Source organism: Rosa chinensis, chromosome 2, assembly GCF_002994745.2.
Source record: "Rosa chinensis cultivar Old Blush chromosome 2, RchiOBHm-V2, whole genome shotgun sequence".
Lineage (NCBI taxonomy): Eukaryota > Viridiplantae > Streptophyta > Magnoliopsida > Rosales > Rosaceae > Rosa > Rosa chinensis.
The window spans coordinates 26,006,354-26,149,341 of record NC_037089.1 but is presented as its reverse complement, the minus strand read 5'-3'; the positions used below and the strand labels follow the sequence as shown (position 1 = coordinate 26,149,341).

Genomic DNA, 142,988 nt, shown 5'->3' with positions numbered 1-142,988 from the left:
CAAGATTGATGGGAAAACGAGGGAGATGGAGACGAGAGGCGAGATGAGGGTGAGTGCCATGGTGACTGAGAGCGAAGAGGGAGAGTGACCCAAGTTTGTTAGCCAAGGGAGGGAACACGATTTCAGATCGGCTAGGTTTTGAGTGTTTTGAATGGAAAAAAATTAATGTAAATTAATTTTCTGTGTTGTTTTTTTTGTTTTTCAGACAACAGATGTCTTTGTTATTGTTGTTAGAAATCTTACAAATTTACTAAACGACAATGTATTGGATGAGTAGAGGTGAAACGACAGGTTTAAAAAATCTATCGTCTCAGACGACAGTAAAAACTCAAGTGTCGTGTGATGACTGTCGTGTGATTAAGTTATTTTAATAGTGACTAATCACATGTCATGTTTTTGTCCACAAGAAAAACTGCATTTGCTAAACTCCTAGGAGCTCACCATTGTGAACATCCTATTAAGTCAATACGTCTTGAGAATGCTGGAGAGTTTACATCAAAAACTTTTGATGATTATTGCATGTCCATTAATTGGGATTGAAGTTGAACATCCAGTTCCTTATGCTCACACCCAAAATGGTCTTGCAGAAGTTGCCATTAAACGACTTCAAATGGTTGCCAGAGCATTGGTTATGCGCACCAATCTCACTGTTTCTGCTTGGGGCTATGCAACTGTGCTCAATTCGTCTGACTGCCACTCAACTTTTTTATGTGTCCCAGATGGTGACTGGGTATGAGCCTGATGTCTCACACTTACGCATATTTGGGTGTGCAGTTTATGTGCCAATTGCGCCGCCACAGCGCACCAAAATGGGTCCTCAAAGACGATTAGACATTTATGTTGGATATGACTCACCAACTATTATTTGCTACTTGGAACCCTTGACAGGCGATCTTTTTACCACTAGATTTGTAGATTGTCACTTTGATGAGAAAGTCTTCCCGTCATTAGGGAGAGATAAGAACACAAATGTTTAACAGGAACCACAGAATTGTCTTATTGATAGTTTTTGTACCTCATGAATAAATTATTCACTAGTCTTTTTTTTCTTTTTCTTTTTTTTGTTTCTAATATTTTCAATTACCAACATGTCCTTTATATGTTAGATTATATATTCTAGAGTTTTAATTAATAAGTACATTATAGGTAGTTCAAAAATTTAACCATTGTGCTTAAGGATGTGCTTAATTATATAAGATATATAAGATTTAGAGTTCTGTTTTCCTACATGTTATCCGAGTAAATGAATTATAAATATCATCTACCCTAGAATTGAGCGTGAGTAAAACCCGTGCTTCCTTCGAACGAAACAAACGATGGAGGCTATTGATGAGATAACAGTCCGCTTGGCTGCATCTTTAGGGTTGGCAGAAGCCCAAAAACCTGTGGATCTCCAACCACCACGTAGGGAAGGACTCCGCCGATCCCAGACATACCTGGTAGGGAAACTCTTGATTGCTAGGGCCTTCAATAAGAGGTCCTTCATGGAATCATTGGAATGTTCCGGCGATCCTGGAGATTGAATGGCCGGTATACAGTTCAAGAGCATGAGGACCGGTTTCTGTCTACATTTTCTTATCCAACTTACCGTAATCAAATCCTTCGGGGAGGACCATGGGGGGTTTGACAATGCCTTGATGGTACTGGCTCCATATGATGGGGTAGGGGCTATCAAGGAGATTTCACTCTCCACTCTAGCGTTTTGGATCAAAGTTCGGGATCTTCCTCCACTTTTTCATACTGATCGATGTCTCCGGCGAGTAGGGAGTGTTCTAGAGAGGTATTTACAGAAAGTTACAGTTGGAGTTTGACACTGGGCGCATTTGGATTAGGGTTGAGATAAACCTCATCCAGCCAGTGATCTTTTGGCGAAGCTTCATGGTGGATGATGGGGTTGATGTCGACCTTGATCTTTTCTTCGAAAATTTATGTGGTTGGTGCCGAAATGTGGCCTTCTAACTCATGTTGGACTCCCTTGTTCTGGACCACCGTTGTCGGAATTTTTGCGGGTTCAAACCACCCCTGCACGGCGCAACTTGGAAATAGTTTTAAACAAATAGTGGCTGAGACACTGGCTGGTCCAACCGTAGTTTTTGAGCTCAGGAGACTACAAATGGTTCAGTGGGTTTGGAGAGATTGTTTCCTGTTACAAAGCCTAAGGCACGAAGAGAAATTCATCCTCGAACTCTGCTTGTGGGGAATAAAAACTTAAGCCATGACCTTGGACAGGAGCAACCACCGGATCAGAATGAAAATGGGGACGAACAGCAGCCTGTGGCCTCTGACATGTGTGTTCATATTGAACCTAATGAACATGCAAGTCAGGCTTTGGTGGAAGTCACAAGGTCCCCTAATTGGAATGCATCGAAAGAGGATAGAAGATGGAGTGTCACCAAAAAAAGCTCCGTCTTTCTTTTTTTTTGGTACAAATGGGGTCAAAGACCCATAAAAGAAAGCAAAAAACAGAAAGAAACTAAGAAATAGCTGTGGCAACAGCTCTAGGCCTTACAAGGCCATTAGCACCATCAAGGACGTCTTGGACAATCAAGTTAGGCATTAGAGGCAGCCTGCATAAGCCCCGATCCTGATCAATGGTTTTCTTTGCCAACTCATCTGCAACCATATTTCTCTCACGGTGGATGTGAGTGAATAAACAGCTAGAGAAAGACTCCATAAGCTTCCTGCAATTTGCGAGTAAAGTACCAAGAGGATGTAACCCCTGTGTCATAAATCTTAAGAAGGTTGATAAGGATAGCTGAATCCGATTCAACCTCAAGATTATCTATATGAAGATCGATAGCAATACGAAGACCAGTTATAAGACCCAAGCTTCTGCCTGTAAAACCTCACCATGACCAATATAAGAAGCTCCGTCTTTGCCTAGCTATGGGTCTCACAAATTTTGATGCTGTTTCAATGGGATTATGCTCAATTCAACCACTGTAGGGAGAGTCAAAGAAACGAGGTAGACCTAGAGGTGCTAAGAACAAGGTCAAGGAACTCAAAGTTGTTCAACCATCGCCCATGAAAAAGTCACATGCAAAGCGAGCTAAAGGGTACAAAAATTGGTTAACGGATTACCATAATTTACTATTGTTGAGACTGCAAATGGCTCAAATCCCTCCAAGGGTAAAGAGTCCATAGTTGCTTAATTTTTTTTTTCTAGAGTAAGTGTCTATGTCAGTGAAAGCATCTCTATGAGTCTCTATAGAAGTACTTGATTTCAACATACCACAATTGTGTGCTCAGCGTGTGAAATTAGGTAAAATAGATTGCCTATAAGGGAGATTCTTTTGTTGACATAGACTACTTTGAGATATGATTATTCAAACAGAATAGTCTTTATTGTACTATTCTTATCTATGAAACAGGGACATATACCTGGTATGTACTCTTTAATTCAAAAAGAAAAATACGAATTATAGATATCTAGAGTTATGTTGCCTACTCAATTAGTTTCTTGCTCATTTACTAGAGTCCTTGACCCAAAGAACCAAAATGAGCCAAAATTATCCCACTTACCTCAGTAACAGATTTTTATTCCCAATTACCCAATTTAATATTAAATGACAATTTTACCCCAGCCAAATTAATAAACTACCCATATGCCATATGCCATATCTCTCTCTCTCTCTCTCTCTCTCTCTCTCTCTCTCTCTCTCTCTCTCTCTCTCTCTCTCTCTCTCTCTCTCTCTCTCTCTCTCTCTCTCTCTCTATTCCTCTTACAGGATCAAGAAATCAAGTTAGAGTCTGAACCATGAGGGTGGTCCGGCATCGACTGCTGCCTCAACTGGTACGGCGTCAGCTACGACCCGTCAACTAGCCATGTCATCGACATTAACCTCCGCGGCGAGTTGGAGGACCCCATTCTCTCTGAGTTCAGCTAGTCCGACTCCATCGCCCCTGAGATTTGGAACCTCGACAGCCTCACCGCCTGATGCGCTCAAAGCAAGCGCATAATTTAATCCTGAAATGTCGTTAGTAATATAAGTAAATAGGGATCGTTCTATTCCGGGGATTGAGGGTACACCTGTCATTGTCAAACAATTAAACAATTAAAATTAAAACAAAGTATAATATTCACAAAGATATTCACAAGTATAAACATTATTTACGAAAAAGGGGGGATTTTGTTTTTGGTTTTTTCGAAAATAAAACTAAGTTAACAAAATAATTAAAATGCAAAAACATAAAAATACAAATGGAGTGAGAGAACAAAGATCAAAAACCGAAACATATGATTAAAATTGATTCAAACCCTAATATTGTTCATCTAAGTCATGAGAGAGGAGTTGATCATGTGAAACGTTAAAAGCAAACAATTTCCCATATTTTACTTTTCAATGCTAATTAATCTAAGTGAAAGCACCTAGATTAATCCTATTAAACATGCAATCAAACCCTAGAAAGCTAGTCAATCATGTCATGTTTAACGCATTACACATAGAGAAAGGCTATCAACTCAAGTGTACAACTTAGTATGGAAAAGTCCACCTAATTGCAATCCTCTTTAATTAAATTCGGTCTTTGCACAAAACCTTTACTACTTTGATTCAAGTTTACACAAAACGAAAAGTCGATTTCATGTTCTTAAACCTAGCACCATTCATATCAAAACCCTACGTGTTTGCAACCACATAAGATTAAAATACAAAAGTTATCTATAACGCAAATTTAATTAAACAAACTCACATAAGCAACTCTCGAATCACAATATATGAATCTGAAAATTCTCAATTAATCATAAAGCAACATAAAAATCAACATATAGAAATCACAACTTTATCTCAAAACATATAAACGGGCTTTAAACTTTGCCCTTAACATTATTTGTTAACTAGAATTCATAGTTCTACAAATCTAAACAAAGAAAACCAAAAGAAATTACAAGGAAAAAGATAGAATTACACCATGAAGGGAGTGGATGATGAAGAGCTTGAGACATTGATCTTGAATCTTTAAAGCAAGACTTCACTATCACGACACAAGGTGGATGATGACGGCTAGGAGGCTTCATGGCTTCTTCTTCTCTTTGCTTAAAAATGCAGAAACTTAAAACTAGAGAATGGAGAGAAAAATGGAAAGGAAATGGAGAGACAAAGAAGATGAGATGGATGAAGGAAGATGTTTTTGAGAGTGAGAGGAGAAGTGTATTTATAGCCCAAAAAATGATGAATGGAGGGTGGAGATGAACATAAATGAAGGGCTAGATATGTTAGACAAATTTGTAAAAAAAAATCTTCCCACTTGTTTATCACTTGTTCAACTTGAATTGATTTTCCTCCTCAAGATTTTCCACTTGCTTACTTGAATTGATTCTCCTCCTCAAGATTTTCCACTTGCTTGCAACTTTGATTTTCCTCCTCAAGATTTTCCACTTGCTTATCTTTTTCTCAATTAGGAATGATTTTCCTCTCCAAGTTTGACAAAAGTTGTTAGCAAATTTGGAGGTGAATTTCTGCCCTTTTATTTCTTCAATTATTTCTCCATCAAAACTTCATATTGGGCCTCCGATTTCTTCATATCAAATGTTCCTCTATGAGTTTAGATCATCCTGATCAATTTTCAGACCTTCAATCCATGTGGTTGGGCCAGAAATGCTGCTGGACCTCTTACAGGTCCAGTTTTCCGGTTTTGCTTCTGTAGAAAATTGGGCTGATTATTTGAAGGCCTTCCACTCATATTTTGCTCTGGCACTCTTCATAAGAAATGATCCTTTGGGTGTCTAGAATGGATCTGGAAGGTTTCAGCTCATTTGAAGTTCATTTGGTCAGGCGGCCGCTCCTTCTTCTTTGCTTGGATTGGTTTCTCCTAGCCGGAGTGGGAATATGTGTAAAATTGATCTTTTAGTACATTTCCATTTTTCTCCATCATTTCCAGGTAATTATAGACCTAACGCTCATTTCACCTTCATCTACTTCAATGTACCTAAAAATAGAAATTGAATTAAAAATCGATTCAGTTAAGGAATTAACTAAGCAAAATGTGAGGAATTAACTATTAAAATATCACATTAAAATGCTCCTATCACCGCCCTCGTCCTTGCCGACTGGAAGGGAATCACCGGCCCAGGCCCTCCCGAGACTTAGACCACGACCTCAACCTCGAAGACGACATCGTTTGCAACAACGATTTCTTCAACTGATCTCCTTCGTCGATGGTGACTTGGAGGTCGAGAGCGCCGCATATTGGACGGTGATGCGCCGCAGAAGCCGAAGATTGGAGGTTGAGAGCACTGCAGAGGCCGGATATTGGACGGTGATGCGCCGATTGGCGTCCTAGACAGCGAGATAGAGAGAGAATTTTGATTTGTTGACATGGGTGCCTAGAGCATTTTCTGCATGCCCAAATCTTTTTTTTTTTTTTTTGTAAACTGTGGGCAGAATTCTTCTAAGAAGGAAAGAAAAAAACATAAAAAAAAATGTTTTATTATCTCGTAATAAGGGCTATTGGGGGAATATAGACGTTTTGAATTAATGTAATCTCCTCATTTTTTTTCTTTAATCAAAGTTTCATTTGTCTAATTTGAAGAAGATTAGTTCTCATTCTGGTTACCGAAAGTTCTATTATAGGGCAATAGACGTCTATTGGGGGGGGCCAATAGAGGTCTATTTGGGGGCAATAAACCTTTCTGACTACCTATGAGATCTCCGACGACCTCTTTGGGGACCTCCAGCGAGGTTTTCAGAAAAATCTAGTGGGCGGAGGCCCGTGACAGGAATCCGGCGGCCCGTGATCGAAATCTAGCGACTGGATTCCAACTACGGTTGGTAGCAGGAATCTTGCGATCGGTGACCGGACTCCGACGAAGTCTCCTATGGTTTCTCTCTCTTCCATTCTCTCTCTCTCTCTCTCTCTCTCTCTCTCTCTATGTAACAAAGGGGTGAGGGTAAAAATGTCTCAAACAAAAAAACTAAAAAAAAAAAAACTTAACGGGGTATTAGGGAAGACATCCTTATAGGCTGGATGGCGAGTGTTGGTGTTCGAATTGGCAGGGAAGACGACGTTGACCCATCTGAGTTGGGCAGTAATGAAGTCGGCAGTGGTTGCGGGGTGTTTCCCTCGACTGGCGTCGGTGATGGCGCAGCTGATGGTTGTTGGCTAGAAGTACACTTGTGGGCTCATTCCTGCTCTTGGTGTTGTTGGGCCTCCTGGGCCTTGGACTGGCTTGTGGCCCTTAGGTTTGGGTACACTGGTCTAGGTTTTCAAGTGGGCTGGATGGATTGGGTCTCTGTGGCCCATAGTGCTGTTTAATTTTTGTTTGGGTCGCAAAAACCAGTACCTTAGTTGGAACCTTTGTATGTAAGTTTCGAGGTTTCTAGGTTTTTGTTAAAATAAAAGTGCGTGAATTTACCAAAAGGTGGGTGTACTTAGGATTTTTTGGGATTTTATTATTCTAGAATAGGGTTTCATGAGGTTCTAAGGAACGATTCTTTATTTTGACCCCATAAGGGTGTTTCGTTTTGTACTGCTTTCTGAATTATAATGAAAGGGCTTACCTATTTCCATAAAAAAAAAAAAATCCTTATAGTGTTTTTTTTTTTTTGAGAATGATCCTTATAGTGTTTTGGGTAAGGGCAAATTAAAAAAACTTATTGGGGTAAGTGAAAAAAAAAAATCCCTAAAATTGGGATAAATAGCCAAAAATTTATTATTCTTTCATAATAATGAATTTACAATAAATTTATTTGATTCATTATTGTTCACCGTTATTAGTATAAACTAAAAGAAGCACACTCCTCTAGTCATACTGAAAAGATATGACTGTCCTTTAGATCGTAGATTAATTCAAAAGAAATTTTTTTTTTTTAAGATTAAAAAAAAAGTATTAGAAAAACTGCAAGATATTTTTCCAGTTAACTTCTAGGGACTGTGACCACTTACCCAATTTTGGGCAAAAAATTGCCCACTTACTCCACCAAGAGTTTTTTAACCTCATTTACCCAATCCAACAGTATTTGACAGTATTACCCTCATTTTAATTTATAAATTACACTCATATTTCTCTCTCTCTCTCTCTCTCTCTCTCTCTCTCTCTCTTCCCTCCCCTCTGCGATTTATTCTCTCTCTCTCCTTCCCCCTCACCGAATTCTTCTCTCACCGGAGACTGACTCCGGCAAAGCCGTCATTCCGCCATCCCCGCCGCGCCAAATAAAAGCGCCGCCTCCTCCAAGCAATTTGATCCCCAGCTTGGATCTGTGAAACCCAGTCCAGATCGGATCGGTCCAATCCGATGCGATCCAGGCAGCCACAGATACGACGTCGCCCGGCAACCCTCGAATCTGCACCTCCAAGCCATTCCACCGATGAGTACAGCGAGGCAGCAAACCAAACCCAACTACCAACTCGATCTTCCCCTTCCAGCCAGCCACCGTGATCTCATCGACCTGAACAACCATGTCAATCGAGGAACCCGGCCTCGCACCAGACCCACACGTAGTCCACAAGGCCCGTCCGCCAATTCGACACCGATCCCAACCAGATTCCGACAACTCCTCCACCGGCCTCACACTCCGGTGGGTGCCCAGAGCAATTTCTGGGTGCCCATATCACTAGGGGGCAATAAAGCCTTAATCAGCTTCTTGCAATTTCAAACATTGTGATTATCTATTTGGGTCAATTGGATATGTAAACTTGACTTGTATTGATCAGAATTATGTTTATTGGAGGGGAGTAATATAATTATTGGGAGGCAGTAGACACATTATTGGCCCCCAGTAGACTTTGATACGAGGGACAGCGATCACTATAGTGTGGTGTTTTGATAAGTTACATGTTGTTTTCTATGTATTAAAGTCAAATTATCTGTGAATCCTACAAAAATGTGCATTTTTGGTGGTCTATTGGGAGGCAGTAGAGACATTGGACTTTGTATTGGGGAGCAATAATATGATTATTAGGAACCAATAATATGATTATAAATTGATCAATTGTGCCTGTAGTGTATTCATTTTGGTTTTGGGAGTTCATACAATTCACTGAACGGCAATAATATGATTTTTAGGAGGCAATAATATGATTACTGGGAGCCAATAATATGGTTACTGGATATTATTAGTGACCGGTCGCCGGAATCCGGTCACCGGTCGCCGGATTCCGGTCACCGGTCGCCGGATTCAGGTCACCGGTCGCCGGAGGCCGGCAAGGTGGAGGATGACTTCTCTCTCTAAGTGAAAAAGAAGGAGAGGGCAAAAAAGTCTCAAAAAAAATAAAAATGAATTAATTGGGTAAAGGGGAAATAATCAATTAGAGTGTTTTGGGTAAATGGGGTTAAAAAACAGTTGGTGGAGTAAGTGGGCAATTTTTAGTTTAAAATCGGGTAAATGATCATTTTCCCTAACTTCTAATGCTTAAGGTTCTCCTTTTCCACTTAGAAAAAGTCTTTTTCTTTTTTAATAAATTTTTGTTTTATTTTATTTTCCATTCTCTTTCATTCTATAATAAAAGTAAAATTGTCGATTAAAAACATGAAAATAAAAATAAAAGAAGTTAAGGAGCCCGAGTCAAATTGGCCAATCCTTAACCCAAAAGGATTGGGAAATCCAAAAATCCTTTGCCCACAAGGATTCGGAAACCCCAAATCCTAAAACCTAAAGGAGTCGGAAACCCAACCGCCTCATCTAGTTGCCTATTCTCAAACCTTATAAATAGAGACACCCCCTCGTCTAAGTTTCCATATCCCAATCCTCTTTCCTGTTTCCTAAGAATTCTAGTGCCAAAACAATTTCTCAAGATGATGCAAGTCTACGGAAACCAGAGAGGTCCTTATGGACCAATCAAGAATTCTATGGGTTTTGTCAAGAATCAAGGTCCATGTAAGCCATGCTATATGCCTTTTCCGGCTAATCACCGGAACCAGGTGCCGCCGGTCGGTCATTTTCAGCCCCAATTTCTTCCACCTCGACCAAATTTCTACCCATCTCCACAAACCCTGGTGCCACCTTATTCATGTGGTGGGTACAATTTTCAAGGGCAGGGTGGTTCTACTTCAGCAAGTTCTGTCCCTCATCGTCTACCACCGCAAGGCGTATCTCCAGTTAACAGTGCTAGTCCAGTAGTCTCTGGTTTGCTTGGGTCTCTAATGGCACAAGGTGTGATCTTAATGAAAAATCAAAGCAGAGGAGGACTGGAGAGTACTAGTTCACTGAATTATGTACCTCTTGTACCACAGCGAGGAGCATTTCCTGTTCAAAATGTTGCTACTGATGTTCCAGTAGTAGTTCCTGGTTTAATTGATTCTCTCCTAGCACAAGGTGTCATTTCGTTGAAGAAACAAAGCCAGGCACTGAAAGAGGAGAAGGATGCTATGGTAGGATGTGAGTTTTTTGGCATTGATCTAAATCTGCGTCGCGAATCTGTGGTAGTCGGCTTGTATGAGGGTGGTCTGCCAAGGCAATGTAAAAGCTGTGGCCTCCGGTTCAAGTGTGAAGAACAGCACAGCAGCCATATGGATTGGCATGTCAAGAAGAACCGGATGTCCAAAACCCGCAAGCAGAAGCCCTCTCGTAACCTTTATGCAACTACAAGCATGTGGCTTGTTACTGATGTAGAGGCTGAGACTAAGGCATTACCTTCTGGTGTAGTTTTGTGCGTTGCTGACACCAATGGCGTGGCGGAAAAGAAAAGGAAGACTAGTGATGAAGAAATGGTTGTTCCTGTGGACGAGGATCAGAGTAAATGTGCCTTATGCACAGATGCTTTTGTTGAGTTTTATAGTCATGAGAAAGATGAGTGGATGTATAAAGGTGCTGTGTACTTGAATGCGCTTCAGGGTCCAGCGCCGGAGATGGATCGGTCACAGTTGGGTCCTAGGGGCCATGACCACTTACCCAATTTTAGACTAAAAATTGCCCACTTACTCCACTAAGAGTTTTTTAACCCCATTTACCCAATCTAACAGTATTGCCCTCATATACTCTCTCTCTATCTCTCTCTCTCTCTCTCTCTCTCTCTCTCGACTCCCCTTCTCCTCCCAGACTCTCTCTCTCTCTCTCTCTCTTCCTTCCCCTGCCAAGCTGACTCAACGACCACAATAAGCCACAAAGATGCCGAGTCCACCAACCTCCATCGGTCTCGAAGATGCGAGTTCACCATCGGTCTCGAAGATGCGAGTTCACCATCGGTCTCGAAGATGCGAGTTCACCATCGTCTGCGCCGGACGACGAATGGACGTTAATCGATGAGGCGGCCGGTTGGGGATGGAGATCTCGGCGTCATGGAGATCTCCGTGATGCAGGAAATCGTTGCTCCCTTCTAGATGAAGACAACGACGATGATGAAGAAGAGAGGCGGTGACGAAAAGCTTCAGAGGTCTCACCGACGCTGCCTTTGTCGGTGACGTCGTTCTTATCAGCTATTCCGGCGCCTAGGAACTCAGGTGTGAGTTCCGGTTTAGTTTCCGGTAGGAGAGCCATTGTCGAAACAGTCGTTTGGTTCTAAAGAGGAGACCGATGTGGGTTTGGATCGGATGATCCCCAATCAAAATTTGATCCAAGTGAAGGTTGACCAATTTATTGTTGATCAGAATGTGGATTCTGGGTTTCAATTACAAGGAACCGGCGGAGGAGGAGGGGCCGGCTTCACACTCTTGGGTGCCCAGAGCAATTTTTGGGTGCCCATATCATTTTTTTTTTTGTACACTGTGAACCCCGGGAATGAGGAAGGAATTGCAATGTAACTATGGAATTTGTTTGATGGTCTACTGGGGGCAGTAGACACATTATTGGCCCCCAGTAGACTTTGATATGAGGGACAGGGATCACTATAGTGTGGTGTTTTGATAAGTTACTTGTTGTTTTCTGTGTCTTAAAGTCAAATTATCTGTGAATCCTACAAAAATGTGCATTTTTGGTGGTCTATTGGGAGGCAGTAGAGACATTGGACTTTGTATTGGGGGGCAATAATATGATTATTGGGAGGCAATAATATGATTATTGGGGGCCAATAATATGATTATAAATCAATCAATTGTGCCTGTAGTGTATTCATTTTGGTTTTGGGAGTTCATACAATTCACTGGACGACAATAATATGATTTTTGGGAGGCAATAATATGATTATTGGGGGCAATAATATGGTTACTGGATATTATTAGGGACCGGTCGCCGGATTCCCGTCACCGGTCACCGGATTCCCGTCACCGGCCACCGGGTTCCGTTCACCGTTCACCGGATTCCAGTCACCGGTCGCCGGCGCCCTGCCACTGGTCACCGGAGGCCAGCAAGGTGGAGGATGACTTCTCCCTCTAAGTGAAAAAGAAGGAGAGGGCAAAAAAGTCTTAAAAAAAAATAAAAAAGAATTAATTGGGTAAAGGGGAAATAATCCTTTAGAGTGTTTTGGGTAAATGAGGTTAAAAAACAGTTGGTGGAGCAAGTGGGCAATTTTTAGCCTAAAATCGGATAAATGATCATTTCTCACATAGGGGGATCGATAATCTAAAAAAATAATCAAAAAAGAAAAAAATAATGGAAAATCGAGACTGCATTCTATAGATGAATGATTGAAGAAACAACATAAAAGTAGAAACCTATCTAAATTGCATACATGTCGAACCGATAGGATAATCCTGTCATGGTCAAAGAAAATTACATATTGAAAATATAAGCATCGACTAGTCTGGTCTCACCTAAGAGACAATAGCAAGGCCTTCCTAGTTATATAAACAACAAACAGTCGTGACGGATTCCCTACAGGGCCTTCTGGTCTCATCTGCTATAGAATCAGAATAAATATTAATCTACAGTATATCTGATCTGACATTGTTTCATTGATCCAAAAGAACATGGTCAACATAATTTCGACAGAAGAAAAACATTTATAACATTCACTACCTTTTTCATCCCACTCAAACTACTGCAGCCACTTTCTCTGCAACCGCTTTTACAAGTTTCTGTGGAGAGTCACTCACAAGACTTCCAGTCTTTACATCTTTGGATTCCTCATACACAGCTGCATGTATACCAAGTGCAGCACGACCAGATGAATCGGGGTTTTTGGACCATTCTGCATCCCACTCCACAGCTTTTGCTGTGCTGCATGCCACACTTGGACCACCAGGAACTGTCGATCTCGCAGCATTCTGTCCATAAATAGCAAATTGAACATACTCAGGTAAACAAACAATGATGCAATTCAGTCAACTGACATTGTAAGAGATGGGAGGAAAGATGGTGGCTCACCTTTGGAAAATATTTCTCAAAGATAGTCCTATAGTAGTATCCTTCTTTTGTAGTCGGAGTGTTTTCAGGGTAGACAAAGCTTGCGTTCATCAGCATCGAATCTGTTACCTGTCCAGTTAGAGAAAAAAAATGAAGAAGTATTATTCTATGCAGCTAAGGAAGAAGCAAGCATCTATAGTGTCTGCCTTTTGAGTTTTTTCAAAAGTGCACCTCTAACTTGAAATAGCGAACATGAAATATTTTCAAAAAATGGTTAATTTTATCAAGCTAACTTTGAGATGTTATGTTGCAAAACTCTTAATCTGGACCACACAGTTCAACTAAAATCACGGTTGGTTGGGGCATGGCAACATTATATAAGACCTAGTTGGAAAGAGAAAATTTCTGTCCAAAATGAAAATGCAAGCAAAAAATGCAGCATACTTGTTTGTTTGCATGATCTTTCAACCCCTCAATCCAGCTGTAACCGACACCATCACTAAACTGCTCCTTCTGCCTGTACAAGATGTGCTATAACCCAAAAAGAGAAAGTGGAAAAGTTGAAAACATATTAATTCTTGCATGAATATATTGGCACAAGTATCCAAGAAGGTGAAAATCTTCCAAGAAAAAATAAAAGAATATGCAAAACGATAACCCTGTATAACTACGTTAGCATAGTGGTTGGGCAAAAGTAAAAAGTAGCAACCTTTGGTAAATATGGCTTCTGATCATCATCAAATGCTTTGCGTAAGACCCACTTCTCAATTCTTCCAAGATCAGGCCTGATCTGCAGTTACAAATGCAAGTATTCAGATGTATGAATATTATTGTTATTAAATTTGGCAAACAAGGCAATCCCAATAATGTCATTACAGCATTGAAGGTATAATCTAATAAGACTAAGCATACCATAGACCATCCTTTAGATTAGGCATATCAGGATATGTCTGACACCTACAACTCAGCATAAAATGGATTCATAAATGGCAGAATTCATAACACACATGAACATGTCATGAAGGACAAGAAAAATAACTTCCATGAGGGAATGGGGAGAAAATAGTTGTATATCTATATCCTTTGATAATAGGGAAAATGTCCACATGTGCTAGATCATTTCATAGAATTGTAACAAGACATTCCTATCCCAACAGTTTATAATGAGCAACCACTATGCCAAATGTCAGTAGGCTTCAAATCACTACAATACATGAACTGTGTACAAAATTGGAGGAAAAAACAAAGTTTAATGATTGCTATACCATTTTCCATTCTGGATCAATGTCCATAGCAGTCTTGACAAATTCTTTGTCAAGAAACGGTACACGAGCCTCAACACCCCCAGCTGATGCCGATTTGTTGGCCCTCAGACAGTCATACAGATGAAGACCTTTAATCTGTTGAATAGTCACAAAATTTCGGTCAGAAAAAGAAGCCATAATAGCTATCAATGGTACTAAAATAAAATCTAGTAATACTGCAAGTACGTAAACATATGGCAAAAAAAACAAGAGAAGAGAACAATCCAGAGATAGTTTATAGGGAATACCTTCTGGCATGTTTCTTGGTGAAACTTCTCCTTGTTTGGTGCCTTGTTGAAATACAAGTAGCCACCAAAGATTTCATCCGAACCTTCACCAGAAAGGACCATTTTTACTCCTAGAGATTTAATTTTACGAGACATAAGAAACATTGGAGTGCTGGCTCTGACAGTGGTCACATATGTCTCAATATGGTAGATAACTTCTTCAAGTGCATCTATGCCTTCCTGAAATATGAAGCAAAGAAACAAATTATTTCTTGGGATTAATAAATATCCAGGCCTTTCTCTGGGATTACTGATGTAGAAAAATATTGATGAAAAGCGAGAGAATGAGATAGATTGGAGGAGAGGGGGGGGGGGGGGGGGGGGGGGGGGGAGAGAGAGAGAGAGAGGACTTCCAGGAAGAAGTAGAATGAGTAGGAGTGAGAAAATCAGGATGAACGCAATTTGTATTTCCAATCACCAATTAATATGAATATTCTGAATCCTATTTCAAGCAAACCTTAAATATTCAATAAGGTAAAATTAAAACTGCAAAAGGATTACCTGAAGTCTTAAATTTAAGAAAATCTAATTTCCACCTTGAGCCTTAGTAAAAGTATTCTTCTTACATCCCTTATAAATTACCCGAACAATAAAGTGCAACTCGTGATGATGAGTTCCAAGATAATCTGCAACTTCTCTTGCTGCTTTCAAATCTGGAGAACCCTGAATATTGAAAATGTAAAGCATTTAAAATAATATATATCAGAAAGACAATATCTTAGTTAAAAATTGACCACAAGAAAGTACATCTAAACCTTTCCCGGTGCAAAAGTTTGCATTGCAAAGGCTATTGAACCCTAACACCAAGAACCTTTCCCTTAACCATTAAACATACCAAGTTAATAACTTATTATTGCACTTTGATGCAATTAGGCCTAAACAACAAGAAACCCAGCCATGGTTGAATTTTTATACTCGTTTAAAGAGGATTTAGGTTGTCTACCAAGTTTATAAACAGACATTTCTTGTTTATAAAATGAAAAAATTGTGTAGGTAGCATTTTCTAAGCACTGTTGGGGAAAAAAATAGAGAGGACGGGAAGACACCATTCTGGTTATATAAAAAGAACTGCATTTGATCAAGCATCAGATCTGGTCATCGAAAATGAGAAGTATAATTACCTCCAAGCCAACACAAAAGGTATGTAATTGTGACCCCCACTGACGTGCAGCTTCTGATTTAGCCAAATAGCGACAAGCCACAGCAGCAACGAGTGATGAGTCCAATCCTCCAGACAAAAGAACACCGAATGGTACATCTGTCATAAGTCTCATTAACACAGCCTACAGTATTAGGAAAACGAAAAAAATGTAAGAATATTATGAAGCTAAATAGTCAAAGCAGAATGAGGCAAGGAGGCCATTTAAATCTCTCTTAACAAACCACATATCTGATGATCATTCATAGCTTTGATCCAAAAAGGTAAATTGATATCTATATCTTTTGCATTAGACACCATTACTTAAAGCACTAGTTAAACTGTTACACTAATATTATGATATAAGGCAGAAAGAAATGATGTACGTTATGCAAATTTTCAATAATTATACCAGACATAAAATATGAAGAGGGAAACGATAAAAGTAGGAATGTATCTTCCAATATAACCAATATAAGTACTAATATATATCAGAAGCAGTTTCTCAAGAGAAGTCAAAGTGACCTTTCTTTAATATAGCATATTCATTTCAATTTCAAGCCAACTTATTACCAACAACCTAGTTACTCTATGCATATTTAACAAATTGGGTTTAGTGAGACAATTAGCCTCCAAATGCAGATATAACATTACCCATTCTATCATACTATGAACTGAGCATAAACACGTGTTTAAGTCACAAAAGATATGTATGGCTAACCATAAAGTGAGGCAATTAAGTATATCAAACCCCAATCTCACCCGAATAAAAAAAATAAAAAATAAAAAAAAGAACAATCAATCTCAAGTCCTCCTCATCAAAGTTCCAATCAAGCAAGTTCGTCAAGTCACACCCAACTAGCACAGCTGCACAGCAAGTAAATAATTCCCAACACTAATATTACCAGTGAAAAAACTGGCATCAACCAACCTCTCCTTTTTAAGATTTCATTTCAATGCCAGGATCCACACAAAGAACCAAATATAACAAGTTTTTGGTAAACAAAGGGAATGATCTATATAGTAATCTCAGTAAGTTCCTCAAGTCTCCTGTAACTAGCAGAGTTGCATACCAACTAAATAACTCCCAAACACTAAAATTAGCACAGGCAAAACTGGCACCAACCAACCTCTCCTTTTTAAGATTCCTGTCAATGCCAAGATCCACACAAAGAACCAGATATGACAAGAAGGTTTTGGTAAACAAAATTGCAAGAATGAAGTTTGATCTCTTACGTGATGGTTGCAACTCATGAATAAAGATAACAAAACAAAAAAGAAAAGAAGTAGGATTATAGGTGGTGCACATCAATGCATATCAAATGGCCTGAAGTTCAAAACTCCAGTCTACAAATATGTCCTTTACTGAGAGAGAAGGTTCCCCACGAGAAGCGAACACTGTCGCTCATTCAGCGGCCTCGCTTGCCAAAGGGAAGGTGGGTCTTCACAGATGGGCAAACACGCCGCCACCATCCTTGCTTCGTGTTCTGAAGACTGATGGCCTCCCTTGCCCGCCGTCAGCTTCATCATAGCTGCTGGGTTTCTATCTTTCTGTTTCCTCTGGTTCAGGTTCGAACTAGGAGGAGAGACTCAACTCCTTGTTTCATCAGTTTGTACTTTGGGCCTTGTTCTTGGGCTCTTTGGGCTTGTCCCTTAATGAATTTCTTCATCCAAAAAAAAAAAAAATAAAGAGAGAGAGAGAAGGTTCCCCAATGATATTATTTCCAAATCACCAACAGTCTCAGTTCTAATGGTAACACACTGCTCCTAAATTTGATTTTGGCAATGGTTTTAAAAGTACTGCTTAAGAGAATGTGCCATGATTTATTGTTTTAACTTGGATGAATTCCTTTCATTTGCTTAAATTGACTAGGTTTCATGTTCCCTCAAATAAGATGATGAACTTCTAATTAGCTTTTAATTCTCTACGTGTAATCTTGCAGCAACCCATCAATGGGGAGGAATCATTACACATATAACAAGATGTCTGAATATTATGTGCGAGATTCTTGAGGAATATGCAAATCTTGGAATTTTCATGGTTGATCATTGTCGATTGCTACTTATTGTTGTTAGAACGGTGAAGAGTGAGGATGCTGGAATTTGACGTTGCTACTGTCTTTTATTTTGCCTGAACTGCATACTAATTTTATATGTCTTCAAGCCCATGTTGTGTACTAGTTTGATAACATCTTGGTCCTGCCATAAAAGCTTAAGCTTGATGATCTAATGGTTGCAATCTCAATCTCCATAAGAAAGCCAGACTATAGATTCAACTTAATTTTGTTTGTCATACCGTAAAATGAATCAAAGTTGCATACAACACATCATAGATAGGTTTTGAATCCATGTAGACGTACTTTCAAATTTGTCATAGATAATTTCAAGCACAGTAAAACAAGTCTAATATCTCTTTATTCAATTGCTGCATCTCTAATCAGACTCACACACTCCTCGCTTATCTAATGGAAGAAAGATATGCAATGGAAGGATAGTAAATGTATCGCCATACTCTATAAAAATTTGTAAGAACCAAGAAGTGCATTTCGTGATAGTTGACCAATTCTTAATCCATGAAAAAAAAAATGTAATACTTTTAACCAAAAAGGAGCCTTTTTTTTTATTTTGTTAAATGGAGAGCTAAAATCCTAAAAACATGGTCATCTAAGGAGAGTCTTCTCTGCGACCGATCGACAAAGGAGAGCACTCAAATCTACTTTAATGGGTCCATTTGTTGGTCAAGTCTTTGAGCTTGTCTTTCACGTCTACTTTAATGGATCCATTTCTTGGTCAAGTCTTTGAACTTGTCTTTCACGTCTACTTTAATGGGTCCATTTGTTGGTAAAGTTTTTGAGCTTGTCTTTCTAGCATTTCCCTCTCTACAAAAATGAAGTTTAGCTACTATGAACCTTCTCTTGTATTGACGATTCCATCCTTTAACAATTTGACCCACACATTTTCTAATCATAATTATCTATGTACTAGTCAAGTATTTGGATGTGCTGTGAGTTTGCATATGTTAATCGAACCTAGACAAAAACGATTGATCTTAACTCGAACAAATGTATTTCGTGATAGTTAATGAGGTATTCTATGAGCATTTTACCCAATTCATAATCCAACGTAGTACTTTTAACCAAGGAGAGGAGCTTCTCTTTTTTTTTGTTACATGGAGAGCTTAAAAAAAACACACACACACACACACACAAACAAATGAACTAAATCATTACAAATTGGTCTCAAGGGGCCATCTAAGGAGAGTCTTCTCTGCCATTGATTGACAAAGGAGAGCACTCAAGTCTACTTTAATTGGTCTATTTATTGTTCAAGCCTTTGAGCTTTTTTTTACGCATTTCCATCACTCTTTTCAAAAATGAAGTCTAGCTACTACGAACCTTCTTTGGATTGACGATTTCGTCCATTAACAATTTGATACATACATTTCTTTGTCAATCATAATATCTATACCTAGTCATGTCTTTGAACGTGTTTTGAGGTTTCATATGCTGATTGTGAGTAAAGGACTAAAGGCAGACAACTAACCTCCCTTAATTAGTAGTGTACACGTGTGTAAACTATCTCCAGCCAGTTTGGTAAGAGATAGCTTAGTGTGTATCACCTTTTACTCCTACATTTGGGTTCAGTTTGGTAGGATCTCATATTATATGTGCCTTAATTTATGTTTTCAATTCCTCTATAAATTGTTAAACACTAATTTTTTTTTTTATGACAGAAAAAAGTTATAAGGAAAAACCACAAACAACACCCCCTTCCAGCTGATGTAAATGGAATGCTGGGGACACTGAAATGGGTAAGCAAGAAAACTAGACCTTAGGATTCTAATGTTCATAAGCTAAAGATGTCAGTTAGTTGGTCAGCTACAAAATTAGCTTCTCTGAAGATATGTCTGACAATTATTGTACATACTAGGGAAGTTTTCACTAGGTTTGACACTATCGGTTGGGGCCCATCGGTACTCCCAAGTACTATGCCATGGGCCACCATGGCAGGGCTCATGTGGGATGTCACCCCGGGCACCCAGGGCCTGGGGCAAGGCCAGCACAGCCCATCTAATTACACAACAAGAGAGCTGATATGGCATCAGAAGAACAACTTGTGTCCCACATCGAAGATAGGGGAAACTCCTTTCCCATGCTCGAGTATAAAGGCATTAGCACAACTACCTTTTACGGGTAATAACTCCTTTATCCACTATTTGTTTGATCCGTGTATATATATATATATATATATATATATATTGTTTATACCTACACTAGCAAGCTAGTTCTCTACATCACCAAGCATAATTAACACCCTCTATGGGACATCCACAAGCCATGGTGAGGCCCAACCGAGACTTGCATCTTGTAGCCCTATGTTCAAGCTACGCTACGGTATCCGGAAGTCACAAATCCGCCACCGGGAAGCCACCTTTCCGCCCTTGCCAAGATGCCCCCATAACATAGCTTTCTACATGTTGAATAGACTATAATAGTAACTTTGCTTGTCCCACATCGAAGAACAAGTAAATGAGAAGCATTCCTTCATCTATAAAAGGAATGCCTCCTCCCACAACTCAACACATTCATTACATCTCTTGTAATCTTGTTAGGCCGCAAGGCTCGACACACTAGTACACATTCAAGTGGACGTAGTTTCCCGCTAAGGCGGGAAACGAACCACTATACTTCGCTTGTGTCGCTCTCTCTCTCTCTCTCTCTCTCTCTTTATTTATAGCTAACTAGAGATCCCGCTCAATCTCTAACGTTAACATTGGCGCCGTCTGTGGGAAGCCGACACACAAGGGCTTCGTCACCTACCACGAACTTTGACCCGAAAATGTCGAGTCGACGCTCATTCAACATCAAATTGGGTCCGGTCAACGCCCAGCGGGTCCGGTCAACGCCCGGCGGGGCCGGTCAACGCCCAGCGGGTCCGGTCAACGCCCGGCGGAGCTGGTCAACGCCCAGCGGAGCCGGTCAACGCCCGGCGGAGTCGGTCAACACCCAACTCACAAAAGTCAACGCCGAACAGGGCTGATCAACATCTGGTCAACGCCCAACAATGGTCAACGACCATCAAAAAAAAAAAAAAAAAATTTGGCACATCCCTTCCGCTGGACAACCTCCGCTAGACATCCTTGGCTAGACGCCCTATGCTGGCCATCCACGGCTGGACGCACCCTCCAAGCATCATCCTCCGCCAGCTCCAATTGACAGCTCGTTGCCATGGCACCCAGCGTTCATTTCTCCGCCAACCACCTCCGCTGGCCAAACGCTCCGCTCCGCCAGCCTCCGGGCACCGCTGGAGGGTCAGGTCACCGCCGAGCGGAAGTTCACCGCTGGAGGGTCACCGCCGAGCGGCACCGCTGGAGGGTCAGGTCACCGCCGAGCGGAAGTTCACCGCCCAACTTCGAAGTTCACCGCCCAACTTCGAAGTTCACCGCTGGAAGTTCACCGCCCAACTTCGAAGTTCACCACTGGAGGGTCACCGCCGAGCGGCACCACTCGAAGTTCACCGTCGAACTTCACCGCTGGAAGTTCCAAACGCTCCGCTCCGCCAGCCTCCGGGCACTGCTGGAGGGTCAGGTCACCGCCGAGCGGAAGTTCACCGCTGGAGGGTCACCGCCGAGCGGAAGTTCACCGCCCAACTTCGAAGTTCACCGCTGGAAGTTCACCGCCCAACTTCGAAGTTCACCGCTGGAGGGTCAGGTCACCGCCGAGCGGAAGTTCACCGCTGGAGGGTCACCGCCGAGCGGCACCGCTGGAGGGTCAAGTCACCGCCGAGCGGAAGTTCACCGCCCAACTTCGAAGTTCACCGCTGGAAGTTCACCGCCCAACTTCGAAGTTCACCGCTGGAAGTTCACCGCCCAACTTCGAAGTTCACCACTGGAGGGTCACCGCCGAGCGGCACCACTCGAAGTTCACCGTCGAACTTCACCGCTGGAAGTTCCAAACGCTCCGCTCCGCCAGCCTCCGGGCACCGCTGGAGGGTCAGGTCACCGCCGAGCGGAAGTTCACCGCCCAACTTCGAAGTTCACTGCTGGAAGTTCACCGCCCAACTTCGAAGTTCACCGTCGAACTTCACCGCTGGAAGTTCACCGCCCAACTTCGAAGTTCACCGCTGGAGGGTCACCACCGAGCGGCACCGCTGGAAGGTCACCGCTAGGAGTTCACCGCCGAGCACCTCCGCTAGCCTCCAAACCGGCATAAGATAAGTCACCATTTCTTATCTTTTCCGCTCTTGCGATTAGAGCTATTGCCATGTCTATACATGTCTCTATAACCCTTAAGCATGCCTACAACATGTTATTAGCAACTTTCCTACAAGTACATGCTACACACATACATGCTTAAATTCACTTTCATGTGACATTCATCTAGAACATTGTGACACTTATAGCTCAATTAAACATGCCCGGATAAACGCTTGCGAAACGGTTACGACTCGCTTGGGTATCAAAGCATGGCCGCGACTCGCTTGGGCTACGCCCCGCACGCTCATACAGCGCCTACACCCAACTTGCTCGAACACCTAACTCGCTCCACTTATCCAACATGCTTTAGTTACGCTCTCGGTTCACAATGCTTCATAAATATGATCTAGCCTCCGGGCACCACATTTTTTCACGTTTGCTTACATATGGTCTAGCCTCCGGGCTCCATGAGTCTATGGTCTACGACCTACCACCATGCTTACATATGGTATAGCCTCCGGGCGACACCCCATTATCTCATGCACTTCATACATTAGTGCACCTTCGATGTAGCTACATATACGAATTTTTGTCTTTTGTGATACAGGATAGCGAGTCCCTTCTTGCTTGCGGAGCTCGGGGACTTGTAGGGGCCGTGCGCCTCTCGGATATTACTTATGCTTGATGACTTCATGATTTGAACTCCCCAACCAAGAAGCTACTCTTACTCGGGGACTTCGGGGACTTGTTTATACCTACACTAGCAAGCTAGTTCTCTACATCACCAAGCATAATTAACACCCTCTATGGGACATCCACAAGCCATGGTGAGGCCCAACCGAGACTTGCATCTTGTAGCCCTATGTTCAAGCTACGCTACGGTATCCGGAAGTCACAAATCCGCCACCGGGAAGCCACCTTTCCGCCCTTGCCAAGATGCCCCCATAACATAGCTTTCTACATGTTGAATAGACTATAATAGTAACTTTGCTTGTCCCACATCGAAGAACAAGTAAATGAGAAGCATTCCTTCATCTATAAAAGGAATGCCTCCTCCCACAACTCAACACATTCATTACATCTCTTGTAATCTTGTTAGGCCGCAAGGCTCGACACACTAGTACACATTCAAGTGGACGTAGTTTCCCGCTAAGGCGGGAAACGAACCACTATACTTCGCTTGTGTCGCTCTCTCTCTCTCTCTCTCTCTCTTTATTTATAGCTAACTAGAGATCCCGCTCAATCTCTAACGTTAACATATATATATATATATATATATATATATATATATTACTCACTCAGGTATCGGAGAGGCGTAAACCGTCCGGTACGGTTTACCCCTCTAATGCTGTGTTCTTGATTCAGGATATAGGAGTTGGATCGGTACCCCAGGCGGTATAGCATTCTGTGTGAGGTACCCGGAGAAAGACACCAGAAACATTGGCGCGCCAGATAGGGGAGAATTATGACCTAGCCGGAATAAACGGCAGGTGAGGGTAGAAGTGTCGCCCAGGCACTGATATTCTCTCCAGGTACTTCATCGGCAGAAACGCCAAGTGTCGGAAGAGACATGCATGATCTCGGATTCTTGGACCCACAGAGCTCGGGCAATCCACCAATCACCCAGCACCAGCAGGTCCCGGATCAAGTGGCCCCGGTATCAGAGTTGGAGTCTATGCGAGCGGAAATCACAACCTTCCGGAAACAAGCTAGGATCGATCGGGAACAACAAAGAATCGATAGGGAAACAAACCTCCTTTCGCATCAGAGACTGCAGGAGCTGGAAGATGAGAATACTGCGCTGGCCCGAGCACTGGACAGAAGGCACCAGCATAATGAGGCACTCACCTAAGCCCTAGCTAGAGCATCCCAGGTAGAAACAGACCTAAATGCTGCCCCGGTAACGGGAGGCATCGGCCTCGCTCCAACCCCATCCACGGGAAGTGGACACTGGATGATCCAGATACCGGTAGACTTATACCCAGAAACTCTGAGGCATTTGCCACCACCACCATTACCACAGCCAGTTTAAAGTGACCTACCGGTAACTGATCCAAACATGGCGTTACTCTTATAAATGAGCAACACCTTGCATGCCCTGCAGGCAAGGGTAGAGGCCACAGAGAATAGAGACACCTAGCGGCCCCTGACCACATACGAGGACCGTCCGGGTCCTTTCACCCAACAAGTTAGAGGCGCCATTCGAACGAACATATCAAAGCCACTGAAGATTGACTATACGGGAGTTGGGGACCCGTACCAACACCTACAGGCTTTCCGATCACAAACAAGCGCCAAGGGATGCACAGATGAGGTGTGTTGTAATATGTTCCAGGAGACCTTATCAGGGGAAGCTTTGACTTGGTTCTACGAACTGCCGGCCGGTTCTGTAGGAAATTTCAAGGAGCTAGCGGACAAGTTTGTAGCTCGATTCATCTTATGTACTGATGGGATACATACCTCAAAGGGCCTGCTAAAGATCCAGCAGGGAAAATGAAACTTTGAAGTCTTTCGTTAACGGATGGCAGGCGGCAACTGCTAAGTGCCCGGACCTTAACAAGGAACTGGCTGAGCTGGCTTTTAAGAGGGGCCTAAGGCTTGGAGAGTTTCTCTACGGGATTAACCATCACCCTCCAGCTAGCTATGACGAGCTGATGGCTACGGCCATCAAACACGCCCAGGCTGAATTCAAAACGTATGGGGATAACGTCAGACCAGAGCTTAGGGTTTCCACTCTAGCCCCGGCGGTCAGGGATGAGCCACAAAAAAAGGAGTGGGTCCATAATCAGGATCGATCACCCCATACCTCGAGCAAGAGAAGCAAGGAGTCCTCATCCAAGTCCAGCGGTTACGTGACCACTCAGCCTCGCCAGGAAGAAAGGGCACAACAGGCCCCCCGAACACCACCACCACCTCGGTATAAGGTGTTCACTATCCTCAACGCTTCATATGAAACTATTTGGAACGAGAACAAGGATGAGATACCTGGACCACCACTGAGGAAGTTCCCAAAGAGTAAACTTACCCAGCAGGATACCGGAAGGTTCTGTACATATCATGAGGATGCCGGACACAATACAAACCTATGCGTGGCTTTAAAAAATACGATCGAGTTGCTTATTCAGAGGGGCAAGCTTCAGTGGTACCTGCCTGCTAAAGAAATAGAAGCTATAGACGTGTACGACTAGATCTTCACGATCCATGGTGGGGGCCCGAAAGAGTTACCTCCCCAAAGGAGGAAGCGAAATTCCAATTTCGGCCACCTGGAAGTTTTCAAATTCCACAAAGCCTCGCAATAAGACAGCGATCATGGATGGAAATCTGTCACATTCTTGCAGGAGGAAGAGGCTGATCTAAAGATGCCCCATGATGATCCCTTCTTGATTACGCTCCAATTGGACCACTACATAGTCTCCTGGGTACTAGTGGATACCGGAGCCTCTGTTAGTGTACTGTTCCGAGATGCATACAAGGCCCTGAACAGGGGACGGGCCAAACTGTCACAGGATAATGAGCCCCTCATCAGCTTTTCAGGAGATAAAGTCCAGCCACTGGGATCAGATTACTTATCGATCACGGTAGGAGAGAGACTGAATTGTTCAACCATCAAAATAGAGTTCATTACAGTCGACTGTGCCTCATCCTATAATGTCATCCTGGGTCGACCTGCACTCTGGCGTTTGAAAACTTTCATTGCCAGCCACATGCTCATGATGAAGGTGCCAACCCTGGTTGGGATCGCAACCATTTAGGGTGATCAGGTTGCGGCAAGGCAGTGCTATTCTCTTACAGTATCTCGGGGCAAGGGCAAGTCAGAAATGTTGCCCCTAGCCACCGACCCTCTCACAGACAGGTATGAAGATCCCAGAGACGACACTGACTCTGATGAAGAACGGCCCAGTGTCGTGGAAGACGTCGAAGAAGTCGTGTTATCCGAGCAGTTCCTAGATAGAACTGTCAAAATAGGTACCAAGTTGGCTCCGGCTATCAGGGAAGACCTAATCTCGTTCCTCTGCTCTAATGCATCCGCTTTCTCTTGGTCATACGAAGACATGCTCGGTAAACCAACCGACATAGCCACGCACAGCCTTAGCATCGTTCCTTTCTCGGCACAGTGAGACAGAAGCGCAGAGCCTTCACACACGATAAGTACCAGGCTATTCAGGTTAAAGTAAAGTACTAGGTCATGCCCTTTGGATTGAAGACTGCAGGTGCCGCTTATTAACTTGTCAACTCCATGTTTGTAGAAGTCATTGGTACTATCATGGAGGTATATGTGGATGATATGTTGGTAAAAAGCTTAACCTCAAAGGACCACGTAACAACCTTATCAATTGTCTTCGCTATCATATTATGCAACGGTATGCGGCTTAACCCACAGAAGTGCATCTTCGGGGTTGAGATAGGAAAGTTCCTCGGGTACATCATTAGCCACAGGGGAATTGAGGCCAACCTAGAGAAGGTGCAGGCTATATTAGACATGATATCCCCAACCTACCGGAACGAGGTCCAATCTCTTACAGGTAAGGTAGCCGCCTTGTCAGGATTCATCTCCAGGTTGACGGACAAGTGTACTCCTTTCTTCAGGCTGCTGAAAACCTAGCACGTCAAGGTAATAGCTTGGACCGCTGAGCATGAAGCTGCTTTTCTTGGCCTAAAGGCATACTTGGCAGAGGTACCTCTACTTTACAAACCTGTTCCAGGAGAAATGTTGTACATATATCTCGTGGCATCTTCGACAGCCGTGAGCTCCGCTTTGATTAGGAAGGATTCTGATTGCGAGTACCCGGTGTACTACGCTAGAAAAGGTTACATTGGTGCAGAATCCAGGTACCTGGACATTGAAAAAATAGCATTGGCCCTCCTGGTATCTGCCCGGAAGCTAAGACACTACTTTCAGGCACATTCAATCACTGTTTTCACTAATCACCCATTGAGGCAGGTTTTGCAGAAGCCAGAGACATCAGAAAGATTAATTAAATAGGCCATCGAATTGGGGGAGTTCGACATCAAGTACCAACCCCGGACAACTATTAGAGGCCAAGCAGCGGCAGATTTCATTTCTGAATTGATCCCCCCTCATGGCCCACCTCCGCTATCACCTGAACCAAGCATTTGGCAATTGTATGTCGATGGCGCATCTAACAAAAAGACAAGTGGCGCTGGTATCTTGCTAATCAGCCCGGACGATCAAGTCTATGAGTATGCCCTCAAGTTTGCCTTCAAGGCATCCAACAATGCCGCAGAGTATGAGGCACTCATAGCAGGTCTACAAATCGCCCGGGAACTAGGCGTCCAGCACCTTCATATCTTCAGCGATTCCCAGTTAGTTATGAACCAGGTCAGTGGAAATTTTGAAGCAAAAGAGCCCCACATGTCCTTTTACCAGGGCTTAGCCCGGGTGCTGGTTCAGAGATTTGCTTCGTACGTTATTACTCAAATACCCAGAGAAAAAAATGACAAGGCAGACTCCCTTGCTAAGATTGCAGCAACTTCTCCAAGTCCTGCCTACCGGGCTACCAAGGTCGAAATACTAGAGAACCCGAGCACTTCTAAAACGGTGTCAGAAATATTCACGGTGGACCACACTGCCTCCTAGATGGATCCAATTTTGAAATACATGGTGGACGATCTAACCCCGAACGATAAGGTTGAGGCCCGATGACTACAATTAAGGTCAGCTCAATACACAATCATGAATGGAAAGTTGTCACGCCCCGAATTTTGAATACAGTAATTCAAATCCAAAACGTGAAAAACACACAAGGAAACACATAGAAAATTTTTCATTTAAAATAAGTAACTAAACAGCTGAGCTTACAAATTAAACTGAACGTAAATTCAACATATAACCACACTCACCAACTCACTACACAGCGGAAGACTACAAGTATAAGCGCCCTTCTACACCCACGTGACGGAAAGTTCACCTCAGCTTCGACGACGATTAATCAATAATCTAACCTGCACAAAAACCCCTACACCATGGAAATAGTGCACCGGGAATGAACAAAACAAACCCGGTAAGCTTTTCAGCCCGTATGAGTAAACTCAATTAAAGTGACTCACGTCACTCATGCTTATAATTCCTCAATTCGTGAGACAATTAAAGCGTTAACATTTAATTCCACGAAAACATGCTTTCACTATCTCAGTCTAACAAAATCAATAAGCAATCATCACAACAAAAACATCAAGTTCAAATAAATCTTTATCATGCTCAATAATTTCAACCCAACTAAAATCCACATGCTCTGTCTCTCAGTTCATTTTATCTCACTTCCCACAATTTCCAACAATGCAATTAACTCCCAATATTTTAAAGACTTTACGTCCCCACAATCTATCTGATCACCATTCCATTGCCTCAACGGCACAACCACGAAATCACGCTCACTCCCTTCAACATAAAGCGTTTGCCAAAATTATGACATGTCAACTCATTTCACGATCGCTACAAATCACAACCCACAATCGTACACACAATAAGAATTAAACAAAATCAGTAATCCCTGCATAGAAACTTAGTTCAGGAGATCACATTAAAATCAAACAAAAGAAATCATAGTAATCCCTGCATAGAAACTTAGTTCAGGAGATCACATTAAACTCAAACAAAAGAAATCATAGTAATCCCTGCATAGAAACTTAGTTCAGGAGATTACATTAAAATCAAATCAAAGGAATCATAAAGAGAATAGATAAAGGAATCAAACAATAGAAATGAAAAGGAAATAAATTAACTAACCAACAACTCACACGAAACATACTTTTACAAACATGTACTCAAGAGTACGATAACATAAAGTTACCCCCCAAGCAGTACAATGTACTCAAGAGCACGATAACACGAGGTTATCCCCCAAGCAGTACAACGGCAGACAGACTAGAGCTCTAACTGAATCGTAATGTGTCACCTTGGCCGAGGTTCAGCCTTACGATAATACTTGCCTCAGTAACATGTACCCAAGAGCGCGATAACACAAGGTTATCCCCCAAGCCGCACAATGTACTCATATCATCACACAGATCCTCAAACATGCCATCACACAGGCACTCACATAGATCATCACACAATATTGTTTCCTCATCTCCCACAACCTCAACAATATCAAAAACCAATTCCAAATAATATATTCTCATCTCCATGCCATTATCAAAATCGAATTCCACATGCATAGTAATTTCCCAAATCAAATCATGAATCAATCAAGTCAATACTTCACCCAATGCCATATCATCCAATATATATATATATATATATTCCACGTAAATATATATATACGTAGTCATCCACACAAGAATGACTACTAATACCAACTATAGTTCACATGTAGTAAAAACTGAGAAATTCATTTTCTTATATACTTTAAATCTCATTTCCTTAAAAATCATTTTTCAAACATAACAACTAAATGTAATTAAAGAAATTCCTTTCGTAAATGAACCATGTGAGATTTACTCACCTCTAATCCCGCTGCGTCTTCTTAACAGCTCGAAATATGAATCACAAATCGTCCACCAAATCAAACCGTCAAACACCTAATCAAATGTGACTTGAATTTAGCCAACAACTCATAACAAAAATAAACGATGATCTAATGGTCGGATCGAAATTAATCGATGATCCAACAGTCGGATCCTCACAGATCGCCCTTGGGATCATCCTCCTAAACAATCACGAAGATCCAACGGTCGGATCTTCGCCCGTGACTACACAAAGTCATCGAGACAGTGATACGATCAACATAATAAAACTACAAGTCCAACAAACGGCCTGATCTTCACAGATCACAAATTGAACGATCGAAATCAATCGAAATGTAAAAATTCATAACTTAATCATACAATCTCCAAAATTCACATGCTATATATCGTAATGATCGTATAAAGATGTAGAACATAAAAATGGGCAGAAACTGCCCTTGGGACCCCCGAAAGTGGCCGGAAAAAGCTGCCGGAGTTAGAGGCAGAGCCGCCGCCGACTATCGCCAATAGCTTAGGGGCTAGGCTACTTCTCTTCGTTTCATCGATCTGAGAAACTTTCATAACTAGCACGAAGTCAAAAAATGAGTGGAAGTGGTCGAAATTACCTAAAACAGTCCGGTTTGGCCGGAATTATTGCAGAAATCGATGAGAGCTCTGAGGAGCATGAAAACGTTCACCTCCGGTTCGGGTATTTTGGAATCTTAATCAGAAACTCAAGGGGAGTTCAACAAGCTAAAGAACTCTAGTTTTGGTGGCCAGAGCTAGGAGAAATCTTGGTTGGAACTCAATTCGGCCGGAAATGGAAAACTTATTCCCGCCGCCGATACCGGAAGTTCCGCGGCGCAAGGATGCCACCGGCAGCTGCGCAAGGTTGAAGCGAAGGCGTGGGACGTAGTCTGGCGTCTTGAGGTTGCCTGAGGAGGGAGAAATCGATCGGAGAAGTTATGCTCTGTTTTCAGCTCGGGTTCGGGGGAGAGAGAGAGAGATGAACAGTACTGCCGACAGAAATGGAAAACCCTAAATTTGGAAACTTTCCATTTATATATATACCCAATTTGGTAACTTTTCCAAATGCTATAACTTCTTCATACGAATTCCGATTTTTGCATTCCTCATATGCACGAACTCGTATCGACGAGCTCTACAACTTTCGTGAAGGATGTTTCCCCAACTTCCTTAAGTAAAAAAAGTCGATTTTAGTGACCCCCCTAAATAACGTTCGTTTCGAAAATAAAATCATTCGAAACCAAATTTCTCACGCAACGACATACGAATCACACCCACAATTCATAATTCATAAAACTGAACAAATATTGAATTACAAAATATTTAACTGAAATTTCGAGTCTTCACAAAAGTTATACCGGAGAGGTCATTGCTTCCTCAACCTGAAGTGCGCAACACCAAAGGACGGTCGCAAAATAATGAAGGACATACACGCTGGTGTATGCGGTAACCATGTAGGAGCCCGGTCTCTTGCACACAAGACCCTGAGGCCAGGATACTTCTAGCCAACCATGTCGGCCCTAGCTCAAACGATATAGAGTTCTTGCCACAAGTGCCAAATGTATGCAAACATCCCAAGGGCACCGCCTATTGCCCTCTCCATCCTCCTTGCACCTTAGCCATTCTGCCAATGGGGCCTGTACCTAATCAGTAAGCTTCCCACAGCAGTGGGATAATTCAAATACGCCATTGTAGCCGTCGACTACCAAACAAAGTGGGTAGAAGCAGAACCTCTTGTCGCTATCACCACATAGAAAGTGAAAAACTTCCAATGGAAAAACATCTACTGCAGATTTGGAGTCTCGGACCCCATAGTCACGGACAATGGCACCCAATTTGACAATGATGAGTTGAGGGCTTACACCGAGAACCTAGGAACTAGAATCCTCTATGCATCCCCGGCTCACCCCCAGCTGTCAACAAGATAATCAAGGAGATATTGAAGAAGAAGCTCGATGAAGCCAAGGGTCTTTGGGCTACTAAACTCCCAGAGGTGTTATGGGCTATCAGGACCACGACAAAGGAGGCCACCGGAGAGACCCCTTTCTGCATGGCTTTTGGGTTTGAGGCGGTTCTCCCCATTGAAACTCAAATCCAGAGCCCCATGATCGAATACTTCGATGCGAGTACCAACTCAGAGGACCTACACCTCGATGTTGATCTGCTCGAGGAGCGAAGGGATGTGGCGTACATGCATAATCTCGCAAATAAGCTGAGAATAGCTCGTTACTACAATGCCAAGGTACAGTCCCAGACACTAAAGTTGGGGGATTGGGTCATGAAACAGGTCCACCTAGAACCCCGGGGACTAGATCCTTCATGGACAGGCCCCTATGAGATAGTCGAGGAGGTTGGTCCCGCGACCTTCTACATCCGGGACATGGACGGGGTGGTATCACGACACCCGTGGAATACACAGCGCCTTCGTTACTATTACAAGTAGCCCCCGGAGCATCTTGTCCTAGCTTTTGCTTTTTGACCATAATGCTATGGCAAGCTACCCATCGGGTACTCATTCTGTATTAACCACCATGTGGTACTTGTATGGAAAAATGAATTATTCAGACCATTTCTTACATTTTCACCTTCAGTTACTGGGCGTTCCTTAACGCATCTATTGTTAGTTACTCTATTCCAGTAATAAGTAATGCAAAGGACAAACGCTTAAACTGAAGCATAAAATCAAAGAAATTGTAATTCCTTTCAAATTCCCATTCAAGTCACAAAAAAATCACCATTCACAAAAAACCTAGACTACCAGGCAAAGGAATTAGGCCATTGTTCAAGACAAGGACAATTTCTATTTAGCTAAAAAAAAAAGGGGAAAAGCAAATTAGTTACTACTGTTGCTCAGCCCCGGTACTTCGCGAACCACCTGCATCTCCCTGGGATGCAGCCTCCTGCTCTTTCTTCTTTTTTTCAAGAAGTTCCAGCCTAAACTTGGCGTCATCCATATACCCGGCCGCAACACACTCTTTATACTTAGTGATAACGGCTTTGTCTTAGGTAGTGAGGAGCATGTTAATAAGCTCTTGAGAGCCCTTGCACTCGGCAACGACCTCTTGCCTTTTGGCAGGAAGGCGCTCCTCCAGGCTCTCTGCTCTCGCCTTCCATGACGTGGCAGATTCTGCAGCTTCCTTCTCGGAGTCCAGGGCACTCTTTACCTCATCCATTGCCCCGGACAACTCACATTCGAGCTCCGCGATCCTCTGCTTCGCTGCTTTCAGCTCGGTCAACATAGGAGATAAGGACTCTATTTTCTTCTTCAAGGAGTCCCACTCTTTCTCCAGCTTACCCTTCTCCCCGTGAAGATACTTCACTTGCCCGGAGAGACTGCTAACCTCCTCCTTCAAGTGCGTATCTTCCTTGCTCGCATCAATCGTACAGACGAATAGTACAAACATTTTCCAAAGGTGAAATAGGTCACGTATTGATTACACGCATTTCTATGCATGTAATTGTAACTAAAACACGATAAATTAGTTAGTCTTCAAGTCAATTATAATGTAATTAATCCATTTTTATTTATTTTGTAGGAAATAAGTGGAGTTGCGGAAACGAATAGAAAATGACGTAAAATTGGAACAAATTAGAGTTTTGGACAAAAAGACGAAAAGTCAACCCCGAGTCAACTGTGATAGATGACATCAAGAGAGCGGAGCGGAATCCAATTGTCTCCAATAATTTGTGCGGAAGTGCATGGAGAAGAGAAGAAAGAAAAAGAAGAACCAAAAGAAAGAAAGAAAAAAAAAAAAAAAAGGTGTCCATTTGTTTAATTAATCAGAGGAGCACGTGGGCATGGCTATGTAGCAGAGAAGCAATCAAGGCATAATTGATTTGTCTTTTCTTTTTCCTTCCCCTCTCTTGCCACGTGATCCTATCCTCTAATTTTCTTTCATCTCTTCTTGTACACGAACAGCCACACACACATTAATTACCCTAGCCCATATATATATACCCTAGCCCATATATATATATACCCTTTTCTCTTGGCAACGAGAGGGAGAGAAAACTACAGAAGACAGTAGCCGCACAGACCCTAGAAAAACCAGATCCCATCATTCTCTCTCTCTAAGACCGAAACCACCCACACCCATTGCTATTTTTCAATTTTCTTTTCCTTACTACTCACTCCTCTACACCAAATCTTCATCAACTTTTCAAGAAGCTCCAAGGGGTCTCATCTACACTAAGATTTGAGATTGGGTATAGTGGGAAGCTATAAATCAAGACTTGTCATAATTGCTCTATAGCAATTTGTGACTTGTTCTTGTTACTTTTCACTCTTCTTCACCTTTACCTATTTAATTGATGTATTTTGTTGTTGATTTGTGGATGGGTTGTGAGTAGTCTATTTAGGAAGCTAGGGTTTGAGCCCTAGCATGGATTTAATGTAATAAATATGTTTTGATTTAATGGTTTTCAATTTCGTGTTTGGCATATGTTCTATTCTATAATATTTGGCTTAGATACATGCTTAGGAGCTTGATTAACTCTTGAATGTGTAGATGAGCATGTCTAGAAAAATTAGGGGATCTAATCATTTCTCTAATTTATGGCTAGGATACTTGTTTAGAACATGGTTAGCTACAATACCAATTTCGATTGCCGTATTGGCTAACTTTGGAACCTTGATTCTAGGACTCTTCGCCTTTTGGTGCAACTAGAGGCCCTAACAAGGCTCTAGATTGTCCCAATTGAGTTTCTACGACCCTTGATCCGGAGTAGGAATATCTTTTAAGGAATCTATTGACCCATGAGCCTTGAAAAGCCTTGGGTACGGTTTTTGATGCCACTATGAATTGAATGACTATTGTCGGAATATATTTGTGCATTAAATTTGGCTAGAAGGATACCCTAGTGACCTAATTTTCATTTCTTGATAAGTTTCTATTATCTTTATCTTTAGTTGCAATATTAATTTTCAATTGTCAATTTTATTTTTCGCAATCAAAATCAAATTTCATAAACCACTTTCATTGTCAATACCACTTGGTTGTGGGTTTCCGCATTTATTTGTGGTTCTCTTGACCAATTTTAGGCTTGGTTGTTCCGAGCCGGGCATGTAAATAGTTTGGTGCTATTTTTCTAGGTTCTTTGTTAATTGTTAGTGACTTAGTAATCGGCATAACCAAGGATTGAAGTTAGCTTTTCAATCCCCGTGGTACGATAATTTCGGGTCTAAATATTTCCCACTTCTTTGATGACCGTGCCCTTATTGCGCGTAAGTTGCATTTTAGCACACAAATCAAATATCTGCATCATTGATTCCCGAGCGAGGCGACGATTCTCTTATGGGGTATTGTCCTTTGCCCGTACCCGATCGAGATCTATATCCTTCAAATCGGCGAGCACAGAGTGCATGAACTTTTTATCAGCAACCCCGTACTCGCTCAGCAATTGCTTGATGGGTTTCTTCGAGACTATTGGAATGGCAGGAGACAAGAGCCCAAGCGATGGCGACGCTTCCGGTCCCGGAGGATTTCTCTTTTGCCTCTTGGGCTCCGCCCCCTTAACGTCCCTACCAGTGTAGGTGACGTCCTCCTTGTTCCCTCTCCGATGGGGATGCCTATGGTGCCTCTTCTTCTCGCCAGGTAGCAAACCTTCCTCACTCCCATTTGACCCGGAAGAAAGAGAGGATATAGAGCCAGACACCAGCGCCTTTCCTCTTCCGGTATCAGCAACAGTGACAATGTCCCCGGCAAGAAGCTGGTCGCTCTGGGTAACGGGGGCCTTAGGATCAGGATGACAGTACCCATATTCATCAATCTCAAGGAGAAGTTCGTCAAGTAAGCAGCCCGTAGCCTTTGACGAGAGATAGACATCAATGTGCAGGGCATCTTCTCCTTGGTTCATAAGCATGTCCATCAGTGCGTTATCGTTCATCTTGTCGTCTTCCTTACCCTTCCGGGGTTTCCTCTTCAACACTTTCACTGCAGACAATATAAATAGTCAATCCAAAAAAAAATATATATATATATATATATAATAATACAAATATGAGTATATGTTTATAAGAAATCGGCATCACCGGGGAGTCTCCCTATGCCTAGCCTACTTAGTATGGAGTACCGGATGAACCTATAGGAACTTCTTTCTTCTTCAACCCATACAGCGTATACCGGGCTATCCGTTTTCTCTCAACCTCGGATAACGAGTAAGACTGGTCCCCGATGGCCTGAAACGTACCCGTTAGGTTCCATTTCTTATTCTTAATCTGCCAACGTCCTCCAGCAAGAAACACCTTATTCCTCCACCTCTTACTCTGAGAGGTGGGTATATCGGTGACTAGGGGCTCTCGTAGTCCCGGGAGGCAAAAGTCACGATCCCTTGACAGGATTTTTTCCTTGAGTATAGGACCCGGTACACTGCTCGGAATTCATTGATGGTGGGCCACCCTTGCAGGCACAAGTCCCATATGGCCATCATACTCAAAATTTGTCTCCAAGCATTCTAGGTCAGCTGCCTCAGTGACAGGTTCAACATCCGCAGGAGATACTGTAGGCATCGGGGCAAAGGTAGCGATAGCCCTTGGTTGAACTGGTTCTCGTGCAGTGCCACCTACCCCCGATGAGGGTTCACAGCCATCTCCCCAGCTTTCAGCGACCTAAGGTCTACCTCGATCAGTATTCCCCACTTCGACCTCATCATATTGATCTCCTTCATGGTCATACTACTGCCGGGCTCGTCGCACACAGTCCCGTCCACCAGCGTATACCTAGACTTAGGTATGCCCTCAGGAATAGGCACCGTGACTACTTGTGCCTCTGCAGATCCATCCTCGCTCTCACCTCCGTCGGTCCCCTCGCTACTCTCCGAGAATACCCCAGTCGAGGATCCGGTATTTTCCGCTAATTCCACACGGGTACTACTTTGAGCCAAGTACCGGTCGATATCCACTTCCGCTTGCCTTGTAAAAGACTGATACGATGATCCCGCATCCCAGGCCTTGGTTTCTGATTCCATCCTAGAACTATGTCAACCTGTACCTCAAAATTTGATATCTGGAATCAGAAACACAAGGGTTAGCCTAAGTCGTAGATCTAGGACTTGGTGAAAGCGCGGATCACTCCCTACTTTCAGAACCCAGAAAATCGAACAAACCCATAAATCTAAAATCAACAGAAAACCCTAGGAAAAGCCCAGTTTTCTCTAGATTCTAGCTATAGGCAACCTACACTAGCATTATTCCTGTTTTTTTTTTTTTTTACACACGCAAACAATGCACAAAAAACCAAACGCACAACAGAAAGCATCCATGGCAGAAACAGAAATGACATAACAAAACGAAATCATACAAACAGGGCAAGAGAGATCTAAACTTTCTTCAACAGACGATCGATCGATCACTTCGCAAGTAGGCACAATACTTCTCCCTTAGCTCTTCCTTTTCCTTGCTGCAAATCTTCAGGGTTTTCAAAGAGAGTTTTCGCTAAAGTGAAGGGAAACAATCAGTTTCCCTCTTAAATTCAATCTCCAAAGCATCACGGCCATTGAAGACGAAAGGCCCTCAACCACAGGATCACTACACGTGTCCCACGCCTCGAAACAGTCAGTTCATGGGACGAACATTTATTGCACAACCCAGTCTGCCCTACGTGGCTGGCATGCACCACCAACCCTTCCGGGTATCAGAGGCTCAAGTTCGCATTCTACCCTTCTGGGTACCAGAGGCTCAAGTCCTCATTCTACCCCATTGGGTATCAGAGGCTCAAGTCCTCATTCTACCCCTTCCGGGTACCAGAGGCTCAAGTCCTCATTCTACCCCATAGGGTATCAGAGGCTTAAGTCCTCATTCTACCCCTTCCGGGTACCAGAGGCTCAAGTCCTCATTCTATCCTATCGAGTATCAGAGGCTCAAGTCCCTCATTCTACCCTTCATGGTATCAGAGGCTCAAGTCCTCATTCTACCCCATTGGGTATCAGAGGCTCAAGTCCTCATTCTACCCCATCGGGTATCAAAGGCTCAAACCCTCCAACGGTACCCGGAGGTTTTCTTTAACCTTTATAGGTTAAATTGGGAGCACTGTAGATTAGCTACCTACAGCGTAACCCGCTCAAGACATCTCTTGCACGGGAACTTGGGGGACTCCCAACAGGCACACTAGTGCCAAACCTTGTAACTAAAAATATTAAGTCCCCACCCAAGAAACATCTTGAACGGGAACTTGAGGGACTTGTACATAATAGGGAAGTCTTCACTAGGTTTGGCACTATTGGTTGGGGCCCATCGGTACTCCCAAGTACTATGCCATGGGCCTGGTTCACGACCCACCATGGCGGGGCTCATGTGGGATGTCACCCCGGGCACCCAGGGCCCGGGGCAAGGCCAGCACAACCCATCTAATTACACAACAAGAGAGCTGATATGGCATCAGAAGAACAACCTCTGTCCCACATCGAAGATAGGGGAGACTCCTTTCCCATGCTTGAGTATAAAGGCATTAGCACAACTACCTTTTACGGGTAATAACTCCTTTATCCACTAATTGTCTGATCCGTGTATATATATATATATATATTACTCACTCAGACATCGGAGAGGAGTCTAACGCTGTGTTCTTGATTTAGGATATAGGAGTTGGATCGGTACCCCAGGCGGTATAGCATTCTGTGTGAGGTACCCGAAGAAAGCCACCAGAAACAATTATATAATAGAGTTGAGAAGCCAATCGCTTGATATCTCTAATTAGGATGGGAATTCGCTAGGGAGTAGATGTTCTACCCAATATTCTATCAATGATAAGCTTTGAATCTCCTTCTACAATGAAATGAGAGACTATTTGAAGAAAAGCTGTACAAAGACCTTCCCTCAAAGCAGTAGCTTCTGCAACTAAAATGTTAATAGAACCAAGATTCCTATAAGCAGCAATAAAATGATTTCCACCATAATTTCTAAACATTAATTGAAACTTATTGATGCTGGTAGTCAAGTTTGCTCCACTTCCGTAAGGAATTGTTTTGAATTGTTATTGTTCTATAATAATTGTTTGGCTATTTTTGACATCTTCAACTATGACATCCTCAATATGCCTCGGAAAGGACCAAATAGTTTGTCTGTGGATACTCCAAGTCATACTAGGACAAGATATTTCCAGAATGTTTTTCGAAGTTTCAAACTATACAGTAGGTCGGTGAGGACCTTTGCCATTTACAAAATAGGCATTTCTTGTTATTTTAGTTGACAAAGTTGAGCAAGTCTGATGATCAATGTATGTGGCTATCAAATTGGTGAATAAGCCTCTATCATCTTGAAGCAAAGTTACACAGCAGGAATGTACTCCAAACTAGTTGGGTACAATAATTTATCATTCTATGTTTTTACACAACGTTTGATAATATATAGATTTTTACTTGGAGTACTTATATGTAGTTTCTATTGCATGTCTACGTCTATATTGCTTGGACTTATGTAGTTTTTGTTGTCTATTGAAGATTGTGGGTTTATCTACTTGTCCGCTATATGCATAATGAACATGTGGTGATGTGGATCAGGCATTCCAACAAACTATTCTTAGGGTTAACTTGATTTGTTATAAGTGGATCACGAAAAAGTGTGCCTATTGGGAATGCACACAAATTCTAATCGTGGTTGAAGCTTAGTTTTTTTTTTTAGTGCGATCGACAAAGGAGAGCACTGAAGTCCTACTTAAAGGGTTCCATTTGTTGTTCAAATCTTTGAGCTTGTCAATTCCATTACATTCTCCAACGACGTCTAGCCATTATGAACCTTCTCAATCCAATCCTATCCACTCTTATCTATAACTAATCAAGTCTTTGGACGTGCTGTGAGTTTGCATATGTTGATAGAAAAGTAAGAAACCTCTCTGAATTAGTAGCATGTGCATATATATTAAACTATCTCCAGCCAGTTTCTCTTGTAACTCTCCTTAGTGAACAATTCCACACACTTTGCATATCTATTATTCAAACAATGGATAGAGGTACTTGGTTCTTCCTGGTATACTTGATCTATTGTGAGGCGGCTAGCTGCTTAACTATGGCAGCACAAACCAACCTTAACATCACCACAGACCGGTCTACTCTTCTTGCTCTAAAATCCCATATTACCAGTGACCCTCAAAACATGATCTTTACCAATTGGTCAACCACCACCCCTATTTGCAACTGGATTCTCGTCATTTGTGGTGCACACCATCATCGAGTTGCAGAGTTGAACCTCTCTTACTTTGGTCTCTCGGGCACCATTCTTCCTGAGCTAGGCAACTTATCATTGCTTATTGATCTGACATCCAAAATAATAGTTATCAAGGTACCTTGCCTCACGAATTGGCTCGCCTGCGCCGCTTGAAGTTTATTAACTTGGGATACAACAAGTTTATGGGAGTGATACAGTCATGGTTTGGGTCTTTGTCCAAACTTCAAGGATTCTGGTTGTTTGGTAATCAATTTGCAGGTTCCATACCAGCTACCATCTTCAACTTATCTGCTCTGCAAATATTTAATCTGAGTTATCACTCACTGTCAGGTACGTACAAACTAACGTACATACCAACAAATTATCTAAAACCCTAATCTATTAACACCATAGCTAGCATGTTAAGGTATAAGATATGCTTATTTCAAATTAATGATTATTGCATAGCAAGAGAAATTGGAAACCTAACAACGTTTAGGAGATATACCTTGATGCTAACAATTTTATAGGTATGTTACAAATCATTTGGTTGAATTAGTTAAAGAGATAATAATTGTGCATATGCCCTACACTTGAAACTTCAATCAGACATCTTGTGTGCAGATGATCAACTATAGTATATAATTGTTAAGTTTTAAGAAATACAAAATGAGATTGGCGCTTTATTAGATCAACTGGAGAAGTTGTCAGTGAACTTCATTGCCTTAAAAAGGACTATGAATTCCTATGGTTGTCTTCAAAATGTCTTCTTCGATTATTTTTGAGTCTATATGAAAACAACTTGACCGGAAGACTTATGAACACTACATGCATGTCAACATTCTGAGCATTCAAAAGTTGGATTATTCTTATAACAAACTTGACGGTCTGCTTCCATCCAAATGGTCGTAATGTAAACAATTTTTATTACAATTATCACATAACAATTTAAGTGGAAGCATAGTTGATACGCTAAAATCAAGCGTTCAACTTAACCCTATAAAATGTAGTCGTTAGCAATATAGAGTAAGTAAGGATCATTCGATGCTAGAGATTAATGGTATCAAATTAATCACACAAAAGAAAACAAATAACAAAACTAAACTAACACACAAAACAAATAACATTACTAATCTAAAGAAAAACGTCAAATAGTAGAAAACAAAGAAAAAGATGGTAGGAAACAGAAGGGGATAGAAAGGTGCGTTGCAATCCTAAGTTGAAACAGATTTGAGGTTTTTGGTTTTTAACAAAAATAAAAGAGAACACATAAGGAAAACGATTTTGATTTTTGGTTTTGAGAAAATATGATGGAGAACATGTTAGAGACTTGGAAATCCACCCCCAATTACTTTCAAACAATGTTAAGTTGACCTAATTTCAATTACTAAGTTGTGAACATAAACCAACCAAGAAACAAGTCGGAGCAGATCATGTCCCTTATTATTGTTTCCCTAAGTACTTAGTCTAGGTGAACACACAATAGCTAAGCTTATCAAACATGCAATCAAGGTATAGAACGTTATCCTATCAACAACACATATAGTGTCAACATATTTGAAGCATTAAGATCTCATGGAAATGATTGGCTATAGAGTTGCAGTCTAGTGCGGAAAGCGTACCTAGCACGCTCTTCTAGTTGTTTAAAACATCAGCTTTTGTCCAAAGCCTTGCATACTTGTGGATTAGAAAACAAGACGGTTAGGTGAATTAATTTGAAAACATCGATAAGATGAAGACTATATATATATATATCCCGATCACAAGCGGACGTCGACGCAGCAAGCGGTTCCAGGCTGCGATGGCGGCGCTGGGCTGGCCGGAGGCGTCCCAGACCTCTTCTGGGCAGCGATCGCGGTCGGAGGAGGTCAGGGTTGCTGGTTTCTGGGCAACCACCTCACCTGCAACTGCAGGTTCTGTGCAAAACTGCAGAATGGTCGCAGGCAACTCCACCCGACCGCAGATCGACTTCATAGACCCCCGCAGTCCATTCGGCAAGCCGCGCCGCGCCGTCGACGCTCGATCGAGGCCAGAGGAGCGACGTTCGCACTTTTTCTGGGTTGCGGACATCCGCTCTCGAACGGCTCGTTATATATATATATATATATATATTATTTAAGAACCAAAAGTTTTTTTAAGAACCATTCATATTGCAAAACAAACAAAACAAAACTATGATATGGATTTAGCAAAAAGATCTTTAAAACTGTCTACTTGTTCAGTTCCTCTAAGAATCACTTTCAAATTCGCCACCGTAAGAACTCCAAAAATGTAGGCTCTTCGTGGTTGAATTGATAAAGATTAAAGAAAAAAAAACAAATGGTTTAGGATACAAATTTAATTGTTCAAGGGTGTTTTGGTAAAATTAAGGAGGTGTACTTAGCGTTTTAAGTATTCAAAAAAATGAATTGGATGTTTAATAAGTAGGTGAGGTCCAAATATCAAATTTAGAGGTCCAATTAGAATCACCCTTTTATCTTATTTTATTTTGTTAAATGGAGAGCTAAAATCCTGAAAACATGGCCATCTAAGGAGAGTCTTCTCTGCAATTGATGGACAAAGGAGAGCTCTCAAGTCTACTTTGATGGGTCCATTTGTTGTTCAAGACTTTGAGCTTGTCTTTCACGCATTTCCACCACTCTCTCCAAAAATGTTTAGCTACTATAGACCTTCTGTTGGATTGACGATTCCATCCCTTAACAGTTTGATCCACACATTTCCTTGTCAATCTTCTCAAGGATTGATTAATCCATCCATTAACATTTTGGTCCACATATTTCCTTGTCAATCATATTTGTTTGTGTACTAGTCAAGTCTTTGGACGTGCTGTGAGTTTGCATGTGTGATTGAAAATTAAGTGGAGACCTATAACCTCTATGAATTAGTAGCGTGTGCATATATATTGAACTATCTCCAGCTAGTTCCTCTTGTAACTCTCCTCAGTGAACAATTCCATACACTTTGCATATCCATTATTCAAACAATGGAGAGAGTTACTTGGTTCTTTCTTGAATACTTAATATGTTATACGGTGGCTAGCTACTTAACTATGGCGGCACAAACCAAGCTTAACATCACCACAGACCGGTCTGCTCTTCTTGCCCTCAAAGCCCGTATTACCAGTGACCCTCAAAACATGATCTTCACCAACTGGTCAACCTCTACTCCTATTTGCAACTGGGTTGGGGTCACTTGTGGTGCACGCCATCATCGAGTTGCAGACTTGAACCTCTCTTACTTTGGTCTCACAGGCACCATTCCTCCGGAATTAGGAAACTTACCATTTCTTGTTAATATGGACTTCAGCAATAACAGTTTCCATGGTATATTGCCTCAGGAATTGGATCGCTTGTGTCGGTTGAAGTTTATCAGCTTGGGAAACAACAAGTTCACGGGAGTCATTCCATCATGGTTTGGGTCCTTATTCAAACTTCAAGTATTCAATTTGTTTGGTAATCAATTTTCAGGTTCCGTACCAGCTACAATCTTCAACTTACCTGCTCTGCAAAAAATAGATTTGAGTGATAACCAACTCTCAGGTACGTACAAACTAATGTACCTACCAACAAATTATCTAAAACCCTAATCTATTAACACCATAGCTAGCATGTTAAGGTATAAGATACCCTTATTTCTAATTAATAATTATTGCTTAGTAAGAGAAATTGAAAACCTCACAACATTGTAGGAGATATATCTTTATGGTAAAAAGTTCATAGGTATGTCACAAATTGGTTTTTTTGAATTAGTTAAAGAGATAGTCACTGTACATATGCAGACGATCAACTATAATGTATAATTGTTTAATTTTTAAGAAATACCAAATGAGATTGGTGCTCTAGATCAACTAGAGAAGTTGTCAATGAACCTCATTGCCTTAAAATGATCTATTCATGTGGTTGTCTTCAACATGTCTTCTTTGATTATTTTGAGTCTATATGAAAGAAACTTGACTAGAAGTCTTCCGGACAATAAATGCATGTCAACATCTTCCTAGCATTCAAAAGTTGGATTTTTCTTACAACCAGCTTGATAGTCCACTTCCATCTAAATGGTGGCAACGTAAACAACTCTTTTTTATTATATAGTATACTCATTAATATTGGTCACTTACCCCAAATAAAAACGACTGATCTTAGTTTGAACTATTTGATAGGTATTCATAATGTCATATATTCAATAATCTTTTTTTTTTTTTTTAATTCAAACCCAAATTGGGTATCATTATATTCATCACAAGCTAGATAAGGCCGTTACATACCCTTCCACTGCCATCGATAGACAGACAAGAAGATAGTGGTAGTACCCACAGTGGTACATAGAAATAGACCTAATCATTACACATTTAAATACGTACACATAGCAAGGCGCTAGAGACACATAGCGTGAATCATTTTATTTTCTTCTTATAGATCATGATTTATTCTCAAGTAACTAATGTGCTGTAATGATCATAAGTTTTCTCAATTAAATATGCTTGACACCTTGCTTGTTAAGGTAAGGAGATCAAAATCTGATTAATAGTTATTAACAGGTAGAATTCCCAGAGAAATCGGAAACCTAACAATGTTGAAGAAGATCTACCTTGATAGTAATAATTTTGAAGGTATGATGTTTTGTTGATTTAAATGGATAATTAGTTATCGTGCATGTCCCATATTTAAATTTTCTTTATTCTTGTTGAATAGCACGAAGTATATCATATATCTTATATTAGCTGGAATGTGTATTCATTTTTCAGAAATTCCAAATGAGATCGGCACTTTGAATCATCTGGAAAAATTGTATGTGCAACATAATGCCTTAAAAGGGCCTATCCCTATGACTATCTTCAACATGTCATCTTTGACTATTGTAACTTTCTATGGTAACAATTTGAATGGTAGAATTCATGACAATATTTGTCAAAATCTTCTGAATATTCAAGCGTTGTATTTGGGTGCCAATCAGTTTAATGGTCCAATTCCTTCCATATTTGGGCAATGCAAACAACTTCTTTCTTTAAACTTGGAGCTTAACTGGTTGACAGGTATTCATAATATCAATTGCATATATTTAATCACTTAATATTTTTATAAACTGGTTCAGCAAATCAATTCAAAAGATGATGATTATTTCATATTTTGATATACTGTCCCTAGCTTTAATGATTTAGACACATTTGTACCCTTTTTACATTTGTGTACTGTAGTAATCATTCTACATTTGACAAAATTTATAAAGCAACGTTACTAATTTCCTAATTGAATTTACCCATTAATATTCATCACTTAACCCTGATAAAAAAGATTGATATTAGCTCGAATTATTTGACAGATATTCGTAAAGTCAGTTACATATTTTTAATCAGGACGGCTCACCTGTGGGATACGAATTAAGGGACAAAACGGGACAAAATGCTGGCAGCCGTTTGATTTTAAATGAATTGATCCTACGGATACAACATCAAATCATTTAAAACCCAATTTTCTTTTACTCATTACCCTCAATCTCGTCTCTTTGGCCACTCTTTATCTTTTTATCTTCTTCCTCCCTCATCTTTATCTTCATCCCCTCTCTGCTTACAGCTCACTTGCTCTAAAACTCATTAGAGCCTCATGAAGATTTAAAGCTTCTTATCTAAACCCAGTATTTGAACCGCATAAGAAAATATCATATCAAAATATAGCAGATCTGGTGATTTGAATCTCTTCTCAATCATATGGGCGATGTCCATAGGATCACAATCCAATGAATCTCTTGTTTGGTGGAAATAAGATGAGTACATGTGGAGAAGAAGATGTCAATTAATTCTTTTTATTGTCTTTCAGTGAGGGAAGGATTTAATGATGCTAACCAAAATTTTATTCAAAGGTATTCAACTCTCTCAGATCAAAAGAAAAATCCAATCTCATGTTGTTTGTGTTGTTAGATTTTGTTCATGAGTTTTTCAGTAAGGTTTTACTCGTGGAAGATTCTCAAGAAACAAGTTTTGCCTTCTTCATTTGCAGAAATTCTCTCCAATTCCGATCAATAACTGCATTTATATGATGGTTTGAGACGAGGGAGGAAGATAAAGATAAATTGGATTTTAAATGATTTGACGTTGTATCCGTAGGATCAATTCATTTAAAATCGAACGGCTGTCAGCTTTTTGTCTCGTTTTGTCTCTTAATTCATGTCCCGCAGGTGAGCGGCCCTGTATTTTTAATAATCATCTTATTTTGTTCTTATATATCATGATTTGCTCCCAAGTAACCAATGTGTGGTAATGATTAGAAGTTTTCTCAATTATATATGATTGACACCCTAGCTTGTTAAGGTAAGGAGATCGATATCTAATAAATAGTTATTAACAGGTAGAATATCCAGAGAAATTGGGAATCTAACAATGTTGAAGGAGATCGGCCTTAGTAGTAATAATTTTGAAGGTATGACTTCCATCAATTTTGTTGATTAAAATTTATAAAGCAATGTTACTAATTTCCTAATTGAATTTTATAACTATTTATTTTCTCTTCTCCCCTATTTTTTTTTCTCTCAATTTTATCTCTCTCCTCACTTTCCATGTTCAGAAAAAGAAAAGCAAGTATCGTCAAAAAAAAAAGAAGCAAGAAATAAACATAAAATAAAATAAAAAATAAAAATTTTCTAGTATATGGAATAATGTCAGAGTGTTGATATAATAGCAAACTACAAAAACCCTCCTAGTAGAAGTCCAAAACACAAAAAACTCCTCAGCTTTTGTTTTCTTACATCTAAGGAAATTTTGTCTTTAGCTAGTTTCACTTTCTCTTCAAGTTTTTATCCTTCCTTTCAGTAAAAAGAAAATTGACGGAGCGTAGTGGGCCCATGTTTTTGAATTTGTTTGTTTAAACATATTGCAGGTACAAATCCATCCTCCATACTCGAAGGTAAACAGTTATTTTCACTATTCATAATCTCGATTGTTGACAGACTAGAGTTACTTGCTATTTGTAAAAATACTAGCAAAGAATTAAAAACAGAAAGAGAAAAGTTGAGAAAACTGAAACTCTTTAGAGAAAATCTCAACAGAAATACTCCCAACTACTGGGATATCATTTATAGACTCCAAACCAGAATCTATAAACTAGAGGAAGATATTGATAATCTTTTATATGTTCTAGAAATAGAACAAAAATCTCTGGATTATTTGAGCATTGGTTAGATCCGCAAATCACTGGTATCAGAGCTTGTAAAAATAGCTCAAAGGAGAACCCCTCCTTAATGGGGACAATGTCAGAATTGTTATTAGAAAGAATAAATTCTCTACTGAAATCTTCTGATGAGAAATATCAGAAGCTGTTACTAGAAATATCTAGATGCCAAACTCATCTAGAAAAATTACCAACCATAATCCACCAGTTAGAAAGACTGGAAAACAAACTGGATTATATCAAGGAACTTCCAAAAACGGAAGAAGAAAAGCTGTCAGTCGTCAGTAGAAAAATCAATGAACAGCAAAAAACGCTGGATTCTATGAAAAATATACTGAAGGACAAGAAAGTGCCTATAGTAAAAAAGAAAGCTAATGGATTCAAACCATTAGAAAGGCCAGACAAGAATCCTGTTCCAAACATGATTTTTCTGGATCCTTCAACTAGTTCTACTAGTATCCGGTATGAAAACCCGGAAAAAAAGAGAAATGAAGATGTTAAGCATCTTTGGAAAATAGAAAGGAGTACAACTCCTAAATGCTGAAGAATTTGAGTTCAATGAGATTGAACAAGAAGTAAAAAATTCCTCAATCCCAAAGTTAGATTTTAAACAGATCTACAAAAGAGGAAAATTTGATTTACTGGATAGCCATTATTTCAAATTACTGGAGATTACAACCCCAGAAACGGCAGGTGGAGAGACTGATCTTCTACTGATCACTCCAGCAGAAGTTGCCAAAGCACAAGAAAAAAAATATCAATTTATGCATATTGGAGCAGTCCAAGTAGGCATAAACTTGCTTGCTCGTGAAGGTATAAACTGTTCAGTCCTATGTGTTCTACAGGACAACAGGTTAACAGACTTCCAAGCTAGTCTGTTGGGAACACTCGAAGCATCCCTATGCGACCAAGTAGCATATTTCAACTGCTTCCCCAACTTCACCACCAGCTTGAAAGATGCAGCTCACTGTCTCAGACTGAGAGTCAAGACAGATGGCATCTCAATGAAAGAAGATATGCAGGAACTTGCAATAGTATATAGAATATACTATAAATTGATGAGTACCACAGTAGCCCCTAAGACAAGGATAACAAATATCCCAGGTCTTACTACTGGATTCCTCACCAATCAAAAGAACCATTCACAGCAGATCCATAAAGTTACTTGGAATGAAGTAATATTTCCTCTTGAATGGAAATTATCCTGTCAAAAAAAAAAAAACTGGAAAGAGCAAAAGCAAAAATCTACGAGAGTAGAAGAACTAGAGAAATCAGCCTCAACTTCGACAATCACAGGAAAAGTGATGTCTGTCCTGAGAACCTCAGGATAAACGGCAGTCTTCTGAGAAGAAGCTACAGCACTAGAGAAGCTAGTGTCAGTGGTACAAAACCCACTATTGAAGAGCCAATATCAGAAGAAGATCTGGAAGCTGATCTAAACAGACCAGTCCATATGCTCAGAGCTGAGAGGCTCTATGATCTTTATGAAGAAGCTGAGAATTGTGAAAATCCTGAACGATTAGAAAAACTAATCGAATAAATGAAAGAATTCAAAATCAGAAAAACAAGAAAAGTTTTTCCATATCAAGATATTGAAATGGAAGAAGGAGAGAGCTCCAAGACTTCCATCGTTCGAGAAAAGGGAAAAGTCAAACTCCCTATACATAAGGCCCCTACGGGCAGAAATGGAGAAAGAAATTCTCAAAGATTTGTCCCAGAGGACAAGATACCCAGAGTACCAATTTCCAACTACGGAATTTGGCTAGATCTGGATAAAGCTCTTGACAAGAGAAAAACTCTTGACCAATGGGTAGACAGCCTAATGATGGCCTCTGCTCTTACCCTTGGAAAATTTGAAGCTTCTGATCTTTAGATGTACTTTGAAACTACTCTCACCGGGGTAGCAAAAAAGTATTACTTCTCTTTCAAGGAAACAGCCAGAGGAAAAGAGTGGCTGGAAGAAATCAAGACTTCAAAGTCTCCGTATGATTTTGCAGTACCCCTGTACGATCAGTTCTGTGGAGATCTCTCAAATTTGAGTGAAAAAGCCAAAGAAACGGCAAAGTCGAATATCTATGCTCTCAAAATTTGTGACATGAGATATTTCGAAGAATACCTGAATGAGTTTCAGGAATACTACTGTACAATTGGTGAACTAGAGAATACTGATCTAGTTAATCTGTTGCACAGAAAACTCCCTGAACCATGGAGAACAGCTGTGAGAGAAAGCATAGCTGAAAAACCAATTGAAAGATTTTCAGTTGGAGGAATTGCCGACAGAATCCGGCAATTACTGAAGGAGCAATGCAAAGCCAATCTTAGAGCTAAGATGGCTAAGAAGCAACTCAGAGGAGTTGAAAATTTCTGCTATGGAATATTGGATATGCCCACAAACTGGGGATGTCATGAGTCCAAGTTCCACAGAAAAAGAAAAGAAAAATATTACTCTAAAAAATTCAAAAAGAGTAATCAAAAGAAGAATTGGAAATTCAAGAAAAGTTCCAATTACAAGAAACAGAAAGATGAAGATCCTAAAAAGAAATTTTTCAAGAAAAAGAAGAATACTCATCAGCATAAACAACCTAGCAAGAAAGCTTGCAGATGTTGGTTGTGTAAAGCTGAAGGGCACTATGCCAATGAATGCCCAGAAAAGGGTAAAAGATCTACGAAAGCTCTCTTTGAAAGGTAGCAAACATGAAAGGCTATGAAATAGCCTATTCTGATGATAAAGATGACAACAGGTCAGTTTATTCTGCCTGGTCTGAAGAAGAAGAAACTTCATCAGGAAAGTCTGAGATAGATTCTGAAGTAGAGTACTTCGAATCCAGACAAATGAATGTTTTGAAAATCAAAAATTGGGAAGAAAGCAAGACAAAATCTTTCATGTCTTCTTATCAGGTGAACCCTGGTACATTCGTTTGTGACTACTGCTTTTGTCACGAAAAGAATGGTCTCCCTATGTTTTGTGAAGAGTCAAAAAAGACGTATCACAAAGAATGCTTCATAGCTGAAGCCAGAAGAAAAACCAAGAATGGCCTTGTCAGCCAATTGGTTGAACAAGAATATGAAGAATATTTCTCTGAACAAAAAGAGAAAGAAGAAGAAAAAGAGGTAGAAACTCTACTCCAAAAAATTATGGAACCTTCTCCTCCATCTTCCTCAGAAAGAAAGGAAGAAATCATCGGTGAAGAAAACATCGATGAAGATATTGAACTGGTTGAAATACCAGAAAAGGTAGAACTGGTGAAACCACCAAAAACTGTTCATCTCTTAGAACGACAGGAGGTTACCAACACATGGGATCTACTTGGCCAACCATCTGGCAAGTATGATTATAAAGTCAGATATGACCCTCCGTCATGGTTCAATGATCCAGAGATCAACAAGATAATTCCTACAGACTGGGATGATACAAAACCCTCTAGTTTTGATAAATCACCCACGCAAGAAAATGTTCCAGAAGAATGTTAACCATTCGTTCCAAAGGAACAAGCTCAGGAAAATGAGCTTCATCAGTCAAAAGTCGTCTCTACTAGTAGGTACAGCAACTACATAGAGATCGGACTGAAATTCCCTGATCACAGAAAATATCATCTACATGCCTTTGTAGATAATGGATCAGGCTTTACTGTTGCAAAGAGATTTGCAATTTCAGAAGAACTCTGGAAAGAAGATAAGAAAAAATCTGCTATTGGTGTTACATTTGATGGAAGCCATCTCACCATGAAAAAGGTAGCAAAAAATGTTCATATCACCATTGGTGGAGGAACATTTATCATCCAGAATGTTTGGCAATCTGAAGGCCAAGGATCTGATTTCTTGTTGGGAAATGATTTTATTCTCCAACAACAATTCATTCAGGATGAAGAAGTGATAGGCTTCAGAAAAGGAGAACGGGTGTTCTGGGTAGACCGACTCACACAAGCAAAAAGTGTGGTAGGTCCTGGTTTTACTACTCAGTATCAGAGATCGCAACAGAATAGTGGTGATCTTACCCCCTACAAACCCAAATTTAAAACCATACTCCAAATCAAACAACAAGAAGAATTGCTTGTTGAAGAATCTTCTAAAGAAGAAGAAGAAGAAACTGGTGAAGAAGAAGAAGCTAGTTTCATCCATGAGCACAACCTCAAGCACTTTCAGAACAAGCTTGAGTCTCAGCAAACTCCCACTCTTGAAAAAATCAAGAAACTACTTGAACAAAATGTGGATACAAATCCTCAGAAGTTTTGGGAAAAAGACCCAGTGGTCTGTGAATTGAGATTGCATGACATGAACGCTATCTGCCATGTCAAAGCTATTCCTCAGTACAAAGAGGAAGATCAAAAGGAATTCAGAAAAGATATTGAAGATCTCCTAAAAAAGAGATTAATCCAACCGTCCACTAGCCCTCATCATGCTCCAGCATTCTACGTGAGAAATCATGCAGAAACTCTACGAGGAAAAGCTAGAATGGTAATTGACTACAGAGATGTCAATAAAAAGACTGTCAAAGACGGCTATCAAATCGCTCAAGTAAGAGTACTGATCAACCAGTTCAGAGGAGCCAAAGTCTTTTCGAAATTCGATGCAAAGTCGGGTTTCTGGCAGGTCAAGATGCATCCTGAGAGTATACCTCTCACTGCATTTGGAACACCACAAGGTCATTACGAGTGGCTGGTAATGCCTTTTGGTCTAAAGCAAGCTCCCTCAATCTTCCAAAGAAAGATGGACAACATCTTCAAGCATGTGGCAGAGTTCTGTGTAGTCTACATAGATGACATCCTGGTCTTCTCCAAAAACAGAGAAGAACACATGAAACACCTCCATGAGGTAGTAAAGCTGATAGTTCAGCATGGAATTATCCTAGGAGAAAAGAAAATCTTCTTTATCCTCGATGAAGTTGATTTCCTAGGAATAAACATCAAGAATGGAGTCATAAAGCTCCAACCCCATATTCTTGAAAAGATCTGGAAGTTTCCAGACAGAATTCCTGATGCTAAGAGTCTAGAAAGATTCCTTGGTGTCATAAACTATGGGAGAGATTTCATCCCTAAAATCTCAGGATTAACAGCAATGTTATCTCCTAAGACGAGTTCCAAAAGAAAATGGAACTTCACAGAAGATGATGAAAAGATCGTGAAGCAGATAAAAAATCTCTGCAAAAACCTCCCTCCTCTGCAACAACCAGAAGAGAATGATGAAATTATCCTCCAAACAGATGCGAGTGATAATTACTGGTCCAGTGTAGTCCTTGCAAAAACGCCTGAAACTAACATCGAAACGATTTGCAAATTTTGTAGCGGCAAGTTCAGCCCTGCAGAACTAAATTATCCCACAGGGAAAAAAGAAATTTTGGCTGTCAAGAAAACAATTTTAAATTCTCCAGCTTTTCTTGGAAAACCCTTTACTGTCCGCACCGATTGTGCCAGAGTAAAGAATTTCAAAAATTTCAAACTTGATAAAGCTGCTGATAGAGGAAGATTAGCAAACTGGCAATTATTTCTTAACCAATATGATTATAATGTTGAATTAATTGCAGGAAACAAGAATTATCTTCCAGACGCATTAACCAGAGAAATGGCAATGTTCAGCCAGAAAGAAGACGACGAAGGTCGTAATCCCAGAAACAGAAGAACTGGGAAAGAACATGAACCTCAAGAAGATCCTATGGAAACCAAAGAAAAGGTTCTTAAAAGGTTTCTGCTAAGTCCTAAAGGTCTAGCCTCAACTGATCAATCCCAGGGTAAAGGATTGGCTAGCCCGTCTCAAACGGCAGACGGTAAAGGCTCATCAAGACCGTTGATGGCTGCTGCTTTGCCAAAAAGCAGACCAACTCCAACTGGAGTCATAAATGTTTTTAATTATGAATTAAGAACTTTTGATACTCCTGTGTTCAGAACTAGCAGGAGACTAGCTTATCACCAGAAGGCAATCTTGGATAATCTCTTATTTGCCTTTCAAGAAAGAAGCAGTGGTCTAATGTTCCCAGCACACTTTGCACTAGTTGAAGAACTATATGAGAATGCCAGACCACAATTTGAAGAAAGTCATATACAGCAGAGTGCTGTAAGAAAAGAAAAAATTCTCTTCCTCGAAAGTCCAGAAAGTGCTAGGGTTCCTGTTATGGCACTTAATGAATCAGACTGGCATGAATTCCATAGCCTGATAGGAAGACATAATCCAGAAGACCTGGTTCCTCCAACTCTCTTTATTGTTTCAGGTCCTTATGTTGGAAGATACCTGGTTAATGTTCAGAGTGAGCATCCTCAAGAACACAAGCTCTGGCTTGTTGAAAATGGTTTTGTCCATAATTTGTGGACTAAAACAAATGATGATCTGAAGGGTTTGCCGCCTATCATTGTCAACACAGTCAAAAATATAAGAAAAAATGATTGTATGCTTCGACTGAAGTTCAGATCCACTCCTCCAGAATGGATCCAGAAGGCAAACGGTGAAGTTGAATATATTCCTCCTTATCATTATGTAAGAATTATTCAAATGAAGTATCTTCAACCAGCCTGTGTAGGGTACAATGGCCAACCTAACTCAAGCATCCCGTGGATGAAGGCCATGACTCTATAATATATTAAAAAGATCATCTCTGAAGACGTTCACAATACCTTCCTGGCAGCAGGAGAAAAAATTATTATCACTGCTTACGATCATCCTGACGTAGTCAGCAGTGACTTATTCCTATCTCTTACCATAAAGGAGATAGATTCGACACTGGCATGCTTACGATGGGTGGAAAAGCTGGAAACAGACAACCACTACAAGATGTATGTGGATACAGATGTCGAAGACAATGCAACAACAGCAAGGATGGCCCAGGAAGACTACGACTCGTTTGTCCTTGGTCACAATTCAGAAACCGACGAGAACATGTGAAGCAGCAGGTGTAGAAAACACCGAAAGTTCTTTTGGACTTTTTCCAAAAGCATCTTTTGCTTTTCAAAAAGCAGGTGAAAAAAACATTTCACCCAAGAGAATCTGCTTTTCCCCGTCCGACCTCCACCAGCAGGAGCACTAAGGAAAGCAGGAAATCACGGAGTCGTGCTGCACCTTTTGTTGTTTTGAATTGTAATTTGAGTTCCGCTCCCTATATAAGGAGCTTTAGCTTCTCTTAGAAGGCATTCGAAAAGAGAGGAACATTAGTTCTATACTCGAAAAATCTCATAGTTAAGAAGCAGTAGCAGTCAGTCTATGAAGTGTGCTTTCTATTACAAGTAAGTATTTCTAAATCAGTTATGAGTAGCTAAACAGCTTCTAGCTGTTTGCCCAAGAGTGAGGCTCTGGGTTCTATATCTGTATTTATGTTTGAATAAATAAATTCAGTTTGTGCCCAGTACCCTGTCACAAAAAAAAAAAAAAATATATATATATATATATATATATATATATATATATATATATATATACTTTACTGTTTTTGCATTTATGTTTTGGTAACAGTAGCAGTCAGTAAGCAGTAGCAGTCTTTCTGTTTTGCTATAAAAACTGACCCTTATCATACTAAGGCAGCAGTGATTCCGCCCTGGTAGTAGCCGCTTAGACAGGAAGTCGTTAGGTGAAATTGTGGCATGTTGAAGGCTAGTCCTTAGACTGATACTGTGTTTAGTTTGGAAAAGTAAAACTATAGGCTGATACTGTGAAAAGAACAAAGAGGTAAAAGGAGAATAGTGTGTGTCCTTCATTGTATAGTGGAAAAAGTTGTGGACTTTGTTGTCAAAAAATTTGTTGTCTGATAGTGCTTTGTAGTTAACCCTTGATATAACTGTTGCAGGTCCTATACCATATGAGATTGGTTATCTTCCAAATTTAGAGAAATTGGGGCTCGGTCAAAATAATCTAAATGGCCATATCCCATCCTCAATCTTCAATATCTCCACAATAGCACTATTAGATCTCGGCTTCAATCAGCTCTCAGGCAGCCTCCCAGCTGACATAGGCCTTGGGCTTCCAAATCTAGAAGAGTTTTATGCAGCATGGAATCACCTCAGTGGAGTAATCCCCAAATCCATCTCCAATGCTTATGAACTTCAGATTCTAGACTTGGGAGGAGGTAACTCTTTTTCTGGATTTATTCCAACCACTCTGTGCCTCTTGACAAACCTTGAATGGCTCTCATTGTTCGAGAATAATTTGACCATTGATACCTCTACTCCAGTAGTTAATATTTTGTCTTGTCTGCCAAATCTTAGAAATTTGAGGGATTTAGACTTCCGAAGCAATCCATTCAATGCCGAGCTTTCGATTCCCTTCGGTAATTTCTCTGCACCACTTCAATATCTTTATTTAAGAAATTGCAGATTCAGAGGTAACATCCCCAGTGATATTGGGAATTTGAGTAGCTTGATACTTTTAAGCCTGGGAGACAATCAATTGAGCAGGCCAATTCCAAGCTCAATGGGAAGACTACATAATCTTCAAGGTTGGGATATGAGTGATAACACATTGCAAGGACACATTCCAGATGAGCTTTGTCAACTAGAAAACTTATTTCATTTGAAGTTGGGTGGGAATCAACTCTCTGGTTCTGTACCTTCCTGCTTGGGTAATCTAACAGCATCTCTAAGAAAACTATTCTTAAAGTCCAATTTGTTGAATTCCACAATCCCATCTACTTGTGGGGACTTACAGATATCTTGCAACTAGACTTGTCATCCAATTCTCTAATTGGACCTCTATCAGGTGCTGTTGGTAATTTGAAAGTTGCTACATACATAAATGTATCATACAACCAATTATCTGGTAGTGTACCAAGTAGCATTGGAAGTTTATTGAGCTTGGTCAATCTCTCCTTAGCACATAACAATCTAGAAGGCCCTATTCCTAGTTCCTTTGCAGATTGTTTAAGCTTAGAAGGATTGGATTTATCTCGAAATAGTTTCACTGGAGTGATTCCAAAGTCTCTAGAAGCACTCTTATATCTCAAGCATCTGAATTTGTCTTTCAACAGACTCCAAGGAGAAATTCCAAGCGGCCGTCCTTTCAAAAACTTCTCTGCTAAATCATTTGTTTCAAACCATGGACTCTGTGCTGGATCCCAATTTCAAGTTCCACCATGCAAAAGAAAAACTAGCATATCTATCTTGAAGTATGTTATTCCGGGGATCTTGTCAGCAATGCTTCTAGTGGCCTCCATATTTTGGATGTTGATGTTACGCAGAAAAAAGAATGCAACAGCTGCAGCGCATACTATCTTGACACCTCAAGTTTTCTGGAGAAGAGTTTCATACCTAGAGCTCCTACATGCAACAGATGGATTCAATGAAAGCAACTTACTTGGTACTGGGGGTTTTGGCTCAGTATATAAAGGAACATTTCCAGATGAGACAGATGTTGCAATAAAGGTTTTCAATTTGGATTTAGAAGGGGCATTTGCAAGTTTTGAGGTTGAATGTGAAATGCTAAGTAATGTTCGTCACAGAAATCTTATCAAAGTCATCAGTTGTTGTTGTCAAATTGATTTCAAAGGTCTTGTATTGAATTACATGCCTAATGGGAGCCTTGAGAAGTGGTTGCATTATCAGAATTCTTTTTTGGACTTAGTGCAGAGGTTGGATATAATGATAGATGTTGCATCGGCATTGGAGTACCTTCACCATGATTATGAAGTACCTATTGTCCATTGCGATTTGAAGCCGAGCAACATCTTACTAGATGATGATATGGTTGCACATGTTGCTGATTTTGGTATTGCAAAACTCTTGGGTGGAGGAGATTCTATGACTCAAACCATGACCCTGGCCACAATTGGGTATATTGCTCCAGGTGTTGTGCTCTTTTAGTAATCTTTCAATTCTCTATATGGTCCTTAGTTATGAAAGTTTTTGTAATTTTTTTTCTTCCAGTTTTTAAATCAATCTTATATACGCAGAGTATGGAATGGAAGGAATAGTGACCAGAAGAGGGGATGTGTATAGCTTCGGTATTGTAGTGATGGAAACATTTACAAGAAGGAAACCAACTGATGAGATCTTCATTGGGGAAATGAGATTAAGTCAATGGGTTGCAAATCACCTAGTTGCAAATGCGATAGTTGATGTTGTGGATGCTACTTTACTTGGAACCGAGGAGGATCATGAGTTCGTGAGCAAGAGGGAGTGCTTATCATCTATTATGAGATTAGCTGTTGCTTGTTCAGCAGAATCACCGGAAGAGAGGATAAACATGCAAGAGGCTGTAGCCATGCTTAAAACAATCAAGATCAAGTTTTCAAAGCAAACTGCAGTAGGAGGTGTGGTGTTGAACTGTCGTCCTGTTTGGTAACCCTTTAATGTGTCGATATATCTTGGCTTGCCATTTGATTATGTACCTAATTATGTAATTGTATGATAGTATGGTTCTGACTCATGTTTGGTTGGTAAGTTACTCCTCTGCATTCAAAAATAACTTCTATCTAGCTCCTTGCAGTTTTGTAGTTTCTGTGTTTTTCTGCTTTGAGGCTAGCTGCTTAAAACAACTAAAGCACCACTATTTTCTCAATTTTTTCTATCTTTAAGTTCTCAAAGTACTCATCATGGTACAGTATAAAACTATCTTGAATCCTTTGAAGTTTCAGAAGATTGTCGATGCACTAATTTTGATAATTTTTTTTCCTGGTGGAGGACTGCATGCACTTAAGTTGAATGAGATGAAAACGTATATATGTACAAAACTGAGTTCACTTCAAGGGCCGATGCACATCCTTCTCTCATCTCTTCAAATCATGTCTATAAGAAATTGTTCAGAATTGGAGTCATTTCTGCATGCAGGATTGCCTTAAATTTAAAATTGCTTGGTATTCTATATTGCAGAAGACTGATTGCAAATCGAATGAAGTGTGTTCTAGAAAGCCTCACATCTCAGAGATGCTTGATAATCGGCTTCAGTGTGTGAAGAAGTAGTCTCATTTAGTTGTCTGACACCTGTTGTCTCTTAAAAACATGACACTGATTCGTTGCTCTAAGCTCCAGTACTTGCCGGTTGCAAAACTTGTGAATATCCTTTGCTAGACCAATGGTACGTACCAGAAAGAGCTTCTAATGTTGCTTCTTTTACTGTCTGTGCTTCTAAATTTAATTCTAGTAGTAAATTTAAAAGTGCTTACATGCCTGTACCTTTGAATTGTTTCTAGGTGCTTGCTGCAATTGAGTCCTAGCTAGCTAGCTTAGCTTCAACATTCTTTGTCCTTGTTTTATAAGATAATCCCACTTCTGAAATTCGAATCACTTTTCTATTGCTGTTGGACTAGGTTGGTCAGTTTTCTTTTCCTTTTGTGTGCTTTTGATGGTCCTGACTGAATCTGTAGTGGAATTAGCTATTTTCTCTCTTTTCCAGTATTTACCCACTTCCCTGTTTCGTCATAAGGTAACTTTTGCTTTGTTATTCAATTTCTTTGAGTCGACATACTTAATATTTAGTCATTCAAATTTTGATAGGTTTTTCCAGTGTTGATTTTAAGGTTTTTTATTAGTACCGTAGTTATTTCTCAATTGATATCCAAGTTTGAGTCTCTCAATAGTTGGTCATATATAACAGCCGGTGAAACCTTCATATTGCAAATGGCTCTGAACAGCAGGCATCATCAACCTCAATATGCTACTCTGGTATTAAAAATAATAAAGATTAAAAATAATAACCTCAATATGCTACTCTGGTATTGAAAGTTGACAAATGAATAAGGACATAATAAATATTAAAAATAATAACAAAAGCATTTGATGAACATTGTATTACCAAATAATCAAGGCAAAATAATCTCTCATGTCCAATTTGGTCATTCCACAAACAAAAAGCACAAGCCAGTTTGAGTTTACCAAACACTTTGCACTGCTTTTTGCCACTGACAGTACTTAAAAAAAGCTAGTTTACCAAACACTCAGCTGCTTTGCTTTTCAGCTACTTTTTCTCAGAAATAAGCAGAAGCCAGCTTTTCTGAAAAGCACAGCCATACCAAACACACCCTATCTCTGGTTTTCCATTTCATCCAACCCTATTATGTAATCCATTTCTGAAATTGATGTGTCACTTCTGGCATGTTAATCTGGCTTTTTTCGTCTTCTTTGCAAAACTGGTTTATCTTTTGTCTATTATTGCTTCCTGATACCCTACATGTAAGACTTGACCAATATCCTCTTTCCTGTGTCTTTTGACTCTTTGCTGTATCTTTGCTGATTGAGATTGAGATGGATGGGTAATTAATGAGTTTCAGGAGGCCAAAGAAGGCTAAAGCTGGAGAGGAGAAATAATATATTGATATGGGAAAGCTTCTGAAAATGAAGATAGAAGAGGTTTCAGCTAGGACCATGGAGGTATTGGTGGATGCGGTTCCTAGGTCTGCATGGATGTCCACCTTCTCCTGTACTGAGTTGGACGATTAAGGGGGTGAACAGAATAGCAAGGAGATTGCCAGTGAGATGGAAGCAACTGCTGCTGCCTACCACATTTTCCTTAATGTTTCTCTGCTTGGTTCCAAGTGAGAAATGCTACCTTAATAACGTGTGTATCTAATGATATTCTGGTCACCTTTTCAGTTTTGATCCTTTGACATATATTTGCCTTCATTTGAGTAGGTCCATTGAGGAGGAGGACCTCATGAGGTTCATGACTGAGGAAGAGGTGCTGAAGAGCTCTAACAGATTCGCTGGTAAGCCCGTATTTATATGTCAGCACCTCTCAGTTCCATATAAATAGCATGGATTGATCTTTAGTTATGGAGTTCTACTTGCATAAATATACACCATGAAATCATGTATCTCTTTCATTATAAAACCATATTATAGCACTTCACTCTGCTTCTGTTTACATTCTTACTTGTCATGAATAACTAAAGGTGACTAGCACTCGGAAAATTATTTTGAATAGTGAGCTGCAAGAGCAAGCAGCATATATTCCTTAATTAATCATGTGCCAGTTCAGTTGGTACCACAAAAAGAGTTGTTGGGGTTACTTTTTTGATGTCTTTGACAAAAAAGAGGTGAAACATTTTCTATCTTCTGATTTGCAGGTGAAGGTCTACAACACTCGCAAAAGATTAATTTATAGTTTAACTGACACCGAAAAAGGTGTTAAGCAATTGGATAAATTGTGATTAGCATCCTGATTGTTATTAGCATTGTAGTGTGGTTTGTTTTGGAGGAAATCGCAACCACAAAAGTACTAGTCTTCCTCTCTTCGGAGCTCATATTGGAAATCGCAACCAATTGATGAGAATTTTGGAAAAGCTAAAATCACATGCTCTGTGCAGCCGCCAGAGAGTTTATCTCAATTGAACTAAATCTGATGCTGGATGATCAGTTCAATCATTGGTGTGCATTGCAAGCTAGCGTAGAATTTATGAGGTGTCGGTATGTTGTACTCCGATCATTGTACTGTTATATGCCGTTGTTGTGTTACCTCAGCAATTTAATCACGTAATGTAGCATATTCTTTATCATCATGTTTCACATATGAATTAAGCTTGTTTAGGAAGCACCAGAATGTCTAGCTAGTTTAAGCTCCTCATCTGATAATCTCAGTGACAGCTTTCAATGGAAAACTGAAATTGCAACTTTCTCGATAGCGGGACGATTGCAATTTCTTCTGTAATGCAGAACAAGGGACAGTAGATACCAGAAACCATTGATGAGAGGGAATCATGATATAACAATGAAATAGTTGGCTCTGTGAATCTTATGCATGAAATTCTTGAGTATGCTAAAACTTCTTGTTTTGTTCTGAGTACTGGGGAGTTGGACAAATTGGGAATTAAATGTTTACTAGTTTGTGATACATTTTTGGTCAACTACCATAATAGCTTTGTTTACTGGGATCTAATATATGGTTTGATTGTTGAAAACCACTCTCAGACTCAACCTACATAGATATTGAAAAGGAAAATGAGAACTGAAGCAAGATCACAGGAAAACATATCTAATATCTCTCCCCATATATATACTTTCTCCAGGTCCTCTTTCTTCTGTCTTTCAGCATTCATATGCAATCTTCTTTGTCCTCATGTTTAACTAGTTTAAGCTCCTGGTGATCTAATGTTAAACCGCTTAATTAATCCTATCTAAGTCATCTAAGTAATTAATATTCCCTAATTACTTGATCTTAGCTTCCTCTTCATTATGTAATTGATTGTAATTGCTTAGACTAAGGATCTAAATAGCTACAGCTATCCTTGGTGTATATAAACCTCTTGCCTCTCTTCGGCAAATCCTTTACCAAATAGAATTGGAAAATTCGAAATCCTTTACCAACAAGGATTGGGAAACCCCAAAGAGACGGAAACCCAACCGCCCCAAATAGACACCCCCTCGCGTAAGTTTCCACATCCCACTCCTCTTTCCTGTTTCTTGAGAATTCTGGTGCCAAAACAATTTCTCAAGATGATGCAAGTCTACGGAAACCAGAGAGGTCCTTATGGACCAATCAAGAATTCTATGGGTTCTGTCAAGAATCAAGGTCCATGTAAACCACGCTATATGCCTTTTCCGGCTAATCACCGGAACCAGGTGCCATCGGTCGGTCATTTTCAGCCCCAATTTCTTCCACCTCGACCAAATTTCTACCCATCTCCACAAACCCTGGTGCCACCTTATTCATGTGGTGGGTACAATTTTCAAGGGCAGGGTGGTTCTACTTCAGCAAGTTCTGTCCCTCATCGTCTACCACCGCAAGGCGTATCTCCGGTTAACAGTGCTGGTCCAGTAGCCTCTGGTTTGCTTGGGTCTCTAATGGCACAAGGTGTGATCTCATTGAAAAATCAAAGCAGAGGAGTACTGGAGGGTACTAGTTCACTAAATTCTCTACCTCTTGTACCACAGCGAGATGCATTTCCTGTTCAAAATGCTGCTGCTGATGTTCCAGTAGTAGTTCTTGGTTTGATTGATTCTCTCCTGGCACAAGGTGTCATTTCGTTGAAGAGACAAAGCCCGGTACTGAAAGAGGAGAAGGATGCTGTGGTAGGATGTGAGTTTTCCGGCCTTGATCTAAATCTGCGTCACGAATCTGTGGTAATCAGCTTGTATGAGGGTGGTCTGCCAAGGCAATGTAAAAGCTGTGGCCTCCGGTTCAAGTGTGAAAAACAGCACAGCAGCCATATGGATTGGCATGTCAAGAAGAACCGGATGTCCAAAACCCGCAAGCAGAAGCCCTCTCGTAACCTTTATGCAACTACAAGCATGTGGCTTGTTACTGATGTAGAGGCTGAGACTGAGGCATTACCTTCTGGTGTAGTTTTGTGCGTTGCTGACACCAGTGGCGTGGCGGAAAAGAAAAGGAAGACTAGTGATGAAGAAATGGTTGTTCCTGCGGACGAGGATCAGAGTAAATGTGCCTTATGCACAGACGCTTTTGTTGAGTTTTATAGTCATGAGAAAGATGAGTGGATGTATAAAGGTGCTGTTTACTTGAATGCGCCTCAGGGGCCAGCTCCGGAGATGGATCGGTCACAGTTGGGTCCTATAGTCCATGCCAAATGCTGGTCGGAGGGTAGTAGGAAACGTCTGCGGAGGACTTGACTTAGAATTTCAAGGCTCAAGTGCAATGGGAACGAAGCTGCACATGCCCTCTGCCAAATTTTTTGTTTCGTTTATGAATTCAGTTGTGTGTATCAGGGGAATGTGTAAAATATATTTGAAATAGCAATTGTAAGTTCCTGGAGTTTCCAAAGGATTGTAGTGTTTGCTTCTGTCTCATTTTAATTGATATTCAATAAAATTGACGTCCGTTTCTCCAAAAATTTTGTACTCTTTTCTTGTAATCCTTCTCTCCATAACATGTACTCCAGTTCAGTTGTGTATCAGGGGAATGACAATGTACAATATATTTGAAATAGCAATTGTAATTATAAGTTCTTGGAGTTTCCAAAGGATTATTGACCAATTTGTACTCTTTGCTTCTGTTTACATTGTAATTGATATTCAATAAAATTGACGTCCATTTGTCAAAAAACTTTATACCCTTTCTTTTAGTCTCTCTCCATAATAACACGTACTCCAGTCAGACAACAAAGAAACGGAATCAGGATTCTGCTTAAGTTTTACCATTGAATTAATCTAAGAAAAAAATGGAAAATCAGAACTGCATTCTCTAGATGAAGGATTAAAGAAACAAAATGCACATAGAAACCTATCTAAATTGCATACATGTTGAACCAAAAACATAATCTTGTCGTGGTCAAAGAAAATTACAGATAGAAAATATAAGCATCAACTGGTCTGGTCTCATCTAAGAGACAATAGCAAGGCCTTCCCTAGTTATATAAACTACTAACAGTCGTGACGGATTCCCTACAAGGCCTTCTGGTCTCATCTGCCACAGAATCAGAATAAATATCAATCTCAACTGACATTGTTTCATTAAATCCAAAAGAACACAGTCAACGTAATTTCGACAGAAGAAAAGCATTAGTAACATTCAGTACCTTTTTCATCCCACTCAAACTACTGCAGCCACTTTCTCTGCAACCCCTTTTACAAGTTTCTGTGGAGAGTCACTCACAAGACTTCCAGTCTTCACATTTTTGGATTCCTCATATGCAGCTGCATGTACACCAAGTGAAGCACGACCAGATGGATCAGGGTTCTTGGACCATTCCGCGTCCCACTCCACAGCTTTTGCTGTGCTGCATGCCACACTTGGACCACCGGGAACTGTCGATCTCGCAGCATTCTGTCCATAAATAGCAAATTGAACATACTCAGGTAAACAAACAATGATGCAATTCAGTCAACTAACATTGTAAGAGATGGGAGGAAAGATGGTGGCTCACCTTTGGAAAATATTTCTCAAAGATAGTCCTATAGTAGTATCCTTCTTTTGTAGTCGGAGTGTTTTCAGGGTAGACAAAGCTTGCGTTCATCAACATTGAATCTGTTACCTGTCCATTTAGAAAGAAAGAAAAAAAAAGAATTATTAATTCTATGCAGCTAAGGAAGAATCAAGCATCTCTAGTGTCTGCTCAGTTGAGTTTTTAAGAAAGTGCACCTCTAACTTGAAATAGCGAACATGAAATAAATTCACAAAATGGGTAATTTTATCAAGCTAACTTTGAGACGTTATGTTGCAGAACTCTTAATCTGGACCACACAGTTCAACCAGAATTGATTTAACCACAGGTCCTGGTTGGAAGCATGGCAATATTATATAAGACCTAGTTGGAAAGAGAACATTTCTGTCCAAAATGTAAATGCAAGTAAAAAAATGCGACATACTTGTTTGTTGGCATGATCTTTCAAGCCATCAATCCAGCTGTAACCGACACCATCACTAAACCGCCCCTTCTGCCTGTGCAAGTTGTGCTATAACCCAAAAAGAGAGTAGAAAAGTTGACAATATATTAATTCTTCCATGAATATATTTGCACAACTATCCGAGAATGTGAAAATCTTCCCAGAAAAAATAAAAGAATATGCAAAACGATAATCCTGTATGACTAGATTAGCATAATGGTTGGGCAAAAGTAAAAAGTAGCAACCTTTAGTAAATATGGCTTCTGATCATCATCAAATGCTTTGCACAAGACCCAATTCTCAATTCTCCCAAGATCAGCCTTATCTGCAGTTACAAATGAAAGTATTTAGATGCATGAGTTTCATAGTAACTTTCAATTTTTATTAAATTTGGCACGAAAACAAGGCAATCCCAATAATGTCATTACTCATCACAGCATTGAGGGTATAATCTAATAAGACTAAGCATACCATAGACCATCCATTAGATTAGGCATATCAGGATATGTATGACACCTACAACTCAACATAAAATGGATTCATAAATGACAGAATTCATCACACACATGAAAATGTCATGATGGATAAGAAAAATAACTTCCATGAGGGAATGGGGAGAAAATAGTTGTAAATTTATATCCTTTAATAATAAGGAAAATGTCCACATGTACTAGATTTTCATAGTCATAACAAGATATTCCTATCCCAACAGTCTACAATGAGCCACCACTATGCCAAATGTCAGTAGGCTTCAACTCACTACAATACTTGAACTGTGTATAAAATTGGAGGGGGGGGGGGGGGGGGGGGGGAAGTTTAATGTCCATAGCAGTCTTGATGAATTCTTTGTCAAGAAACGGTACTCGAGCCTCAACACCCCAAGCTGAAGTCGATTTGTTGGCCCTCAGACAGTCGCACAGGTGAAGAGCTTTAATCTGTTGAATAGTCACAAAAATTCAGTAAGAAAAAGAAGTCATAATAGCCATCAATGGTAGTAAAATAAAATCCAGTAATATTGCAAGTACATAAACATATGGCACAAAAACAAGAGAAGAGAACAATCCAGAGATAGTTTATATGGAATACATTCTGGCATGTTTCTTGGTGAAACTCCTCCTTGTTTGGTGCCTTGTGGAAATACAAGTAGCCACCAAAGATTTCATCTGAACCTTCACCAGAAAGGACCATTTTTACTCCCAGAGATTTTATCTTACGAGACATAAGAAACATTGGAGTGCTGGCTCTGACAGTGGTCACATCATATGTCTCAATATGGTAGATAACTTCTTCAAGTGCATCTATGCCTTCCTGAGATATGAAGCAAAAATAGAAATTATTTCTTGTATTAGTATATATCCAGGCCTTTGCCTGGGATTACTGATGTAGAAAAAAATTGATGAAAAGTGAGAGAATGAGATAGATTGGAAGCAGTAGAATGAGTAGGAGCGAGAAAATCAGGGTAAACGCAATTTGTATTTCCAATCACCAATTAATATGACTATTCCGAATCCTATTTCAAGCAAACCTTAAATATCAATAAGGTAAAATTAAAACTGCAAAAGGAATACCTGAAGTCTAAACTTAAAAAAAAAAACCTAATTTCCACCTTGAGCATTAGTAAAAGTATTCTTCTTACATCCCTAATAAATTACGTGAACAGTAAAGTGAAACTTGTGATGATGAGTTCCAAGATAATCAGCAACTTCTCTTGCTGCTTTTAAATCTGGAGAACCCTGAAGATTGAAAGCATTTAAACATAGAGAAAAAGTATCAGAAAGACAATATCTTGGATAATAATTGACTACAAGAAAGTACATCTACAGCTTTCGGAATCAAAGTTTGCATCAAAGGTTATTGAACACCAACACCAAGAACCTTTCCCTTAACCTTTAAACATACCGAGTTAACAACTTTTATTGCACTTTGATGCAATTAGGTCTAAATAACAAGAAACCCAGCCATCGTTGAATTTTTATACTTGTTTAAAGAGGATTTAGGTTGTCTACCAAGTTTATAAACAGACATTTCTTGTTTATAAAATGAAAATAATGTGTAGGTAGCATTTTCTAGGCACTGTTGGGGAAAAAATATAGAGGGGAAGGGAAGAGGAAGGGAAGACACCATTCTGGTTATATAAAAAGACACTGCATTGGATCAAGTGTCACATTCAGTTATCGATATGAGAAGTATAGTTACCTCTAAGCCAACGCAAAAGGTATGTAATTGTGACCCCCACTGACGTGCAGCTTCTGATTTAGCCAAATAGCGACAAGCCACAGCAGCAACGAGTGACGAGTCCAATCCTCCGGACAAAAGAACACCGAATGGTACATCTGTCGTAAGTCTCTTTAACACTGCCTACAATATTGGGAAAACGAAAAAAAAAAAATGTAAGGATGTGTATGAAGCTAAATAGTGACAGCAAAATGAGACATGGAGGACAATTTAAATCTCTCTTAACAGAGCGCATATTTGATGATCATTCATAGCTTTGATCGATAAAGCTAAAGTGATATCTATATTCTTTGCATTAGACACCATTACTATAAAGCACTTTGCATTAGACACCATTACTATACAGCACTAGTTAAACTGTTATGCTAATATTATGAGACAAGGTAGGCAGAAAGAAATGATGTACATTATGCAAATTTTCAATAATTATACTAGGCATAAAATATTAAGAGGGAAATGATAAAAGTAGGAATGTATCTTCCAATCTAACAAATATAATATATATCAGAAGCAGCTTCTGAAGAGAAGTCAGACCTTTCTTTAAAATAGCATATTCATTTCAATTTTAAGCCAACTTACCAACAACATAATTAATCTCCCATGGGTTCTGCTATCATCTAGTAACTATGCATATATACCAAATTGGAGTTAATGAGACAATTAGCTTCCAAATGCAGATGTAATATTACCTGTTCTAGCACACTATGAACTGAGCATAAACACATGTTTAAGTAAAGCATATCAAACCCCAATCTCACTCATATACTACCAAAAAAAAAAAAATCCAATCAAGCAAGTTCCTCAAGTCACACCCAACTAGCAGAGCTGCAACACCAAGTAAATAATTCCCAGTACTAATATTAGCAGTGAAAAAAGTGGTATCAACCAAACTCTCCTTTTTAAGATTTCCTTTCCATGCCAGGGTCCACAAAAAGAACCAAATATAACAAGGTTTTGGTAAACAAAAGGAATAATCTATATAGTAGTCTCAGTAAGTTCCTCGAGTCTCCCCCAACTAGCAGAGTCGCACACCAACTAATTAACTCCCAACACTAATATTAGCAAGGAAAAAACTGGCATCAACCAAACTCTCCTTTTTAAGATTTCCTTTCACTGCCAGGATCCACACAAAGAACCAGATATAACAACAAGGTTTCGGTAAACAAAAGGAATGATCTACAAAGTAGTCTCAGTAACACAGTTCTCAAAACAAAATTACAAGAATGGAGTTTGATTTCTTACGTGATGGTTGCAACTAATCGATAAAGATAAGATAACAAAACAAAAAAGAAAAGAAGTAGGATTGTAAGTGGCACACATCAATGCATACCTTCTCAAAAGCCTAGCGTAAAACAATGGGATCATAAGGTTATGATGGTATCTTCTCCAAAAACCATTCTGGATTGTACCACCTTCTCAGCCCTCCTGCACACATAAATTTGTAAATACATACAGGTAGTTTGAAGAACATCTACTTAAGGCATAAAAAGTTGAATTTTTTTTTTAAATTCAGCTACTGTGAACTAAGAAGAAGCATCTTGAAAGTTATTAGTTAACCAAATGAATATACGAAAAGAAAGAAACTTCTGAACCCAGACTCTGAGAGTTTTCTAATTAACACTTACAGGCACGAAGTCTTTCTAGTAATATCAAACAAAGCCATATATTTTCTTATAAAGTATGTCCAAATCCCGAAGTATAAAGTGTATAATACAGTTTGTTAAAGTGGTTTTGTTTCTTCAAGTGAAAAAATAGAAGCATTTGTTCCCCTGCTTCTATATCACTGTCAAATGGGCAAAAACATCATAACAAGAAGCATTTTCTGACTAACAAGCTATTAGTTGATTCATGAATCCAAATCCTTATTAGTAACTAGAGCTCAGCTCAACTTACCTTGTTTGCCAGAGTATAGATGCCCAGGAGGAAAAGATATGAATCTTTCACAATCATCACTTATAGCTTTCATTTCTGACGCAAACCAAATTGATCCTGCAAAGAAAAAATAAAACAGCATAAATGTGCGAGATAATTAAAGGTTCAACATATCTAATGATCAAAGGTTAAATAAGACCTTGATCGGTTTAAAGGAGGGAGGTAACGAACACTATAATACAAAAACAAGCCACAGGCTCTTTTATCAGTGCAAAGAAATACTGAAGCAACATCCTACCAGTTTGGGAATTCAACACTCCAAATACCCATTTTTCCAAACTTCACCAAATTTGAAAACCAATTATCGAAAGACGCGAGGATCGTTTTCCCATACCTCATACAACACCGATTTCAACCAGAGTCGCTGGAATTTGTAGAACATTCACCGAAAAAAGAAAAAAAGAAAAAACTCAAAGCTTTTGAAATCCGAATCTCCTCCTCCCAGGTGTCGAAGTCTTCTTTCCACTGTCGATCTGAACCATTTTCCACCGGGAAGCTGCCGGAAGAGGGAGAAACTAACGGGACTTGTCGGGTTCTTCATGTTTTTTCATAAACGGGTCGAGATGCTTCTTGAGTTCGTCATTCTTGAAGCGGTGGAGATTCAAAATTCTTTTCCATTTAGTAATTTCAATAATTCTAAAACTTTTGAAAATTGTAATAAACAGCTTGGGTTTCATAAAAATCTCGATAATTACCATAGGCTCTTCACGTTCTGTATTTTATTATCGATTTTAAAATTTGAAGATTTCACCTTAAAAAAAAAAATTCTCTAGCACCTTAATAACTATTGAGCTTGTAAAATAATCTCTAGAATCTCACTTTACTTTGTTGAATATTTATGGGGCTCACAGAGTCTAAGAAATTTCCATAGAAAATTGGCGTTCCGAGTTCCGACCATGTAATTTGTACTATTTTAACAAAAATGAATTGAAAAAAATAGTGAAGATAGACTTTTTGAATAATTCTACTTTGATTAAAATAAATAATCATTTTAATTTTAGGATCCTTAATTTTACTAATTTATCGACTTTTTAATTTCAAATCTGTCGTTTTTCAATTATCTTTTAAATAGCACAAAATTCTTATATGCTGATTTAAGTTGTCTAGCATGTTTATTGGTTGTGGGAAAAAATACACTTCCAAAATGAACAAGGTTGAGGAAATGAAATTTCACAAATTCGACCATTAGATGTGATCAAAGCGGGGAAATATGGCTATGGTAAAAAATTTACATGTTTTTGTCGTTTCTACCTCGATCCACGTGGTCTGTAACGTCTCATACCTCAATTTACCAGAGTACTAGTCATTTGGGCGGTAAATGACGATTACTTTCACTTTTTACTTTGTTGAATACTTTTAGTGACACTAAAAGTTGACTTTTTCTTCGGGTCAAAATTTAAGAAAATTTTCTTCACAAAAGTTGTAGAGGACATTAAACCGAGTCTGCGCATATGTGGTACGCTTAAATCAGAGTTCATATGCAAAAGTTATGGCCAAAATACTAAAATTACTGTTTATAGTAACTTGCTATATATAGAGAAACTACTGTGGTAAGTTTCCATATTTTTCTAGAAACTTACCGAGCTCTCCTTTCTCCTCTCCATTCCCCATCGTGTTTTTCTTTCTGGGGTCTCCTTTGTCCGGCGATATCTTCCTCCACAGGCCTCCAATCGACTTATTCCAAAAGCAATTTTTCTCACCTTGACGTTGTCTATAACTTCTCAGAAGACATCGGGGTGAAAATCGAACTGTGGAGGGCGCTGTAAGGCTGAGAAGCTGCACAGCTCGAGCTGGAAATCACCTCCCTTCACCGGCTGATATCTTCCGATTCCGGCCACCTCCAGTGATAAACCTTAGTCCATTGTAAGCGCCTTGGGACGTAGATGATGCTCCCCGAAGCTTTTGCCGAGATTTGAAGCGTGGAGGAAGAATCGACGGTTTGAAGTTTGAGGTTACTATTCACGATTCGGGTTCAACCTTCCCCTTAATTGTTGAGGTACTTCCGCTCATTTTCTAACTTGGTCACAGTTGAAAGAATTAATGGGTGTGTTGAGAAGGTGCTACTGCCAAATTTTGGTGGCCATTGGAGTTGGTGGCAGTGGCAGCGGCGCCGCCACTATGGGTGGCGGTAGCGGCCGCTAGGGTAGCTTTTTAATTTCAATTTATGGCTAGTTAAATTTTATAATTATCATAGAGCTTATATATGAAGTTTGGTGAGAATTGGTGGAGTTTTGAATCGGTTATAAATTTCTAAAGATTTGGATTTCGGTTAATGTTAATCGTGAATCCGATTGTCGGATTTCCTCCATAATTGTTACATAGTCTGAAATCGACGAGTGGGCAGTGTTGGTGAAGTTTGGTTGGATGTGGAAGAGGTTTGGATATTAATCGGAATTTTCCCAAAGTTTAATAGTTTGGTTATTGGTTTTCGAGAATTCCACCGTTGGATTTCTCTCAACTTTGCCCTAGAACTTTGAATTAAAGAATTGGAGTTAATGATGAAGTTTTAGTTAAATTGGAAAAGAAATTGGAAGTTTGATTTAGGAGGATAAAATATTAGAATCATGTTTAAATTGTCGAATTGTCGCTTACGGAATATAATTGTGTACATGGAGACGTACCGAGCTTTTGCTCAATGAAGGAACTCATATACGTGATCGTCGGAATAGTACTGTGAGTGGACTTTTGTTTTTAAGCAAATGATGCATGCATTTATTTTGAAATTATTGGTTTATTTAATTATCGTTTTATTTATCGAGCATGATATTTTGTCTTGGATTATAATTGGACATTGATTTTTCATGAGTTTCGGATATGAACTTATTATGCTCGGATTTGGATTTATGATTTAATTTCAGAAATATGATTTATTTTCCGAGATTAATTATACATTATTTTCAATTATGATTCGGAAATGGATTTTGAGCCTTCGATAAGTATCTCCGATATATGCCTTTTATTTGAAAGCATGATTTTCGACGAATTATTTCCAATGTGATTTCCAGAATTATATTATTTATATTATGTTTCTATTCGTCGATTTGAGATTTCTGAAAGATTTTCGAAATGGGATTTCGATGGAATTAATTCTTGTTTATTTGTTCGATCTTTGGTTTTGGCATTGGGAATGCCTTAGTAATGATTTCGGTTTGAGAATTATGATTTTGTTTGATCTCGCCGTTCTGCTATTGATTTGAGATACTCCTGACGTGTGGGACACGTCGTTGGAAATTCAATTGCGAGAGTTGGGGAAGCTTTATGGATTTATGTGGTTTTCGGATTTTCTTTTGCCATACTTTGGGTGACTATTATCATTACTAGCATTGATTCGTCCGCCTTTGTGGCGAGGTGATGGGATCACCGAAACCCGTCCGCCTTTGTGGCGCTGGTTTACTGTCTTTGTGACAGTAATGCTGAAGCCCAGTATCCTAATCGCTACACATAGTGGCGTGTGGGTATATAACGGGAGTATATGGGAGTACTTTAGCCTGGGAGGCTCATTCGTATGGCTATCTTCTTCCCCTACTTTTATATTACTTCTGGGCTAGCGGGGTCTAGTCCGATGATACGATACTCAGCAGGTTTGAACTACAGTTTCCTGTTTCCTGGTTTAAAGATATACGTTTTATAAACGTTGCATGCATCGAGGTTTTATAAATTTAAATAAATGCGGGAAAGTATTACAACTTTACTTCTTTTAAATTATTTATCTAGTTGTTTATTTTTGTCCACTCATGTCACGCCCCCAAATCCAAGGCCAATATTGTACTGAAATATGGCTCTTGAATTTGTGACGTGAGTCAAAACAAATAAAATTTTCTTCTTGAATAAATCAACAGGAAGTAAAAGAAATTATATACATGTTTGAATAGTACTTTTATTAGAAAACTAATATCGGTAATATATTTACATAACCAAAGTTAAGCAAAATTCGAATTAGTACAGGTATTTACTAGAAATAGTAGTAGAAAAATATTATTTTATCTAGTAGGTTCATCCCGTTTCCCCAAAGCATCTACTCAATACCTGAAAACAAGAAGGTGTAGCATCATGAGCAACACAAGCCCAGTAAGTACACAACTTACATTCTTATATTAATGTGTCTTATAAGAAATTAAAACTGAACAACCAATTAAAATGTACCAAGAACCATTTATATGTTCATACAAATTCTTAAATATGTATATATACACACAATACACACACACACACACACACACACACACACATATATACAAATATATTCATTCGTGTGAATGGTTTGGTAATAAATCACAGTCACATATCCTTATCAAACCAACAAATATTGTAGCATTAGTATGTGAAATAACCTTAAAGCAATGCATGCTCGATTCTCTTTTTCACTTAGCACCGTGACATATTGATAATATATATTGCAGACAGATATTTGATCAAAATAATATAAGTACACTTATCTTTTTAGTGAATTTTCGGATTAACTGGTAACAAATCACAAATCCACACCTTCACATATTAAAAATATATTATAGATAGATATTTGATCAAAATAATATAAGTACACTTATCTTTTTAGTGAATTTTCAGATTAACTGGTAACAAATCACAAATCCACGTGTTAGGGTCTGACGTACTATACCCAAAACACGGGAAAACCAGGTTGACTGGTAACAAATCACAAATCCACGTGTTAGGGTCCGACGTACTATACCCAAAACACGGGAAAACCAGGTTGACTGGTAACAATTCATAAATCCAAGTACTAGGGTCCGACGTACTATACCCAAAATACGGGTAAGCCGCAGCATACCAAAGACACTACCAAAGTATGTATACTCAAAGTAAGCATCATTCCTAAGAGTATAATAGTGCACTATCTGAAGGGACTAGAGCCCACAGCTTAACTTCCACATAACACCAAAACACATTTACCAGTAATTCACTTAAGCACGGGGTAGTAGATAACACCCGGCTTCACAATTGTACTTCTCAGACATAATCAAATTCACAACATACAATCTTTATGAATTATAGATTGTAATACATGTATATGTACACACACATATAGATACATATACTTAGGAATAATCTCATATGAAAACATGTGTAACATAATTGTATATCACAAATAAGTAAATTCACTAGCAAACAACATAAATAAAAAGAAGCTTATACATAATTGAAATCAAGTAAAATAGGTAATAATAAAGCACAAGTATTAAATAAGTAACTATAAACAATTTAACAAAATTATATTATAGTTAGTATAAACATTAAAAAGAAGCTTATACATAATTGAAATCAAGTAAAATAGGTAATAATAAAGCACAAGCATTAAATAAGTAACTATAAACAATTTAACAAAATTATATTATAGTTAGTATTTCAGTCCTTATGTCCAAATCCATTGAAGTTCATCAACCATGTTCATGTTTCTCCGATTAGAGTCATCAAACTTCAAGATGTGTTATGTTGTCCATCACAAGTCCGAATTAGTCAAATGAGTACACCGTTTCAAAGGGTTTTTCACAAGGAATCCAATGGAATAAGTCATGTAGTCCAGATCAGAGTGATATAGTCCAGAAATGGTGAAGAACCATAACAGTGCAGAAACCGATATTTTTGATACTGTCCTTTGATGTCTAAGTAATTACATACTGTGTATTTTACCATTACTTCTCAAACTCTCCAGATCAGAAATAGAGGTCCTAAGCTTCAAATTGATATAAAGTTTGTAGAAAATGAATAAGAAATGAGGGAGATATGAATTTTTGAAGTTGTGATGGCTGTATGAGATTTCCAGCGAGTTTAAAAGTTGAAAACTTTGATTAGCCATAACTTCTTCATTTCTTAACCTTTTTTAGTGATTCAAAAGCCTAAATTGAAGAACTTTTGATGAGGAATTTAATACTGTAATTATTTTTGACAAAACAGATTTTGTTATGTACGAAAATACTGGTTTGCAGCAAAGCAGATCATTTTCCATCTTATCATTGATTATGTAGTTTGACAAATCTTAAAGACAAAAGAACATAAAAATGTATTCATGTACTTACTTAAGGAAATCAGAAGGTCTTGTGATCAAACTTTGGACTTCTTTCACAAAAAGGAAACTTCTTAAGAGAAATAGGATGAAGGATTTGTGTGAAGAACTTTTAGTTGAGTTTTCTCTTAAACTAAGGGAGTTTTAGATCAATTTTGCATTTGATCTTCAAGCTTGTAGGAAGTATGATCAGATCATATGCTTAAATAGGCTAGAATTAAGCATAAAATAAGTAAGTGACTAATTATTATAAGGTGAGTGACTAATTACTATTTAGGTTAAATGATTAAAAGGTAAGATAAAATTAAAAAAAAAAGTAATAAAAGAAAGAAAGCATAAATCCACTTGCTAAATATATATATATATACATATATATATATATATATATATATGTATGTATGTATGTACACACACATCCATATGCACATTTACCCAATTAATAAGTAAAGAACTTTAGTGCTTTCTTAAGGTAAAAAAAATTACAATAATTAGTACTAAAATGACATGCATCACAAAAATAACATAGATAATAATTTTGAGTTTGAAAACAAATATTGAGTGTACACAAGTAATACGAACTAATGTATTTTAGAAAGTTTACTAGAACTCTAATATAAAAAAAAATTACCTATATAACTTGTAAGTATAGCATGTGGTATCATCGGTTTCTAAACGGAAAAAAAAATGCTTAGAAGATACTTGGATTATTTCTAAGTTTAAGGTATCTTAGAGTGCTCTACAGTGATACTAAGTTTCGGGTTATTACAACGCACACTAACGTGTTTTCAATACTTTTCCCCTGGGCCCTTCGGTTTCAAATGCTCAGTTCGCAAGCGAAATTAGTTGAGGTCAGGCGTACATGGAGTTGAGGCATGGTCAACAGCATGGCTTCCACGGTTTCCTTTGAATTAGGTTTTCCTTGTTTACCATTTTTATTAGAGTTGCTCTGATAACCTGTGGGATTCATGTTAACAAGTTATCAAGTTGATATTTATACTTTTTGAAATGGAAGTTGATGTTATTTGGGGAGCAGGGTGGCTCCAGAAGAATAAGGATGGGTAATTTAGAAGTGCAAATTTCATTTCTCCAGGTTTTGGGTAGCCAACTTTTAGGGGAAGTTCCGCCAAATTTTTGGTGAAATTTCTTCTAAGGTGGGCCCCGCAGGGCCACTTCGGATTTCAGGGTGAAATCCGGGGCGGGTCCTGTCATGGTCAACTCTAAACTCTAAATAGTCATCAAATTAAAACACTCGTAACTACTGCCTCGCAACTTTTTTTCTCGATCCGGCAGCGCTTACACGCTCGCGGGGATGAGGTGTATCAATACATGTAAAAAAATGATGACGTTTATCTTCCCCTGATTAGTCTCCCCTTAGGAAAGCGTGAGCATGTAATGAGTTGACGCCTTTGACCAAAATGAAAACGAATGCCAATAGGGTTAAATTTTTTACACGATACCTATTAATATGCATTAAATGCATACGTAATGTCAAATCTATCAATTTTCAATTTTGATTATTTGGATCACCCAAAATCCTTACATGCTTGTTTAAATAGTCTAGCATGTTTATTGGTTGTAGGGAAAAACTTCTTCCAAAATGAACAAGGTTGAGGAAATGAAATTTCGCAAATTCGACCCTTAGATGTGATCAAGGCGGGGAAATATGGCTATGGTAAAAAAAATTACATGTTTATGTTCTGGTTTCAGCCTCGATCCATGTGGTCAATCATAAACTCTAAATAACCATCAAACTAAAACGCTCGTAGCCACTCTATCACAACTTCTTTTCTCGATCCGTCAGCACACGCACACTTGTGGAGATGAGGTGTATCAACGCATGTAATAAATTTGGGACGTTTATCTCCTCCTGATTTGGCTCCCCTTAGGAAAGCATGAGCATATATTAAGTTGACCCCTTTGACCGAGACTAAAATAAACGACGACATGGTTAATTTTTTTACACCATACCTATAATATGTATTAAATAGATGGGTAATGCCAAATCTATCAATTCTCAATTTTGATTATTTGGATTGCCCAAAATCCTTACATGCTTACTTAAGTTGTCTAGCATGTTTATTGGTTATAGGGAAAAATTTACCTTGCAAAATGAACAAGGTGAAGGAAATGAAATTCCACAAATTCAACCATTGGATACTATCAAGGCAGGAAAATATGGTTATGGTAAAAAATTTACATGTTTTCGTCATCGTTTTAGCTTCGATCCACATGCTCAACCCTAAACTCTAAATAGTTATCAAACTAAAACGCTTGTAACTACCTTCGAAACTTCTTTTCTCAATCAGTCAGCGCTCACACACATGGCTTGGGTTAGGCGTTGGACTCACATATGGTTGGAAACAGACTCAATGCTTGTACTACATTATTTTCGTGCCCCAAGTCTTATTCCTTGGAGACTTAGAACTCGATGGTACAATTGTTTGCATCAAGCTAGCCAACTTACTTTTCATGTATCTCATATACATAGAGAAGGCAATAGTGTTACAGATGCGCTAGCTAACTATGGCGCTTTAATGAAGGATCTGTCTGGTGGGCTTCTCTTCCTTTGTTCATCAGTACTCAGTATAGTCATGATTATAATTCATGTACTAGGATCTAGCTTTTTGTTTGGGCTCTTTTTGAGAGTTCCAAGTTGTACGAACTGGTCATTCCATTTTTGTTTTGGGTTTTTTGGAGTGCTCTTACGGGGTCAGGTTTTATGTCCCCTCTGTTGCATAATTTATCTATAATAAATGGAACCGGGTGTGGGGCTGAGGATTCGAGACGTTTATCTCCCTCCGATTTGGCTTCCCTTAGGAAAGCATAAGCATATATTGAATTGGCCCCTTTGACTGATACTAAAATGGCGCCGACAGGGTTAATTTTTTTACACGATATCTATTAATACGCATTACATGTATGAGTAATTTCAAATCTATCAATTTTGAATTTTGATATTTAGATCACACAAAATCTTTATAAATAAAAAAAACAATAAATAAAAAATAAAGTAACAAATTCAGTTTATTATAAATTAGAACAAAAAACCAAAACAAAATAAAAGATAGAAACAACAAAGGGAATGAGCAAAAAAAAAAAGACAACAAAAAATAAAAGATATAAACAACAAAAGAGGATAATTAAGATGGCTCAATCCGAGCTTGCCACCTCTATTGGTAGGTGCCACCACCACTTAGGGCTGTCAATTCTGACAAGACCTCATAACATGACTCGAAACCAGCACGAAATAAAACCGGTTGAACTCGCACCATTAAAAAGCGGGTCGGCTGTGGGTCAACCCGCTATAACCCATTTAATAAATGGGTCGGCCACGGGTCAACCCACCAACACGAAGTGAACCCATGTAACTCATTTACTAAATGAGTTGGATTATATATTTTATATAACCTGCATAGACGATCCATTTTAAAAAGTTAATATTATATGTATATGAAGGTTGAATAAGTATTTTTCTCACTTTAAACTAGAGTTACCACTTTCACCATTAATATTATAAATTCTCTAGTGAATTTAAGCAAATTTTTAGTTAAATCGGTTGCAATGTTAACCCTTAAATTGGTCATTTTGTCCAACAAGACACTACTTATTTATTAAATGGGTTAAGCGGGTTGAAAAAGGGTAACCCGTTTAATAAATAGGTTAGGTTTGAGTTTAAATTTTCGATACGATTATTAAATGGGTTGGGTTTGGGTTTGTCTTTTGTAACACGACAAATACCTCGATTCGACATGACCCATTTATAGCCCTACCACCACTGCAGGATTGTCAACCTTGTTTTCAGTTGCTTAATTAAACAAAGCTGAAGTGGTGTCTTCTTTTCTTTTTCGGTGTAAAGGAGGCACAACGCCCATAAACAAGAAGAAAAAAACCAGATTGCACGTCCCACATGGTCGAGAAGTGCCACAAAGGTCATCAAGCATGGTTGGGGCAGCTACAATTGGAACTTCATCAAAAATCTGATATCCAAGCTCTTCTTGTTGTCTTTTTCGATCTCATCCTTCTGTTTTTTTCTTTTCAAAATCAAATATGGGATTTCGGTTCTAACCAAATTAACAGAGCCCAATTCTTCAAATTTGTGAACATGTAAGGGTAGATCTCATCCTTCTTCAAATCAAAATAAAAGTTCAAAAACAAAATGATTCTTTCGGTCTCGGGTTTTCTTGTTGTATGCTGCGTGTTTCTTTGAGTCTGATGACTCTGATCCTTATCGGGAAACTTGAATAGCTTGATCAATTTTTTGTCTTCTGAATTATGATTTTCAGTTGCAGAAACAGAGACTGATAAAAGCATATCAAAATTGGTTTGTATAGTAGTCGCAGAGTGTAGATGGTGAACATTTGTTTGATCTCATCCAGAATTATAATCTCAATTCAACCCGTTCATCTGTACAACCATAAAATTCGATTGGACTTATCTAACACATATATTCTAAATCAAAGACGATCTCAGTTTTGCGCTTTCTCTTTGGATTTTCTTCTTCATTTCTTTTGAGCAGCTAATATCTGCATTGGGCTTGAAGCTTTCTGAGTTCATTGTCATGCTCATTCCCGCCGTAGGTATTCAAGTGATTGTTCAGAAAATATTCTAGAGGCTAGAGAGATGGATCAGCTTTCGGGCACGTGACCCCACTTTTGTTGTAATGTAAATTGAAATGACATTTTTGCCCTTCCGTTAACGATCGTTTAAGGCGTCCAGAATATATGTACCAAAACAAAGTCGGAAAACCAGACCCATCTTAGAAAACCGGACCCAAATACAAGAGTGAAAATCCATGCGATGCGTGAGTTGTGGGAATTGATTCTGACCAGTGATATGTTGCTGTGCAGCGCGTCAAAACTAGGGACATGGGTAGGCCAAAGAGTCTTCGCAGCAAAGCGGCCCACTTTGTGATTTATATCACTACTGGATTGCTCAACCCCATTTCTGACAAACCCTCCGAACCTTCCCCTTCTCCTCCTCCTGTATGCTCTCTATCTTTCTTTACTCGAAACCCTTTCTGGGTTTTAAGGGTTCTTTACTGGGTGCCAAAAAACCCAGTTCTCTGATGTGCCAAAGATTAGGGCTTTTCTAGGTTTTGGAGCTGTGGGTGCAAAACCCAGTTCTTCAATTTGTTTATAAATAACTGAAAATCAATACTATTTGCCAGGAATTTTTGATGAAAGTTTGCCCATGAAAATTTTGTTACTTATAATACATGTTGGAGTCATTTTTGTTACTTATTGTGAAACATGAGACTCTGAGTTTGCGTAGCTGTATAGATGAAGTAGTTTTGTTTGGACTGTGTCTGTGTGAAACTCTTGTTAGAATGGAGTCTGTGACTGTGTAATTCTTGTGTCAGCAGGAAGATGTGGATGGGTCCAGATGAAGTCAAAATGGAACAATGAGTGAAGAGAGTCCAGCTAATCCAGTTGATGGGCCTGACACTCACTGTTATCGTCATCAGAGTAGGGAGATAAGAGCAAAAGTTCGGATGAACAGGTTGATGACCAAATGGATAAGAGCAACTCATTGTCTGATTCTGCAGTGAAAGCAAACAGTGGGAAGAGAAGCTTGTTTTCCAAGGGGAAACACACGCTTAGTAAAGCTATGTACCAGGCTGCAAGATTTGGTGGGTATCGGAGTCAAGAGCGGAAGGGTAACCTTGATGTAAAAGGTGATGATGGGAATGACTCTGAGTTCGCTGGAGTTGAGATGAGGCATATGCAGAAACCACAAAAGCCTGTGGCCTTGGTTCATTTGACAGACATCTCCGAACTGTCTTTACTTCTTACTGAGAAAACTAGAATTGCTCTTTACAGTTCACTCCCGGCGCTAGTACAGGGAAGACGATGGTTGTTACTATATAGGTGGGGAAACTTGGAGTTTCATATTTAGATCTCTTGAAAGTTCTAGTCTTTATCATAACAAACCAATTATTGTACAATGGCACCAATATTTCTTCTTGTTTTGCAGTACATGGAGGCATGGCATATCACTTTCAACCCTATACAGAAGAAGTATGCTTTGGCCTGGCCTCAGTTTGCTGGTAATAGCTCAGCAACTGTTAGCATCAGTCATTTTGAAAATATTTCAAATCAACTCTTCCAACAGAATTATCTATTGTCTATTACTGTATAAAATATAATGTAATAGGATTTGACACAAAACAAACATTTAGCAAGTTCTTTGAGCCAATTATTTGGTAAAGTATATTAAAGAATTGCCTTGTTTATTTGTTTGAAACATTGTCATTAACTCTTTCAAAAATTCTCTTAAGACCCTGTGGTTCTTTAGTTCATACAATTGCATACGGTCCTGAATATATACTTTCTACTTTAAAAATTCTTTCAGGTTGTTGGAGACCGTAAAGGTGCAGTTTTTGATGGCTTGGTGGAGGCACCTCTAAGACCAATCAACAAGAAGTATCAGGTCCTACTGAAGCAAATACATCCTTATGAATCCATCTAGCAATTATCTCCTTTTATAAATGTATTCACGCTGGTGTTTTGAACAGGGAACAAATGATACATTTGTTTTCACAAATACACCTGACCATCCTGTTATATATCACCCTACAGGTACAAATTTATCCTTTTTGCTTCCTAGGGATACACAGTTTCTGATTTATCATCAATTTTTCACTGCCTAGGTGGAAGCTTTTTGCCTGCCTTGAAATGGTTTTCATATATGTACGAGATAGTGAAAGCAATTTGCATATCTTCTGCTTACTTATGCTTGCAGTAAGTTCTACAGATGTCATCCACATTAAGTGTTAAAAATGTACGATTTCCACCTAAACATTATTTGGAATTAGGCGAAAATTTTATTGTATCCTGTAGGTACTAAAGGTTATGCTGAGGAGTAAAGGATGTGCTCCTTCAAAGTTTTTAGAAGAGTAGTTAATACAAAACATATATTTATGAATCATGTTTTAGATTTCGGTAGAGCTGTACATAATGTAACCATAAGATCTTTGTTTCACCACCTCGTTTTACTGATGTAGTGGTTGTGTAATGTGATTACTTTCTGCACTATATCTTCAAACCTAACGGTCTATTCAAAACCTTATTTGAATTGTCAAAATACTGCACAGGAGTCATTATAATACATGCTAACAAGTAACCGCTAAATATTTAACTACACCATTTCTATTACTCCATGATGCTGGCAAAAATGAACTCATAGATACTACATCTAAAGTACATCTGTAGATATTCTCTTTTTTGTTTTTGTTTTGTAGAATAAACTTAGATTATCCATTTTTATTTTGAAATTATCCCTTTGTAATGCACCAGTTAGCCCTTGCTTCTTTGAAGTATAGTTGCAAGGAAATTCGAGCAAAGGGTAGGTGCAAAATTAAAACTTTGGCATAAATTGTGCAATGATTCAAATTTCTCTTGCACAACTATGTTACGTCAAAAAAAAATTACTACTTGATAACTCAACTTGAATGTTTGCATTTGAAATATGCATACGTTTGTCATTTATGAAATAATTGTCTTGTGAGAAATGAACCAATGTATAAAAGCTTTTTTTTTTTTTTTTGGGTACCTGAATGTAATATCTTTTACTAAATGTTTTGGAATTAACTATAAAATGTAAACGCAGGTGCCAACCGCTATTTCACATTGTGCGCTACTGACTTTTTAGCTATTGGTGGGGGTGGTCATTTTGCACTCTACTTGAACAGTGATCTGTAAGAAGTTTGCCTCTTCATGTTCCTTAATGAACTTTTTTTCCCCTAATCTAATTTGCTGTATTTTCTAAACTTCTTCAATTGTTTTATCTTAATGCTAGATTGAGTGGATCAAGTTCAGTTTCAGAAACCTATGGGAATCCATGTCTTGCAAACTCAGAAGACTTTGATGTGAAAGAAGTAGAGGTGAGCATAATGTATCTCTTTCTCTCTTTGATAGACATGCAGACACACCCACATACACACACCCCTTCCAGGGAACTCTTAGACCCATGAATATGAATGTGCATTTATAATATAAACTCAGTGCTCTTTGGCTCCAAAGAAAAAGTCAGTCATTTGATTTATGTTTGTGTAATGCAGTTATGGGGTTTTGTTTATGCTACTAAGTATGAGGAAGTACTTGCTCAAAGCCGTATGGAGGCACCTGGGGTTTGCCGATGGTGAATACTTCATTTGGAACTCATTTTACTGTGGTGGTTAGTATCATCACCTTAGCTGAGGCTTATTATTGTTTCTGGAGCTGGATGCAAACGATGTTACATTATATGGATGACTTTCCTTTTGGATTTTGTAAATATAAGTCTTTCATGTACATATAAAATACATAAGCAGTGTGTGCAAGCAATTTTGATTAGATAGTGATTGTAAAGGTTGAACTTTTTATGATAATGATATATTTCTTCACACATACTGGTTGGTACGTTGAACTATATAAGCCAATCTCTGTTTGTTCATGATGATGTTTGGAATGAGAATTACATGCACTCGGATTTTTTAAAACATCCCTTTGAGTCTGGAGTACATGGAAGTAAGATCATTGTGAAACCATGCAATCAAGGTTCTTGCTTCTATGATGGGTACTCTTAAATCTCACCATCTAATACAGAAATCTAAGGAAGACTGTTGGTTGCTATTTTCAAAGCATGCCTTCAAAAATTCAGTTTTACTGTGTTAACACTCAAATTTTGAATGTATCGGAAGACAAATTGTCAAAAAGTGTAAAGGTCTTTCTTTGGCTGCCAAATCACTTGGGGGTCTTTTATGCTCTTATTGCCCTGAATTGAACTTGAAGGAATGGAATAACACGCTGAAGAGCGACTTATGGGAGTTGTCAGATAAGAATATCAATTTTTTCGATAGAAGAAAGAAGTTGGAAATGACAACCTCAAATTGTTATGGATGGCTGAAGGTCTTTTACAACCTGAAAAAAAAAAAAAAGAGAATGCTGAAAGAAGTTGGAAATGACTACTTTGATGATCTACTCTCAAGTTCATTTCTTCAACATCGATATGGCAACGATTTCATCATGCACGACCTTATCAGTTATTTGGCAAAGTTTGTATCTGGAGAATTCTGTGTTAGATTGGAGGACAGTGCCTCACTCAACATTATGAGCCAGTCATGCCATTTTTCATATATGAAAGCAAAATATCATGACTATGAGAAGTTTGAGGCTTTATATAAAGCAAAAAATTTGCGCACCTTTTAATCGAGGTAAATAATTTCCCTCCCTCCTTCCAGCCAAGGTACTATATGATCTGTTGCCAATGCTACAATGCTAATTCAAGCTCTGTTATTGAGGAGTTGCCCAGTTCAATTCGCAACTTGAAACATCTAAGGCACTTGGACCTGTCATCTAATGCTCAAATCAAAATGTTACCAGATGCGGTGTCCGATTTGTATAATTTACAAACATTATTGTTGACAGATTGTCGTGCTCTTACTGAATCGCCCTCCAGCTTGGCAAGGATGATAAAGTTGCACCATCTTAATATCAAAAGATACAAAGTTAGGAAGGATGCCACCACAATACCACATATGAGAAAAATGAAAGATCTTCAAACGTCAAGTGATTTTGTGTTGGGAAAGAATTCAGAGGTTGGTTTTGCAGAGTTGAAGAAGCTTTGGCATTTGCGAGAAGTACTTCATATTTCAGGGCTTCATAATATTGTCTATGTCAAAGATGCTTTGGAGGCCAATATAGGGGAGAAGAAGTATCTTGATGGACTAGTTTATTCATGAAGAGGTGACACCTTGACACTGACGATTCACAAAAACAGAAAAAAAAGAAATGAATTAGTGCTAGTTAACTTTCAACCTTATAGAAAACAAAGAATCCTCACGATTCATTCGTATGGGGGCATAAGCTTTCCTAGTTGGTTAGCAAATGTGTCACGCCCCGAATTTTGAATAATAAATTCAAATCCGAAACATGAATAAACAACTACAACACACGCCACTCAAATTTCAAATCTCGAAAGCCTCAGTTTAATTAATACAACTCACTTGTACAAAGTAAATTTGTAAAGCTCAAATTGAGCATCACTCACCTCACAATTTACAAGGCTGTAAAACTAAAAACAAATACTCTAATCCGCACGATCTCCGTCATGATCCTCCTGACCTGCAGGACTACCTGCTACACAATTTGAATAGTGTACCGGGATTGCAACAACACCAAACCCGGTAAGCCATGACAGCCCGTATGAGTAAACAAGAAGGAAATGTTGATTTATTAAATTATGATTCTTACAATTCCAGAAAAAATTCAACAGTATTACGTCTGCAAAGAGACGTTAAACCACTCATAGAAAACCACAAGAAATACATTTCCACAATCCTCAAATCACAATACACCACACTGGTCCTACAGACACCCAACCCACATAGCACCACTTTGGTCCAACTTGACCCTACGTTAGAGTTTCTAACTACATCGTTACCTATCACCTCAGCCAAGGTTTAAGTAAACGATATACATCTCGGTCAATATTTAACCGGCGGTCTTCGGACTTTCCCCATGTCCTCAGAGCACTACATCTCGGTTATTATTTAACCGGCGTTCTTCAGACTCTCTGTCACTCCCCGAATTTTGAATAATAAATTCAAATCCGAAACATGAAATAAACAACTTAATCAAATAAACGTTCTGAATTTTTTTCTCAGAGATAAACACACCTCGCCTCACTCACTAATACATAAACCAAATCCTCAAGAGTTTAATATTACAACACACTCTCTCCAAATTTAAATGTAAGCTCAATGAGTATAACAACCTCACAATAAAGCTGTAACTCCAATCCCACTACTCTAAGCAGCCTGATCACCTTCTCGATTCACCTAACCTGTAGGATTACCCGCTACACAATTTGAATAGTGTACCGGGATTGCAACAACACCAAACCCGGTAAGCCATGACAGCCAGTATGAGTAAACAAGAAGGAACTGTTGATTTATTAAATTACAATTCTTACAATTCAAGTAAAAATTCAACAGTATTACGTATTCAAGGAGACGTTAAACCACTCATAGAAAACCACAAGAAATACATTTCCACAATCCTCAAATCACAATACACCACACTGGTCCTACATACACCCAACCGACATAGCACCACTTTGGTCCAACTTGACCCTACAATAGAGTTCTAACTACATCGTTACCTGTCATCTCAGCCAAGGTTTAAATAAACGATAAACATCTCGGTTAATATTTAACCGGCGGTCTTCGGACTTTCCCCCTGTCCTCAGAGCACTACATCTCGGTTATTATTTAACCGGCGTTCTTCGGACACTCCCTGTCCTCAGAGCACTACATCTCGGTTATTATTTAATCGGCGTTCTTCGGACTCTCCCTGTCCTCAGAGCACTACATTTCTACCCTCTGATCAACTCAGAATGTCAACATGATTATCACACACATTTATCGGTTAACATTATCATAAATAATCATGGCAATTTCAACGACAATATCATATCATAACCAAGTTATCGTAATTTCACACACACCTCAATGTCACACCATTCCATATATATCCACGTAAATATATATATATACGTAATCATCCGCCCAGGGATAATCACTAATACCAACTATAAATCAAGCACAAAAAATCGTGAAATTCATTTTGTATAATTAAAATCATTTTACTTACCTATGGACCGTAGTTGATCAAGTCCATATGATTTAAAACAAATATTTATTCCATAAATATTTTCACACAATTACGACAAAATAAAGTAATTAAAAGTACTCGGTTCGTAATATGAACCACGTGAGGTTTACTCACCTCTAATCCCGCTGCGTCTTCACTTTCACAATACACACCAAAATCGCTCACCAAGGAAGACCGTCAATCACCTAGTCAAACATGATCATAACTTAGCCCACAACTCATAAACAAAATTAAACGACGGTCCAACGGTCAGATCGAAATTATATGATGATCCAACGGTCGGATCCTCACGGATCACCCTTAGGATCATCCTCCAAAATTATCACGAAGATCCAACGGTCGGATCTTCCTGAATCTTCCATATAAACGTCTCCACAAAATTTCATGAAAATCCGACGATCGGATTGTCACGAAACGCACTCCGAAATACTAATCCACAATTATACGAAGATCCAACGGTTGGATCTTCGCCCGTGACCACATAAAGTCATCGGGACAGTCATACGATCAACATATCAAAACTACAAGTCCATCGGTCTGTCCGATCTTCAAAAAACATTAATTGGATTATCGAAATCGATCGAAACCGTAAAAATTCATAACTAAATCATACGATATCCAAAAAATGCGTATAATATATCGAAATGATCGTATTGAAATGTAGAATCTAAAAATGTAAAGAGATCACATTTTTGACCCGCGGAGGTGGCCGGAAAAGGCCGCCGGAGTTTGAGGCAGAGCCGCCGCCGACCAACGCCAATGGTGTCGGGGCCAGGCTGTTCCTCTTCGTCTCATCAAGCCCAACCACTTTCCTAACTAGCACAAAGTCAGAAAATGAACGGAAGTGGTCGAAAAGTTACCTAGAAGAAGCCACGGAATAGCCGGATTTTTTCCAGAAACCGGCAACAGCTCCTATCAACGTGAAAACGTCCACCACTCGCTTCGATTTCTTCATGAAACTGTTTCAGAACTTCAATCCGAGTTCATCTGTCCAAGAATCTCGAAGATTGATCGTCTAGAACTCGAGATATCGGCGTTGACTCAAAATTCAGCTAAAATCGGTTTCTAGCTCCACCGCCGCGTAGCCGCCGTGAGGGGAGGAAAGGAGGGCACCAGGCTGTTCGTGGGAAAGTGGCGAACTGTTCTGGGCTTTGTTTCACCTCAAAAGCTCGTCGGATGAGGGAGAAATCCATTGGAGAAAAAAAATCGGGCGATTTCCGGCGAAGGAGAGCTGCAGCCGCCTTTTTTCTATTTTTCTGATTTTCTGAAATGATTTTCGGAAATTTCCGAAAATGATATTTATACTAAATTGGAACTTTTTCAAAAAATCATAACTAATTCATACGAGCTCCGATTTTTGTGTTCCGCATATGCACACGATCGTATCGATGAGTTCTACAACTTTCATGAAGGAAGTTTTCCCAAATTCTGTACGTATAAAAAGTCGATTTTCGCGTGCCCCTAAATAACATACGTTTTCGAAATAAAATCGATCGAACTAATTTCACAACTCCTCAAAGCTTCATACTTTCTCCCATGACCACGAAATCATTACTAAAATGTCCTCGGAAAATAATTTGAATTTTCGGGGTATTACAATCTACCCTCCTTAAAGAAATTTCGTCCAGAAATTTAATCGTGAGTCCATTTCTCCCTATTAAAGTTTTCTGTAAGTCATACAAAAAACAAATCAATCATCAAATCTCCATCTTTACTAATTGTAGTAATCGACAAAGCTATGACACTATGTATAAAAATACATCCCAATAGCCACTAAATCAATTCAACACTACGACATTCTTTCGCAATCCACCTTTCTCGAAATTTCAACACAACAATTGCCTCAAGCAACACACACCCAAATCACCACGTGGTATTGCACAAAAAACTATTTTCACACTAATCGTCACCCTGTACTGGCATACAAGTACAGTGACCACTCTCACAAGGCAATGTGTAGAAATACAACGCTGCACTAAATCAAGAATTTAAAGATAAATAATAATTAGACACCTCCACAACGTCTTCTTATTCAATATGGGCCACTTGGGCCAAAGAAACCGAACCAACCACATTTCGAACCGCCCCAAACCAAATTGGGCCAAAAACTCAGCCCACTAACCTTCTACTCGGCTCGGCTCGGCTCAGCCGTACAGTTTGGCTGCATTCGGCTCGGCTACAGTATGAAGCTCTACATACTGTACGTATACTGTAATGACCGTATATACATCCGTATATCGAGCATATACGAGATCCAAAAAAAAAAAAATTTGTAAGAGGTAAGGTTCGAACTCTAGACCTCCTACACCAAGGTTTTGCTCCCAACCACCGAAGCAGGAGCTGCTCTCATTAATATATGTACATGTGTTATATTTATTATGTCATAAGCGACATAAATAAATAAAAGGGAATGCAAGGTTCGAACACTTAACCTGTTGTTCAAAAACTTTGCCCCCAACCACTGGAGCACAAGCTGTCCTCGTTGTTAACCATACCATTCCTTTTATTTAAACTCAACCGTTTCAGCAATCCGGCCCAAATTATCCAAAACTGTTGCAGAAATCCGGCCCAACTTATCCAAAACTGTTGCAGAAATCTGGCCCATGAATTTCGCCAAAACTATTTCAGAAATTCGGCCCATCGGGCCTCCACCCACAGCTACAGTGAAGACCTTGATCCGGGGCAAGCCCAAGCACGGCCCACCTGCCACGGCTTATCCCTTCCGTGATTTACGGAAATCAGAATCACTTTCGGCTAAAGCTGTCTGCCACAGCGCATCGAGATTCGCTCGGTCCCCTCACGCGCTCTCCACGCGCCAACAGCTTTTCCGTGTTTTCGGGCGACTTTAATCCAACGTTTAGATTGAGTCTCTGAGATCGTCCATCCAACGGTGGAGATCTGCTCACTCGTTCTATAAATAAGTGCATTCAGAGGAAGCAACCGTTCACTCCAAAAGAAAGAAAATTCTTCCGAGTTCTAGTCTTTCTCTCTCAACTCTTCAGCCTTTCTTTCGAAACTCAAATCCTTTCTTCATCAATTTCAATCCTTCTCCTCCGATCTTCTCTTCCATTAGGAAGATTCAATCTCTTCTTTCATCTGAGAAATTCAGATCTCCAATACACTTCATCAACTTCAATCCATTTAACAACAATTTCCCTTAAACACTCAACAACTTCGTTCTTCGATTTTCACTTTCTCTCAACTCATCACCATGGAACCACGAACTCTGCAACTAATGGAGCTTCAAACCCAGCAACAAATGGAACTATAAGCCCAGCAACAAGTCGAGGATGGAGGAAACAACCAAACAGCAGGGAGTAGTGCCAACACGCCTATCAGGCCGACTACTAACCGGTGGAGTCCCACACCAGCTCAACTAAGAATCCTTCAGGGGCTCTACTATGACAAGGACCACAAGTACATAACTCCAGAGCAGATTCAAGAGATCTGTCTTCATCTGAAACCATATGGGCAGATCGAGGACAAGAACGTCTTCTTTTGGTTCCAGAACCTCAAGGCTCATGAGAGGCAGAAGTTGAAGGAATTTCGGAACGTTCGGGTTGGTGGATCTCTCGATCTCAATTTTGGATCCACAAGTTCTACTGATGATGGTAGGTCCATTGATCTCAACTTTGGTTCCACTGGTTCTACTGGTGATGATGGATCAATCGATCTAACCCTTGGGTCATGCGTCGGCTATGGTGTTGACCCATATTCCTCCTCACCCTTCAACGCTAATATCAGTACTACCTCATTTGGCCCAACAGGAGGACAATCTTCCATGGAACAACAAGGAGGAGATCACCAGGAGGTCGAGACTCTTCCTATGTTCCCTGAGCACGGTGAAGACGTCCTTGGTAACCCGAAGACTACATCCGAGGAAGGTAGCGCATTTGGTTACTATTTTGGTGGCTCAGGCGGTTTCAACAGTGGCTCTCTTGTTTCTCTTGAGCTCAGCCTCAACCCATCCGGAGCTGCTGACTTAGCTTAGAATAGTGTAGTTTCCTTTTTTTTTTTTTTTTTTGTAAACTAAATCAATAAGATTGAATGCATGTCGTCCTTTCTTTAAACAACCAATAACGACACCAAGGGTCGAACCTTCGCCACTCCTTGCTCTTCCAAAACCTTCGTCCACTATACTGCACGCTTCATTCATAATAATGCATTACAAACAATCAATTCAAAACCCAACAATCAATTCAGTCATACAGTGGTCTAGCTAGTATCCTCTGAGTCAAACCGAACACAAACAATTCCGTCGCTAGAATTAGGAATTAATTAAAACTAAACACTTCCTGAGTTAGCTAAGCAAAACCCACATCCTTAGAGTTACACTTACAACACTTATAAAATCGCAACCATTCCATCTATCAATTGCTTCATCAAAACTTACCACTAGTTCCGTTCCTACCAACAATCCTGATTTCAAAACAATTATAGTACACAGAGACCACCCAAAAATATTGTCTCATTCACTCAAACAAAACTTTGAACTTTGGTTTCCGCACCTAAATCCCTGCCCCAACAAACTTGTTGGTATAGAGGAAAAGACACTCACAACATTTTCCTCAAATCACATTTCGTAGCACAACTCAAAACTGTAGAATAGGTTTACTCTACCATCACTAGGGATAGGCTCAAGACAGTTAACCAATCGAATACGCAAATAAAGTTCTAGGAAGCCAGTGTACAAAAGGCATAGCACTAGAAGAAACCAACTAACTTGTACCATATACACCTGATAAATACTACAACAAACTCATCCCAACTGCTCATAGATTCCCAATCTACGCTAATACTCAATCTCACACAAAATTAGCATAGCTACCTCAAAGCCACATTAAACATATATCACAAGTCAATTACTAAACTCCACTAAGACATCTCGATACAAAACAAGATATCAAATCCTTGATACGTACATCACATCCAAACATCTGTACGTCCAACTTAAGAAGGCAAAATTTCTATCAATTTATACTCATAACCACACAAGGTACGTGCATAGGCCAACATCATGCCTTCAACCAAACACTTCAACATCCAAAAGAACCTCACATCCATAAAACAGATCTCACTGACTCATCAGAGTCAAATCCGAAGGTTTCCATTCCTTAAAGATTACAACTCGCGGCAACTGAACTTATTCTAATACGAACCTCCAAAACAACTTTACGTTTCAACGTACTACCCCTTTCAAATATCCAACACCTAAGAAGTATAGTATGCTTGGCTAATACACATATAACACTTAAAACACAGTATAAGTCAAATACAAGTCCATATTAACCAAGTCAATACGACAGGGAAGGTATTCAAGTTCCTAAAACGACCTAGCGGCCTAAACAACTCCCAACACTCACGCATACCCAATGACTTAGCCAATACCAAAGAGCACATGATGGGGATCCGCTGCAGACGGGCCATCACTCGGAAGGTATTGACACATCACCGAATATGCACCTTACGCTCTGATACCAAACTGTCACGCCCCGAATTTTGAATAATAAATTCAAATCCGAAACATGAAATAAACAACTTAATCAAATAAACGTTCTGAATTTTTTTCTCAGAGATAAACACATCTCGCCTCACTCACTAATACATAAACCAAATCCCACTCTCTCCAAATTTAAATGTAAGTTCAATGAGTATAACAACCTCACAATAAAGCTGAAACTCCAATCCCACTACTCTAAGCAGCCTGATCACCTTCTCGATTCACCTGACCTGTAGGATTACCCGCTACACAATTTGAATAGTGTACCGGGATTGCAACAACACAAAACCCGGTAAGCCATGATAGCCCGTATGAGTAAACAAGAAGGAACTGTTGATTTATTAAATTACAATTCTTACAATTCAAGTAAAAATTCAACAGTATTACGTCTGCAAGGAGACGTTAAACCACTCATAGAAAACCACAAGAAATACATTTCCACAATCCTCAAATCACAATACACCACACTAGTCTTATAGACACCCAACCCACATAGCACCACTTTGGTCCAACTTGACCCTACGTTAGAGTTCTAACTACATCGTTACCTGTCATCTCAGCCAAGGTTTAAATAAACGATAAACATCTCGGTTAATATTTAACCGGCGGTCTTCTGACTTTCCCCCTGTCCTCAAAGCACTACATCTCGGTTATTATTTAACCGGCGTTCTTCGGACACTCCCTGTCCTCAGAGCACTACATCTCGGTTATTATTTAACCGGCGTTCTTCGGACTATCCCTGTCATCAGAGCACTACATCTCTGTTATTATTTAACCGGCGTTCTTCGGAATCTCCCTGTCATCAGAGCACAACATTTTTACCCTCTAATCAACTCAGAAGGTCAACATGATTATAACACACATTTATCGGTTAACATTATCATAAATAATCATGGCAATTTCAACGACAATATCATATCATAACCAAGTTATCGTAATTTCACACACACCTCAATGTCACACCATTCCATATATATCCACGTAAATATATATATACGTAATCATCCGCCCAGGGATAGTCACTAATACCAACTATAAATCAAGGACAAAAAATCGTGAAATTCATTTTGTATAATTAAAATCATTTTACTTACCTATGGACCGTAGTTGATCAAGTTCATATGATTTAAAACAAATATTTATTCCATAAATATTTTCACACAATTACGACAAAATAAAGTAATTAAAAGTACTCGGTTCGTAATATGAACCACGTGAGGTTTACTCACCTCTAATCCCGCTGCGTCTTCACTTTCACAATACACACCAAAATCGCTCACCAAGGAAGACCGTCAATCACCTAGTCAAACATGATCATAACTTAGCCCACAACTCATAAACAAAATTAAACGACGATCCAAAGGTCAGATCGAAATTATATGATGATCCAACGGTCGGATCCTCACGGATCGCCCTTAGGATCATCCTCCAAAATTATCACGAAGATCCAACGGTCGGATCTTCCTGAATCTTCCCTATAAACGTCTCCACAAAATTTCATGAAAATCCGATGATCGGATTCTCACGAAACGTACTCCGAAATACTAATCCACAATTATACGAAGATCCAACGGTCGGATCTTCGCCCGTGACCACACAAAGTCATCGGGACAGTCATACGATCAACATATCAAAACTATAAGTCCTTCGGACGGTCCGATCTTCAAAAAACATTAATTAGATTATCGAAACCGATCGAAACCGATCGAAACCGTAAAAATTCATAACTAAATCACATTTTTGATCCCCGGAGGTGGCCGGAAAAGGCCGCCGGAGTCTGAGGCAGAGCCGCCGCCGACCACCGCCAATGGTGTCGGGGCCAGGCTGCTCCTCTTCGTCTCATCAAGCCTAACCACTTTCCTAACTAGCACAAAGTCAGAAAATGAACGGAAGTGGTCGAAAAGTTACCTAGAAGCCACGGATTCGCCGGATTTTTTCCCGAAACCGGCAACAGCTCCGACCAACGTTAAAACGTCCACCACTCGCTTCGATTTCTCCATGAAACTGTTTCAGAACTTCAATCCGAGTTCATCTGTCCAAGAATCTCGAAGATTGATCGTCTAGAACTCGAGATATCGGCGTTGACTCAAAATTGAGCTAAAATCGGTTTCGAGCTCCACCGCCGTGAGGGGAGGAAAGGAGGGCACCAGGCTGTTCGTGGGGAAGTGGCGAACTGTTCTGGGCTTTGTTTCACCTCAAAAGCTCGTCGGATGAGGGAGAAATCCATTGGAAAAAAAAAATCGGGCGATTTCCGGCGAAGGAGAGTTGCAGCCGCCTTTTTTCTATTTTTCTGATTTTCTGAAATCATTTTAGGAAATTTCCGAAAATGGGAATATTTATACTAAATTGGAACTTTTTCAAAAAATCATAACTAATTCATACGAGCTCCGATTTTTGTGTTCTGCATATGCACGCGATCGTATGGACGAGCTCTACAACTTTCATGAAGGAAGTTTTCCAAAATTCTGTACGTATAAAAAGTCGATTTTCGCGTGCCCCTAAATAACATACGTTTTCAAAATAAAATCGATCGAACTAATTTCACTACTCCTCAAAGCTTCATACTTTCTCCCATGACCACAAAATCATTACTAAAATGTCCTCAGAAAATAATTTAAATTTTCGGGGTATTACACTCTCCCTGTCCTCAGAGCACTACATCTCGGTTATTATTTAACCGGCGTTCTTTGGACTCACCCTGTCCTCAGAGCACTACATCTCGGTTATTATTTAACCGGCGTTCTTTGGACTCTCCCTGTCCTCAGAGCACTACATCTCGGTTATTATTTAACCGGCGTTCTTCGGACTCTCCCTGTCCTCAGAGCACTACATTTCTACCCTCTAATCAACTCAGAAGGTCAACATGATTATCACACACATTTATCGGTTAACATTATCATAAATAATCATGGCAATTTCAAGACAATATCATATCATAACCAAGTTATCGTAATTCCACACACCTCAATGTCACACCATTCCATATATATATATATATATATCCACGTAAATATATATATATATATATATACGTAATCATCCGCTCAGGGATAATCACTAATACCAACTATAAATCACACAAGAAAATCAGGAAATTCATTTTGTATAATTAAAACATTTTACTTACCTATGGACCGTAGTTGATCAAGTCCATATGATTTAAAAACAAATATTTATTCCATAAATATTTTCACACAATTACGACAAAATAAAGTAATTAAATGTACTCGGTTTGAAATAAGAACCACGTGAGGTTTACTCACCTCTAATCCCGCTGCGTCTTCAATTTCACAATACACACCAAAACCGCTCACCAAGGAAGACCGTCAATCACCTAATCAAACATGATCATAACTTAGCCCACAACTCATAAACAAAATTAAACGACGATCCAACGGTCAGATCGAAATTATATGATGATCCAACGGTTGGATCCACACGGATCGCCCTTAGGATCATCCTCCAAAATTATCACGAAGATCCAACGGTTGGATCTTCCTGAATCTTCCTTATAAACTCCGACGGTCGGATTCTCACGAATCGCACTCCGAATAACTATTTAGCAATTATACGAAGATCCAACGGTCGGATCCTCGCCCATGACCACACATGGTCACTGGGACAGTCATACGATCAACATATCAAAACTACAAGTCCATCGGACGGTCCGATCTTCACATATCATTAATCGAATAATCGAAATTAATCGAAACCGTAAAATTCATAACTAAATCATACGATATCCAAAAATTATGAATAATATTTGCAAACGATCGTATCGAAACGTAGAATCTAAAAATGTAAAGAAAACACATTTTTGACCCCCGGAGGTGGCCGGAAAAGGGCCGCGGGAGTTTGGACAGAGCCGCGGCCGACCACAACCAATGGTGTCGGGGCCAGGCTGCTCCTCTTCATCTCATCAAGCCCAACAATGTTCCTAACTAGCATGAAGTCTGAAAATGAACGGAAGTGGTCGAAAATTGCCTAGAACAGTTTGAATGTGGCCGGAAATTTTCCAGAAACCGGCGAGCCACGATTTCGACGTAAAAACTTCAATTTCAGGCCTCGATTATTTCTGGAGAGTTGTTAAGAACATCAAGGCGAACCCACTGGTTCAAAAATCAATCAAAACGATGCACTACAACTCAAGATATCAGGATCGAAAGGTTTTGGTGTTCGATCGAAAACCGGCTGAGCTCCGACGAACGTGAAACCGGTCACTCCAGGTGCGATCCTTCTAGTATGATGATCAGCAGGTTGAGGCGAGTTCATGGAGCTAAGGATAGGAAGTTTTGGTGGCCGGAGCTAGGAGAAAACCGGCGTTGACTAAAATCGAACTCAAATCGAAACAAGCTTGCCGCCGCCGCTGATGGACGTGGTTGCTCGTCCAGAGGTGGCCGGAATTGGAAGATAGAAGTCGGCGAATAATTGCCCATTTTACCGACGGCTCGGGCGCGTGAGGAAGAGAGAGAAACGATCGGTTTCCGAAAATGGAAAAATGAATGATATTTTCGGAAATTGCCAAAAATGGCAGCTTTTATATTAAACTGGAAACTTTTTTTAAAAATCATAATTAATTCATACGAACTCCGATTTTTGCGTTCAGCACATGCACGCGATCGTATCGACGTGTTCTACAACTTTCATGAAGGAAGTTTTCCCAAATTCGGTACGTATAAAAAGTCAACTTCTTTGACCTCCCCTACAACGTTCAGTTTCCGAATAAATTGTTCGAACCAATTTCACAACTCCTCAAAGCTTCGTACTTTCTCCCATGACCACGAAATCATTACTAAAATTTCGTCGGAAAATAATTTGAATTTACGGGGCATTACAATCTACCCTCCTTAAAGGAATTTCGTCCCGAAATTCAAGCGCAGGTCGATTTCTCCTGATTACGGTTTCCTGTAAGCCATACATAAACAAATCAACCATCAATCTCCATCTTTACTAACCGTGGTAATCTACAAAGCTACAACTCTATGTATAAAAATACATCCCCATAACCACTAAATCAATTCAACACAATTTCAACAATACGACATTCTTTCGCACTCCACATTTCTCAAAATTACAGCACAACAATTGCCTCAAGCAACACACACCCAATTCACCACGTGGTATTGCACAAAAAAACTATTTTCACACTAATCGTCACCCTGTACTGGCATACAAGTACAGTGACCACTCTCACAAGGCAATGTGTAGAAAACAACGCTGCACTAATCAAGAATTTAAGAAAAAAAAATAATTAGACACCTCCACAACATCTTCTTATTCAATATGGGCCACTTGGGCCAAAGAAACCGAACCAACCGCATTTCGAACCGGCCCAAACCAAATTGGGCCAAAAACTCGGCCCACTAACCTTCTACTCGACTCGGCTCGGCTCAGCCGTACTGTTTGGCTGCTGACTTGACTCATATGCTCTCGCAAGCGTACGAATCGTTGTCAAGTAAGGGAAATATTGAGCCCAAAGATTATCGTACCACGGAGATTAGTGGCTGACCCACAATCCTTGGTAGTCGGAACTAAAGTCGCTAAGCAAACAAAATAAAAATAAAGTGAATAAAAAAGGCTAATCTAAGGCACCAACCCCTAGCAATGCTGGGTTTTGGTTCTCACCAAAGCCTAATCATAACTAAGAGCCTAGTGATGATTATCTACAATGAGTCGAAATTCAATATTTTGAGGGATGATTTTAGATTAACAAAATGTAATGAAATGTAAAGCAATTAATAAAAATGCAAAGAAATTAATAAAAGTGTAACCAAATAAATGGGAATGTCGGGTGCTAGGGAGGTTCCTTTACCAAATCTCATGTGTCGGAAGCTAATCTAATGTAGATGCATATTTCCTATTTTGGCGGTAGTCGTATCCAAGGCGGTTCAAGGCTCAAGGACCGAAATTCCCTTTCATGGTATTCCTACTCCGGTTCAAGGGCCGTAGGGACTCACTTGGCATAAATTAGAGCCGGTTCAAGGGTCACTAATTCACATCAAGAGGCGTAGAGATCGAGGAATTAGACTACTAAGCAACCCCCCCGCGTAATCACGCAACGGGTGTATATCACCATGCCTATAACCCCTCGAATACGAAATTGAAGGTTTCTAGCTTAGGAATTAGAGGGAGTCAGGCCTCTAACTCCGTTCTAGACATGCTCAATTAAAATACACACCCTAGAGTTGATTAGGCTCCTAGACATGCATTTTAACCCAACAAAAATAGATATAAGCATCCATCAAATGAAAATTACATCATTACATTAAATTAAACATCTTTTACACAAAATTTGGGTTAGGGACACAACCCTAAACCCCAACAAGGAAATTACTCACAACCCATAATCATAGACATCAAAATTACAATATTCAAATAGAAAAGAGTAGAGAAGTGTAGGAGAAAACAAGAAAAATCATAAATAGCTAAAAAGCTAGCATGACTAGTCTTGAATTACAACTCCCACAAAATACCCAAATATTGAATCTTGTAGAGGTTGAGCCCTTGATGAATCTTTAAAGCTTTGGGTGAGTAAATCCTTCAAATCTCAAAATAAAATGGAAAGAAAAGAGGAAAAAAAATGGAAGACAAGGATGGAGAGAAAGCAGCCCAAAGGGCTGCCTCTGTTTGGTGTGGTGCGGCTACTGTAGGTATCGCCCTCCCCCTTCAACTCAAGAGAGAAACATATATATATTTGGCCCCTTGTGTCCGTGAGAGAGAGATAGGGTTTCATGGTTAATTAAGTGAAGGCCATGTGTCAAGTGGCTAATGGATTAAAGGGGGGAGGGCTGCACGTGCAATGTATAATCTGAGAGAAAGAGAATGAAAAGCTAGGTGCACACGTGCTGCACCATTCCTTGATTAATCAAGTTAATTTGATTAATTAACCTAATTAATAAACATGCATTCCTTTTTAATAAAATCTTTTCTTTTCACTCTTTTCCATGCACTTCCGCACATATTATCGGACGCAATTGAATCTCGCACTCTTGATGCTTTGACTACGGTTGACCGCATCGGCTATTTTGTCTTTTTATCGGAAACTCCAAATTGCTCTATTTTTGCACAACTTCTTCCGAAATTCACAACTCCGCTTATTTACTATAAAATAAATAAAAATGGATTAATTACATAATAATTTACTTGAGGATTAACTTAATTCTAGTGTTTTAGATACAATTACATGCATAGAAATGCGTGTAATCACACCCTCACACTTGAACTTTGCTTGTCCCCAAGCAAACTAAATGAAATCTAATATGAAAATCCACTAACTCACAAACATAAATAAAATACGGTATTAGCCTTTCCAACCGTAACCCTCGGAGAACTAATTATGTACATGACCTTGAAGTAGATGTAAGCACAACATAAGATTTTTGAAGTTGTAAGGCAATTAAGATGCACATGTGAGAAATGCTCGAGTATATGTTTGTGTTGACCATGTGTCAAATCAATCCACCACAATCAAATAGGCATATAGAAAACCCGATATAACCCACTAAACTCACATAGATTCACTAAATATTACCGCTCAAGTGTTTAAGGGTTATATGTGTTTCACTCAAAAGCAATTTCACAACATGCGCCGCCATATGCTTGCTCTTCGATCTCCCTCATCTCCACTAGGTAGCTCACAACATTCAAGATTAAGAGGTCTTTTATTTGGTTGTAATGGGGCTAAGGGCAAGTGGCTAATAGAAATGTAGGATAAGGAAATACAAAGTCCATAGAAATCGGTGAAGCAACTCTCTCTTATAGAGATTTAAGACTTCTGCTTCCGAATGCTAAGTCACTCACTCTAATCCCAATGTACAACTCACACTATACTACGTAATACTCTTTTTTTTTCCTTTCTTTCTCTCTCTTCTTTTTTTTTTTTTGAACTCTTTTTTTTTTTTTCTTTCTTCACACAACTTTTTTTTTTCCCTTGAACTTTCTTTCTATTTTCGCAAACTTTTTTTTTTTCTAACTTTATTTTCTAAACACACACTCACCCCCACACTTGTTCTTTTCTAATCTCACACTTTTAACTTTTTTTTCTTTTTCTTTTGAGGCACTCAAACATAAAGTCATTCTCTCGAATCGCTTCACCAACTACCATGGAAGGGTAGGATAAAAGTGTATAGGCTAGGTAGGAATTTGTGGTGCAAATGAATAAAAAGGCTAAATAAATAAATAGGCCAAAGTGGCAATCTAGTGGTAAATATTTTTGGGCACATGCTTATTTGGCCATAGTGGTATATAGTCCTAATGCCTCCATCCTTTCTATCATATCGCAAGCTAAAAGTAGCCTCGAGAGGTCTCAAGCAAGTTCTAGATACGCAATGTCATGAAATTTTACACACATGAAAGAATAAGTGAATGAACGATGCATACACTATAGATATAGGCACAAAAGCTCACAAATAAGGGCATGCAAGTTAATCGAATAATCTATATGCTTCTCTAATTATGATGAACGAACCTAACATAGGCTATGTGCACACATATAATCAAGCATAGATCACATATACACTCAATCACAAAACAAATTCAAAGTCTTAGATCATGCTCAATCTATCCACAATCATAACAAGTTAAGTCCATGGCTCGTCATTGGGGTTGGAAAAGGCATTAACCACTAAAATATAATTACATAAAGCTAATCTAATTTTTATTTTTTTTTAGTCGCCCGAGCCCTCACCCCCACACTTAAAACCAACATTGTCCTCAATGTTGTAAAGTGAGCTCAAAAGCTAAAATCTGTGTCGGATTTAGGCATGAGAGTGAAGTCCGGGAGAAGGCACACAAATTAACTATGAAAATAAAAATCTAAATGCAGAGAAAAGTTACGGAAAACCCCCTTTGTTGACCCTCCATTACTCAAGACGTTCGGAGAAGACTAAAATAGACACCAACTTCAAGGCACAAGGCCTTGACTTCCTTAGCGTATGCTCCATAATAGCTCAAGGTGCTCAAGAAAGATCGACTCCATTGAAAAATATATAGTGTCCAAAGAGCAATGCGTCACAAATAGGCTACCAAAGAATAAGGACAAGGTCCTTCATTAAGCACATGGCCTTGATCACCTCCAACACACCTCACAACAGCCCTACAATAGCCTCCATTGAAGAGTTGAAGTGCAAGAAGTCCAACCACCCCGAGTGAACACAAACTAGTGAGTGCAGAAAGCTTCCAGCAATGACCTTTATATCTTCAAATGCCCATATCTCAAACTCAGAAAGAGATAAATATGTGAGACTACTTGGAATGGAAAGTAGACTCAGAGAGCTTTCTATCCATGTAAAGCGAGCTACCTATCTCCAACTGAGATGAAAACCAAAACTGGTCAAAATTGCCGATATGTCATGAAGACTTCTTCTGACCCTCAGTCACCAACAGAGAAATATCTGAAGCTCCAGAGGTGCAAAGAGGGTGAGACAAAATGGTTATAAAACTAGACTCATGAAGCTACCTTTCGTTAAAATTTCACTTGAAAATAAATTATGAGTCAAAAATCGTTGGCCTCCAAACTAACTGATCTGTTCTGCAGTTTCTGCTATGCCCTGTTTCTGACCTCTGTCACTTGGAACACAATATCTGAAGCTAGGAAGGTTAAAATCAAAAACTGTTTCTTCTATGTATAGAGGACATGTGAAGATACATCTCTGAAAAATTTTAGCTCCAAATAGCTTGATATGTAGAGGGTATAGCTTCTCAAAGTCACTCTACAGTAGCTGTCTCTGTTCTGAACTCTATGCATTGACCATTAAATAACTAGAGCTCCAGTGACTGAAAGTGGTTCAAATTTTGGCACAAGACAGTAGACATATAGAAAAATATTTCCAAAAAATGTCAGCTCAAAATAGCATGTAGAATGGAATCTATAGTTACCCAAATTCAACTGAATTTCAGGACAGAAACTACTCACTACCAAATTAATTCACCTTCACATTTCCAACTCCGGACACCTCCCATCCTCCCAAAAATGCTCAAAAGCTTTATTCACAACAAAAATAAACTAAGAAAGAAATAAATACTACCGATGATGTGCTAGAGTTGCCTCCCTAGCGAGCGCTTTGTTTAAGGACTTCATTGCCGGTCCAAATAGAACATGATCTTGTCAAGGTGGATACTTCTCAAGCACGAGCACCCTATTGTTTGGGGCTAAGGGACTCCTTGATATATCATAGAAGCAAGACCAAGTGCTACAAAAGAATACTCCAATTAGTGGCCAAAAGTGTAGCTTCTTAATTTTCCTCTTCTTCTCAATTTTTCTTCTAGGATCCAATATCCTTGCCTTCTCCTTCTCAAGTGGATTAGAAATGATACTCATAGGAACAATAGGTGGTAGAAGCTCTTGTGAGTGATGGGAAAGGTTAAGTGTAAGTTTTCCTTTCCAATCCATCACCTCATTGTAGAAACATTGACCACTTAATGATGGATTGGGAGGTAAAAGTACCTTGATCCCAATCCTCTCATTAAGAATGTAAGTGCTCAATGTCCTACTCTCCACCTTGGGAAGCTCATGGTGGATCTTCTCGGATGTAGGAGGAGAGAAAGTCCTTAACTCTTCAATTTCTTCATCATCACAAAGTATTGAAGGACTCTCTTCCTCCATGGGAATATCAACCTCAATGAATAAGGGATTATGATATATGGCTTGAAGCTCCGCATCTTCCTCGATGAACAAGGGATTATAGTGTATAACTTTAAATTCTGCATCCTCCTCACTAGAAAATACTTCTTCTTCTTCGGAATCATCTTCAAATATCTCCCCTCCATTAGGAAGCTTAGATTTCCAATATTGCACCCATTCCTCCGAAGTGTAGTCTCGCACCCCACTTGCATTGAAACTTTCATAACCAAGCTCACTTTCTTGTTCATGAACATCACCATCTCGATCTTGAATAGGCAACTCTTGTTCATAATGCTCATAATATACTTCTTCTCTTGAATTAGGTTCCATTTGGTCAAAGAAAGATTCATGCTCATAAATGGTGAAGGGTGGCTCTTGTGAAAGACTAGCCTTAAGTTGCTCGTTGGAATGTATAAGCATCTCTTGAGAAGCTTGCAATCGAGCTTGGGAGGCTTGCAATAGAGATTGAGAGGCTTGCAATTGAGCTAGTAGTGCTTCAACGAATTCCTTCCTAGGCTCATAAGCTTGATAACCTCCACCATATAAACTTTCTTGCTCATATCCCCACGGGTCTTCCCATCCATAGTTCCATTGATTCATAGCACAATATGATAAGAATTAAGCACCTATGAGTTTCCAAAAATAAGATTAGTAACCAAAAAATTAGAAAATATAAATTAGAGAGTAAGCAAATAAAATAAACAACAAATTTTTTTTTTTTTAATAAGGAAACAAAAATATGCTAATGTGACCTAAACAACCGATTCACCAAGGGACTAAGGCTATTAAACCCTAATCCCTGGCAACGGCGCCATTGACTTGACTCATATGCTCTCGCAAGCGTACAAATCGTTGTCAAGTAAGGGAAATATTGAGCCCAAAGATTATCGTACCATGGGAATTGGTGGCTAACCCACAATCCTTGGGTAGTCGGAACTAAAGTCACTAAGCAAACAAAATAAAAATAAAGTGAATAAAAAAGAATAATCTAAGGCACCAACCTCTAGCAATGCTCGGTTTTGGTTCTCACCAAAGCCTAATCACAACTAAGAGCCTAGTGATGATTATCTACAATGAGTCGAAATTCAATATTTTGAGGGATGATTTTAGATTAACAAAATGTAATGAAATGTAAAGCAATTAATAAAAATGCAAAGAAATTAATAAAAGTGTAACCAAATAAATGGGAATGTCGGGTGCTAGGGAGGTTCCTTTACCAAATCTCATGTGTCGGAAGCTAATCTAATGTAGATGCATATTTCCTATTTTGGCGGTAGTCGTATCCAAGGCGGTTCAAGGCTCAAGGACCGAAATTCCCTTTCATGGTATTCCTACTCCGGTTCAAGGGCCGTAGGGACTCACTTGGCATAAATTAGAGCCGGTTCAAGGGTCACTAATTCACATCAAGAGGCGTAGAGATCGAGGAATTAGACTACTAAGCAACCCCCCCGCGTAATCACGCAACGGGTGTATATCACCATGCCTATAACCCCTCGAATACGAAATTGAAGGTTTCTAGCTTAGGAATTAGAGGGAGTCAGGCCTCTAACTCCGTTCTAGACATGCTCAATTAAAATACACACCCTAGAGTTGATTAGGCTCCTAGACATGCATTTTAACCCAACAAAAATAGATATAAGCATCCATCAAATGAAAATTACATCATTACATTAAATTAAACATCTTTTACACAAAATTTGGGTTAGGGACACAACCCTAAACCCCAACAAGGAAATTACTCACAACCCATAATCATAGACATCAAAATTACAATATTCAAATAGAAAAGAGTAGAGAAGTGTAGGAGAAAACAAGAAAAATCATAAATAGCTAAAAAGCTAGCATGACTAGTCTTGAATTACAACTCCCACAAAATACCCAAATATTGAATCTTGTAGAGGTTGAGCCCTTGATGAATCTTTAAAGTTTTGGGTGAGTAAATCCTTCAAATCTCAAAATAAAATGGAAAGAAAAGAGGAAAAAAAATGGAAGACAAGGATGGAGAGAGAGCAGCCCAAAGGGCTGCCTCTGTTTGGTGTGGTGCGGCTACTGTAGGTATCGCCCTCCCCCTTCAACTCAAGAGAGAAACATATATATATTTGGCCCCTTGTGTCCGTGAGAGAGAGATAGGGTTTCATGGTTAATTAAGTGAAGGCCATGTGTCAAGTGGCTAATGGATTAAAGGGGGGAGGGCTGCACGTGCAATGTATAATCTGAGAGAAAGAGAATGAAAAGCTAGGTGCACACGTGCTGCACCATTCCTTGATTAATCAAGTTAATTTGATTAATTAACCTAATTAATAAACATGCATTCCTTTTTAATAAAATCTTTTCTTTTCACTCTTTTCCATGCACTTCCGCACATATTATCGGACGCAATTGAATCTCGCACTCTTGATGCTTTGACTACGGTTGACCGCATCGGCTATTTTGTCTTTTTATCGGAAACTCCAAATTGCTCCATTTTTGCACAACTTCTTCCGAAATTCACAACTCCGCTTATTTACTATAAAATAAATAAAAATGGATTAATTACATAATAATTTACTTGAGGATTAACTTAATTCTAGTGTTTTAGATACAATTACATGCATAGAAATGCGTGTAATCAGCTGCATTCGGCTCGGCTACAGTATGAAGCTCTACATACTGTACGTATACTGTACTGACCGTATATACATCCGTATATAGAGCATATACGAGATCCAAAAAAAATTTGTAAGGGGTAAGGTTCGAACTCCAGACCTCCTACACCAAGGTTTTGCTCCCAACCTCCGAAGCAGGAGCTGCTCTCATTAATATATGTACATGTGTTATATTTATTATGTCATAAGCGACATAAATAAATAAAAGGGAAAGCAAGGTTCGAACCCTTAACCTGTTGTACGAAAGCATTGCACCCAACCACTGGAGCACAAGCTGTGCTTATTATAGTATGTACAAATGTTATACTTATTATGTCCAAAACGAACATAATAAAAAAATAAACGAGAGGCGAGATTCGAACCTCGGACCTCTAGTACAAGGACTTCTCTCTCAACCACTAGAGCACCAGCTGCTCTCGTTGTTAACCATACCATTCCTTTTATTTATACTCAACTGTTTCGGCAATCCGGCCCAAATTATCCAAAGCTGTTGCAGAAATCCGGCCCATGAATTTCGCCAAAACTATTTCAAAAATTAGGCCCATCGGGCCTCCACCCACAGCTACAGTGAAGACCTTGATCCGGGGCAAGCCCAAGTACGGCCCACCTGCCACCGCTTATTCCTTCCGTGATTTACGGGAATCAGATCTACTTTCGGCTAAAGCTGTCTACCACAGCACCTCGAGATTCTCTCGGTCCCCTTACACGCTCTCCACGCGCCAATAGCTTTTTCGTGTTTTCGGGCGACTTTAATCCAACGCGTAGAATGAATCACAGAGATCGTCCATCCAACGGTGGAGATCTGCTCACCTCGTTCTATAAATAGGTGCATTCTGAGGAAGCGACTGTTCACTCCAAAGGAAAAGAAAATTCTTCCGAGTTCCAGCCCTTTCTCTCTCAACCCTTTAGCCTTTCTTTCGAAACTCAAATCCTTTCTTCATCAATTTCAATCCTTCTCCTCCCGATCTTTTCTTCCATCTGGTAGATTCAATCCTTTCCTTTATCTGAGAAATTCAGATCTCCAATACACTTCATCAACTTCAATCCATTTAACAACAATTTCCCTTAAACACTCAACAACTTCGCTCTTCGATTTTCACTTTCTCTTAACTCATCACTATGGAACCACGAACTCTGCAACTAATGGAGCTTCAAACCCAGCAACAAATGGAACTACAAGCCCAGCAACCAACCGAGGAGGGAGGAAGCACCCAAGCAGCCGGGAGTAGTGCCAACACGCCTATCAGGCCGACCAATAACCGGTGGTCTCCCACACTAGCTCAACTAAGAATCCTTTAGGGGCTCTACTATGACAAGGGTCACAAGTACCCAACTCCAGAGCAGATTCAAGAGATCTGTCTTCATCTGAAACCGTATGGGCAGATCGAGGACAAGAACGTCTTCTTTTGGTTTCAGAACCTCAAGGCTCGTGAGAGGCAGAAGTTGAAGGAATTTCGGAACGTTCGGGTTGGTGGATCTCTCGATCTCAATTTTGGATCCACAAGTTCAACTAATGATGGTAGGTCCATTGATCTCAACTTTGGTGCTACTGGTTCTACTGGTGATGATGGATCAATCGATCTAACCCTTGGGTCATGCGTCGGCTATGGTGTTGACCCATATTCCTCCTCACCCTTCAACGCTAATATCAGTACTACCTCTTTTGGCCCAACAGGAGGACAATCTTCCATGGAACAACGAGGAGGAGATCATGATGCGCTCAAAGCAAGCGCATAATTTAACCCTGAAAATATCGTTAGTAGTATAAGTAAGTAGGGATCGTTCTATTCCGGGGATTGAGGGTACACCTGTCATTGTGAAACAAATAAAGAAAAGTATTATTTACAAAAATAAAATAAAGAATAAATATATACAAGTGAACAAAAATAAGGGGGGGGGGGGGGTTTAGGATTCTTAAAATTAAAATTAAAATAAATAAAATAAAGAAAACGTAAAAACATATATACAAGGGTGGAACGCAAGGAACAAAGATCAAAATCAATTCCATGTAATCAAAATCGATTCAAACCCTATAATTGTTCTTCCAAGTCATGAGAGAGGAGTTGATCATGTGAAACATTCGAAAGCAAATGATTTCCCATATTTTACTTTTCAATGCTAATTAACCTAAGCGAAAGCACCTAGATTAATCCTATCAAACATGCAATCAAGCCCTAGAAAGCTAGTCAATCATGACATGTTCAACGCATTAGACATAGAGAAAGGCTATCAACTCAAGTGTACAACTTAGTTATGGAAAAGTCCACCTAATTGCAATCCTCTTCAATTAAATTCGATTCTTGTCCAGAACCTTTACTACTTTTGATTCAAGTTACACAAAACGAAAAGTCGATTTCATGTTCTTAAACCTAGCACCAATTACATGCAAATCCTATAAGTGTCGACCCAAATAAGATAAACATATAAAAGTTTTCTGTAAAGCAAATTTAATCGAACAAACTCACATAAGCAACTTAGAATCACAATTATAGAATTCGAAAACTTTATTTAAACATAGAAATTGGGCTTAAACTTTGCCCTAAACGTTAGGTTAACAAGAAACAAGTTCATACGAAATCAAACAAGAAAACCAAAAAGGTTACAAGGAAAAGGAACGAATTACACCGTGAGTGGAGATGGAGATGGAGAGCTAGATGGTTGGATCTTGAATCTTGAAAGCAAGCCTTCAAGGTGGATGATGGAGGATATGATCTTCACGGCTCCTTCTTCTTCTTCCTCTCCTTGCTTGAAAACGCAGAACTTTGCAACTAGAGAATGTGTGGGAAAATGGAAAGGAAATGGAGAGACAAAGAAGATGGAATGGGTGAAGGAATTGGTTTTAGAGTGAGAGGAGAAGGTGTTTATATAGGGAAGAGAAAGAAGAGTGAAATTGGAAAAGATGGAGTAAATTAGTGTGAGTAATGATGGAGAAAACATGATGATTACACCCTAAAACATGGAATGTTTTTGGGTGATGATGATGATGGATTTCCTACTCATTTACTTCAATTTTATCTCCACCGAAAGTTTAGATTCTGCCCAAGACTTCTTCATAACAAATATTCCCCAATGAATGTAGATTACTGTGGTAAAATTTCAGAATGTATTGCCATATGGTTGGGCCGGAAATACTGCTGGACCTCTTACAGGTCCAGTTTTCCAGTTTTGCTTATGTAGAAAATTGGGCTGATTGTTTGAATGCCTTCCACTCATAGTTTGCTCTGGCACTCTTCATAAGAAATGATCCTTGGGCTTTCTAGAATGAATCTGGAAAGTTTCAACTCATTTGAAGTTCGGATGGTTAGTCTGCCACTCCTCATTTCTTGTCTAGCTCGCTTTCTCATTGGCTCAATTTCTCCAAGACACGCTTTCTCAGGCCAAAATGCTCATTTTAGGGCCAAACAGCTCATTTCATCATCATCTACTCCAATGTACCTAAAAAATAGAAATTGAGTTAAAAATCGATTCGTTAAGGAATTAACTAGGCAAAATGTGAGGAATTAACTATTAAAATATCACATTAAAATGCTCCTATCAGATCACCAGGAGGTCGAAACTCTTCCCCTGTTCCCCGTGCACGGTGAGAACGTCCTTGGTAACCCGAACACTACATCCGAGGAAGGTAGCGCATATGGTTACTATTCTGGTGGCTCGGGCGGTTATAACAGTGGCTCTCACATTTCTCTTGAGCTCAGTCTCAACCCTTCCGGAGCTGCTGATTTGGCTTAGAATAGTGTAGTTTCCTTTCTTCTTCTTTTTTCGTAAACTAAATCAATAAGATTGAATGCATGTCGTCCTTTCTTTAAACAACCAATAACGACACCAAGGGTCGAACCTTGGCCACTCCTTGCTCTTCCAAAACCTTCGTCCAATATGCTGCACACCTCATTCATAATAATGCATCACAAAACAATCAATTCAAAACCCAACAATCAATTCAGTCACACAGTGGTCTAGCTAGCATCATTTGAGTCAAACCAAACACTAACAATTCCGTCGCTAGAATTAGGAATTAATAAAACTAAACGCTTCCTGAGTTAACTAGGAAAACTCACATCCTTAGAGTTACTCGTACTAATCTTATAAAATCTCAACCATTCCCTCTAATACATGCTCCATCAAACTTACCACAATTCAAACCCTATGATTTCACGATTCAAACTCCGAATCAAACTCCATCGCCAAACTTTAAGTGTCCCGCCTACTTAAACTTAAAACACAAAACAACCTCAAATATATAGTCGTTCGTCTCAATCACTCAAACACGAGATCAAACTCCATTCTTGCACCTTAAACCCTGCTTAACAACTTACAAACACATGGAAGAATTAACCACAATAATTCCTTCCCTAGCCGCAACACTACTCACAACTCCACATGAGTCAAGAATCTATTCAAAAACATCTGTATGTCCAACCTAAGAAGGCAAAAAAATTACTATCGACTAATACTCGTGTCCACATTAGATACGTGCATAGGTCCACACCATGCCTTCAACCAACACTTCAACAACCAAAAGAACCTCATTTCCATAAAACAATCTCCCTGACACAATAGAGTTAAATCCGAAGGCTTCCATTCCTTAAAGATTATAACTCGCGGCAACTGGACTTATTCTAATACGAACCTACAAGACAACTCTACTGTTCTAAGTACTACTCCTTCGAATATCCATCACCTAAGAAGTATAGTATGCTTGGCTAATACACATATAACACTTAAAACACAGTATAAGTCAAATACAAGTCCATATTAACCAAGTCAATACTACAGGGAAGGTATTCACGTTCCTAAAATGACCTAGCGGCCTAAACAACTCCCAACACTCACGCATACCCAATGACTTAGCCAATACCGAAGAGCACATGATGGGGATCCGCTGCAGACGGGCCATCACTCGGAATGTATTGACACATCACCGAATATGCACCTTACGCTCTGATACCAAACTGTCACGCCCCGAATTTTGAATAATAAATTCAAATCCGAAACATGAATAAACAACTACAACACACGCCACTCAAATTTCAAATCTCGAAAACCTCAGTTTAATTAATACAACTCACTTGTACAAAGTAAATTTGTAAAGCTCAAATTGAGCATCACTCACCTCACAATTTACAAGGCTGTAAAACTAAAAACAAATACTCTAATCCGCACGATCTCCGCCATGATCCTCCTGACTTGCAGGACTACCCGCTACACAAATTGAATAGTGTACCGGGATTGCAACAACACCGAACCCAGTAAGCCATGACAGCCCGTATGAGTAAACAAGAAGGAAATGTTGATTTATTAAATTATGATTCTTACAATTCCAGTAAAAATTCAACAGTATTACGTCTGCAAAGAGACGTTAAACCACTCATAGAAAACCACAAGAAATACATTTCCACAATCCTCAAATCACAATACACCACACTGGTCGAACAGACACCCAACCCACATAGCACCACTTTGGTCCAACTTGACCCTACATTAGAGTTTCTAACTACATCGTTACCTATCACCTCAGCCAAGGTTTAAGTAAACGATATACTTCTCGGTTAATATTTAACCGGCGGTCTTCGGACTTTCCCCCTGTCCTCAGAGCACTACATCTCGGTTATTATTTAACCGGCGTTCTTCGGACTCTCCCTGTCCTCAGAGCACTACATCTCGGTTATTATTTAACCGGCTTTCTTCGGACTCTCCCTGTCCTCAGAGCATTACATCTCGGTTATTATTTAACCGGCGTTCTTCGGACACTCCATGTCCTCAGAGCATTACATCTCGGTTATTATTTAACCGGCGTTCTTCGGACACTCCCTGTCCTCAGAGCACTACATCTCTGTTATTATTTAACCGGCGTTCTTCGGACTCTCCCTGTCCTCAGAGCACTACATTTCTACCCTCTAATCAACTCAGAAGGTCAACATGATTATCACACACTTTTATCGGTTAACATTATCATAAATAATCATGGCAATTTCAAGACAATATCATATCATAACCAAGTTATCGTAATTCCACACACCTCAATGTCACACCATTCCATATATATATCTACGTAAATATATATATACGTAATCATCCGCTCATGGATAATCACTAATACCAACTATAAATCACACAAGAAAATCAGGAAATTCATTTTGTATAATTAAAACATTTTACTTACCTATGAACCGTAGTTGATCAAGTCCATATGATTTATAAATAAATATTTATTCCATAAATATTTTCACACAATTACGACAAAATAAAGTAATTAAATGTACTCGGTTTGAAATAAGAACCACGTGAGGTTTACTCACCTCTAATCCCGCTGCGTCTTCAATTTCACAATACACACCAAAACCGCTCACCAAGGAAGACCGTCAATCACCTAATCAAACATGATCATAACTTAGCCCACAACTCATAAACAAAATTAAACGACGATCCAACGGTCAGATCGAAATTATATGATGATCCAACGGTCGGATCCACACGGATCGCCCTTAGGATCATCCTCCAAAATTATCACGAAGATCCAACGGTTGGATCTTCCTGAATCTTCCTTATAAACATCCCCACAAAGTTTCATGAAAATCCGACGGTCGGATTCTTACGAATCGCACTCCGAATCACTATTTAGCAATTATACGAAGATCCAACGGTCGGATCCTGACCCATGACCACACATGGTCACTGGGACAGTCACACGATCAACATATCAAAACTACAAGTCCATCGGACGGTCCGATCTTCACATATCATTAATCGAATAATCGAAATTAATCGAAACCGTAAAATTCAAAATTAAATCATACGATATCCAAAAATTATGAATAATATATGCAAACGATCGTATAGAAACGTAGAATCTAAAAATGTAAAGAAAACACATTTTTGACCCCCGAAGGTGGCCGGAAAAGGGCCGCCGGAGTTTGGACAGAGCCGCCGCCGACCACCGCCAATGGTGTCGGGGCCAGGCTGTTCCTCTTCATCTCATCAAGCCCAACAATTTTTTTAACTAGCATGAAGTCTGAAAATGAACGGAAGTGGTCGAAAATTACCTAGAACAGTTTGAATGTGGCCGGAAATTTTCCAGAAACCGGCGAGCCACGATTTCGACGTAAAAACTTCAATTTCAGGCCTCGATTCCTTCTGGAGAGTTGTTAAGAACATCAAGGCGAACCCACTGGTTCAAAAATAAATCAAAACGATGCACTACAACTCGAGATATCACGATCGAAAGGTTTTGGTGTTCGATTGAAAACCGGCCGAGCTCCGACGAACGTGAAACCGGTAACTCCAGGTGCGATCCTTCTATTATGATGATCAGCAGGTTGAGGCGAGTTCATGGAGCTAAGGATCGGAAGTTTTGGTGGCCGGAGCTAGGAGAAAGCAGACGTTGACTAAAATCGAACTCAAATCGAAACAAGCTTGCCGCCGCCGCTAGAGGCCGCACCGCCATGCAAGGTTGCCACAGACGGCTTCGGAGGAGTGAGGCGAAGCTGATGGACGTGGTTGCTCTTCCAGAGGTGGCCGGAATTGGAAGATAGAAGCCGGCGAATAATTGCCCAATTTACCGACGGCTCGGGCGCGTGAGGAAGAGAGAGAAACGATCGGTTTCCGAAAATGGAAAAATGAATGATATTTTCGGAAATTGCAAAAAATGGCAGCTTTTATATTAAACTGGAAACTTTTTAAAAAAATCATAATTAATTCATACGAACTCCGATTTTTGCGTTCGGCACATGCACGCGATCGTATCGACGAGTTCTACAACTTTCTTGAAGGAAGTTTTCCCAAATTCGGTACGTATAAAAAGTCAACTTCTTTGACCTCCCCTACAACGTTCAGTTTCCGAATAAATTGTTCGAACCAATTTCACAACTCCTCAAAGCTTCGTACTTTCTCCCATGACCACGAAATCATTACTAAAATTTCGTCAGAAAATAATTTGAATTTACGGGGTACTACAAAATGATTCTTTCCAGTTGGTTTATCTTCAACTTTCCAATTGTATTAATTCTTGCTTTTTGCCACTACTGGAGCAGCTACCCTTCCTTTGGGATCTTCATTTTATTCTGGTAAATGGTGTAATTTCAATAGGTCGTGAGTTTTATGGTGATGATACATATGTCGTTACGCCATTTAGACATCTGAAATTTGAATAGGTCGCGAGTTTTATAGCTAAATAGAGAGACTTCTCTGCGATTGATGGACAAAGGAGAGCTCTCAAGTCTACTTTGATGGGTCCATTTGTTGTTCAAGTCTTTGAGCTTGTCTTTCACGCATTTGCACCACTCTCTCCAAAAATGAAGTTTAGCTACTGTGAGCCTTCTCTTGGATTGACGATTCCATCCTTTAATAATTTGATCCACACATTTCCTTGTCAATCTTCTCATGGATTGATTAATCCATCCATTAACATTTTGGTCCCCATATTTCCTTGTCAATCATATTTGTCAATCATATTTGTCTATGTGCTAGTCAAGTCTTTGGACGCGCGTGCTGTGAGTTTGCATATGTGCTTGAAAATTAAGCAGAGACCTATAACCTTTCTGAATTAGTAGCGTGTGTATATATATTGAACTATCTCCAGCTAGTTCCTCTTGTAACTCTTCTCAGTGAACAATTCCACACACTTTCCATATCCATTATTCAAACAATGGAGCGAGTTACTTGGTTCTTCCTGATATTTTTGATCTATTGTGAGGCGGCTAGCTGCTTAACTATGGCAGCACAAACCAACCTTAACATCACCACAGACCGGTCTGCTCTTCTTGCTCTCAAAGCTCGTATCACCAGTGACCCTCAAAACATGATCTTCACCAACTGGTCAACCACTACTCCTATTTGTAACTGGGTTGGGGTCACTTGTGGTGCACGCCATCATCGAGTCGCAGACTTGAACCTTTCTTACTTTAGTCTCACAGGCACCATTCCTCCGGATCTAGGCAACTTATCTTTTCTTGTTGTTCTGGATATCAAAAATAATAGTTTTCATGGTATCTTGCCTCAAGAACTAGCTTGCCTGCGTCGGTTGAAGTATATAAGCTTGAGAAACAACAAGTTCATGGGAGTCATTCCGTCATGGTTTGGATCCTTATTCAAACTTCAAGTATTCAGTTTGTTTGGTAATCAATTTTCAGGTTCCATACCAGCTACAATCTTCAACTTATCTGATCTGCAAACAATTAATCTGAGTTATAACCAACTCTCAGGTATGAACTAAAACTATCTGTCACCAAATTATTTGGAACCCTAATCTATTAACACCTTAATTAGCTAGCATGTTAAGGTATAATATACGCTTATTTTTTAAGTAATAATTATTGCACAGCAAGAGCAATTGGAGACCTAACAATGTTATAGGAGATATACCTTTATGGTAACAATTTTGTAGGTAGGTCACATATCGGTTTTGTAGGATTAGCTAAAGAGAAAATAATTTTTAGTCTATATGAAAACAGCTTGACTGGAAGTCTTCTGGACAATATATGTCAACATCTTTAGAACAATCAAAAGTTGGATTTTTCTTACAACTAGCTTGACGGTCCACTATTTGGATGGCAATGTAAACCACTCTTTTTTATTATATAGCATACCCATTAATCACTTAACCCAGATAAAAACGATTGATATTAGCTCGAACTATTTGACAGGTATTCGTAAAGTCAGTTGCATATTTTTAATAATCATCTCATTTTGTTCTTATATCATGATTTGTTCCCAAGTGACCAATGTGTGGTAATGATTAGAAGTCGTCTAATTGATTAAAATTTATCAATTTTGTTGATTAAAATTTATAAAGCAACGTTACTAATTTCCTAATTGAATTTTATAACTATTTATTTTCTCTTCTCCCCCTTTTTTTTTCTCTCAATTTTATCTCTCTCCTCACTTTCCATGTTCAGAAAAAGAAAAGCAAGAAATAAAAATAAAATAAAAATAAAAATTTTCTCACGTGGTTTTTCTAGTATATGGAATAATGACACGGTGTTGATATAACTGTTGCAGGTCCTATACCATATGAGATTGGTTATCTTCCAAATTTAAAGATATTGTCGCTCTTTCAAAATAATCTAAATGGCCATATCCCATCCTCAATCTTCAATATCTCCACAATAACAATATTATCTCTCAGCTTCAATCAGCTTTCAGGTAGCCTCCCAGCAGACATAGGCCTTGCGCTTCCAAAACTAGAAGAGTTTTATGCAGCAAGGAATCACCTCAGTGGAGTAATCCCCAAATCCATCTCTAATGCTTCTGAGCTTCGGATTCTAAGCCTTGAAGGTAGCTCTTTTTCTGGATATATTCCAAGCACTCTGTGCCTCTTGACAAAACTTGAATACCTCCTATTGTACGTGAATAATTTGACCATTGATACCTCTACTCCGGAAGTTAATATTTTTTCTTGTCTACCAAATCTTAGAAATTTGAAGTTTTTAGCCTTCGAAAGCAATCCATTAAATGCGAAGCTTTCGATTTCCTTCTGGAATTTCTCTGCATCACTTCAAAAACTTTATTTAGCAAATTGCAGCTTGAGAGGTAACATCCCCAATGATATTGGGAATTTGAGTAGCTTGATACTTTTAAGCCTCGCAGACAATCAATTTAGCGGGCCAATTCCAAGTTCAATGGGAAGACTACATAATCTTCAAGTTTTGGCTATGAGTAATAACACATTGCAAGGACACATTCCAGATGAGCTTTGTCAACTAGGAAACTTATTTGAATTGTCCTTGGGTGGGAATCAACTCTCTGGTTCTGTACCTTCCTGCTTGGGTAATCTAACAGCATCTCTTAGAAATCTACACTTAGATTCCAATTTGTTGAATTCCACAATACCTTCTACCTTGTGGGGACTTACAGATATCTTGGAACTAGACTTGTCATCCAATTCTCTAATTGGACCTCTATCAGGTGCTGTTGGTAATTTGAAAGCTGCTGCATACATAAATGTATCATACAACCAATTATCTGGTAGTATACCAAGCAGCATTGGGAGTTTATTGAAATTAACCAATCTCTCGTTGGCACATAATAATCTAGAAGGCCCTATTCCTAGTTCCTTTGCCACCTGCTTAAGCTTAGAACTTTTGGATTTATCTCAGAACAGTCTCTCTGGTGTGATTCCAAAGTCTCTTGAAGCACTCTCATATCTCAAGTACTTAAATTTGTCTTTCAACAGACTCCAAGGAGAAATTCCAACTAGCGGTCCATTCAAAAACTTCTCTACTGAATCATTTGTTTCAAACCATGGACTCTGTGGTGGATCCCAATTTCAAGTTCCACCATGCAAAAGAAAAACTAGCATATCTATCTTGAAGTATGTTATTCCAGGGATCTTGTCAACAATGCTTCTTGCGACCTCCATAATTTGGATGTTGATGTTACGCAGAAAAAAGAATGCAACAGCTGCAGCACATACTATCTTGACACCTCAAGTTTTCTGGAGAAGAGTTTCATACCTAGAGCTCCTACATGCGACAGATGGATTCAATGAAAGCAACTTACTTGGTACTGGGGGTTTTGGCTCAATATATAAAGGAACATTGTCAGATGGGATAGACATTGCGATAAAGGTTTTCAATTTGGAGTTAGAAGGGGCATTTACGAGTTTTGAGGTTGAATGTGAAGTGCTAAGTAATGTTCGTCACCGAAATCTTGTCAAAGTTATCAGTTGTTGCAGTCAAATTAATTTCAAAGGTCTTGTATTGAATTACATGCCTAATGGGAGCCTTGAGAAGTGGTTGTATTCTCAGAATTCTTCTTTGAACATAATGCAGAGGTTGGATATAATGATAGATGTTGCATCGGCATTAGAGTACCTTCATCATGGTTATGAAGTACCTATTGTGCATTGTGATTTGAAGCCAAGCAACATCCTACTAGATGATGATATGGTTGCACATGTTGCTGATTTTGGTATTGCGAGACTCTTGGGTGGAGGAGATTCTATGACTCAAACCATGACTTTAGCCACAATTGGGTATATTGCTCCAGGTGTTGTACTCTGTTAGTACTTAAACTTTGAATTATGTATGTTGTCCTCAATTATAAAAGTTTTTGTATTAAATCAATTTTATATATGTAGAGTATGGAATGGAAGGAATAGTGACCAGAAGAGGGGATGTGTACAGTTTTGGTATTGTAGTGATGGAAACATTCACAAGAAGGAAGCCAACCGACGAGATCTTCATTGGGGACATGAGATTTAATCAATGGGTTGCAAGTTTTCTAGATGCGGATGCGATAGCTGAAGTTGTGGATGCTACTTTACTTGGAACCGAGGAGGATCATGAGTTCGTGAGCAAGAGGGAGTGCTTATCATCCATTATGAGATTAGCTGTTGCTTGTTCAGCAGAATCACCGGAAGAGAGGATAAACATGCAAGAGGCTGTAGCCATGCTTAAAACAATCAAGATCAAGTTTTCAAAGCACGCTGCAGCAGGAGGTGTGGTGTTGAACTGTCGTCCTGTTTGGTAACCGTTTAATGTGTCGATATATCTTGGCGTCTCATTTGATTCTGTACCTTATTATGTAATTGTATGATAGTGTGGTTCTGACTCATGTTTGGTTGGTAATTTACTCCATTCAAAAATAACTTCCATCTAGCTCCTTGCAGTTTTGTAGTTTTTGTGTTTTTCTACTTTGAGGCTAGCTGCTTAAATAAACAAAAGCACTACTATTTTCTCAAATTTTTTTAAGTTCTCAAAGTACTCATCATGGTCCAGTATAAAACTAATCTTGAATCCTTTGAAGTTTCCTGGTGGAGGAATGCATGCACCTAAGTTGAATGAGATGAAAACGTATGAATGTATTTACAAAACTGAGTTCACTTCAAGAGAAGATGCACCTCCTTTTCTCATCTCTTCAAATCATGTCTATAAGAGATTGTTCAAAATTGGAGTCAGTTCTGGAAGCGGGATTGCGTTAAATTTAAAATTGCTTGGTATTCTATATTGCAGAAGACTGATTGCAAATCGAATGAAGTGTGTTCTAGAAAGCCTCACATCTCAGAGAGCATGATAATTGGCTTCAGTGCGTGAAGAAGTAGTCTCATTTCGTTGTCTGAGACCTACATGTCTCTTAAAAACCTAACATTGATTCGTTTCTCTAAGCTCCATTACTTGCCAATTCCAAAACTTGTGAATATCACTTGCTAGACCAAGGGTGCGTTCCAGAAAGAGCTTCTAATGTTGCTTTGTTTACTGTCTGTGCTTCTAAATTTAATTCCAGTAGTAAATTTAAAAGTGCTTATACTCTTGTACCTTTGAATTGTTTCTAGGTGCTTGCTTAGTGTCACGAGCCGCACTTAGGAGTAGTGCTACCGTGACACTTTGTAAGGGAGATGCCGAGAGGGGCGAACCTTGAGGCGAGGGGATGCCGAGAGGGGCGAACCTTGAGGCGAGGGGATGCCGAGAGGGGCGAGCCTTGGGACAAGGAGAAGCCAAGAGGGTCGAGCCTTGGAAGCCCAAGGGCGAGCTTGAAGCTAAAGTGAGGACGAGTGGCATTGTCTTAATTAAGTGGAAGTTATGGTTCGAGGTACTTCGGCTTGGAATTTGGAAAAACTCAAAACATGAGAAATGTCTGAGACGTCGAAAAGAGTTCAACGCACTTGACGGCATGTCATTTGGATTTTCTGTGAATTAGTTATGGACAATTAGTCTCCTCGGCTATTTTGATGTTTCCTCCTACCAAGTTCATGTAAGCAAGATATGCTCTATATGGGGAGGCATGGTGTCAAGCTCTCCACCACCCCCGGTGCCGGCCTTCATGGGGCACTAAGTGAGCTTCTTCTGGGCACCCGTGGGGGCCTAGGAGACCGGGCTTATGTCGTCAGAAAGGGGCGGCATATGTTTCCACGAGTCAGGAAGTCTCGTGGACAGTATTGGCCGACAGGCTGATATTACGGGTCGACGTCGGGGTCAAGGTTCGTATGAGGGCGATCCTTATGCCATCGGCGTTAGACAAACATGTGGGCTTACAGAAGATATGTCGGGACCTCGTGGTGCTCATTGGCCACGGAGCAAGCGACGTGGGCATGTGTTAGGGTCGACCTTGGCCAAAGCAAAGTGATGCCAGCAAGCACGGGAAGGGTGACCCCGTGCTAGACTCAAGGAAGCTTAAGAGGGGCATCGAAGATGAGTTGCTCACTCAAGCGGCATGCCAACAAGCAAGACGGTATGCCCTCTTGAGGATTGGTCTACGGGCTAGAGTATGCCTTGGAGCCATGACAGTCATCAAGAAGAGAACATGATAGCCTTGTTAGATGGGACAGGCCACAAGGCCTCGATGGCTTGTCAAGCTGGTACTCAAGGGTTGAGTAGACCGGCAAGTTTACCCATGAGCCGAGTAGGCTGTCTAGGTGATGCCCATGAGGAGAAGTATGAGGGAATGTGTTGCCAAAGAGCCAAGTGGGTTGTACAAGAGATGCTCACGAGGCAAGATACGACGGCAAGTGGTGTCCATGAGCCGAGTGAGTTGCACAAGTGGTGCTCATAAGGTGTAGGATGAAAACATGTGTTGCCTATGAGTTCATAGAGTTGTGCCGGTGATGCACAAGACGAAGTAAGCGGGCACGTGCTGTCAAGTAGGGTGCGTGAACGATGCACACAAGGTCAAAGTACGCGGGAATGGGTTGCCCTTGAGCTGAAGACTGAGTGGGTCGGATAAGTGATGCCTACGAGGTGAAACATGCAAGACATGTGTTGTCTTGGAGCTGAGTGGGTGGTACGAGAGATGCCCACGAAGTGACGAAGGTGTGCAGGCTACTAAGGAAGGACTCATGGAAGAAGTGTGGATGCCAACTTGGTCTCGGTACACAGTCATGCTACTTGCTATTGACGTGGGGGATGCACGCGGGCCAGTAATGGGCTGGCTCAAGCCGGGATGACATGAAAGCCTATCGGTTGGGCGAGTGTCTTGGAAGACAACCATGACACAAGGAAGCGATCGGTTAGTCACAAGATGTGAGACTCATGCGTGAGTAGCTTTCGTTGGTAAACCCCAACAAGTAAGGGGATGATGTCGAAAGGGACAAGTTGACAATAAGAGAATCACACAGAAAGAAAAAGAAAAATGGAGTTTCAAGGAAGTAAGGAAGATAGGCTGGCCTCGGTTCAGTGGAACCTTAGCGCCTCACGGGCTAATTCCGCTGCGTATAAAGTCGGCCTGTGACACTTAGCTTCTATATTCTTTGTCCTTGTTTTATAAGATAATCCAACTTCTAAAATTCGAATCACTTTTCTATTGTTGTTGGACTAGACTGCTCAGTTGTCTTTTCCTTTTGTGTACTTTTGATATAATTAGCTATTTTCTCTCTTTACCAGTATTTCCCACTCCCCTGTTTCGTCATAAGTTAAAATTTTTCTTTGTTATTTAATTTCTTTGATTCCACATACTTCATATTTAGTCATTCAGATTTTGATAGGTTTTTCTGGTGTTGATTTTAAGTGTGGTTTTTACTAGTACCGTAGTTATTTCTCAATTGCTATCCAAGTTTGAATCTTTCAATAGTTGGTCATATATAACAGCCGGTGAAACCTTCATATTGCAAATGACTCTGAACAGTAGGCATATTGATGATGCTATCTGGTATTTTCTCTGGTCTTCCATTTCATCCAACCCTATTATGTAATCCATGTCTGAAATTGATGTTCCACTTCTGGCATGTTAATCTGGCTTTTTTCATCTTCTTTGCAGAACTGGTTTATCTTGTCTATTATTGCTTCATGATACCCTACATGTAAGACTTGACCAAGATAGGGTTTTGCCTCTTTCCTGTGTCTTCTGCCTCTTTGCTGATTGAGATTGAGATGGTGGGGAACTACCGAGTTTCAGGAGGCCAAAGAAGGCTAAAGCTGGAGCGGAGAAATAATACATTGATATGGGAAAGCTTCTGAAAATGAAGCTAGAAGAAGTTTCATCAGGTAGGACTATGGAGGTATTGGTGGATTCAGTTTCTTAGTTTAGCAGGGTTGTCCACCTTTTCCTATACTGAGTTGTACGATGAAGGGGTGAACAAAATAGCCAGGAGATTGCCTGTGAGGTGGAAGCAACTGTTGCTGCCTACCACATTTTCCTTAATGTTTATCTGCATGGTTCCAAGTGAGAAATGCTACCTTAATAACGTGTGTATTTAATTATATTCTGGTCACCTTTTCATTTTTGATCCTTTGACATATATTATACCTTCATTTGAGTAGGTGCATTGAGGAGGAGGACCTCATGAGGTTCATGGTTGAGGAAGAGGTGGAAGTTGCATTTTTGCTGAAGAGCTCTAAAAGATTAGCTGGTAAGCCAGTAAACCCTTTATTTATGTATCAGTACCTCTCAGTTCCTTATAAATAGCATGCACTGATCTGTAGTTATGGAGTTCTACTTCTCAATCATGCATAAATATACACCATGAAATCATGCATCTCATCCGTTATAAAACCATATATAGCAGTTGAGTCTGCTTCTGCTTACATTCTTACTCGTCATGAATAACTGAAGGCCACTAGCACCCAGAAAATTATTTTGAATAGTGTGCTGCAAGAGTAAGGAGCATATATTCCTTAATTAATCATGTATCAGTTCAGTTTGTACCACAAAATGAGTTGTTGGGGTTACTTTTTTGACGTCTTTGACAAAAAAGAGGTGAAACATTTTCTACCTTCTGATTTTGAAGGTGAAGGTCTACAACGCTCGCAGAAGGATTAATTCATACTTTAAATGACACCAAAAAAAGTTGTAAAGCAATTGGATAAATTGTGATTAGCATCCTGATTGTTATTCGCATTGTATTGTGGCTTCTTTTGGTGGAAATCGCAACCACAAAAGTACAAGTCTTCCTCTCTTAGGAGCTCATATTGGAAATCACAACCAACTGATGAGAATTTTGGAAAAGCTAAACATTACATGCTCTGTGCAGCCCCCACAGAGTTAATCTCAATTGAACTAAATCCGATGCTGGATGATCAGTTCAATCATAGGTATGCATTGCAAGCTAGCCTAGGATTTATGAGGTGTTACTGTGTTGTACTCCAATCATTGTACCATTATATGTCGTTGTTGTGTTACCTCAGCAATCTAATCATGTAATGCAGCTAGCATATTCTTTATCATGATGTTTCACATATGAATTAAGCTTGTTTAGGAAGCACAAGAATGTTTAGCTAGTGTAAGCTCCTCATCTGATAATCTCAGTGATAGCTTTCAATGGAAAACCAAAATTGCAACTTTCTCGATGGTGGTTGATTCCAATTTCTTCTGTAATGTAGGACAAAGGGCAGTAGATACCAGAAACCATTGATGAGAGGGAATCATGATAAAACAATGAAATTATTGGCTCTGTGAATATTATGCATGAAATTCTTGCGTATGCTAAATCTTGTTGTTTTGTTCTGAGTGCTTGTTGCCAGGTTTTAGAATGTAACACGTTGTCAACATTTATCACAAGTCCTCTTTCTTGTGTCTTTCAGCATTCATGCAATGCACCATCTTCTTTGTCCTCGTGTTTAGCTAGTTTAAGCTCCTGGTCTGATGTTATACCACCTTATTCCATCTAGTGGGTACAATTTTCAAGGGCAGGCTAGGGTGGTACTAGATCAGCAAATTGTGTCCCTCATCATCTATCACCGCAAGGCGTAACTCTGGTTAAAAATGCTGGTCCAGTAGTCTCTGGTTTGCTTGGGTCTCTAATGGCACAAGGTGTGATCTCATTGAAAAACCAAAGCAAAGGAGGACATGAGGGTGCTAGTTCACTGAATTATGTACCTCTTGTACCACAGCCTGTTCAAAATGCTGTTGCTGATGTTCCAGTAGTAGTTCCTGGTTTAATTGATTCTCTCCTGGCACAAGGAGTCATGAAGAACCGTATGTCCAAAACCCGCAAGCAGAAGCCCTTTCGTAACTTTTATGCAACTACAAGCATGTAGCTCGTTACTGATGCAAAGGCTGAGGCTGAGACATTACTTTCTGGTGCAGTTTTGCCTGCTGCTGACACCAGTGGCGTGGCGGAAAAGAAAGGGAAGACTAGTGATGAAGAAATGGTTCTTTTTTTTTTTTTTGAGGAAAGGAGATAATATCATTCAATTATCCATGGCCAGAAGGTACGTACATTGAATGTTATCTTACACCAAAATCATACATGGTATAAGCTATCAGGTAAAGGACAGGTGACCCTCACTGTTAACACATGCGCTCACTTATTGAGTCTACATACAGGAGATCAAATCATCACTACAAAACCTCTCTTTTGAAAAGTAAACCTAGTCGCCTAGATACCTCAATTGGTGTACAACTAGAGAGAACTAAGAAGCAAGTAGTAAAAGACTCAAAAGTCAAGTACTAGGCAAAAAGACCCGGGAACCAAAAGTTTCCCATGCCCTTGTCTCGAGAATCCTCCGTCGTAACTACTCAAGAGGATTTGCTAGAGGCACGAAAGTGAGTAGTTCGCTAACAAAAGTATAGAGTAAAACAAACCTAGGATTCCCAAAGCAAGGAAATAAACTAACTAAAGGAAACTAAATAAGAGGCAGGGCCTACAGACCCCAACCCAACTTCAGCCCATGATAGGCCCACAACCACTACCAAAGCCCAGAGAAAGCAAATCCAGAAGATGGCCGTCCCCAACCCTTCCCAGCCCTAGACCAGCCTCGTCGCTCCTCCACTGATGTCGGACAAAAAGACGTCGTCATCGCCTGACCACCAGCGAGAAACACCACCAATCATCATCCCACACCAGGCCGCACCCTGAACTTTGTGCCATAACCAAGCCGGCAACCCGATCACAATCGATAACCAGTCGAGCCAACATCAGATCCAATCGGTCGAAGTGGCCCTCCGAATGCCGACCGTCACCCGAAGCTTCTACTCCCAAGCAGAGCCCCGAGTCCACTCCAATCCAATCTGCAACCACGGCTCGACTACGCCATCCACCGAGAAAGAGAGGGTAGGACATCCACGGATCTCCTCCTCCAAGCCTGAAGCACAGCCTTAATTACCCGTCCGACCGCACCCAACGTGAGTTGGCAAGGCCAGAGGCTATCGCCATTGCCGGGGCGTAGCCGGACAGGCGCTAGCACAGTGTCGGCGACTAGATTGACAGAATAGCCGCTAGGGTTGCTAGAGAGAGCGTTTTTAACAAAGTTCCAATCTTTGCTGTTTAATGAGTAGGACTCTAATAGTGATGACGAAAACAAGGCAATCCCAATAATGTCATTACAACATTGAGGGTATAATCTAATAAGACTAAGCATACCATACACCATCCATTCGATTAGGCATATCAGGATATGTATGACACCTACAACTCAACATAAAATGGATTCATAAATGACAGAATTCATCACACACATGAAAATGTCATGATGGATAAGAAAAACAACTTCCGTGAGGGAATGGGGAGAAAATATATAGTTGCATATCCACATCCTTTAATAAGAAGGAAAAACGTCCACATGTACTAGATTTTCATAGTCATAACAAGATATTCATATCCCAACAGTCTTATAATGAGCCACCACTATGCCAAATGTCAGTAGGCTTCAAATAACTACAATACATGAACCACGTATAAAATTGGAGGGAAAAAAAAAAGGTTTAATGATTGCTATACCATTTTCCATTCTGGATCAATGTCCATAGCAGTCTTGATGAATTCTTTGTCAAGAAACGGTACTCGAGCCTCAACACCCAAGCTGAAGTCGATTTGTTGGCCCTCAGATAATCGTACAGATGAAGAGCTTTAATTTGTTGAATAGTTACAAAAATTCAGTAAGAAAAAGAAGTCATAATAGCCATCAATGGTAGTAAAATAAAATCCAGTAATATTGCAAGTATATAAACATATGGCACAAAAACAAGAGAAGAGAACAATACAGAGATAGTTTATATGGAATACCTTCTGGCATGTTTCTTGGTGAAACTCCTCCTTGTTTGGTGCCTTGTGGAAATACAAGTAACCACCAAAGATTTCATCTGAAACTTCACCAGAAAGGACCATTTTTACTTCCAGAGATTTAATCGTACGAGACATAAGAAACATTGGAGTGCTGGCTCTGACAGTGGTCACATCATATGTCTCAACAGTCCAGTGGTGTTCACCTAGTCAGTTGTGGACCAAAGAATTTATGCTCAACAACCCTTAGATTTACATCTAATGGTGAAAAACAAAACACTTCAACTTAATAATAACTCTCTCTACCCTTGGATTTACATCCAAGGGTGGTTGAGCATTATTTTCTTGGTCAATAACTGACCAGGTGAACATTTTCGTATGTCTCAATATGGTAGATAACTTCTTCAAGTGCATCTATGCCTTCCTGAGATATGAAGCAAAAATAGAAATTATTTCTTGTGATTAGTATATATCCAGGCCTTTTCCTGGGATTACTAATGTAGAAAAGAATTGATGAAAAGTGAGAGAATGAGATAGATTGGAATTAGTAGAATGAGTAAGAGCGAGAAAATCAGGGTAAACGCAATTTGTATTTCCAATCTCCAATTAATATGAATATTCTGAATCCTATTTCAAGCAATCCTTAAACATTCAATAAGGTAAAATTAAAACTGCAGGAGAGAGAGAGAGAGAGAGAGAGAGAGAGAGAGAGAGAGAGAGAGAGAGAGAGAGAGAGAGAGAGAGAGAGAGAGAGAGAGAGAGAGAAACAGGGTGAACGCAACTTGTATTTCCAATCACCAATTAATATGAATATTCCGAATCCTATTTCAAGCAAACCTTAAAAAATTAAAACTGCAAAAGGATTACCTGAATTCTGAACTTAAGAAAACCTAATTTCCACCCTGAGCCTTAGTAAAAGTATTCTTCTCACATCCCTTATAAATTACCTGAATAGTAAAGTGAAACTCGTGATGATGAGTTCCAAGATAATCAGCAACTTCTCTTGCTGCTTTTAAATCTGGTGAACCCTGAAGATTGATAATGCAAAGCATTTAAACATAGAGAAAAAGTATCAGAAAGACAATATCTTATATAAAAATTGACTACAAGAAAGTACATCTAAACCTTTCCGGTACCAAAGTTTGCATAGCAAAGACTATTGAACACCAAGACCAAGAACCTTTCCCTTAACCTTTAAACATACTGAGTTAACAACTTTTTATTGTAGTTTGATGCAATTAGGTCTAAATAACAAGAAACCCAGCCATCGTTGAATTTTTATACTTGTTTAAAGAGGATTTAGGTTGTCTACCAAGTTTATAAACATACATTTCTTGTTTATAAACTGAAAATATTGTGTAGGTAGCATTTGCTAGGCACTGTTGGGGAAAAAAATATAGAGGGGAAGGGAAGAGGATGGGAAGACACCATTCTGGTTATATAAAAAGACACCGCATTTGATCAAGTGTCACATTCGATTATCGAAAATGAGAAGTATAGTTACCTCCAAGCCAACGCAAAAGGTATGTAATTGTGACCCCCACTGACATGCAGCTTCTGATTTAGCCAAATAGCGACCAGCCACAGCATCAACGAGTGATGAGTCCAATCCTCTGGACAAAAGAACACCGAATGGTACATCTGTCATAAGTCGAGCAACCCAACAATGGGGAGGAATCATTACACATATAACCAGATGTCTGAATATTATGTGTGAGATTCTTGAGGAATATGCAAATCTTGGAATTTCTATGGTTGATCATTGTCGATTGCTACTTATTGTTGTTAGAACGGTGAAGGGTGAGGATGCTGGAATTTGTCGTTGCTGCTGTCTGCTATTTTGCCTGAACTGCATACTAATTGTATATGTCTTTGCCGTTGCTGCTGTCTATTATTTTGCCTGAACTGCATACTAATTGTATATGTCTTCAAGCCCATGTTGTGTACTAGTTTGATAACATTCTTGGTCCTGCCATAAAAGCTTAAGCTTGATGATCTAATGGTTGCAATCTCAATTTCCATAAGAAAGCCAGACTATAGATTCAACTTAGTTTTGTTTTTCATACCGTAAAATGAAAATCGGAGTTGCATACAACATCATAGATAGGTTTTGAATCCATGTAGACGTACTTTAGAATTTGTCATAGATAATTTCAAGCACAGTAAAACAAGTCTAATATCTCTTCATTCAATTGCTGCATCTCTATTCAGACTCGCACACTCCTCGTTTATCTAACGGAAGAAAGATATCAACAGAAGGATAGTAAATGTATCGCCATACTCTATAAAAATTTGTAAGAACTAAGAAGTGCATTTTGTGATATTTGACCAATTCTTAATCCAGGAAAAAAAAATGCAGTACTTTTAACCAAAAAGGAGCCTTTTTTCATTTTGTTAAATGGAGAGCTAAAATCCTGAAAACATGGCCATCTAAGGAGAGTCTTCTCTGTGACTGATCAACAAAGGAGAGTACTCAAGTCTACTTTAATGGGTCCATTTGTTGGTCAAGTCTTTGAGCTTGTCTTTCACGTCTACTTTAATGGATCCATTTGTTGGTCAAGTCTTTGAACTTGTCTTTCACCTCTACTTTAATGGGTCTATTTGTTGGTAAAGTCTTTGAGCTTGTCTTTCTAGCATTGAACTCTCTACAAAAATTAAGTTTAGCTACTATGAACCTTCTCTTGGATCGACGATTCCATCCTTTAATAATTTGACCCACACATTTTCTTGTCAATCATAATTATCTTTGTACTAGTCAAGCCTTTGGATGTGCTGTGAATTTGCATATGTTGATCGAAAAGTAAGCGGAGACAAGTAACCGTACCTCTCTAAATTAGTAGCGCATGTATACATATTGAACTAGGGCTGGGCGTTAGGACCCGAGGGACCGAGGACCTGACCCGAACAGAGCAAAAAAGCCCGATTCGGTTCGGTTTTGTTATGTAAATTTTATGTTCGGTGCAAAGACCGACCAGATTCCTTTTTCGTCGGTTCAGTCTCGGGCTTCAAATATTAAGAGACCGAAGGCCCAAAAAGCCCGATCTCAACCTCCCTCTCTCTCTAGACTAACCTGATCTCAGCCTCCCTCTCTCTCGAAAGTGTCGAAACCATCTCTCTCTCTCTCTCCCTCTCTCTTTACCTGTTACCAGCTCCTCCGCCTCCCCAAGAATCAAGCCATTCCCCGTCTTTGAAATCATATCCCAGTGAGCCATTAGACGCGAAGCTCCAGAAGTTGACTGTTGACTGTTGGTTTTCATTCTGGGAAATCAGGCAATGTTTCAGATTGTTTCTTATTCACTTGGATCGGATTCATGGCAATGTTTGATTGTTAACCTGTACTTTACAAACCCATAAAGGCCTCAACTTTAGATAAGCGCAGAGTCTTTGATCCAATCTCAAGCTTAAAGGTTTCATCTTTCTTTCTGGGTTTGATGATTTGCGTGTTGGGTTTTGATTTGTTTGCTCAAACTTTGATATGGGTTTCCTGCTATTTCAGAGCTTGGATTTGTTTATTTGGGATTCTCATGTTCATATTGATTGGTTCTGACAAAAAGATATAATTAGCAGAAAGTTCATGGCAAGGTTTCATAGCAGACGAGCTGCTTGGAGGGTTGTTGTTTCCTGTTCTTCAAAAATGGTAACAGCCAGTTGAACTGCATATTGGGCCCGAAAAGCCCGAACCGACAATTTTGGGCTCAATCTCGGTCTTACTAATTTTCGGGCCCTGCCCAACCCGAGCCCAGCCCTATATTGAACTATCGCCAGCCAGTTTCTCTTGTAATTCTCCTCAATGAACAAGTCCACACACTTTGCATATCCATTATTCAAATAATGGAAAGAGTTACTTGGTTCTTCCTATTCTCTAAATTACATTCCCCTCATCATAAAAGGTGTAGGAAAAAATTGTCTAAAATATTACTAAGAACAATAAGATCTACTATGCCAAATAGAATAGATTGAAGTTGATAAAATAAAAAAATACAAACAAAAGGGGTTGGGTCTCTGCTTTCTATCTTTGTCATGTTCCATTCTTACATGTAATAAAATACATTGAAAGGTTCAAAAACTCAATCCCTCTCCTGCTTAATAATAAATAAATAAATGTAATAAATTTTCTTTTTCTATTATATTAATTAAATTGGTCAAGTTCAAAGAAAGGAATTTTCATGGAATGAACTTATAATCATGGAATCGACTCAATCATCAGATTATAGATTATAAGTTCATAACCCTAACCCATTCCTATTTTGGGTGGAACAAATCTACTAATTCTTTGATTCCAGTTGGTAAGAGGGATTTTGAACTGAGAAATAGATTCTAGAAGCTAAAAAAGGGTATCCTGAGCAATTTCAATAATCGGGTTCCCATTTACCTGTAATAGGTATTGGTATTTGTCCTGATTTCGTTTTCTCATTATTAATTGACAAAGTCGAAGCTATTATATCAAATTTTTTTTATAGATAGTTTTTGTCAATAAACCAAAAATAAAAAACCTGATCATTTTTTAAATCGTTCACTGTACAAAAAAAAATCTTTTTCTGCTTTTAAGCTAAATAAAAGAATTGAAATTCTATAACCAGATATTTTTAACATTTTCGAGAACCATTTGAATCAAGTAATGGAAATGGAATGATTCAAATGGTTCTTGATGGTTTACGGTTTCATATATATATATATATATGTGTGTGTGTGTGTGTGTGTGTGCGCGCGCGTGCTGCCCTAGGCTTCTAGTTGTTAAGTACCTTATTCAATTAGATGGTAATGTAAATGAACCATAACTATGTAATCCTGGACTTCAAAAATAACAATCTCCATGGTACCTTGTCCCAAGAATTGGCTCGCCTGCGCCGGTTTAAGTTTATTACCTTGGGATACAACAAGATTATGGGAGTCATTCAGTCATGGTTTGGGTCCTTAAACAAACTTCAAGAATTCTCATTGTTTGGTAATCAATTTTCAAGTTCCATACCAGCTACCATCTTCAACTTATTTGCTCTGCAAATAATTAATCTGAGTTATAACCAACTCTCATGTATGTACAAACTAATGTACTTACCAACAAATTATCTAAAACCCTAATATATTAACACTATAGCTAGATTGTCAAGGTATAAGATACAATTATTTCTAATTAATAATTATTGCATAGCAAGAGAAATTGGAAACCTAACAACGTTTTAGGAGATATACCTTGATGCTAACAATTTTAAAGGTATATCACAAATTGGATTTGTTGAATTAGTTAAAGAGATAATAATTGGGCATATGCCTTACACTTGAAACTTCAATCAGACATCTTGTGTGCAGATGATAAACTATACTATATAATTGTTAAGTTTTAAGAAATACAAAATGAGATTAGCGTTTTAGATCAACTGGAGAAGTTGTCATTGAACTTCATTGCCTTAAAAGGGTCAATTAATTCCTATGGCTGTCTTCAAAATGTCTTCTTTGATTATTTTTGAGTCTATGAAAACAGCTTTTTTTTTTTTTTTTTTTAGAAAGCAAGGTCAGGACCAGATCCTTGTCCTACCTTGAAAATTTATTAGATGAAAAAAGAGTATAAAAAGGCTGGGGAACCAAACCAACCCAAGCCTTTGAGAAGAACAATGAGAATTGCGCATTTTTTTTAAAGAAGCGGGTAGAGGACTAACTCAACGTCCCCTCCCGAAATATTATTGATAGGAAAAGAGAATTACAAACATATGTCAACATTCCAAGCATTTAAAAGTTGGATTATTCTTATAACCAACTTGACTATCCAATTCCATCCAAATGGTCGCAATATAAAGAAATTTATTACAATTATCACATAACAATTTCAGTGAAAGCATACCTATTAATATTGGCCACTTAACCCAGAGAAAGACGATTAATCTTAACTCGAACAAGTGTATTTTGTGATAGTTGAGGTATATATTATATGACCATTTTACCCAATTCATAATCCAACGTAGTACTTTTAACCAAGGAGAGGAGCCTCTTTTTTTTTTTTTTTTTTTTGGGTTACATGGAGAGCTAAAAAAAAAATCATACAAACAAATTAACTAAATCATTACAAATTGGTCTCAAGGGGCCATCTAAGGATAGTCTTCTCTACCATTGATTGACAAAGGAGAGCGCACTAAAGTCTACTTTAATGAGTCTATTTATTGTTCAAGTCTTTGAGCTTTTTTTTTCCGCATTGCCATCACTCTCTCCAAAAATGAAGTCTAGCTACTACGAACCTTCTTTGGATTGACGATTTCGTCCATTAACAATTTGATCCATACATTTCGTTGTCAATCATAATATGTATACCTAGTCATGTCTTTGAACGTGTTTTGAGGTTTCATATGCTGATTGTGAGTAAAGGACTAAAGGCAGACAGTTAACCTCCCTTAATTAGTAGTGTAAACATGTGTATACTATCTCCAGCCAGTTTGGTAAGAGATAGCTTGGTGTGTATCACCTTTTACTCCTACATTTGGGTTCAGTTTGGTAGGATCTCATATTATATGTGCCTTAATTTATGTTCTCAATTCCTCTATAAATTGTTAAACCTTAATTATTATTTTTTATGACAGAAAAAAGTTATAAGGAAAAACCACAAACAACACCGCCTTCCAGCTGATGTACGTAAATGGAATGCTGGGGACATTGAAATGGGTAAGCAAGAAAACCAAACCTTAGGATGCTAATGTTCATAAGCTAAAGATGTCGGTTAGTTGGTCAGCTACAAAATTAGCTTCTCTGAAGATATGTCTGACAATTATATAATAGAGTTGAGAAGCCAATCGCTTGATATCTCTAATCAGGACGGGAATTCGCTAGGGAGTAGATGTTCTACCCAATATTCTATCAATAAGAAGCTTTGAATCTCCTTCTACAATTAAATGAGAGACCGTTTGAAGAAAAGTTGTATGAAGATCGACCTTCCCTCAAAGCAGTAGCTTCTGCAACTAAAATGTTAATAGAACCAAGATTCCTATCTCCATCATAATTCCTAAACATTAATTGAAACTTATTGATGCTAGTAGTCAAGTTTGCTCCACTTCGGTAAGGAATTGTTATCGTTCTGTAATTATTGTTTGGCTATTTTTGACAGCTTCAACTGTGACATCCTCAATATGCCTCGGAAAGGACCAAATAGTTTGTCTGTGGATACTCCAAGTCATACTAGGACAAGATATTACCAGAATGATTTTCGAAGTTTCAAACTATACAGTAGGTCGATGAGGACCTTTGCCATTTACAAAATAAGCATTTCTTGTTATTTTAGTTGACAAAGTTGAGCAAGTCTGATGGATCAATGTATGTGGCTATCAAATTGGTGAATAAGCCTCTATCATCTTGAAGCAAAGTTAAGCAGCAGGAATGTACTCCAAACTAGTTGGGTACAATAATTTATCATTCTATGTTTTTACACAACGTTTGATAATATATAGATTTTTACTTGGAGTATTTATATGTAGTTTCTATTGCATGTCTACATCTATATTGCTTGGACTTATGTAGTTTTTGTTGTCTATTGAAGATTGTGGGTTTATCTACTTGTCAGCTATATGCATAATGAACATGTGGTGATGTGGATCAGGCATTCCAACAAATTATTCTAAGGGTTAACTTGATTTGTTATAAGTGGATCACGAAAAAGTGTGCCTATTGGGATCAATGCACAAGAATTCTAATTGTGGTTGAAGCTCAGTTTTTTTTTAGTGCGTTCGACAAAGCAGAGCACTGAAGTCCTACTTAAATGGTTCCATTTGTTGTTCAAATCTTTGAGCTTGTCAATTCCATTACATTCTCCAATGACGTCTAGCCATTATGAACCTTCTATTGGATTGATGATCCCATCCACTCTTATCTATAACTAATCAAGTCTTTGAGCTTGTCTTTGAGCTTGTCTTTCCTGCATTTCCATCACTCTCTCCAAAAATGAAGTTTCGCTACTATGGAGCTTTTCATAGATTGACCATTCTTCCTTTAACAATTTGATCCACACATTTCCTTGTCAATCTTCTGTCGGATTGATTATTCCATCCATCAACATTTTGATCCACACATTTCCGTGTCAATCATATTTATTATCTATGTACCAGTCAAGTCTTTGGACGTGATGTGAATTTGCATATGTTGATCAAAAAGTAAGCAACCTCTCTGAATTAGTAGCATGTGCATATATATTAAACTATCTCCAGCCAGCTTCTCTTGTAACTGTCCCCAGTGAGCAATTCTACACACTTTGCATATCCATTATTCAAACAATGGAGAGAGGTTCTTGGTTCTTCAAGTGAAATAATAGAAGCATTTGTTCCCCTGCTTCTATATCGCTGTCAAATGGGCAAAAACATCATAAATATGGCAGAATAGAAATACACAGAAAAGTAAGGGAAGATATAACCGTTTTTGTTCTAAATCCAAGAAAAGGTAGTCACTTAAGCCTGAAGTCATTGATTACTTACAACATGGCCTATCACTTCACAATCACTGCCAGTTCGGAATTGATGACCCTTCAATGTTTCTCTCAATTGCTAATGGTTATATATCTCACCATTAACCCAAAAGCTCAGCTCCAAAAATGAAGTAGAAGATTAAGTCATTGAAGTCAGATAAGTAGCTCAAACAAACCAATATCCAAAACCAATTATAAACTCTGAACTCTGCTCAGCTTAGTAAAAGCCTCGGAAAGAAGTTTATTAGCATCAACGCTAATCAACAGTAACAAATTTATGTCTCTCACTCAATCTAAAACCAGCTGCCACTAGCACATGTAATGCTCTAACTTTCCATCGACCAATAACCATGAATCAAACTAATTACAGAGCTCAGAATCCACGGCTCAACGTCCTCAAGCTAATCCAGAGCTCAGAGTCTCCATTCTATTAATTTGGTAATGAAAATGCATCATCTCCCAATTCTAGCTAAGCAAACTGTAAATTTCATCTTCTCTCCAATAAAATACAACCTAATCTTCATCCAAAATTGAAGTTTGAGAATGCAAGGCTGAAAGAGAGTACCGTGACAATGACGGGGGTAACAATCCCCATGGCAATGCAACCCGCTTCAATCAGGACCCCAATGCCTCAACCTATACAAACAGCACAATCAACCACTCAACAACTAGCTAGAACAAATCAAACCAATTTGATTGGATTCGAGAGACGAAATGCGATCAATTACCAGCGTGAGAGTTGTCTTTCCCATTTGAAAGACTACCCTCTCTTCCTGAAGTTCAAATCTTCAAATGGCCTGAAGTTCAAAGCTCCTGTCTTCAAATGTCCTTTACTAAGAGAGAAGGTTCCCCAATGGTATTATTTCCAAATCACCAACAGTCTCAGTTCTAATGGTAACACACTGCTTCTAAATTTGATTTTGGCAATGGTTTTAAAGTACTGCTTAACAGAATGTGCCCTGATTTATTGTTTTAACTTGTACCTACACCTATGAATTTCTTTCATTTGCTTATATTGACTAGGTTTCATGTTCCCTCAAATAAGATGATGCACTTCTAATAAACTTTTATTTCTCTTCGTGCAATATTGCAGCAACCCATCAATGGGGAGGAATCACTACACATATAACAAGATGTCTGAATATTATGTGCGAGATTCTTGAGGAATATGCAAATCTTTGAATTTCTATGGTTGATCATTGTTGATTGCTACTTATTGTTGTTAGAACAGTGAAGAGTTGGACTGTTAGAGGATGCTGGAATTTGTTGTTGGTGCTGTCTTTTATTTTGCCTGAACTGCATACTAATTGTATATGTCTTCAAGCACATGTTGTATACTAGTTTGATAACATTCTTAGTCCTGCCATAAAATCTTAAGCTTGATGATCTAATGGTTGCAATCTCAATTTCCATAAGAAAGCCAGACTACAGATTCAACTCAAATTTGTTTGTCATACAGTAAAAGGAAAATCAGAATTGTATACAACATCATATATAAGTTTTGAATCCATGTAGACTTTAGAATTTGTCTGATATCTGCGTCTCTGATCAGACTCAAACAGTAAAACAAGTCTGATATCTCTTCATACACTTCCCTACCTCAGAGCCTTAGTTCAGCGGCTAATAAAGCCAATCAATAGCTACAGTAAATCAATTCCAATTGCTAACACCCTTTTCAGCAAATCGAGCCACCTAATCAAATTTACAGCAAATCGCATCCCAATTTCTTGAATGGTTGAAGCAGAACAATTGGGTTTAAGAAGATAGGCAAATTGAACTTACTAGAGGCAGCAGTAAGCAAAGAAGAATTTCAGATTCTTGGGTAGTGAATAGCCACGATGACTTCTCTGTTTTCTTTGAGCTATTACAGTTTAGTATTTTGCCTTGGAGAGAAGATACCAGTATGTCTAGAAGAGTAGAGAAAAAGGAGAAGGACTGAGGTGTATGGTCGTACCGAACGAACTTGATGGATGGAAGATTGGAAGAGAGTAAAGCCTTCCCGGGATAAAATGCTAGGAACAGACATCTTCTCCATACCAAGACCAAACAAACCATTAGAAGCAGCAATATCCAGGAATGAACCACTTTGCACCTGTCCACAACTTCAAAATTCAAAATGCCCTTTCAAATAAAGGTCATATTTGCTTGTTAACCTTAACAAGAATCTGCATAATCAAACCGAAAAGACCCCCAAAATACTAATGAAATTCTCATCAACACTACTTCAAACCCCACAATTCCACAATCCAATTAGCAATAGATACAAGTTTTCTTCACATTAACAGAATTGAAGAAGGAAAAAGAACCCAACCTAAACTTACAGGAGCATAAGCTGTTCCTTCACAAGACACCCAAAACAGGTCACTCCCAGGTCACCCATAAACTTTATTCCCGGCGTCCCCAATTGCACCGTCGTATAATGCGAACTACCCAAAACAAAACATCAAATCAAATCCCTAATTTTCAAGAATCCCAAAACCTAAAAATGAGAAAATGAAACTAAAAGTGGAAACTTTGAGAGAAGAAAAACGTACTATCCCAAAGAGGTGATCTGAAAAGTGGAGTTGCCGTCGGAGAAAGCGAGGTTGTCGGTGGACTCGACGAGCTTGCGGTCGAGTAGGCGAGTTCGGCGTAGTACTCGAAGCTGCCCTTCTCGAGGAGGTTGGTGCCGCCGGCAAGAGAGCTTTCCGGCGGCCTCCGACCACTACTTGACGGGGTCGGAGAAGCGGTGGCGCATCTCAAAGCTGAAGACGCGGCAACTAGGAGGAAGAAGAAGAAGAAGAAGAGTCAAGATTGATGGGAAAACGAGGGAGATGGAGGCGAGAGGCGAGATGAGGGTGAGAGGGTTAGAAGGTGAGAGCCATGGTGACTGAGAGCGATTTGGGAGGGAGAGTGACCCAAGTTTTTTAGCCAAGGGAGGGAACACGATTTCAGATCGGCTAGGTTTTGAGCGTTTTGAATGGAAAAAAATATGTATGTAAATTATTTTTCTGTTTGTTTTTTTTAAGTCTTTGTTAGTGTTGTCAGAAATCTCACAAATTTACTAAATGATGATGTATTGGATGAGTAGGGGTGAAACGATAGGTTCAAAAACTCATGATGACGGTTGTGTGATTAAGTTATTTTAGTAGTGGCTGGTCACATGTCATGCTTTTGTCCACAAGGAATGCTGCATTTGCTAAACTCCTAGCACAAATCATTAAGTTAAGGGCTCATCACTCTGATCATTCTATTAAATCAATACGTCTTCACAATGCTGGGGAGTTTACATCAAAAACTTTTAATGATTATTGCATGTCCATTGGGATTGAAGTTGAACATCCAGTTCCTCATGTTCACACCCAAAATGGTCTTGCAGAAGCTATCGTTAAACGACTTCAAGTGGTTGCTAGAGCAGTGGTTATGCGCACCAATCTCGCTGTTTCTGCATGGGGCTATGCAATATTACATGCAACTATGCTCATTCGTCTGAGGCATACTACCACTCAACCCTTTTCTGCGTCCCATATGGTGACTGGGTATGAGCCTGATGTCTCACACTTACGCATATTTGGGTGTGCAGTTTATGTGCCAATTACGTTGCCACGGCGCAACAAAATGGGTCATCAAAGACGATTAGGCATTTATGTTAGATATGACTCTCCAACTATTATCTGCTACTTGGAACCCTTGACAGACGATCTCTTTACCGCTAGATTTGTGGATTGTCACTTTGATGAGAAAGTCTTCCTGTCATTAGGGGGAGATAAGAACACAAATGTTCAACAGGAACCACATAATTGTCGTGGTCTGTCCCCATTTTGTCTCATCTTGATCCCCAAATCGCACAGTCTGACATTGAAGGGCAGAGAATTCTCGATCTTCAGAACATAGCAGATTCGATGCCTGATGCGTTTTCTGATATCACTAAAGTGAGGAGATCACACACACCTGCTACAAACGTGCCTGCAAGGATTAATGTCCCTAAAAATATAGGACATGGCGTCATCCCAAGCGTTATTGGGCACGGCACCACTTCCCACAATGGTGATGGCGTTGTGCCTTAGGCCAGGCTCCGCCAGGAGGCACGGAAGGCCCAAAGGTTCGATGGATTCTCACCCAAGAAAGAAAGTGAGTTTGGCACAAAATGATCCATTAATCATCGATATAAGTAATCCGTCTCATGAGAATATTCCGGATTATGGTTATGTCCAAGAGACATCATTGGGGGACACTTCAATGTTAGAACCAATTTCAGAGAATAGAGAGATCTCCATGAATTACACTAGTGTACATGAAATGTTGAATAGAGATTCTATTATCCTTGATTATGCCTTTGCATATTCTATTGCTCAAGGAATTATAGAACATGATTGTCACGCCCTGAATTTTGAAATAAGGATTCAAATCCGGAACATGACTAATAACAATACAAATAACGTTCTGAATTTTTCTCTCAAAAACAACCACTAGTTACACCTCTTGATATTACATAAACCAAATCCTCAAGCTACTTATTACAGCACACTCTCACCAAATCAAATTGTAAAACTCAAATGAGTATAATTCTCCTCACAAAACAAATGCTGTAAATCTAATACTAATACTCTAAACTGCACGATCACTGCCCTGATTCTCCTGACCTGTGAGATTACCCGCTACACAATTTGAATCGTGTACCGGGATTGCAACAACACAAACCCGGTGAGCTTGACAGCCCGTATGAGTAAACAAAAAAGAACTGTTGATTGATTAAATTACAATTATTATAACTCAAGTAAACAATCAACACACTCACAATGTAACTCCAAAAATCACAGTAACATAAAAGTAGGTATTTTTCGATACTCTCTTTTAAAACTCAACCAACAAATATTGCAACATTAATATGTGAAATAACATTAAAGCAATACATGCTTGATTTTCTTTTCACTAACACCTTCACATATTCAAAATATATCATGGATAGATATTTGATCAAAATAGCATAGGTCTTTTTAGTGAATTTTCAGATTAACTGGTAACAAATCACAAATCCACGTGTTAGGGTCCGACGTACTATACCCAAAACACGGGAAAACCAGGTTGACTGGTATCAAATCATAAATCCACGTACTAGGGACCGACGTACTATTCCCAAAGTACTGGTAAGCCGCAGCATACCAAGGACACAACCAAGGCATGTATACTCAAAGTAAGCACCCTTCCTAAGAGTATAATAGTGCACTATCTGAAGGGACTAGGGCCCACAACTTAACAACCACGAAGCACCAAAACACATTTACCAGTAATTCACTTAAGCACGGGGTTGTTGTAATCACCCTGCTTCACAATTGTACTTTTCAGACATAATCAATTTCACAACATACAATCTTTATAAATTTTTGATTGTATAAATGTATATGTACACCCATATAAAGAGACATATTATTTCAAGACAAATCTTTACTTCTTAAAATAATTTCCGCATATTCACAATTGGCCATATAAAATAGCTTTCACACCACATGATCAACATTTCATTATTCAACAATTAAATGGGAGATTAATAGCTTGAATAATATCCAATCAATTCTCAATCATTTCATCATACCAATCACACGCCAATCAACATATATATTTCACGTAAGTATATATACACGTAATCATCCGCTCAGGAATGACCACTAATACCAACTATAGTTCAAGTATAAAAACCGTGAAATTCATTTGTATAATAAAATCATTTTACTTACCTATGGACCGTAGTTGATCAAGTCCATATGATTTAAAACAAATATTTATTCCATAAATATTTTCACACAATTACGACAAAAATAAAGTAATTAAATTTATTCAATTCGTAATATGAAACACGTGAGGCTTACTTACCTCTAATCCAGCAGCATCTTCTAAAAAGTCAAATATAACAATATTCCAAACGCTCGTCAACTCAAACCGTCAAGTACCTAATCAAGTATGGTCTTTGCTTAGTAAACGAAACACGAAATAAACTTAAACGACGATCCAACGGTCAGATTCTAAAATAAAGACGATTCAACGGTCGGATTCTAAAATAAAGACGATCCAACGGTCGGATTCTAAAATAAAGGTGATCCAACGGTCGGATTCAAAAATAAAGGTGATCCAACGGTCGGATCCTCACGGATCGCCCTTAGGATCATCCTCCAAAATTATCACGAAGATCCAACGGTCGGATCTTCCTGAATCGTCCTTATAAACATCTCCACAAAATTTCATGAAAATCCGACGGTCGGATTCTCACGAATCGCCTTCCGAATCACTATTTCAGAATTATACGAAGATCCAACGGTCGGATCTTCGCCCGTGACCTCACAAAGTCATTGGGACAGTCATACGATCAACATATTAAAATTTGAAGTAAAATCGATGGTCTGATCTTCACAGATCTTAAACCGAAGATAAAACGTAAAAACGTTAAAACGTAAATCCACTATTTATCAACTTTTTCTAAAATAACCTTGTAATATATCAAAACGCTCATATGGATGCGTAGATCATCGTGCAGATAATATAAACTCAAAATATGGTCCGACGCGCCGCCACAAGCGATGGTCTGTGGGTGGTCAACACGGCGGTCAACCACCTCCGATGCAAAAGTCGTCAACTACAAACTTCTTCAAAATGAAAGGGTGATCAACTTTCATACCTGGAGCTAAGTCTGGTTCGGCCTAGATCGTCTTAGATCAAGCTTTGAAGTTTGGATTAATCTGGTGCGTCTGATCAGATTCCAGATTGAATCAGGGACGTCGAAATCTTCAACTCGTGATCTTTCACTCCACACTCAAAATCGTCGAGCAAGGAGGATATGAGGATGATCAGGGGGAGGAGGAGATCACGAAAATGGGAAGGATCGGCCCATGCATCGCCGGAAAAATGGTTTTCCGGCCGGGTCCGAATCGACTAGTCTGGGCTCCTTCGATCCGCGTCTGGGGGCAGCGGCGGGGCGAGATGACTTCACCAGGCGACAGGGCGGCTTGGTCTGAGTGCGGGGAGGGCCGGGTCGTGGCCGGAGGATGAGCGACGGCGCCGCTGGGGCCTGGTCGGGTCGGCGGGTTTGCCAGCTTGGGAAGGGTGTCGAGAGCGAGAGAGAGAGATAGAACGGGGGACTATTCCGCAAAAAAATGAAATCTTCGTCCTTAAATGAAAAAAAATCAGAAATATCCTATTTATAGAAAAATCCCAATTTTCAAATATTCATAACTTATTCATACGAACTCCGAATATTGTGTTCCACATATGCACGCGATCGTATCGACGAGCTCTACAACTTTCATGAAGGAAATTTTCCCAAATTCCATACGTATAAAAAGTCACTGTTTGAGACCCCCTAAATAACGTTCGTTTTCGAAAATAAAATCGTTCGAACTACTTCCACAACTTCTCCAAGCTTTGTACTCGCTCCTAATACTGCGAAATCGATTCTAAAAATCCACGGAATTTAATTTGGATTTTTCAGGGTATTACAATGATGATATCGAACCTCGCTTTGTTGAAGAATGTCAATGAAGAGCGGATTGGCCTAAATAGAAAGAAGCAATTCAGGCTGAATTGGATTCACTAGCAAAGAGACAGGTATTTGGGCCTATAACGCTGACACCCCCAACTATAAAACCTGTTGGCAATAAATGGGTATTTGTTAGAAATCGTAATGAGAAAAATGAGGTTGTTAGATACAAAACCCACCTTGTAGGGCAAGGTTTCTCACAACGCCCTGGAATCGACTATGAGGCTCAGGCGGTAGTCTGCTTGGCTGTGTTTCCGTAGGTCATTCCTTTGGCAGGAGTTGGTACCGCTGGCGGTAGCATGAACGTGGCTCATTATTGCTAATTATGCTTGCAAATGCTCATGTAAATACAAACAATATTTTTGTTTTTAAAACAATTTTTTATATGCAAAGTATGGAATGGAAGGAATAGTGACCAGAAGAGGGGATGGGATGTGTATAGTTTTGGTATTGTAGTGATGGAAACATTCACAAGAAGGAAGCCAACCGATGAGATCTTTGTTGGGGACATGAGATTCAATTAGTGGGTTGCAAGTGTTCTAGTTGCAAATACGATAGCTGAAGTTGTGGATGCTACTTTACTTGGAACCGAGGAGGATCATGACTTCATGAGAAGAGGGAGTGCTTATAATCCATTACGAGATTATCTATTGCTTGTTCAGCAGAATCACCGGAAGAGAGGATAAACATGCAGGAGGCTGTACAAATGCTTAAAACCATCAAGATCAAGTTTTCTAAAGACTCTGCTGCAGAAGGTGTGGTGTTGAACCGTCGTCCTATTTTTTCATAACCCTTTAATTAATGTGTCAATATATCTTGGCATGGCATTTGATTCAGTACGTAATTATGTAATTGTTTGGCAATGTGGTTCTGACTTATGTTTGGTTGGTAATTTACTCTACTACTCTATATCCAAAAAAATAACTTCCATCTAGCTCCTTTCACTTCATAGTTTCTGTGTTTTAATGCTTTGAGGCTAGCTGCTTGAATACATATTTTTTCAAATTCTTCTATCTTTAAGTTCTCAATGTACTTATCATGGTAGTATGGTTAGGATTGTATGAGGTGTCAATATGTTGTACTCCAATAGTATTGTTATATTCCATTGTTGTGTCACCTCAGTAATCTATTCATGTAATGCAGCATATTCTTTATCAATTATCATGATGTTTCACATATGAATTTAAGCTTGTTTAGGAAGCACCAGAATGTTTAACTAGTTTAAGTTCCTCGTCTGATAAGCTCAGTAATGAAAAAGCAAAATTTCAGCTTTCTCGTTGGAGAGGGTTGTGACCACTTATTTTTCGAATATGTTCACTGCATCTACTCTGGATAGTGAAGCAGTGGATCTCACTTTGGATGTGTTATAGCTGAGTGTTACCTTTGAAATGAACCAGAAACTTTGTGCTCCATACTCCGAGGAGGAGGTTAAGATTGCTCTATTCTAGATGTATCCGACCAAGTCACCGGATCTTGATGGTATGCCTCCTCTGTTCTTCCAACATTATTGGGATTCTATTGGTAGGGATGTTACTGCTGTGGTTCAGAGCTTTCTGCATACTAGCTCTCTATTGAAACAGATAAACTTTACACATATATGTTTGATTCCAAAAGTGAAGCAACCAGAAACAATGAGTGATCTTAGGTCTATTGCACTTTGTAATGTCATTTACAAGTTGTGTTCAAAAGTCATTGCCAATAGGTTGAAAGCTTTTTTGCCTAAGATTATATCTCCTTTTCAGAGTGCGTTTGTCCCAGGTAGGTTTATCACAGACAACACTTTGGTGGCCAATGAGGTGGCTCATTATGTTTATAATAAAAGAGAGGGTCAAGATGGGTATGTGGCTCTTAAGCTGGATCTAAGTAAGGCTTACGATAGAATGGAATGGACCTTCTTACGTAAAGTTTTGGTAATATTTGGTTTTACTCAAGCTTGGATTGATGTAGTTATGCAGTGTGTGTGCTCTGTGAGGTATTCCTTTCTAGTCAGAGGCAAACCTAGAGGATATATTATTCCTTCCCGTGGGTTGTGACAAGGGGATCCACTATCGCCATACTTATTCTTACTTGGGGCTAAAGGTTTCTTAGCTTTACTACAACAAAAGCAGTGCCTGGGTTTACTGCCTGGAATTGCTATATGTCAGGGCGCTCCATATGTAAATCATTTGCTTTTTGCAGATAATAGCATGCTTTATGCACAAGCTTCTCCAACAGCTTGTTTTCAAATTCAAAATGTCATTGAGGTATATGGCAGAGCTTCCCGGAAGGTTGTCAATTTTCATAAGAGCTCAGTTGTTTTTAGTAAGAATGTAGGAGGGTCTGTCCAAGATTTAGTGGCCAATTTGTTGGGAGTTGAGATAGTGGAGTCACATGAGCGTTATTTGGGATTACCGGCCTATGTGGACAGAAAGAAAACTGCTACTTTTGAGTATATCAAAGAGAGGCTGGCTTAAAAGATGAAGCATTGGCAAGGCAAATTACTTAGCAGAGCTAGTAAGGATATCTTGATCCGAG

General features: G+C 39.3%; 9 protein-coding genes and 2 long non-coding RNA genes across 19 annotated transcripts; 6 read left to right on the top strand and 5 right to left on the bottom strand.

Annotated features, from left to right (window-relative positions):
• Positions 1–12,513: 12,513 nt before the first annotated feature.
• Positions 12,514–17,468, bottom strand: LOC112185752 (asparagine synthetase [glutamine-hydrolyzing] 3). Of its 3 annotated transcripts, none has more exons than XM_024324066.2 (9): positions 15,870–17,468; positions 15,331–15,411; positions 14,710–14,928; positions 14,423–14,557; positions 13,867–13,947; positions 13,602–13,688; positions 13,179–13,286; positions 12,831–13,078; positions 12,514–12,711 (listed from the first exon to the last, which is right to left on the bottom strand). In XM_024324066.2, the coding sequence occupies exons 1-8, from the start codon at positions 16,020–16,022 to the stop codon at positions 12,845–12,847; spliced, it is 1,098 nt and encodes a 365-aa protein (XP_024179834.1). In that variant the 5' UTR covers positions 16,023–17,468; the 3' UTR covers positions 12,514–12,711; positions 12,831–12,844. The 3 variants fall into 3 exon arrangements, with proteins under 3 accessions (XP_024179834.1, XP_024179836.1, XP_040369809.1); XM_024324068.2 differs by having other exon boundaries at positions 12,514–12,708; XM_040513875.1 differs by having other exon boundaries at positions 12,514–13,078.
• Positions 17,469–42,601: 25,133 nt separating this feature from the next.
• Positions 42,602–55,542, top strand: LOC121048942 (LRR receptor-like serine/threonine-protein kinase EFR). Of its 2 annotated transcripts, XM_040513869.1 has the most exons (7): positions 42,602–43,253; positions 44,249–44,320; positions 45,525–45,567; positions 45,705–45,882; positions 46,053–46,124; positions 46,581–46,607; positions 54,637–55,542. In XM_040513869.1, exons 5-7 carry the CDS (start codon positions 46,085–46,087, stop codon positions 55,506–55,508), a joined length of 939 nt encoding a protein of 312 aa, XP_040369803.1. In that variant the 5' UTR covers positions 42,602–43,253; positions 44,249–44,320; positions 45,525–45,567; positions 45,705–45,882; positions 46,053–46,084; the 3' UTR covers positions 55,509–55,542. The 2 variants fall into 2 exon arrangements, with proteins under 2 accessions (XP_040369803.1, XP_040369802.1); XM_040513868.1 differs by lacking the exons at positions 45,525–45,567; positions 45,705–45,882; positions 46,581–46,607.
• On the top strand, positions 55,427–60,066 carry LOC112185742 (probable LRR receptor-like serine/threonine-protein kinase At3g47570). Its single transcript, XM_040513877.1, has 7 exons — positions 55,427–56,627; positions 56,734–57,219; positions 57,653–57,857; positions 58,377–58,444; positions 59,050–59,313; positions 59,411–59,484; positions 59,845–60,066. Exons 1-2 carry the CDS (start codon positions 55,979–55,981, stop codon positions 57,123–57,125), a joined length of 1,041 nt encoding a protein of 346 aa, XP_040369811.1. The 5' UTR covers positions 55,427–55,978; the 3' UTR covers positions 57,126–57,219; positions 57,653–57,857; positions 58,377–58,444; positions 59,050–59,313; positions 59,411–59,484; positions 59,845–60,066.
• Positions 60,067–60,831: 765 nt separating this feature from the next.
• On the top strand, positions 60,832–62,590 carry LOC112185747 (polyadenylation and cleavage factor homolog 4). Its single transcript, XM_024324059.2, has one exon. The coding sequence runs from the start codon at positions 61,211–61,213 to the stop codon at positions 62,342–62,344; it is 1,134 nt and encodes a 377-aa protein (XP_024179827.1). The 5' UTR covers positions 60,832–61,210; the 3' UTR covers positions 62,345–62,590.
• Positions 62,591–62,882: 292 nt separating this feature from the next.
• On the bottom strand, positions 62,883–69,835 carry LOC112184000 (asparagine synthetase [glutamine-hydrolyzing] 2-like). Its single transcript, XM_024322309.2, is given in 12 exon segments — positions 62,883–63,137; positions 63,250–63,497; positions 63,598–63,705; positions 64,040–64,126; positions 64,303–64,382; positions 64,818–64,992; positions 65,144–65,365; positions 65,710–65,790; positions 66,254–66,415; positions 67,623–67,717; positions 68,186–68,281; positions 69,805–69,835. Coding segments are annotated over 11 exon segments (1,371 nt in total). The 3' UTR covers positions 62,883–63,137; positions 63,250–63,263.
• Positions 69,836–78,981: 9,146 nt separating this feature from the next.
• On the top strand, positions 78,982–82,631 carry LOC112185761 (oxidation resistance protein 1). 4 transcript variants are annotated; one of them, XR_002930438.2, is made up of 8 exons: positions 78,982–79,228; positions 79,609–80,113; positions 80,220–80,292; positions 80,598–80,675; positions 80,761–80,824; positions 80,896–80,986; positions 81,855–81,942; positions 82,044–82,128. XR_002930438.2 is itself a non-coding variant. In XM_040513878.1 (8 exons), the coding sequence occupies exons 2-8, from the start codon at positions 79,758–79,760 to the stop codon at positions 82,387–82,389; spliced, it is 828 nt and encodes a 275-aa protein (XP_040369812.1). In that variant the 5' UTR covers positions 78,983–79,228; positions 79,609–79,757; the 3' UTR covers positions 82,390–82,631. The 4 variants fall into 4 exon arrangements, 3 of the variants coding, with proteins under 3 accessions (XP_040369812.1, XP_040369814.1, XP_040369813.1); XM_040513878.1 differs by lacking the exon at positions 80,896–80,986 and adding an exon at positions 82,306–82,631 and having other exon boundaries at positions 78,983–79,228; XM_040513880.1 differs by lacking the exon at positions 80,896–80,986 and adding an exon at positions 82,306–82,631 and having other exon boundaries at positions 78,983–79,228; positions 79,606–80,113.
• An 804-nt stretch (positions 82,632–83,435) lies between these two features.
• On the bottom strand, positions 83,436–87,151 carry LOC112185792. Its single transcript, XR_002930467.2, has 3 exons — positions 86,761–87,151; positions 86,015–86,085; positions 83,436–85,085 (listed from the first exon to the last, which is right to left on the bottom strand). It is a non-coding gene; the product is annotated as an uncharacterized LOC112185792 (long non-coding RNA).
• Positions 87,152–100,859: 13,708 nt separating this feature from the next.
• On the bottom strand, positions 100,860–111,023 carry LOC112185794. Of its 2 annotated transcripts, none has more exons than XM_040513873.1 (2): positions 110,963–110,991; positions 100,860–102,647 (listed from the first exon to the last, which is right to left on the bottom strand). In XM_040513873.1, the coding sequence occupies exon 2, from the start codon at positions 102,619–102,621 to the stop codon at positions 101,506–101,508; it is 1,116 nt and encodes a 371-aa protein (XP_040369807.1). In that variant the 5' UTR covers positions 102,622–102,647; positions 110,963–110,991; the 3' UTR covers positions 100,860–101,505. The 2 variants fall into 2 exon arrangements, 1 of the variants encoding a protein (XP_040369807.1); XR_002930469.2 differs by lacking the exon at positions 100,860–102,647 and adding an exon at positions 108,109–108,542 and having other exon boundaries at positions 110,963–111,023.
• A 2,215-nt stretch (positions 111,024–113,238) lies between these two features.
• LOC112185737 (probable LRR receptor-like serine/threonine-protein kinase At3g47570) lies at positions 113,239–117,720 on the top strand. 2 transcript variants are annotated; one of them, XM_024324048.2, is made up of 4 exons: positions 113,239–113,863; positions 114,660–116,648; positions 116,740–117,099; positions 117,614–117,720. In XM_024324048.2, exons 1-4 carry the CDS (start codon positions 113,308–113,310, stop codon positions 117,619–117,621), a joined length of 2,913 nt encoding a protein of 970 aa, XP_024179816.1. In that variant the 5' UTR covers positions 113,239–113,307; the 3' UTR covers positions 117,622–117,720. The 2 variants fall into 2 exon arrangements, with proteins under 2 accessions (XP_024179816.1, XP_024179815.2); XM_024324047.2 differs by lacking the exon at positions 117,614–117,720 and having other exon boundaries at positions 113,240–113,863; positions 116,740–117,276.
• Positions 117,721–120,402: 2,682 nt separating this feature from the next.
• On the top strand, positions 120,403–121,753 carry LOC121048866. The gene is made up of 3 exons (XR_002930424.2): positions 120,403–120,755; positions 120,854–120,942; positions 121,321–121,753. It is a non-coding gene; the product is annotated as an uncharacterized LOC121048866 (long non-coding RNA).
• Positions 121,754–123,884: 2,131 nt separating this feature from the next.
• On the bottom strand, positions 123,885–126,214 carry LOC112183999 (asparagine synthetase [glutamine-hydrolyzing] 3-like). Its single transcript, XM_040513328.1, has 6 exons — positions 126,038–126,214; positions 125,481–125,561; positions 124,914–124,957; positions 124,537–124,714; positions 124,252–124,385; positions 123,885–123,939 (listed from the first exon to the last, which is right to left on the bottom strand). The coding sequence occupies exons 1-6, from the start codon at positions 126,212–126,214 to the stop codon at positions 123,885–123,887; spliced, it is 669 nt and encodes a 222-aa protein (XP_040369262.1).
• Positions 126,215–142,988: the final 16,774 nt, after the last annotated feature.

What these genes read in the sequence shown, in the direction of transcription:
- LOC112185752 (XM_040513875.1), bottom strand. Translation starts at nt 16,022, where the DNA reads ATGAGACTTATGACAGATGTACCATTCGGTGTTCTTTTGTCTGGAGGA. An exon ending in TTGATCCAGAATGGAAAATG is followed by an intron (nt 13,948 to 14,422) that starts GTATAGCAATCA and finishes TTGTAACTGCAG; the next exon opens with ATCAGGCCTGATCTTGGAAG. An exon ending in TTGAGAAATATTTTCCAAAG is followed by an intron (nt 13,079 to 13,178) that starts GTGAGCCACCAT and finishes ATTTATGGACAG; the next exon opens with AATGCTGCGAGATCGACAGT.
- LOC121048942 (XM_040513868.1), top strand. Translation starts at nt 42,698, where the DNA reads ATGGAGAGAGTTACTTGGTTCTTTCTTGAATACTTAATATGTTATACG. An exon ending in GAGTGATAACCAACTCTCAG is followed by an intron (nt 43,254 to 44,248) that starts GTACGTACAAAC and finishes AGTTATTAACAG; the next exon opens with GTAGAATTCCCAGAGAAATC. An exon ending in TGATAGTAATAATTTTGAAG is followed by an intron (nt 44,321 to 46,052) that starts GTATGATGTTTT and finishes AGTTATTAACAG; the next exon opens with GTAGAATATCCAGAGAAATT.
- LOC112185742 (XM_040513877.1), top strand. Translation starts at nt 55,979, where the DNA reads ATGCTTCTAGTGGCCTCCATATTTTGGATGTTGATGTTACGCAGAAAA. An exon ending in AATTGGGTATATTGCTCCAG is followed by an intron (nt 56,628 to 56,733) that starts GTGTTGTGCTCT and finishes TTATATACGCAG; the next exon opens with AGTATGGAATGGAAGGAATA.
- LOC112185747 (XM_024324059.2), top strand. Translation starts at nt 61,211, where the DNA reads ATGATGCAAGTCTACGGAAACCAGAGAGGTCCTTATGGACCAATCAAG.
- LOC112185761 (XM_040513878.1), top strand. Translation starts at nt 79,758, where the DNA reads ATGGATAAGAGCAACTCATTGTCTGATTCTGCAGTGAAAGCAAACAGT. An exon ending in CGATGGTTGTTACTATATAG is followed by an intron (nt 80,114 to 80,219) that starts GTGGGGAAACTT and finishes CTTGTTTTGCAG; the next exon opens with TACATGGAGGCATGGCATAT. An exon ending in CAATCAACAAGAAGTATCAG is followed by an intron (nt 80,676 to 80,760) that starts GTCCTACTGAAG and finishes TGTTTTGAACAG; the next exon opens with GGAACAAATGATACATTTGT.
- LOC112185794 (XM_040513873.1), bottom strand. Translation starts at nt 102,621, where the DNA reads ATGAATCAATGGAACTATGGATGGGAAGACCCGTGGGGATATGAGCAA.
- LOC112185737 (XM_024324047.2), top strand. Translation starts at nt 113,308, where the DNA reads ATGGAGCGAGTTACTTGGTTCTTCCTGATATTTTTGATCTATTGTGAG. An exon ending in GAGTTATAACCAACTCTCAG is followed by an intron (nt 113,864 to 114,659) that starts GTATGAACTAAA and finishes TAACTGTTGCAG; the next exon opens with GTCCTATACCATATGAGATT. An exon ending in AATTGGGTATATTGCTCCAG is followed by an intron (nt 116,649 to 116,739) that starts GTGTTGTACTCT and finishes TTATATATGTAG; the next exon opens with AGTATGGAATGGAAGGAATA.
- LOC112183999 (XM_040513328.1), bottom strand. Translation starts at nt 126,214, where the DNA reads ATGATTCCTCCCCATTGTTGGGTTGCTCGACTTATGACAGATGTACCA. An exon ending in GTTATCTACCATATTGAGAC is followed by an intron (nt 124,715 to 124,913) that starts ATACGAAAATGT and finishes GACTGTTGAGAC; the next exon opens with ATATGATGTGACCACTGTCA. An exon ending in ACCAAGAAACATGCCAGAAG is followed by an intron (nt 124,386 to 124,536) that starts GTATTCCATATA and finishes ACTATTCAACAA; the next exon opens with ATTAAAGCTCTTCATCTGTA.